The 139,973-nt window shown below is 45.8% G+C and overlaps 9 protein-coding genes across 18 annotated transcripts; 7 read left to right on the top strand and 2 right to left on the bottom strand.

Annotated features, from left to right (window-relative positions):
- The first annotated feature begins 298 nt into the window (after nucleotides 1-298).
- On the top strand, nucleotides 299-2,437 carry si:ch1073-143l10.2 (uncharacterized protein LOC565165 homolog). Of its 2 annotated transcripts, XR_008692677.1 has the most exons (7): nucleotides 299-530; nucleotides 604-667; nucleotides 756-840; nucleotides 954-1,027; nucleotides 1,157-1,408; nucleotides 1,511-1,843; nucleotides 2,301-2,437. XR_008692677.1 is itself a non-coding variant. In XM_029126978.3 (6 exons), exons 1-6 carry the CDS (start codon nucleotides 443-445, stop codon nucleotides 1,641-1,643), a joined length of 696 nt encoding a protein of 231 aa, XP_028982811.1. In that variant the 5' UTR covers nucleotides 299-442; the 3' UTR covers nucleotides 1,644-2,183. The 2 variants fall into 2 exon arrangements, 1 of the variants encoding a protein (XP_028982811.1); XM_029126978.3 differs by lacking the exon at nucleotides 2,301-2,437 and having other exon boundaries at nucleotides 1,511-2,183.
- Nucleotides 2,377-3,392, top strand: tex36 (testis expressed 36). The gene is made up of 4 exons (XM_055502811.1): nucleotides 2,377-2,518; nucleotides 2,608-2,748; nucleotides 2,835-2,904; nucleotides 2,990-3,392. Exons 1-4 carry the CDS (start codon nucleotides 2,468-2,470, stop codon nucleotides 3,313-3,315), a joined length of 588 nt encoding a protein of 195 aa, XP_055358786.1. The 5' UTR covers nucleotides 2,377-2,467; the 3' UTR covers nucleotides 3,316-3,392.
- Nucleotides 3,393-10,105: 6,713 nt separating this feature from the next.
- ctbp2a (C-terminal binding protein 2a) lies at nucleotides 10,106-54,531 on the top strand. Of its 2 annotated transcripts, XM_029126968.3 has the most exons (11): nucleotides 10,106-10,416; nucleotides 24,569-24,725; nucleotides 47,023-47,177; nucleotides 49,279-49,423; nucleotides 50,137-50,343; nucleotides 50,431-50,645; nucleotides 51,371-51,501; nucleotides 51,577-51,704; nucleotides 51,794-51,917; nucleotides 52,215-52,292; nucleotides 52,898-54,531. In XM_029126968.3, exons 2-10 carry the CDS (start codon nucleotides 24,668-24,670, stop codon nucleotides 52,279-52,281), a joined length of 1,230 nt encoding a protein of 409 aa, XP_028982801.1. In that variant the 5' UTR covers nucleotides 10,106-10,416; nucleotides 24,569-24,667; the 3' UTR covers nucleotides 52,282-52,292; nucleotides 52,898-54,531. The 2 variants fall into 2 exon arrangements, with proteins under 2 accessions (XP_028982801.1, XP_028982799.1); XM_029126966.3 differs by lacking the exons at nucleotides 10,106-10,416; nucleotides 24,569-24,725 and adding an exon at nucleotides 31,318-33,952.
- Nucleotides 54,532-55,794: 1,263 nt separating this feature from the next.
- On the bottom strand, nucleotides 55,795-68,193 carry zranb1b (zinc finger, RAN-binding domain containing 1b). Of its 2 annotated transcripts, none has more exons than XM_029126970.3 (10): nucleotides 67,789-68,193; nucleotides 65,558-66,616; nucleotides 63,192-63,274; nucleotides 62,191-62,344; nucleotides 61,418-61,489; nucleotides 60,544-60,742; nucleotides 59,949-60,069; nucleotides 59,475-59,604; nucleotides 57,706-57,935; nucleotides 55,795-57,531 (listed from the first exon to the last, which is right to left on the bottom strand). In XM_029126970.3, exons 2-10 carry the CDS (start codon nucleotides 66,525-66,527, stop codon nucleotides 57,313-57,315), a joined length of 2,178 nt encoding a protein of 725 aa, XP_028982803.1. In that variant the 5' UTR covers nucleotides 66,528-66,616; nucleotides 67,789-68,193; the 3' UTR covers nucleotides 55,795-57,312. The 2 variants fall into 2 exon arrangements, with proteins under 2 accessions (XP_028982803.1, XP_028982802.1); XM_029126969.3 differs by having other exon boundaries at nucleotides 63,087-63,274; nucleotides 67,789-68,191.
- Nucleotides 68,194-68,893: 700 nt separating this feature from the next.
- On the bottom strand, nucleotides 68,894-75,742 carry abraxas2 (abraxas 2, BRISC complex subunit). Of its 2 annotated transcripts, none has more exons than XM_029126972.3 (9): nucleotides 75,609-75,742; nucleotides 74,375-74,465; nucleotides 74,033-74,069; nucleotides 73,468-73,534; nucleotides 73,051-73,241; nucleotides 72,763-72,882; nucleotides 72,441-72,525; nucleotides 72,245-72,359; nucleotides 68,894-72,082 (listed from the first exon to the last, which is right to left on the bottom strand). In XM_029126972.3, the coding sequence occupies exons 1-9, from the start codon at nucleotides 75,678-75,680 to the stop codon at nucleotides 71,499-71,501; spliced, it is 1,362 nt and encodes a 453-aa protein (XP_028982805.1). In that variant the 5' UTR covers nucleotides 75,681-75,742; the 3' UTR covers nucleotides 68,894-71,498. The 2 variants fall into 2 exon arrangements, with proteins under 2 accessions (XP_028982805.1, XP_028982804.1); XM_029126971.3 differs by having other exon boundaries at nucleotides 72,763-72,885.
- On the top strand, nucleotides 71,791-97,864 carry LOC114841819 (protein FAM53B-like). Of its 5 annotated transcripts, none has more exons than XM_041067547.2 (5): nucleotides 71,791-71,930; nucleotides 88,499-88,766; nucleotides 89,614-89,668; nucleotides 91,098-91,939; nucleotides 96,695-97,864. In XM_041067547.2, exons 2-5 carry the CDS (start codon nucleotides 88,686-88,688, stop codon nucleotides 97,040-97,042), a joined length of 1,326 nt encoding a protein of 441 aa, XP_040923481.1. In that variant the 5' UTR covers nucleotides 71,791-71,930; nucleotides 88,499-88,685; the 3' UTR covers nucleotides 97,043-97,864. The 5 variants fall into 5 exon arrangements, with proteins under 5 accessions (XP_040923481.1, XP_028982806.1, XP_028982807.1 ...); XM_029126973.2 differs by lacking the exon at nucleotides 71,791-71,930 and adding an exon at nucleotides 81,128-81,282; XM_029126974.3 differs by lacking the exon at nucleotides 71,791-71,930 and adding an exon at nucleotides 81,132-81,285.
- eef1akmt2 (EEF1A lysine methyltransferase 2) lies at nucleotides 75,740-79,119 on the top strand. 2 transcript variants are annotated; one of them, XM_029126975.3, is made up of 6 exons: nucleotides 75,740-75,898; nucleotides 76,187-76,252; nucleotides 76,404-76,518; nucleotides 76,663-76,770; nucleotides 77,929-78,145; nucleotides 78,871-79,119. In XM_029126975.3, exons 1-6 carry the CDS (start codon nucleotides 75,750-75,752, stop codon nucleotides 78,966-78,968), a joined length of 753 nt encoding a protein of 250 aa, XP_028982808.1. In that variant the 5' UTR covers nucleotides 75,740-75,749; the 3' UTR covers nucleotides 78,969-79,119. The 2 variants fall into 2 exon arrangements, with proteins under 2 accessions (XP_028982808.1, XP_028982810.1); XM_029126977.3 differs by having other exon boundaries at nucleotides 76,187-76,242.
- A 19,404-nt stretch (nucleotides 97,865-117,268) lies between the features above and the next one.
- nkx1.2la (NK1 transcription factor related 2-like,a) lies at nucleotides 117,269-119,703 on the top strand. The gene is made up of 2 exons (XM_029127082.3): nucleotides 117,269-117,615; nucleotides 118,805-119,703. Exons 1-2 carry the CDS (start codon nucleotides 117,399-117,401, stop codon nucleotides 119,389-119,391), a joined length of 804 nt encoding a protein of 267 aa, XP_028982915.1. The 5' UTR covers nucleotides 117,269-117,398; the 3' UTR covers nucleotides 119,392-119,703.
- A 5,930-nt stretch (nucleotides 119,704-125,633) lies between these two features.
- On the top strand, nucleotides 125,634-133,335 carry LOC114842100 (carbohydrate sulfotransferase 15-like). Its single transcript, XM_029127601.3, has 8 exons — nucleotides 125,634-125,846; nucleotides 129,833-130,435; nucleotides 130,512-130,836; nucleotides 131,209-131,352; nucleotides 132,056-132,212; nucleotides 132,292-132,448; nucleotides 132,726-132,873; nucleotides 132,969-133,335. The coding sequence occupies exons 2-8, from the start codon at nucleotides 130,019-130,021 to the stop codon at nucleotides 133,157-133,159; spliced, it is 1,539 nt and encodes a 512-aa protein (XP_028983434.1). The 5' UTR covers nucleotides 125,634-125,846; nucleotides 129,833-130,018; the 3' UTR covers nucleotides 133,160-133,335.
- Nucleotides 133,336-139,973: the final 6,638 nt, after the last annotated feature.

Consider the following 139,973-nt stretch of genomic DNA (forward strand, 5'->3'; position numbering starts at 1 on the left):
TTGAGCATTTTCTTTTCAATACATACTAATGTTCTCTCTCTTCAATATTATTATTATTATTATTATTATTATTATTATTATTATTATTATTATTATTATTATTATAATTATTATTATTATTATTATTATTATTATTAGGGTTAGGGTTAGGGTCAGTAGCAAAAGGAAATATATATATATATATATATACACAATATTTTACATTTATTTATATTTGTATAAACATTTTCCTAATCAAATTAGTATAAATAATATTTGTGGTCAGATGTTATATCCAGCAGTGCAGCGTAAAACAGCTGATCGACAGAACGGGGAGGAGCTCTGAAACTTTGTTGCCAACAGCTGGTTCCTGCGTTTTCACCCAGTGAAAGCGGACACCGCTTCCAGTCCAGGTCTTTTGGACGTTTCTGCGTCCGTGCGCGAGATTAACGACTTTGTGACAATGGCGAGCTGGAAAAGTCACGTGCGTGCTCGACTGCAACTAAGAGACCACACTGAGAAACGTCCGTTTGTTGGCGTTTTCAGCAGCTGTAAGGGGAACAGCGTTCTGCTCTCTTTGCATTATGACTTTGGCATCGTTTAACCGTTTTCGTTTTCCTGTAGTGTCTCAGCTGGAAGAACGTTTCGAAGCAAGGAAACAATTTTTGGGAGAAGTTAAATCTGAAAGGTTTGAAAGATTAATTTTACCGAAGCCTTTTATTAGCTACATGTCAAATATGGACACGCATTTAAACAATAACTATGTTCATTCTCAGTCAGGAACGTGGTGCAGTGGACGTTGCGATAAACACCAGACTTCTGCAGCTCCAGCTGAAAGAGAGCGAACACTTTGCAGACAAGGTGGGTGAAATGACTCCATGATAAAGACCGTCAGCCTTCAACTACAGGGGCAGGTGATCGAGTTCATTCATTCTCCACTTAGCCACTTCATGCATTGCTCTTTGTTTGCTCAGCTGTCTCAGACCGTCTCTGACCTGACCTCTGTTCTGTATGTGAAAGAGGCTGAAGTGCAATATTGGCAGTCACGGTAAGTTGTCTGCTCATCACTTTCAGTGGACCATAATCAGCAATCAGTGCACTCGCTTTAAATCAATTGCATATACAACGTCTAACATGATGTTATTTTTGACATAATTTCATCACATGGTTCTTTCAGTGTGTCCCAGTATCGTGAGGAAGCACTGACTCTGGCCAAAGGGAGCAACGGCCTGAAAGCAACCCTTGCACAACTGGACTTCACCATTGAGTGTCAGGCCAAAGAACTGGGGGCTCTGCGTGCCGAGCGGGACAGAGTCCAGGCAGAGTTGGCTCAAGCTCGGAGAGAGAAGGACGAGCTCCTGCAACGCTGGATGGAGGACAAGCGGGAGGAGGCCGACAGGCTGAATAATTACAACGACATCCAGGAAAGGTAAGAGGAGCGGCGTCTGCGCGACTCACTGCGACGAGACGAGTAGCAAAATCCCACGGTCCCCGAGGCTGGAAGTTGTGAGTGACTGCTGCTCTTCACCAGGTGGCAGCGTTTAACCCAACAGCTGAGGAAGCATCTCCATAAGGAAGCAAAGGCCCACGTTCCCACAGTGGCCAGTGGTGCCACAGCGGCAGACGCTCCGCGTTCTCACCAGGACATATGCTCAGTGAAGTAGATGCTCTTAATGTGACTAATCGCCATTCACTGGTGTCCACACTAATCCTCAGCAGCCCATCAAGACGGAGACGTCCAAGTGAACAGATAATTATCCTGAATGCCATGTATTTATGAAACCAATGAACCATTACTGGCAAACACTGTACTAGACTGGTGGAGGAAGACACATTAGTAACACGTGTGATGCACTACAAGCAGGTAGGACCTGCTTTGAAGTCCAGAACGTTTGTTTTCTAAACATACATAACTTTAAACAGAAATTATCTAAATAACCTTTTTCATTAATTTTGTCTGGAAGAAAAATACAGGTCACGTAAATTATCCCAAAGTTGCGTCTGCTATTTGTACCTCATAGGAAGATGCTATAATTAACCTGGAGCTATAAGCTTTTTTTTTAGATTTTAAAGCTTATGTTTTAATGGAGAAATAAGTATTAATAATATCTATATAATATTTTGTATTTAAATATGTATTGTTGTTTTTCTTGTTATTCATTAAATGTTTTTTAATAAAATAAAGTCACTTAAGTTATAATTTTCACAGTTGCAGGAAAGAGTCTACATTCAATTTCTAATCATATCTTCTGAAGATTGATATAATATTGTATCTGAATATTGTTATATTTAAAATGTTGGTTGTTGTTTTTTTTACTCAGAATTCTAGTTCCATGTCTCCATGGTGAGCAGAGGTCAGGTTTCAGGCTGTTTGCGGCTGGTTTCCATAGTGGCCAGTGTTTGCATTAGTCGTTAGGCTGGACACAGTGTGTGGTGAATTAGTGAAAGCAGTTGACTCGGTTGACTCAACTTCTCAAACTCTGCTAATATGGTAAAAGGTGGAAAGAGATATCCATCAGTGAACAACGATGGCAAATGGGTGAGGAATTTGTCATTTTTCTATCTCCTCAAAGCAATTCACCGCTTTTAAATCTGAGCCACATTCTTTATTAGCTCCTTCTTTTCCAGTTTGCTCATGAAGTCTTAAGCAAAAGTGAGACAAGGACTCGTGAGCTGTCCACAAGCACTGGGATGATGCTGAGTCAGGTCAAGACATCTTTGCCTCAGGATTTGAACTTTGAGCGTTATCCCAAACGGAGAACTGAGCAGGTGTGTAGTAGTAAAGTGTGTTGGATTCAGTTGTGTTACTCTGTAACTCTTCACATGAAGTGATTTTCTTCAGTCATGTTTCACAGAACACCAGAGTGTATCCATATTCAGAGCATGATAACAAGCACGCCTTCGCAGACAACGTCTGTGTCTTCACTCAGGTGAGTACCGGATGAGAAGGACTCCCTCCTCACCGCACTCTGGGCTCCATCATCACCGCTGCCTCTTCGTCCCGGTTAACCTCAGGGTGTGGGCCGCAGGAAGTGTGCGGGCGACCGTCGGCAGCACAACTCCCACTTCTGCCTGTGCCACGACGCCGAGGGCGCCGCCGAAGCCGCCGGGGGCCTGCGAGCGGCCTCCAGGAGCGACGTCAAGGTGAAGCAGGCTGCTGAGGTCGGAGCCGGCGCCCGGCGGTTCCCCCGCAACCACAAGCAGAAGGCTGCACAGGCGGCTCTGGCGCAGGCAGGGCAGCAGTTTATGTGGTTTGGACGACACGACTGTGAACCCTCAAAAGACGCTCTGCAAGTGTTGGCAGCTACCAGCAGCTCGGCCTCTCGCACGCGTTGAGATACACCTGTATATCAGGGGCTTGACGGCATCATTGATGGACCCGATGTTAATTAAAGGAGCAAATGGAACCACCAGTCTGGAGCAGCAATCACGGGTCCGTGCAGTTCACAGTTTCACCAACAGAGGGCAGCAGGTCTGCGTGAGTTGTGTCACAAGTGTATGAACCAACAAAACCTGTTTAATGTGCTAAGTCAGTGAGGGGAGATGAGGGGGGGTGTAATTTAGCTATTTTTATTCAACACATATCAACATGCAGACATTAAATTAGACCATGTGAAATAAATTAAGCCTGATTTGACTCATAATGCACGGGTTCGTTTCACCCCTGGGGATGAAACGGATAGATGTGTGTGTGTGTGTGTGTGTGTGTGTGTGTGTGTGTGCGCGTGCACCATCGATGCAATAGGGGATGAAGCGTGGGAGCGAATGACAGAACACTGCTTAGAGAAAAGCACTTAAGTGAAGAGTATCCCTAACCGCTCTCGCTCTCCAATAGCTGATGTTTTCTCCAGAGTCTGTTCTGACCAGCTGCTTTCTTCCTATAAGTACCCACCGGGGACTTGGGCTTTTCTCTCCAGCTTTCTTTCAGCTGCGGCAATTAGCTGATCCACACACGGCACCGACCTTGTAGGAGTTTGTTCCACTTTTAAAAAGGTGAAGTAGATTTCACAGCTTTATGTGAGGCAACGAGAAAGTGAGGCGTCCGTCTGGAAGTGCAGCCCTTTGTGCGAGATTACCCCTCGAATCAGCGGCAAAAAACAAAAAGACGGGGTCCTTTGTGCAGGTGCACGACGGACACCAGGCTGCAGGGCAAGGACTTAGTGAGGACTTTACCTTAGAAGACAACAGGTGCACGGATCAAAACAAGATCCCAGCTCTTGAAGCAGATGCGTCTGACAGACAAGCGCGCGCGGCGGTCAGACCCGGCCTAGCGTTGACAACAGGGACTTTATCAGTGACAAACATCTGAGACTCGTGTGTGACAGTTGGTTCTGTCTGGTTTTAACTGGTTGTCTGCCACTCGTGTCCCTGTGGGTGCAGCTTGCAGACTGCACTTCCCTTTGGACCTGCCACGACGCGAACAACTCCTCCGCACAGAAGCCACACTTCATAATCAGAAACTCTCATTAGCTCTGTCAGAATGGCATTAAGGCTTTTAATTCTGGAGTGGCTGTCAATCACGAGCCTGTGTGTGTGTGTGTGTGTGTGTGTGTGTGTGTGTGTGTGTGTGTGTGTGTGTGTGTGTGTGTGTGTGTGTGTGTGTGTGTGTGTGTGTGTCGCGTTGGCAGAGACGTGTGCGGCAGCAGAACCACAAGTGTATGTAAATACAGTTGCTCGGTGGAATATGAAACCTTCTCCCAAGGACAAAAGACGCATCTCGGTAAACAAGCATTCAACCACCAAAGCCGTGCACTTCATGAATATTAAATCAGACACTTTGAATCCTGCCTCTTTGGTGTTAGGGGCCCCCTGGATTCTTACCATTCGCTGTGATTTATTCGCAGGTGCATGTGTGTCTCTTTGATGTGTTGAGTTGAGAGGTTTTGCACCTGTTAGAGAGTGGGGGAGAAAAAAACACACCCCAGCTTTGAAAACAAGAGGCGGATTTGCCAGACAGTCAGAATAGGAGCAACACAAGGAAGATTTGTGTTGCTGTTGCCGCTTCGTGGCGTGCGCGTGTGTTTTCGTTTCAAAACGCCCGCTGCGATGTTTTGACATCCCGCGTCGCGCGCGCACCACAATCACTTTTTTGTCAAACAAATGTGTGTCTTTCTCCGTCTCATGTCAGTTTTGGCATCTGTTCCGGGGTTATGACGCCGCCGCGCGCTTTGCATTTCGTCCATTACCTATTCATTAAAGACGCGACTTGAAAGGAGAGTTACCATGGAGATGCCGCGCTTAAATAACATATCTCAGTATATTTTGTCTGTTTATTCTGCTGCCAATTATAACCGGTGTGTAACTAATTCTTCAGATTTCTCTTCCCCTCTGTATCGTTTTTAATAAGGTGTCAAGGCTCAAGGCATGACTTATTCTTGTACATAACATTTTATCCTGTTCAGACATTCAGCATCCAAACAACATCTGGACCCCTGGAACCATCACACAGTCGACTGCTTGGTCTGGGTCACTCCCTAACTGTAAGGTTCTCCCGTCAGTCAGCCCTCGTTGCTATACTGTACTTCTAATCCCCTGGCAGCCCAGTGGTCATTTTCCCTGGAACGGCAATTTGGCCCTCGAGAGTGTGAGGGCGGCGATAAAGGTGCCTGGCTATCTTATTTCCACAGAGGGACGCGATAGCATCCTGAGAACATTCCCATCACTCGAGGAGTTTGCTCGCCTGAGATAAGGAAGCTCTGGATGTGCACGTGTGAGCCAGTGCGCCGTACGTGTAGATTGTGTGTGTTTGTGTATGTGTTGAATCCGGCGCTCGTTAGCCGCCGGGCCGTCCCGCCCGGACCGGCCCCCCGGCGTCGCGGCCGCGAGGTCGTCAGGACAGCAGCGGGCCAGAGCCGCGGCACCGCCTCAGCAGATCAGACCTGCCCTCGTACGAGATCACATGCCTCCATGTAGTCTTCCACCCTCCGACACGGTTTGCATGCTAATTCGTGTGTAGGTGGTGAGCATAATTACATTAGGCTGGTTGTAAACAAAGCCGGGAGAGAACAAGAAAATAGTTTATACAGCGATGGATGAATTTATCATGCAGGGTTATAATGGGGAAGAGTGCATTCCAGAGAGCGTCCATTTGTCTCCATGACTGTCTGTCATGACTGTAAATACCAAAATGTGCTGCTTGGTTTCATCTAAGCCCTTTTATTTGTATCCAGTCTGATTATTGGATTCCTGGTCATGTATTTTGTTGCACTATACAATAATTCAGACGTTTCTATCCTCCAGCAATTCACTTAAACAGTAACTCAGTTTTAGACGATATTACCGCGGGTTTTATCACGTTCTGCATCTTAGTGCCATCTGGTCTCATCTCTCACAACCCCAACATCACAGTCTTTGAATCCCATTAGGTAAAACCAAGTAAACTCCAAGAACCAATTTGCAGCTCGGGAGCAGGACCACACGCCCCACGTTTGTTTACAGCCTCTCATTCGTGACCAAAAAGCAGGTGGTGATTTCAGGAATCTGAAGAAAATCTGTTTGAGTACAGTGCAGTTAGTCTTCTTTTGTAGTGGCGGCTTCACTGCAATTAAAACAACTTAGCTTGAATTTTCCTGCACTCACTTTGTACGACTGTGTAATTTTTTTGCTTCCAGTTCCAGCTTGGTCCATAAGTAATGGAACGAATGTATGTTTTCAAGAACTGAAAATAATAACAATAAAAATTGTGCACTTTATTTGTTTTCTGTGCTCCTCTAACTCTCTTAAATAAAAAAATGTCCCAAACTGTTCATTCAAGAATTATTTCCATTATTTCTGAACTGCATAGTCACTTTATGTTTGAGTTTGTGTAGCCTGAAATGTCTCACATTAACTGACTATGCTGCAACAGGAAGCACAAACACCCAGAGCTCTCACGACAGGTCTAATTATCTGTTTTCACACTTATTCTATAGTCAAAAGGGTAAAGTCTCATTTCTCTCTCATTTTGCATTTCTATCGCAGGGACACGTATAAATAAAGCAACTGTGCGGCAGAGTGTCTCGTAAAGACTGCTGTGAACGTGTCAAAGGTCTCAGTGTGGTGGAATATAATTAGATGTGAGTGCAGTCAGAGTGATACTGTGTGACTTTGTTTGAACTGTATTGTGGTGTTAACAGACAACCTACTGTCTGAACCATATGCACACATGTGCGGAGGAGGCACTTGCTGTAAAGTACTGTGGTACACTCTTGGCAATCTGACATAATTATCAAATGTAAATTACACTCCCATGAGCTGCTTATTACAATATGCCATAAGTTGTTGAATTTCAATTTAACATTTAGTCTGATAATGACAAGTGCTCCGGTGGCGGCGCTGATGTTATTTTAATGACACCCCCCTTTTCTCAGGGATGAGAAACGACGTGAAATGGAAAAAATGTGCAACCGCAGGTGATGTCACTGCATGCGCTTGCTCAGTCGCCCATGATCATCTACAGAAGAGTATTCTGAACGGCTGCTGATCGTTTGATAAGGCCGCGGATTGACCGAATGACTTAAATACTCTCACATGCCATTTTAAACCCGCGCCGTCTGATCTGAGCTCGTACAGCAGCGGTGGCATGAGTTCTACCTTTACAAGGTTAGCTTTTGTTAAATGTGTTAGAAATGTTATTATTCCACCATATGATCATAACTGAGGTCCTAGAGAGGAATCGAGTCATACTGGAAGGCTGTAAATTCGATATAGTGACTGTTTTGGCCCCTTCATTTATGTAAAGGAGACCTCAGTAACTGGATTGCATTAGATTAAACTGATGCACCCAGTTAAGTGGCCAATGAGTGTATATTCCCACTCTGACGTTTTATATGTGTGTTAGTAAGCATGCAGGACCTGGAAATGGGAAATACTAGGTGTTAAGTTAATGTATGCATTAGAGCCCGATTCAAGGTTGCAGTGAAATATTCATTCAAATGAGGTGAGGAGAGGAGCAGCATAAGAATACCCTCGTCTTTAAAGATTAACATAACCCTTAGAGGTGTTATTGTATCCCCGTAACCAAGTCAAGACTTCAGCAGGTGCAGAACAGCTCTCCCTCTCTGTGAGTTACTGCATTAAGTCCCTAAAATTTAGCAGCACAATCATGAGCCTCCCGTTCAGTCTCTGGAGTAGAAGAATCGCTTTGCATTTTAAAAAGGCCAAACACTCAGATCTCTGCCAGGAGGAACTGAGGGAAGAAATAATGTCTCTCTGCAGAAATATGCAGTCACACACTACTGATCCTCTCAAAGACCCACTGTACAGGGAACAGATTACAGGTTTGTGTGTGTTGACTCTCCTTTAACAACCACCGCATCAACAAAAGCAAATCATTGCATTATACATCATTATGATGAAGACATTAATAATTTACACGGCTGTAAGTGTGAGTTAGTAAAACAAGATTCTTACATTATTCAGTCATATAAATACAATTATGATATTTGGCCATTAAATAATGGCTTTGCTGCAAACTGTATATCGCTGCCTTGCTGATTTACAGATACAACCTCAGAGTAATTATTCAGGCGCGTCCCTCTGTCTCTTCATTCTCTTGTGATCCATCCCCTCCCCTGCCATTGCAGGCATATGCTTCGGCTGTTGTCCCCTGTTGGCTGGTGTTGGTCTTTGGAGTGTTTGGGCTCATGCCCAGGAGCGACATTGTGCTATAGACAAAATGACCACAGGGAAAGATGCTCTTAAGACGGGGCCAAGAGCCCCCAGGCCTCGGACCACACGCACGGGGAAGATGGTGCAGATGCTACGGCGAGACGCCGGATAGAAGCTATGTAAATGATTTATCTGGTGCTTGCGGTGACTGTCTTTGTGACGGGCTCCATTCAGACACCCCGACACTGCAAGTGCTGGAAAACTATCCGGAGAACGGAGTGACCGGGAAATCCAAAGATGCTCTCTGTGCCATCTGTGCCGTGTTAAATGGTCAGTACAGTTGTACAAATGGACGCAGAGCGCGCCGCCGCTCTGCTGCGGAGACGGAAGCTAAAAACCAAGGATTCAGAGTGCGTGTTTGAGGCGTGACATCAAGGCCCAGCTGCAGTTGCTGCTATCTGCACCTGTGGCATGACGAAGAGGAATGAACCGAGTAAGCGCGCAGCTGGGAGTGAATCTATGTACAGTATTTAGCCATGCGTCTGTGTGTTTATAGGAGAGAAGGTACAGGCACACACTGACGCCTTCAAGAAATGTTAAAATGTCTAAATAGTGCCACAAAAGTCATTATTCAGCCAGATGTTTTTTTGTTTTATTTTAGTACTGCGGTAGTTGTAAAGAAAGATGTACTGAAATGTGTTCAGTGAGTTCACACCTTTCAACAAATTCTCTAGACCTTTACAGACATCAGAGAAAAAGATGATTCATGGCCAAGTCAGGATTTCACTATTAGGTCAGACCAGAAAAAAAGGCTGTAAACATTTTAGACCACAGAGATTACAGCTGAAATGTTTTGCGTTTGGCCAAACTATTTGAATTGGGTAAAGACTAAAAAGAGAGGCTTTTATTCATTGGACTTTGAGCTTAGTCACACTAATGTTGCAAAACCCACTGAAGTACCTTGTCTTATATCCCTGCTGGGCAATTAACTTTCACCTCAAAGTGTATTTTTATAGAGCAACAAATTGATTAATATTATTTTTATTATTTTTATAGAAAATTTACAACTATTGTAATATTTGATAATTAGCTAAAATTAAAACATTTTACACATCCCCTCAAACTAAAGACACAAATCTGCTCTCGATACAGCCCTGATTGGAGGAACCAATAACGCCTTTAAATCTGATTCTTAATATTTACTCTAAAACAACGTTAAGAAACCGTACTGGATTAGCTGAGTTTCAATTTACAGAGAAGCAATAAACAGGATGAACAGGGCTAAAAGTACAGGTATCAGGCGCAGATCGCGTTTCTCGAAAATTCCCACTGTCCCATCTCCATCAACTGCAAGAAGTGTCTCAAGTGTGTGTGTGTGTGTGTGTGTGTGTGTGTGTGTGTGTGTGTGTGTGTGTGTGTGTGTGTGTGTGTGTGTGTGTGTGTGAGAGAGAGAGAGAAAGAGAGAGAGAGAGAGCAGTGGGCAAAGGCTCCGCCTCACTCAGAAAAAAAAACACGAGAGGAAAAAAGGGAAAGCAAACTGAAACACACCTCTCAATTCTGGCAGGAGGAAACGAACAGGAGTGTTTATGAAGCGTGTGAGTAAACAGCAGGAGAAGCAGCCACACCGAGCGAACGAGGCCACTTCGCCCCCACCCCCCGCCCCCGCCACAAACGACACCGGGCGCCGGAGATCGCCCCGCCGCGTCCGGGATTAAGTTTTCATGTCATCCAAAGGTGGATCATTATCCAAATCCGCGATAACGAGCGAATCTGAAATGCGCAGCCTGCGATGCTATTTGTGGAGCCCGCGAAGCCGACGCGTGAACTCTCAGTGAACGTCCACTCGAGGTAGGATTCAAAGACGCCTGCGAAGGCGGCGTTGGTGTGTGTGTGTGTGTGTGTGTGTGTTTCCAGTGTGTAGTTGAGAAAGCGACACTCGCGTCGCGGTCCGTGTGTCCCTGCGCCATCAGCGAGCGGAGCCGAGGCTGGGCGGGTGCAGACGTGAGCTCCGCTGCGCTGCGCTGCGATGCGATGTGCTAAAACCCTAATGAGCCGCACGCGCCACGCGTCCAACTACGATACGTTGTAACCTTTTTTGTTGCAGCACGTTGGAATTTAGATGAAATGTGTGTTTGTGTGTCCACTTTAGGAGTGGGATGAAAAGTTTGCTGCGAGCGTGTTTATGTGAAGTTGTAGTATTTTGCGGCCACACGTAACATAACGGTCAAGTCCAGTTTGAACCTGTGATCCGTGGCCTATTAATCAATGAGAGCTTAATTAGTGAGCCAATCAGGCGCCTCTGTGCGCACCTGCTCACTTTAATAACAGCCTTTGCACCGTGGCTTTTCGACGGGCACTGTTTAGTTAAAAATACAACTCGCTCCACTCTCCCTCTTCTTCCTCTTTCATTTTATTTTTTATTTTTACCGCATTTGGAGGCTCCAGTGGAAGAAAGCTTCAAGTGGAGGAGGAGGAGGAGGAGGAGGAGGAGGAGGGTGGCCCCATTGTCTGGCCGCTGAAGGGGTGGGGATTGAGGCTGTATGCAGATGTGCTGCTGGCAACGGACATCTGCTCTCCCCCTGTGGGCATTGTCACAACAGGCAGTGGAACTTAGTGGAGCCTTTCTGCAGGAGGGCGGGGGGCTGTGCTAATGATATGCAGGCTGCGACCCGCACCCTTCCACCGCCAAATGTTTGCTTTGGAAACACCCCGCCTGCAACATCTGATCGGCCCTTCGCCGCGGCCCGTGGGCAGTGTTCGCACCTTCAACCCGGAGCAGCTAGGCGGTGGTGCAACAGATCCGCCTCCTGATCTCCCTGGGATTCCCACCGCCCTCCATGTTGGCCTCACGCTGTCCCTCCCCTCGTCGGCCGTGCCTGTTGAAGGGGAGGGGGTTGCACTTCCTCTCACGTGCGTTCCGATGTGAGCGCGGGGCCTCCCAGGGCAAACGCACCACGGTGGACGCGGCTCGGCCCCTTTGATTCATCCCAGTAGCGAAATGCAAATGAGAATCTCTAATATTTATGATAATATTTCCTGTGCTTGATGGTGATGGCGGTGGGGCGGCGTGGCTGCCTGCGCGTGCAGGAGTCTCATTCGCCTCAGCAGATATTCCCCTGTGACCGGTGAAGTCAGTGTAGTGTGATTATGAACATGATTTGTGCTTGTAGGGAACGCCGCGGTACACGGCGGATCTGCGGCGCGACACGGCTCGTGCCGGGACTCATTTCTGTGCTTCTGCTGGTTCACGAGGCGTCGGAGGGCGAGGAGGTGAGTGGGGGGGGGGGGGTGCGCGTGTGCCCAAGCAGGAGGGGAGGATGCCTCTGTTTTCTTTCTCTCTGTCCGACACCGTGACTTTGTGAAGAGGACGAGCTCGAAGCACAGCAACAGGAAGCGGGGGGGGAAAAATAATAATCTGCCTGTTTTGAAGTCACAGAAGCAAAGCAATTACAATTGGTTGATCATATTCTCGGAGCCTAATAGTCCATTTAACACAGTAATTTGGACGCTGCTGGAATAGCTCTCGTGAACTCTTCTGAGAATTCCCATAATGGCCGGGGCCACTAACGGCCTCTAAAAGTTCCCACAGGAGTTTGTGCGAGAGGATTTCACTGTCATGTGACTGTGCTGTGCATTGTGGAGAGGAGGTGATGGGTGTGAAATTACACTGTGCCATCTGCATGGGGATGGAGACATACAGTAAGTACAGTGGTTTCACTCACGCACGCTGCTTGTGCTAAATCACTGCACCAGGAGGGTTCAGGATTTCTATCGCAGGCGTTTTGACGCGCGGGTGATTCATTTATTTCTTTTGTTGTGTCATTACGGATCACCTGGTTTTGTTTTTCAGACGTTCAGTCGGCTTTGTCCAATTAGCTTTATGCGAGAGTCATAGTCTCATGATAGAATTTATGAATCTGGAACATTGTTGTCTCTTAAAACTCAATCGTCAGATTGCACAAGGCTTTGATGTTGACAACAAAGGTTGTGCTGTGAAGTGGTGCATTTGGCAAATGAAAAACTGTGGGATGAGGAAAAAGTTTTAAAAACATCCCATACTTCCACACTGTTGTGTTTAGTATCATTGTTTCACTATCCATGAATTAATGAAGTCCGGCATTGTGGGTCTGTTGTACTTTTTTTTGTTGTTTGTGGTTGTGAAGGACAGTTTTGCTAGAGTGGCAGCAGGTGTGTGATTCTCCTCAGATAAGGCCTGTTTACTGGCTGCGCCCAGGAGATAGCGGGTTCCTCTGCCTCCGTGTCTGGGTGGGGTGGGGTTGGGGGGGGGGGGGGGGGGGGGGGGGGGGGGTTCTGGTGGGCCTCAGGCCTCGCCTCCCGTGCAGCCAGAGCCGCGTCTCCTGCTCTCGCAGCTGTTTTCGCAGCACTGGCGTCCTCCGCGCTCGCCCGTGAGCGTCGCCAGCTCAGCATAATGTATTTAATAGCGGGTCCCCGTTCAGCTGGCGTGGCGTCCACAAGCCAAGCAAATTGTAGTCCGCTGCTGTATTTGAACACAACACAACTCTTTTTAATTGAAACAATCAAACACGATATCATAGCCCGACTTTTGTTGCCAAATTTTAAATATTAGCTCCAGTGATTAACTGAACGAGTTCCACTGCTGCATCCGGAGTTTAATGGCTGTGAGCCTTGTACAGTACTGAACACTCAGCTCTGTGCAGCTTTGAAGTAAAACTGAAATAAATATATATATATATATATTATGAACATTTAAGTCAGTGTTTATGAGAAAGCGATGAATAATCAAGGATATTTAATGTGTGGTGATTAACATGTCGATAGGCCTGTGTTAAATAATGAATTACTGCTCCTTCTCTCTTATGGTCCTCGTTGTTCATCCGCTCACTGTCATAGTTAACACGGACACTTGAAGGCAGGGTTGTTATTAACACCCGTGCTAAAACGATAATCATTGTAATATTATACTCAGTGGATGCAGTAGGTTGCGGTTGATGTGATTGGTGGACGCTTTTTTTGCAGCAGTGGGGAAACGGGTGGAGGATGTTTACTCTTTCCTGTATTTATGACCAGGGTGGTTTGCTCACACCACTTGGCTCTCTAATAGCCTCCCACCTGGTGTAAAGCATCACACTGTGGAGCCCCTGCTCCTCCTTAATGACTGGCCATTTTCCTCCAGAGAAGTCCTAATTGCTCTCAACTACACAGACATGATAGATGGAGTGAGGAGGGGGAGGATGAGGATGGATGAAGGGGTGTACTTTGGCGATCTAATAGCGATGTAATGCACACGTCGCGCGTGTGTGTGTGTGTGTGTGTGTGTGTGTGTGTGTGTGTGTGTGTGTGTGTGTGTGTGTGTGTGTGTGTGTGTGTGTGTGTGTGTGTGCGCGCGCCAGCAGGGGAGGAAAAAGAGAAGTTGATCTTCTCCCACTCACCTCCCCTCCCTCTCTTGGCACTGCCGCCGCTTTAAACACCTGCCATTAACTTTCATGCAGACCACAGAGAATTAGGAATGAATAGCGGCACCGTCTTCCAACTATGTGCGCTCACGTTCGCGTCTGCGTGTCACTTTTTTTGCAGGAACTAGCAGAGACAAAGCACCATCTGCACGCAGCAGGCTGTCCTGACTGCCTGCTCCTCTCGCTGGGGCAGAGAGGAGGCTTTCTGTGAGCATTGTTATGAAACCGACTCTGCCGCCGCCGCCGCTGTCGCTGCTGCTACGCTGGTTGTTAGCGCTGACGGCTAATAATGTCCTCCTGGATGACTGTGTCTCGCTGAAAATAGAGAGAGAGACTAATGAAGAGAGGCAGGAAGTGGAGGGGAGCGATAGGAACAGATAGAGAGGAAGATAGCAGTGGGGCTCACTCTGTGTAAAGCTGCTGAACTTTCCTGGAGAGGATTACTTACACACACACACACACACACACACACACACACACACACACACACACACACACACACACACACACACACACACACACACACACACACACACACACACACACACCGCAAGCAAATGCACTGTGGTTTATTCCCTCTTTATTTCCCCTCTCCTGCTCTCCTCTCAGCATCTCATGAGAGCGGCAGCATGAGGAGGAGGAGGAGGAGGAGGAGGAAGGCTTCCATTGTGCTCCAGCACAGCCTCTCCTCCAGTCCAGCTGACATAGACTTGTGTCAGGAGGATCCATCCTGCTGATGTTAGGCAGGCTGTAAACTGAAAGAGATGTCTAAAACGCTGAAGTGGGCCCTGGCCGGTGGAGAGATGGCTCTGTTTGTTTGCCTTTCTGCTGAGCACCACTTCACAAAGAAAACTTTCCTGCCTGGATTTGCTGACAGAGAGAAAAGGGCCGGAAAACTGGTGGAGTTGGGCTTTTGGGCAGTCACTTGTGGGCACACGGAGCTTTGGCCATCGCGGACCTGCAGCATTGGCATTTGGACATGGTGCGGGAGAGAAAGGGTTAACCGATTACTTTTTCCGCCGCCTCCTGCCACACAGACTGTTTTGCCACTGCTCGCAGCTCAGAGACAGCAGTCACTGAACCTTCCAACCACATGAATATGCATGATAAGTCCGCTTTTCTTCTCTGCCCTGAGCTGTGTTTTTTTCCCCTTCCACCCAGAGACCTGTCGTGTTGTGTTTGATTGGCCCTGACATTTGAAAAGGTCCTTGAATAAAAAAAATAAAAAAAAAGTTGTTTATGACAACTGGAGAACTCTCCTTGCAGCAGAGTAAAAGTGGCATTTTGAAAGGAGCACAGCTCCTGCATATTTAAATGCTAATGGCTCCGCGAATGTGCCGGCTAATAGGATGTTTTAATCTGGAGTACTGCAGTATGTACACTTTCAGTATGTCGGGGCTCTGCTCCTAATGACTCTGGAAGGTGCATCAGCTCACTTTACTAACTGATCATGTGGAGTCTGAGATTTCTTTCATATAAACGATCACATTTTCTCCCTTCGCGGCGCCATGAGGATTGTCTTAACACGCGAGCGTGGAGAACAAGCTTATGTCCACAAAATAACCCTCGGGGAAAGCTGTTTTTCAAATCCTGGCATCTGTGGCGTATTACCGCGGTGGTTATGATGCAGATAAACTTTTACAGCTTGTTTTACAAGCTTGCCGATGCTGTGTAGCCGAGGAGGGCTGCTAGTATTAGACAGGGCCCCTGGGGTTTTGGCTGGGCAGCCCTGTAGTGAGGCGTCAGGTCCCGGCTTTATTACGAGCTGTTTTGTTAGCAGTGATCGGCCTTGGATCTCGCTGGACTTTGACCTTCTTGGGGGGTATTTGGTCTCGTAGCCCTGCTTGCTCTGTGGCTTTATGAAGTGTGAACACAGGGCAATTAGTGATGTAATTAAATAAGAATTTGTATTGAATTTGAGCCTGCAACCCCCATTTTACTCAAAACACAGATATATTTTCTATCTCCTTTAGTCGAGGTGCAGACAGATAATAAAAGATGGATTGGATCGTATTTTGGGTTTAAAGTTATCATGTGCATTCATCAGGTTTAATTACAGCTTCATCCATCCACCGTCTTCCCATTGTTGTTACATCCCAACACGTATAATAAATAATGTGGAAGCCATGACTACCAGCGTTTATAGATAATGTGCTGTTCACGTGACCTCACCTCTACTGTATGTGGCTGTAAACCTGGAGGTCGCAGTATAATGCTTGGCAAATAATCCATGGTTCATATGGTATGTGCCTAGTTTGATTTTCTCATACATACTAATAATTCTTTTTTTCAGATTTCTGTACACGTTATTTTGATGAAACCCTTTGAGCTCGTTGCCTGTTTGCCAGCAACACGTGTTAACACACTTAGCAGTTAACACTTTATAGATGTATGTATGTTTACACAGCAAATGAGACGCCTCTCATAGTTTCCACTACGGTATAAGTGTTGTCCAGTCACGCGTCAGATGTTTTTGCAGACTCACTGAATCCAGTGGCTGCAGTTACTCCTGCCGTCCGGGGTTGAAGCTGTGTCTATAGCAGCCTTTCATGCGTCTGATAGGCTGTTCGCTTGCTTAAATATTGGCAGGAGTCCAGACACGGAAACCTGGCAGATGTCCATGAAGCCATTTGACTCGTAAACCATGCTGTTAAGTGAGAGACTGCACTCCTCCCTGATTTAAGTGAGCGCCGGACGCGGGCACGGCCGCTGCGACGCTCAGAAAAAGCGATTATCTACTTGTTGCGGTAAAAGGAGCTAAACTGGGTGAGGCGCCGTCCCGCTTCTCATCACTCGTCTGTGGTGAAAAGTGGCATATTATCAACTCATTGCTCGCAGTGATGGAAGTGTTAAAAAAGTGAGCGGCGGAGCTGAGTGATGGAGTATTATCACTTTGCTATCTCCATTATGAATATGGATGTAACCCATGTTTGGGGAGCCTGAGGCGGATTCCGGAGCGCAGTGGGACGGTTGGCTTTTTAACTCGTCAGCTCGTTCGCACAAAGACGTGTTTGATTTTCAGCCGTATGGAGATGTTTGATTCCTGATCCTGAGCAAAAAGCATTTGCTGTGGGTTAATGTTTCACTGAGCTCCAGCTTCTCAGTCCCTCCCACTCAGTCCTGTGAATGTGTGAGTTTAGAAACCAGGTGAGTCTGGGACATTTGACCGAAACACACTATATTTATTACAATATTCATTGGACTATAACTAATAAAGATGTAATGTTTATTTAACTAGATTTGTTCCTCACATACTCAAAGTGCCGGCTACTTTCTTCTTCTTCTGAGCATTTTTCCTCTAATGTTTTGTGCCATCAGGGGAAAGCAGAGTGCATTAGTGCCAAGCTGTAGCTCCTGTTCTTTGGAACCGCCTTGTCAGGGATTTTTCTGATGCAGGAGCTCTGCGTTTTACCTACAGCTATACTGAACTCGCTGCTTTACACACACACACACACACACAAAAAAAGTGCATCGCCGCTATAGAATACGAAGACAGGGAGCGGTGCCGTCACCCTGTTCAGACATGCAGTCGCTGTAAATATAGGAATAAAACTAGTGTGTGGATTCTTCAGTGTGACGTTGTAATTATTCGCCGCTGTTGTTAGTTTTCCTCCCCTCCTCCTCCCCCCCTTTTCAGTTTTAATCTTGTGTACAGTGTGCCGCAAAAGACGCGTTTTCATTTCACCTCCCAGAGCAAAATGAAATGATGATAAACTTGAAGCGAGGTTATATGATTTCTGGTCCTTTCAGCCTCAGGGGAAGTCTGAACTACTGAAATATCTCAGATAGCTCACATAACGTAGCTTTTTGTTCCACTTTTCACCCACTTGTCTGCGTCGTCTCCCTTAGATAAACCTCATCCCTGACCTTTTCTCTTCTCTCCTTCATGTTTTTTTTCCACTGTTAAGCTCTCTTTCCTCTGAACATCAGCCGTGGCTCCTAATCTGTCTGTGCCCTTGTCTTGTCTCTCCCCCCTCCTCCCAGTTTCATTTCTGTGTGTTCTTGCTCACGGGTTGCTCATGAGCGTCCAGGGTGACACAACCCCACATATATCTTTTAAAATGCAAGCAAACCGATATGAAAACGGAGCATTATCAGGCTGGACAGAGACAAGCGCTTGGTTCTGATCGGGTCTGGGCCCGAGAGACGACACCGGCTGCCCTAACGCTGCGTTCTGCGCTCATGCAGCTAATTACACGCCCTGCTAAATGAACACTGCTTGCCGTGATTTGCTGCGCACCATCGTGATCTCGTACCGTCGTTATCTCATAGCTCCCTCCCCATCTTTGAGCCTTGAGTTTCTCACAGCCCCTGTCTCCAGAGGCTGGATGCTGCCAGACACCCACCTTGGCCCCGGTTCCCAGCCGACTGTGTGTGTGTGTGTGTGTGTGTGTGTGTGTGTGTGTGTGTGTGTGTGTGTGTGTGTGTGTGTGTGTGTGTGTGTGTGTGTGTGTGTGTGTGTGTGTGTGTGTGGGCAGCGGTGTTCTCACAACCCAGCTGAGACTGACAGATGGAATCATTTCACACACAGACAGAGAGGCAGGATACAGGAAACCGGGGTGTGTTTAATAGTCCTGGCGCTGCCGTGGTTGGTATTAATCTAGGTCAGTGGCGTTCAGCTCCGGGGGAATCGGCCTGTGGGGCAAGCTTGGCCTTTCCTTAACCTCATTTACTCAGCAAGCTTGCAGTCTACTTACCGTGTTTTGCTGTTAAAGATCCTAACAAGATGTTGATGCTGTGGCGCTGGGTGCATTACTGCCGTTCCAGGTTCGGCCGGCCTTTTGTTGTTGAGTGCAGCTCCCATGGCTTTAACCATTCATCAGCTTTGGATCCTGTGCTTCCTGATGTTCAGCCCACAGCCTGGCTACTAATTTGTTATATATTTATAATTATACACGTCACACTAGCTGGGACCCGGAGTTAATCACTAGATTGAGCTGCAGTACTGTTTTCTGCTGCAGTCGTTTCAGACGCCTGCTTCTAGTGATGCTGTGGTTTGTGACTGTACCGGTTCTCCTCATCTCAACTCGGCTCACATCGTGAACTAATCTGTACTGATAATCGTTTAATTGCTTTTGTAGTTGTTACATACGCATCAGATGCTCAGTAGTTAACTGGGAGGAAAAGACAAATCATTAAGTTAACTGTTAAAATTGGTGCTCGCGAAACTCAGCACAAAAATGCATAAGTGTAACTACGTAATTGGACCAATTTTAATTTGTAAATATGAATCATTTTCAGATGACTGTTCATTTTCCCAGTGACGTTGTTCTGGTGTCTAGTACATGATGGTGAACTGTTGACGCGATCGTGGTCCATTCCTCACGTCGCTGCTCAGACCCAGTCGCGGACGTTTTTATAATCTTCCTTCATCACTCAGGCCCTGTGCTCCTTTGAAGACCTAAAATTTACTCCCGAAATGGGACTCTGCATTCCTCCATCAGCCACTGGGTTGAAGGAGATTTTACGAGATTGGCCCTGTTCCAACACATTAATTTTTTTCATTATTTTTTTTTTCTTTGGAATAATTATCCATCAGGGAGACGGCCCTTCAAATTATTCGTTAGTGCTAAAATATAATTGCTTTTTCTTTTTTATTTGTTACTCGTCTTTTTTGTCACTCCTTCCTTTTGGGTTTCATTCTGTTCCAGTAAAATCGCTTTGAGCATTGATATGTGGGGAACACCGGTGAGCGTGGGGTTAGATACTATGAGCAATTGAAGCTAAACGCTTTAGGACTTGGGATAAATGATAATAGACAGCTTAGTTGGTTATTGCTCCCACCTTGGGCTAATGAGATGTTCGAAAGGAATGGAAAGGTGCTAAACAGCTGAGACACAGTGTGTAGACTAAACTTTATCACCAGACTTGTTTGGTGTTTTATGGCCGTCCACACTTGGACTTTTTGGCAATTTAATACTGTATAGTATTGGTATTAACAACCATTTCCCAATGCTTATGTCCAGAACCTGTGTCTCTAGGTGCTTTCTTCAAAACACATGCACTTAAACTAATCTGCAACTGTAAAGTGTCCTGAGGTGAGTGAGTGAGTGTGATGAACACATGACCTGCAGCTCCCCTGTAGCTGGGATTTGTCCTTCACAGAAGATGGGTTGGGGGTCTTTCAAGTCATGTTGAACGTCGACAGGAAAGTGGAAATGACAGATTTATTACCACAATAAAAGCGTCTTGGGCGTCGCCTTTTACCTGCCGGCTTAAGCACTGTGGCTGACTGTGTGCGAGTTTGCTTCCGCTTAACCACGTTTTGATTGCCAGATAAATAAATTAAAAAACAGGATACTGTAAATATTAAGACACATGTCAAATAAACTCCATTCAAATGTGGACTTTATTGTTCCAGTCTTTGCTGTGGAAAAAAGCCAATTATTCTACGGGATATATTTGATGCCAGACCTTGTTTTAGTTCAATAGATGTAAGGAGCTGCAGAGAGCAGGAATGTGAGCCGTGCACCGTAATGTCACCATTATGCATTTCCTGGATGACTTCAATGCATGGACTTTATTACAAAAGCGTGCATTAGCCCAGGTCAGCAGTTACTGCAGCGCTCTCATTTTGTTTAGAGTCGAGAGGAGAGAAAGATGGAGAGAAGGAGAGAGAGAGAGGTGCAGTGTGATGGAGAACTGGGGAGTGGAAAGGACGCCCTCTGCTACAGGCTGACAAGATGTGCAAAAGCAGGTAAACGGCTACATGGAGAATGACAGACTTGAAGCCAGGAGACGGGGAAAAAAGACAGCTGACATTGTCAGTAACTGGTGTATTTAGACAGCGAGCATCGCAGGGAGACAGAAGCTGGCACCGGAGAGGAAGGTGTAAATCAGCAGCGTGAGCGGCAGCTTTACGTGGCCCTTCTGAGCCCCAGCCATTGGATTAATGAGAAAAGAGAAACCTAAGACACCTTCTCCTCTCCGCCGCTGCTTTTTCTGCTGTCTTGCACTTTTCGGGGCATAAATCACAGACTCTCAAGCAGCCGCTCTGCGAAGCGGCTGCACAGTTCTCGCTCAGGTTGACTGAGATGCTCCTGTCCGACGGTACGGCGCGTTAATGAGCTTCACTGCGGCGTGTGTCCATTGAAACGGCATCTCTCACGATCTCTTAGCAACAGGAAACACATCTGTCCAAGTTATAGCTTTAAAAATGTATCACCAACGTAATGGTTTGTCTGTTAGAACAATTAGCTCAAATTAGCTCAGGGCTAGTGGTTCTGTTCTTTCAACCCCATCCTGTGTGTGTGTGTGTGTGTGTGTGTGTGTGTGTGTGTGTGTGTGTGTGTGTGTGTGTGTGTGTGTGTGTGTGTGTGTGTGTGTGTGTGTGTGTGTGTGTGTGTGTGTGTGTGTGAGTAAACTAGTCAGGGTTCTGCTTGTATCGACTGAGCTAAAAACTCGTACGTGGGAGTGGGAGAAGTAATTGAGAATACAGACACGAGAGTGGTATCGATCTTCTCTGCTTCTTCTCAACAAGAAGCTGAATGAGGCCCAGCAGCTTTTTCTATCGCTGAACAACACGTTTTTTGACGTTGGGCACCGGGTCGTCCTTCTCGTTCTTCGCACCTCGCTCCCTCTCGTGTGCGCGCCTGTTTCTGTGCGTGTGAGTGGGCCGGAGTTCGCCGGTGATGAACCCATCCACTGGAGTCACGCGAGTCTGGTTGATGATCTTGAAAAGGGAGCGAGACGTTCTCTTCTCTCCAAGATAAAAGCCTCTCCATTGTAGCAAATGCCTCCACAGCTATTTCAAACACGTGTTATGACAAAGTCAGAGCTGCAGCTTTTCTTCCGTCTGTGCATTTTTTTTTTACCTGTAGCCAAACCCACAGGTTTCTTAATCTGGTGAGAGATGTGTTCAATCAGTGAAAAAGCCCTCGCTCCCGTTCCTTTCACGTCTCCTCCCTCGATCTGTGTCTTCTGTCTTATTACCAACCTAAACAAGATCTCCTGGGCTGCCCGCCTTTTCATGTACTTTTCTCCAGGAAAAGAATGAGCGCGAGTGAAAGGCGTGTAGCATAAAGGGCTGAAAGAGAGGGATGCTTGCAAAGTGTGAAACCGGCTTTTTTTCCCCCCTCTGCTTCTGAAAAGGTTTTGATGTACAGAGTGTCAGATGGAGCGGCAGCGTGTAAATTCATGGCTTCGCCGACTGACGCAACAGCTGCAACAATGCGCCGTAGCCCGGAGCTGCAGCGCGACTTCACTGCGCCACGAAGCCCTGAACTCTGAGCACCGTTAATGTATCTGCCGTGAAAGGGGTCGCGTGAGTTAACGTGTAAACAGTTAAATGATGAAAACTAACACCTACGGTAGGTCTGAACTTCACGCTTCTGCAGCCTGAACATGCAACTGGGTGGAAATGCTAATATACTGTACGCACAAAGTACCCAGAAGCCTCCCATGAACAACTGTCACCTTCATGGAACCAGTATATGCACTGACTGGCCCCACACTGTGCTATAGGTGATTACATTCAGTGTGCTATTCCCAGAGCACACAGTTATTTCCCAGGTTTGTTGCCTCGGATGTTGTGAGGTTTGCATCGCTCGTCAGATCAGCCGATCGACGTTGGCCACGTTCCGACAGACTTGTCGAGGAACCTGTGAGCACCGCTTACCCGGGCGGTGAGGAGGCGAACGCGGCGCCTCCCTCTGAGGCGGGGGGTCGTTGGAGCTGAGACGTGTGTGTGCATTAACGGTGACTTCCTCCTCCGCTTCTCTTCGTCTCCTGCAGCACCAAGCGCATGTTTTCTGTCAGGTCAATCCCCTTATTGTTAAGTTACACACCAGCACTCAGTCAAGCAGCTGTCCAGCAGCAGGGGTGCAAAGGGCTGCAGCATAACTGCACTGTGTGACCCTTCTGACAGAAACCTGATCAGCTTTGGCTTAACACACACACACACTGTCTATCATAGTTTCTAAAACTAAGAATAATTTACTCTTAATCACTTCCCCAGTGACTTGAATTCACATTTTGTTAGAGTTAGCACAAAGTCTTATAAGAAATCTCTAGCAATTAACACCAAAATACCAGATATGTTTCATAAATGTATGATGAGGTGATATGAAGGGATGTGCAGTCATGATATTACTCAACTCCGTTTTTTATTAGGTTGCTTCCTTTCCTCAGATTCTATAACCACAACTTATTCCAGTGCAGGAGTTTGAGAAATTGCTTTGCGGCCGCCCGTGCCCTCGGCCAGCTCAGTGTGTATGAGTGGACTTTTAATAACTAAATGGACACATGCACTCGTGACCCCTAGTGTTGCGGCTGCGTGGCCCAGTCAGCGATGCCCTGCCTGTCTCCTTGGGTCTATTCGTAGCCGCCGCGGTGGCGACTCCTCCATCGCTCACTGACGCTTTCCTGCTCTCCCTCCCGCTCAATTACTTCTCCCACTCCCACGTGTGAGTTTTTAGCTCTCCGGCAGCAAGGCCCACCTCGTGGGGGAGGCGAAGCTGGAGCACAGCTGACCAGCGGTGAGCGAGAGCCACAGTGTGCGACAAGATCGCAGTGGGTTAAATGCATGCGGGATCATAGCGCCTATAGCGGAGAAGTGGCTCTTTTGAAATGCCTCAGTCGCAGCGAGGGAGTTTGTGCAGATTTCTAGGGTTCGACCTGGAGACAAGTATGAAAAGAAGCCGAAGCGGTGTTGAAACGTAGGAGGAGGGTGGTGTCACGCTGGTCTCATCCTGCTACAGTAGATGATGTTGTTCTAGTACTTTTCCTCCCACCAACCCCCCTTTTCATGTTTTTATTCTGCTGATACAACCTCCTCCCGTCTGCTGACTAACTGACCCACATTCTTTTGTGTGACTCTCTGCCCTTGGTGTGTGTGTGTGTGTGTGTGTGTGTGTGTGTGTGTGTGTGTGTGTGTGTGTGTGTGTGTGTGTGTGTGTGTGTGTGTGTGTGTGTGTGTGTGTGTGTGTGTCCCTCCATCACTTTATGTCCACTCCCCCCCCAAAAACTGTGCCGTGTCCCTCAGGCTTCAGCAGGAGCCAATTATATGATTGCTCTTTAGAGGAGAATCAGTCACTGGACGCGAATGATCGGTGAATCGCCCCATTTCCTCGCTCGCTCAGTGCCGCTCTGCTTTTACCACGTTCCACTCGTTTTGGAAGGCTCCACTTGCACAAGTGACATTTCTTAATCAAATTAAATTAACAGCGTGTCATGAGATGGGGCTCCCTCTAGTGGACAGTTACTGTTGTGTTTAATAAATCTTGAGTTGTTTTTAAGGCTGTTCTGTGATTCCCAGTGTTGTAACATTAGTTGTAAGTGGCATTCGTGTTGAGGTTATTCTTGTGCTTTGCATTCTGGGTAGAGTTTCTGTATTTCACGTTCATAATTGACACTTCAGTACCTTTTTGTAGCTACAGTACAGTAGGTGTGACCCGCCGAGGGTCTGCAGTTACACTGAATGTTTGCTGTGATCCAACCAAGATGACTCAAAAGTTGAGAAATGGGAGTGAAGTGTCCAAACCTTAAGTTTGCTTGAGTGCCAGACGCTTTTGGATTCCGCACACTCGATCCGCCTGACTGACTGACTCGCTGTCCCTGCTTTGCAGAATTTCAGGCACAGAACATCAGCTCGCCAGCGTCTGCTTTGGAGACTTTGAGGAGGAGACGTGGGTTGAAACATCGAGACGAGAAGGAGCTGCAACGGGATGGCTCTAGTCGACAAGCATAAAGTGAAGCGCCAGCGGCTTGACAGGATCTGTGAGGGTAAGACACGGCGGCCTGTGTGTGTGTGTGTGTGTGTATGTGTGTGTGTGTGTGTGTGTGTGTCTGTGTGTGTGTCTGTCTGTCTGTCTGTCGGTCTGTCTGTCTGTCGGTCTGTCTGTCTGTCTGTCGGTCTGTCTGTCTGTCTGTCTGTCTGTCTGTCTGTCGGTCTATCTGTCGGTCTGTCGGTCTGTCTGTCTCACGTCCAGGACGCCTGAGATGCGGGTCAGTGGAGGCAGCGGCTGCGCGGCTCCACAACTTTACCGCGCGTCGTTGCCAGACAGAGATTCCTTCCACTGTTATATGGAAATGAAGTTACCGCCAGTATTTAAGCTTTTCATCCTCCTGCTGCGAACTCAGTGAAAAGCCGGTGGGATCGTTTGCATAAGTGTGTTTGCGTGTGTCAAAAGGAAGCCTCGGGACGAGCCTCGGATCTAAACTTTGGCTTTGAAGGCTGTCAAGAAGAGCCAGAGGGAGCGTCTGCGAGTACGACTGGAGCTGTGTGGTTCCAGACTGATGAAGCAGGGGGGTTGCAGTGAAGTTGGGTTCTCCTCGGAGCCCAGGGACTCGTTTGTGTATTTACTGTATTTAAATGTGAAACATGTTTCTGTGCTGTTGCTCCGCTGAATCGAAGGCCCTTTTGATTCTTATTGGGCTCATTGCATTCGAACCTTCACATCCACTTCACACAGAAGCTTCCCCAGCGTACGTTGAGACAGAAACTGGATGTGAGGCCTGCTTTATTACCATTATCTGACTATTTTATCAGTTTTGTGCCCGTGCACATGTTTTGGGGGTGAACGTGTCTGACGGCGGCCTTCTCTCCATCTGTTATTCACAACTGCTCACACAAATCACTAACACATTGTATGAAGTAGTTGAGGCTTCTGACTCTGTATCGTCATGTTCTTATCTACTTCATATCCTTTTTTGGCCAGGAAATTGATGCCATGAAATTGAAGAGGCTGAGCACTATATTTTATTTACAAATGGCGATTTATTCTATTATAAACAATAGAGTCATTTCTAAGTAAAACACCACAGCGATTGGGAAACGCATCCTATTAGTTTGCCACATCCCAAATTTCTCAAACCACCGACCCTGCCCTTTTTTTTTTTACCCATGAAGAATGACTGTGGCCTGCCTAAGGAGGCAATAAACATCTTGCCAGTGTTGTTCCATTTGTCCCACAGACATTTTCGCCAGTGTTCATGTTCCTTCTGCTTATCAACAATGAAGTCAAGGATGTGAGGGTTTTTTCCCCGCTGCAGTTAGTCACTCCAGTCGGCTCTTAAAAAATGTAGAAGAGGGTGATTCACATCAAGGAAGTTAAAAGATCAGAGGGTGGTGAATCACAACGCTTTAATGGTAGCGTTAAATCTGCTCAACCGTATAAAATAAAAAAAAAAAGAGTATTTCAGAACCAGAGGCATGGGGTGTTCTGCACCGTAATGTCAGAGCCGCCCACTATTATCTATAAACAGAGTGCTGGGGCCGAGGCGTGAAATAAAAAGCGAGCTACACGTAATGTGTGTTGACAAAGACAAGCACGTTGTGCAGTGACTGTGATTGCGTTGCCGTCGTGGGCGCCGACAGCGGCCTCCCCTAAACTCCGGTCGTCTTCTGACTGTCAGCCCGGTGCTTGCTTCACAGCGGGGGGCATTGATTGCGTCCTGACTCACCGTGAGGAGTGGCCCGACTGAGCCGTGCCTGTGGTCGGGATCTCGTTCGAAACGCCCGATCCGCTATGACTGTGTGCTGCCATCAAAAGGACCAAAATCCCCTCTCTGAGCTGGAATGTAGCTTTTACAGGACACGTGACGAGTCGCTGTCTCATCTGACCTGTAACTTAGACACTAGCCATTATTTTTCTGTTAACTTATTAAATGTTGAAACGTGCAAATCCCTGTTCCCTGAGGCGACATCCTGGCATTTAACCAATAGTCATAACCAGAATGTATTTAAATTATATTTGATTTTACATAGAAATCTAAAAAAGCGCAGTGACCTTGATTTTTTTGTTAATACATATGACTATTGTTATTTCTCTATAAATGCTAAACACATTGTTTAGTGTAGATCTCAGCTTTTATAATGTATAATGCATCTTCCGTCTGTTGTAGGTTTGATGAATTGCCAGAAGCCGTGTAAATGCAATAAGGGAACCGTGGCAAACATCTGCTGTGAGCATCAGTTCCCATACTGCACCTCTCGTTCCCCCCGTTTCTCTCTCTCTCTCCCGCTCCGCCGCCCTCCGTGCGCCTCCTTCTGTCCGCTCCATCTGCGTACCCAGCATGCATTGGCTCGGGCCGGGGCGCGAGTCGCTGCCACCGCCGATTAGCCGGGCGCTAACGGACGGCGCGGGGCGGGCGGCGCTCAACTGGGTCGCGGCGACAGCGCGTCCCTGAATGTCGCCGTGCAACTTGCGACGCTGTGCTTGGACGCAGAGCGCCACAAGGTGGGGCAGTCAGTGTTTCAGTTCAGACTTTGTGTGTGAAGTGTCAATATCACAGTTTATGTAATTATTGGTTAAAAATAATTAGGTGCCTGCTGGTGCTCAGAAGGGTCAACTGGAGGCCAGGAAGGAAAAGGGTGGTGGCGTGCTCGTCATCCTCCACCTGCAGGGTGTGTGCTGGGCCTGGGTCCATCTCTACAGGATTACCCCCCCTCGTCCCTGCGCTGGCGTCCAGCTCGGGTATGAAATCATCAGTGGTGATTGAAGCCCCTCCTCCGGGCTCCTCACCAAAACCCACGACCCTTTACAGGCTATGTGAAGAGGCGGGGAGGGGAGGGGGGGTGGGGTGAGGGAAGTGAAAAAGCATGTGTAAAAATATAAAAAAACAGGGTGACTTGTTGTTTTTGGACGGAGTTGTGGGACCGCGGAGCGGACGACACTGTTTCCCTGCGTTATTGTTGTGGACTCAGCCTTCAGTGGGATGTTCTGTTCTCGCTCGTTTGCCTTTGTTTGTGGTGGAATGTAGCGCAGTCAGTGGTTAGTGAAAGCTGGAAAAGTTTATGGAAAAAAAAAATAAAAGAACGAGCTCCTGGGCTAAAACAGTAAGGATTATAATGACCTGTGGCTTCTGCGGCTCAGGCTGGAGGCTGAATGAAAGATGGGCAGGAGGTCCAGGAGCTGGATCAGCGGCGGAGGGTCCGCTCCACTGTAAAGCTGATGTAAGGGAATTCTAAGGGTAAGGGAAACTAGTGGGCCTGCATATATCACTGTATTATACTAAGTACATATAGCGTATAATCGTCATTAGATGAGTACTTGCTTAATTACTATTGACCCGCTGTCTCCATTTAGTCCCTGTGGAGATGCTTTCAGAGGCCAACGTTGCCCTAGAATCACACACCAGGCAGCCGTGTACATAATTTCTGCTAAGTGTGCATTACAATTCATCTGACAGCATAATTCTGTGCTGTGATACTGGCATTGTAATCCCATTTCTCAGTTAGTGCCTCCTGCCCCACGCTCACGCATGAGCCAGGAGTCTTTAGCATTCAGCTCACGCCCGTGTGTGTGTGTGTGTGTGTGTGTGTGTGTGTGTGTGTGTGTGTGTGTGTGTGTGTGTGTGTGTGTGTGTGTGTGTGTGTGTGTGTGTGTGTGTGTGTCGTGTCACACTCTAAGCGTTAGCGTGTGATTTTTATTCATGTATGCGCGTGGAGCAGAGGCCGGCCTGCGTGCGTGCGTGAATGAAAGGGGGCCAATAACCGAGCTCCGGGGCGACCGATCCGATGCCTGCGCTGCAGAGCCGGGTCACAGGGCGCGCCGGGACGTGGGCCCACGGAGCCGGTGGCCGCGTGAGCCCGGACGTTCTTTAATGGGCTCGTTGCACGTGAGCCGTGTGTTCCTCACCACCATCAGCCTGACTCCAGCTCCACGCTGACCTGCTGGTTGTGGTGCAGGCGGCGCTGACCCACCTTTGCATTCGCATCGCGCCCGTTTCGCTGCAGCGACGGTGTGGAGGCAGAGCCGTGCGAGGGCTGAGAGCTGCAGGGAGTTTGGCAGGCGTCTTGTGTGACAGATTAGCCGGGGAGCCGACTGTCGTACATCATGTCTGTCGTGTTGCTCGCTGCTTAGTACAATGTCACTCTGGTCCAGAAATCTGTTTCGGCATCCTTCACGCTAGGGTTCATTTACATGAGGTTGCTTTATATTTCAGTCAATTTAAAAATTTCTCCAGTAAAGTTTTATTCGTTGTAAGGTCTTCATAAGCTCCTGGGTGGTATTATATTTGTTCTGAAATCCCCAGCTTAATTCCTAAATCCCTTTGTTACAGCGTTCCTGGCGTTGTGTGCACAGGCTGGTAAGTATAGCAAATGGGGGAATATTAGAATTTGAAAGTCAAACATCGTTTAGTTTGAGACGAGCAGCTCTGTGATTTACTCTGCTGTCGCGATTAGACCTGCAAACCCTGAATACACACCTCTGCCCCCGCGTGTGCGTCTGAGGTTGACTTTATGGGGTGTGTGGTCTGCTCTTTCTGTACCGACAAGCAGAGTCTCATGAGAACTGGGGCAGAGGAACTAATGAGAGGAGTGGATGAGTTTGGGGGGAAAGAGGTCAAGGGGCCCTATAACTTCTGTAAGACTTGAACCCTTAACAGTAACGTGGGTGATATATATGGGCAGAGTGCTGGAAACGTCCTAACCTGTATTTAAACAGCATGTTTAAGTCTCCCTCTGAACTCTGCTACCACACCTACGTTTACTCATGAACAAGTCTTCACATCTATGAAAGCGCGTGTGTGATTCCAGAATTCAAAGCCTCGCTGGTTGACCTCTCTGTTTGCCTTCGGGAGTCTTGAAATAACAGCAAAGCCCTTAAAGTCTAAGCTTTCATTTAATATTTCATATGGTTTTAGAGCTCTGATGGCCTGCTCTTCCCATTTAAATTCCCTTTTAACGCGAAGCTGACTAAAATTTCTCCGGCTTCAACAAAAGACTTTGCTCCATTTGTTTTGGAGCCGCTGTCACCATCTTTTTTCCGGCACCCTGCTCCACTCCCTCCTGTAATTACAACTGTTTCATTAACTGTGAATAAGGAAGATGTGCTGGTGCAAAGGTGCTGACGTCAGACATTCCCGCGTGGGGGCCGGCTGTAATATTCAGAAACGTTTCTCAAAATGTTAATCTTGAAGCTTTGCTCACAGCCTGAAGATCAGATTTTGGGGGGAGGGTATTTCCTCACCTTTCATCTGCTTTCATGCATTAATCATCAAGGATCATCTGCGTTAGGGATCAGATGTTGACACCTTGACACGTTTGACATGGGACACGCAGGCCTCTCGACATAGTCATGTATTAGAAATAATGTGGCTTCAACAAAATGCTAAATATAAAGACTTACTGTCAGTACATCCTTATTTTGGCTTCATATTTTATCACTGTGGCACATTTCAGCAATATGATCTTATCGTCTGTTGCAGCTCAACAAGCATAATGTTTTCATACAACTCAAAGGTTGTAGGATTATCTGCTGCTACAAAATGAACTCCTTTCCACACATGTATATTGAGATATACACACACACACACACACACATACACATACACACACACACACACACACACAGTCCCCCCATGTTTTACTTTTCCCTACAAAAGGACAAATCCAGATTAAGGAGCCTCTCAGAGATCAGACAAGCTTTAAAAAGAGGGGGGTGATGCAGCTTGTCAGCCATTGAGATGGTTGGATTACACATACTAGTGTAAATGACCAAGTGAAACAATCACCAGATCGTTTCTGCACAGGTGCTGCATTTAACGCCTGTATCTGCATCCTCAGCAAGCGATGAGTACCGTTGATACCACTTGCATCATCGTCTGACATGGCAGTCGCCGAGAGAACAAACATTGCAGTTGGATTTCATTACACACGCTGCAATCTCATTGCAATCCATCTGCTGTAATATTTTGCGTCCTCTAGTACTCTAATACAGACAGACGGTCTGATTGATCTCGGATGGAGAGGAGCGGGGCAGTGACAGTCAGCTCCACGGAGGCATCAAGGGCATTTCAGAGTTAGTTGGGCAGCAGTTGCGTGGTAGATCTGCCACAAGCATGAGGCCTAGAGGATTAGTGTCCAATCAGAGTGGATTTGATGTTTACTGACAGCGCATGGGACTTAGCAGAGAGAACTGTATTTCATTTGTATTCACTGAAGCCGTGCGCCCTGCGTGGCCTTCCCTCCCTGCTCTGTGAATCTGGCAAACCAAACACTGAAACCTGTTGACGGCAGCACATCAGCAACGGCCTCAGGTAGGTGACTCTGGAGAAGGTGGCGCGTTCGGAGGCTGACTGTTAATCATTGGCGTTATCATCATCATCATCATCATCATCATCATCATCCTCATCATCATCCTCATCACCATCACCAGATACGCTTGAATCTGGTTCACATGACGTCACAGTGGGAAGTGGTATTAGACTGGCTTTATTTAGATGTAATCCCTCATAGCAATCGGCAGAGCGAGTAAAATGTCCCAGAGAGGGGAGAGCTAAATCCTATTGGATTAGTCCAAGCCCCTACCCATCCCAGTTTACAACCCAACCTATCCCCTCCTTTTGTTTTTTCTTTTCCAATGAAGGTTGGTAACTATCTCAACCACACATCCTGTTCAAGTGTCTTTGTTGGAGTAGATGCGCTGCCTCTGCAGTGGATTGTGTTTGTGTGGTTTGGCGTGATGTGTCTGTGCGTGGTGTCCTCTTTCCTCGTGCACAACAGGCCAGCATGACCAGAGATTAATTATTCAAGGACTGCCAAAGGTGGAGTCATCTGATAGGACGGACCCACAATATTACAACCTGATATGAGGTGAACGCTAGCTGCTTCGTCTGCTTTCTGCTCGTTTTTGTACTGTACCGTCACTGTTAAGGACGACTTAGCAAAGAGGACTTGGACAGAAACCTGCTACAGAGGAAGCATTTTTTTTCTCCGTTTTGTGTCTCCGTTAATGCTTCGTTAGTGTTTCTTTTTTTATCAATGCTTGTCCCTAACAAACAGCTGAGCCTTGGTCGCTCTCACAGTTGGGATACGTTAGGAGGGAATGAGGGTCAGTGGGACAGAGCTGAGAGTGTCTACGAGCAGCAGGCGAGAGTAGCGGGCCGGCGGAGTTCTCTGTCTTACGGAGAGGGAGGAGGGTGGTACGAACATCCACCGGGAGTGCGTCCCCCTGACCTGGATTTAAAGCGTGACCCATATTCCTATCAAGACTCTGTCTACGGGCAAATTTACGGGGAGAGACACGATCCACGGGGGCTGAGGAAGAGCTCCGTGCCAGATCTAAACCACTACGATCGAGTGCCCATGGCTCATCGAGGGTCTATTCCACATCAGGATTACTATTCCCATGACCCGGCCATGACTCCCCGGCCACCTGAGGGCTTTTACCGACCCGAGGGCCAGCCTCTGCCACCTCATGCTCACCCTCTAAGTAGGTCAGGATCTCATTTTGGGTTGACACATGGGGCTCGGGGTTCATGGGATCAAGCTCCGGGAAGCAGAGGAGGACCTCAAGCTTCTTCATCACCTCTACCACCTCCCGCTCCTCCTCCCACTGCTCATGAGTTGAATCGGGCTTATAGGGAACCCGGTGCCAAGATAATGCCAGATGGGCAACAGCGCATACCCTCCCGAGACCCATCTCCTGCTCGTTATGGTCTGGAGCCTACCTCCCCTCGGTACGCCAGTGAACCTCCACCTCTGACAGGTCAGTCTCTCTATACTGATATTAATGGTCGTCCATTGGATCCACAGCAGCAGGCTGCAACCTGTCTGGTGATAGATCCTGCCAGTCAAGGTATGATTATGAGACAAGAGACGGCCTCGCCTTACACCTTCCAGCAACAGCAGCAATTACAACAGCAACAACAAATTCAGCAGCCACAGTTGCAGCAGCAACAACTTCAGCAGCAACAGTTGCAGCTTCAGCAACAGCAACTCCAGCAGCAACAGCTTCAACAACAACAGTTACAGCAACAACAACTTCAGCAAGAACAAATGCAGCAGCATTTGCAACAACAGTCACTGCCTCCCCCTCCGACCATGCCTGTGTCTGACCCTAACCTTTCTATGGCACCTCCACTTCCTGTCCTACCTGCCCCTGTCCAGACTGCTCAGACTGCCCCAGTTGCACCAGTTGTTCCTGCCCCTGTACAGACTGTTCCTCCTCCTCCTCCTCCAGCCACTCCACTTCCAGCTCCCGTTGCTGCTCCTCTCCCTGCTGCCCCACAGACACCTTTGCCCGTGGACCCCAAGAAGACGATAGATCCCGAGTTCCTTGCTCTGCTGAGAAATGAGGGCCTCTCAGAGAGCACTATTTCCTCACTCATCCAGCAGGGATTTGACTCGACTAGCATGCTGGCGGTTATGGAGGAGAACGACGTCCGCACTGTCGCCCCCAATCTCGGCCAAGCTCGTGTGCTGTCTCGCTTGGTCCACAACTGCAAGCGTCCTATTGAAGCTCCAGGAGCACTCTCCCAACCTCAGACGCCAATGAGAGGTCGCTCTAACAGCTTTAGCCATCGCGCAGACGTCTACCACCAGCAGCCACATCACCATCCAGCGCATCCTTCACAAGCTCTAACTGTGGACCCTCAACTTATGCCCCCACCAACTCCTGGGGCCATGCAGGCAATCTCTGCAAGGATGGGAGAAGTAATGGGTAGGAGGCCTAGCAGTGCACCTTCCCACCACCTTCTGGAAGCCTCTGGAGGTTACCCAGGCCAACCACCCCGCTCCCCAGGACCATACAGTGGAGCCATCATGCCTGTTCAATCAAGGCCCATGTCAGCTTACTCTGCTGGCGTTGCCGTGTCAGGGATGCCCATACAAAGTATGCAGATAATGCCACAGCAAATGACTGGGTCAATGCCCGCCTTACCCGGGCCTATTCACACTGTAGCAGGTATCCCGCAGCAAATGCCTATGTCATTGCCAGCTTTACAGCAGCCGCCCCAGCAGGTACCAAAAGCATATTCAACCAATTACACAGTACCCATGGAGCTGATGAAGCGCGACAGGAACTTACTGCCACTGTCACCTATGCACAGCCCTCACCCAAGTCCTCAGTTGATGCGCAAGGTCGGAGGACTTGCTTCAGACAGTGCCCTCGTCCCTGTAGGAGTGCCTATGCAAGGGCAAAGTGCCCTGGTTGCTAACCAGAAGCTAAGTCGGCGAACGGGTCCACCAGTCATCGTATCCACTATGGCGTCTCCAGATACAAGTAAATCCTTTTTCTCTTCTTCCACTCGTCTGCTCTTGTTCGTCTTATTTCTTGATGCTTTGGCTTTGTGAGATCACTTAAAACATAAAACAATAGAAGGTTTTTGAAAAAAATGATTTTACACCCAGTTCGTTCACATTGCAATAACAACTATGTGCCTTTTCTGCTTATCTAGACTTTGTGGAGTGCGATTTAAATGCCACATCATATCGCTGTCGATCAAGAACCACTGTCAGGATTATGAATTAATATTGTAAAAGGGGACTTTAGCCATTCTGGAAATCCATTCGCTGACCTACTTTTGGCTTGCTTTGATCCTAAATTGACATTTGCAACCTGCTTTTCTATCGGGGCCAAATTTGTCAGAATTTCTCATACTGAATATAATTTTATAATGTTTTATAATTTTTAGTAATCTCATACAATTCTTGTCACATTGACATTTTGTTCTTCCTTGTTCTTTGTTCCACCTAAAATGCAACTTAGCCTTAATGAGGTGTGTTCTAGTACATTTGGCGGGAGAGGCTGTCATCACACACACACACACACACACTGATAATTTTCACATTTGCACACTTACAATTACAGTCAGCCAGTTGTCGAAATCCACATTTAGTTCACATTTTGGAATTCTGCAAAATTGAGATGAAGCATGTGCTTTCGTTTGCAGTGGGTTGGTGGTTTGGCAGGTTGGCATCTGTGCTCAGGCTGTGTCATTGTTTACTACAATATCTTTGCAAAAACTTTGTTTTCACTTAGCTCTTCTCATCCAAATGTAATCTCCAAGGAGAATCACTGAAGCAGAAACAAAAGGCTGAGCCACGTGTTAAAACCATGCAGTGTGCCTCAGGTCTTCAGCATTTACACTGTTGTAGAATGGTGATTACATCATTACAAGTGGTAGCAATGTAACCCCAGTCCTTCTGTGTTGTCCCCTCACTCCTGAAGTTTCCCTATTTGTGCAAATGTGGATGTTTTATTGCATTATAATAATACGGGTGTATAAGTGTAACCTGTTGTGAGACTATACTTGCTTCAGTCCTGACCAGCACACGAGAGCAAATAGTTTTGACAGCTTCTTATCAAAAGCTTATTGACACCAGACTTACATATGAACTTGTGAGTCGAAGACCGAAACAAATAATGTTGTTTAATGAATCTAGGGAATTAATTTAGTCTCTGTTTCCATTTTTTCAAGTTCAGTCAAATTGATTTTAGTCTGTGCATTATTAGCCTCTGAATTATTTATTAGGACACACATATCCAATTAGAACTTTAATTCAGCACGATTAAAGTTGCTAAATAAAATCATCTCCACTGCCTTTAACTCCCGTGGCTCACTCTGTGAAACTCGGACATTTTTGACAAGAAGGGTCGATTCCTCCATCAGCGCTCGCTCACTGGAGGCTGACTAGCGGCATCACTGGACAGATAAAAACGAATTACAGCGCTGATGGCCGACGTGTGATTGTGTCATTTTCTCTGTGCAGGTTGTAATGAGAACAGGGGGGTTTAATCCTTCAGAGCCTCCATTTCCACTGTCGCATTAATCCACAGATACTTTAATTCTGCTCAGACCGGCCTCCTGGCTTCCTGTGAGACTTTGTGAACTACACAGCCCATAGCCAGCTGAAATGAGCTTTAATGGGGACCGTGGCACGCTGGGAGCACATGATTTAACTGCGGCAGTTTTGTTGTCATCTGTGTGTTTTTTCCGGCCCAAGAGAGCAGATATTAAAAGATCCTCACCGCTTGGCTGTCAGAACAGGCTGCTGTTCTTAGCGCAGATGGACACATGCTTTGGAAAGGGTTTCTTCAAGTCTACCCCATGCACAGACATCACATTGTTAGTACACACACAGTCAGCGGAGGAGACCTTATTTGCATGTGGCTCACATTTGTTGGTTTGGTAATTTCATGTGTTAATGGACACAAACGCAAAGCTGCTCTGAAAGCATATTCCTAAATTGTATGTTGCTAGGCAACGTGCATTTTGGTGGTAATCGTAGGCAGATTTGCTTCTGGTTAAAGGGTCGTTGTATTGTCAGAAAACACTGCAAATTTACTCAGTACTTCTTTTTTTTTCCTTCCACAAAATGGCCGGCTGAGCTGCTGCATCAAAAAGAAAGCATTAATTTAGGGAACTCATACATGTTTTATGTGAATGAAAAGATGGGAAACGCACAAAAAAGTGGGGGTTTGCCTGCATAATTTCAAAGGTTCAAAGATTTTATTTCAGTGCTTACAAAATAAAGATTTAATCAGGCCTTTAGGTAAACCTACATATTTACACCACCTCAGACAATGAGTGTGGACGCTCACGGCGGTGATTTATTGCCGATGATCCACTCTCCTTCACGTCCTTCTCCGAGGACGTCGGCTCCTGCACATTGACGGTTGTTGACCCGATGCCACCTCGGGGCATGCGTGACACACTAGCCGCAATTTTTACTCGGGCCTAGCATGTTGATGGGGGAGGGTGGTGGTGTGCTACTTTTGGAAATGGCAGATTATGTGTTTACAGGGTCCGGGTCAAAGCCACAGGCAGTTGTTACACTGAGTGAAGGATTAAGGAAAGGGGGGGTGTTAGTAACAGACTCACTGCAGTTCTAATGCTGATGGTGATTGCTTGTTGCCGGGTTGGGGGGGGGTCACAGCTGTCAGTCAACCTTGCACTCTTCACTGGCGGAGGCAGGCTATCAGCTGTTGATGGTCAAACTTTGGCCTTAATGTTGTCGCGCTGCTGACAACCCTGATATATGAAGTTGTCCTGAGAGGCTGCCTCAGAAATGCAGGTGATGCAACCGCTGGAGCCAAACTGGGAGGTTCCAGCGCAACGAAGGACGCAGAGACATGATCTGCACTGTTGGCAGGTGGCAGCGGTGATGTCTGTTCACACACAGTGCAGAGTTGCTCTTTCCAGATGTTCCTGTTCATATCAAGCAGTCATTTCCTTTCCTTTTTGAGTGTCCGGCCTCTTTTCTTTCTCTCTCGCTCTGTCAGGATTACATTGTTACAAATCTGGAGCGTTTTCTCCTTATATTTGTTTCCTGAGTCGCCGTTTTTCTTTCCTTATTGTCTCTGTCATTTGTTCATCCTTCACTTTGTAGAAAAATAAAGCGGGCAGAAGTAATGGGAGAAATATGTTGCTGAGCAAACGTCATACCTAGCTCAGCACATTTATTCATGACTGTGGTTGTGGGTTATAGAGCCCGACTGCAGGAAAATGAAGGAAATGAGGAAAGATGGGAGGAGATTGAATCCAAACGAACACAGCAGAACAGAGAGGAAGATTGAGTGTGTGTGTGTGTGTGTGTGTGTGTGTGGGGGGGGGCGAGGAATGGAATTAAATGCACACGGGGCCACTTGAGATTAGATAGCAAATGACTGACTTCTTTTAGAGGCAGTGAATCTTAAAAACGAAGTGTGGAGTGCAAATGGGGGATTATGTAAATGGTGGCGCTGCCATTTCATTTGGGAGCGAGCGAGGGAGAAGACACTGCCACCAAATGCTCTGAAGTGAAACTTATTTTGGATACGCTGAGTAGCATCTCAAACACTTCAGTGATGAAGAGACCATCATTTCTCACAGCTGCACACTGTTTACACAGCATTTTCTTTTCTTTTTTTTTTTTTGCTGATGCAGTAACACATACAGCATTCAGATATTATGCTGCAGAGGAAGCATCAGAAGATGAAAGGCTTGAAAGTGTGTCCTGGAAGGTATGAGGCACTTTCTGGTCAGTCTGCTGTGTCCTTTTCTAGAAACTTGAAGTGATCATGCATCGGCTGTGAGCAGAGGTGAGCGAAGGACAGACTCCTAAATGTGTCCAACCTAAGGAGAAAAGAGGAATAAAGGAGCCAATAAAGAGAAAAGGAACGCTCAGCCTCCTATTCTCCGCTCCCCTCTTCTCCTCTCGGTGCTAACAAGGCAGTGACCCTGAATTATTCATTTTGAGAAAATCAAATCTTCACGGGTGTTAAACCAGACTCAAGTAGAGGCAGAGGAGACCGTGTTCTCTGGATATAAAGCGACTGTGTGCGTGGAGGCAGGCGATGCGGCGCTTGACACTTTGTCGGGCTGTGTTTTAACAAAAGCTAGGGACAGAGATATGTTTAGAGGTGCAGATGAATCTCATTTGCACCCGGAGAAAATATTATGCATTTCTCAGTAGGCATGTCAGCCGCATTCAGGATCGCACGGGGCTCTAAATGGGATTGTGTTTCACAGTGTTCTCAGCCTCACGGGGAGGAGGAGGATTTGTGTTTGTTTGTGCGAGCGCGTTCAAGCAGCCATTATTGCCTTGTCTGCTCCGGAGTAGACTGTGCGTTTGGATTCGGGCAGGAGCAGGTTAAAGCGGAGTCCGGAGCTCACATTTGAATCCAGCACGGACGTATTTGTTGCATTTGCACGGATGCCTCTTCACACGCCGCGGCGCTCTTGAAGGGTGCAATGCGCGACGCCTTCTCCCACCACTTTCCGCTCGCTCACATCCTCTTTACATCTCTTTCTCTCTTTAATCAAGCCAGTTGGCTCAAGTCGCAGGAGGCGATGGAGGTGTAGGAGTGGAACGATGTGCAGACGGGGAGTGAATGGCAAACAAGAATGCCTGCGCCTGTCTTATAATGAAACGGACTCGTCTGTCGTCCACCTGTCTGTCTGTTCCCCGTTCTCCGCTCACCCCTTGTCCCCCCGCGTGTCGATCACAGCAGGCAGATGGGACGGTGGATTTTAGAGGTCAAATCATACAGTAGGCCCTTCTCGTTTCATGAATGAGGCTTTTTGCTCCAGGCGTAGTTTGTGGGCTCTGGTTACATGTTGTAACCAAAGCCTCTGAATGGCGCCCTTTAAACTCTCCTCTCTACTTTTGAGCTCGCAGCGAGTACACACATTACCCCCCGCACATTACAGCAGTGTGACACAGAGCATTGTGTTGTAGTCAGAGCTTTAAATGCACCTTTGTGTTTGCTGATACTAATATCTGGGTTAGATCCATGTTGTGATACATGGCAAACACACAGTAGATAATGAATGTGAACATTCATTGTCTTGAAGGTTACAACGAACTACAGAAGGCTGAAAATGACTAAAGGTCACATTTAATTCGTCTTTATAGAAATGAAGGCTTCACTTTCATGAATCTGAATTTTGAGATGAATAGATAAAAAGTATAATAAATTAGTTTGCTCATTTCTGAACACATCATTAACAGAAAAAAAATGTTGCTTCATAGCTCAGACAAACCATTTCATTATGAATCATTTACTCTGAAATACGTCAGAAACCATTTTCAGGCTGTCATAATTCAAGTTAATAATTCCCTATAGCTTTACCACATTTTGTGTTTCCCGCTTCAAAACCAACTCAGTAGCTGCATACGGTTACTTGAAAGCAAAGTCTTCTTAACCTTTATTATCACAATCCTTTAAGGCGCCTGTGAGGGATGGAGTAGCCCGGGCCGGGGTGCAGCGTAAACACGCTAATCTGCCACTCCTGCGCTTGGGTTTGAAATCTCAGGATCACTTTGACTCTCTGAAGTGCTTCCATGAGTTCATGTGAAAAAAAAATAGACAAAGCTGAGAGGTGTGTACATGTCTGTGCGTGCACGTGAGCGCGCTTGGTGCTTGATCTGTTCCCCAGACGGCTCCGCAGCCGCTACTTGAACTAAGATTTAATTCAGAATTTAGGGAAGTCGTGCTGCGCCTATGGCGGATTTTCAATGTCAGTTAAAGACTGTTCGTCGTGTTTGTACAGGGTGCCACGGGCGTCGGGTTCGCGTGTACGTCTGGGTGAGTCCTTTGTGCGAGTGCGACAAAAAAACGGATCGCTCCTTCAGCGGCAAAACCAATCTTCTCATGTTAAACAGCTCCGAGTGCGCCGGATAAAATCAGAGCGCGATCGCGGAGCGGAGTTTGCGAGCAAGACGGAGGGGAGGGGGGAGGAGTGGAGGGGAGGGGAGGGGGAGGGAGGAGGGGAGGGGAGGGGCCGGCGCTGCTGAAGGGCCGTGAAGGCCAGATCACATATAATAAAACAGAAAGGCGCAGAGGGAGGGACGGGGGGGAGAGAGAGAGAGAGAGAGAGGGGAAAAAAGCGAAGGAAAATATGTTGAGCGAAGGGGAAGGTCGGAGAGAGAGAATGGAGGAGGGAGACGCACATGTGCCAGCAACGCTGCACCTCTCGCTGTGACTGGTGCTCTTCAAGGATTTTTTCCCCCCTCCTCTCTTTCGTCTCTTTTATTTACCTCCCTCCTTTATTTTCTCCTGCGTAGCTGTGACACCGGCTTGTTCTTTTTTTTTTTCTTCTTCATCAGTTCCATTCCCCACCGTCCCGCCACCCCGCTCCTCCTCCTCCTCCTCCTCCTTCTTCTTCTTCTCCTCCGTCTTTCTGTGACTCGCGACAAAAGGCTGACGGAGTGCGGCTGACGTCTGAATGAACGGCCCGACGCCGCCGCGGAGGGAGAGACGAGGGAGACGGAGCAGGACGCGGGAGGCTGCGGAGGGGAGATACAAGTGATCGCGCTAAGGAGGCGGAAAGTGCACATTACTGGCGGAGGACGATTAGAGATCCAGTTATTTTTTTCTTCTTCTTCTTCTTCTTTCCCCTGTTTGGAGATTAAGGGAGTTTGGAGCAACTGCACGGGGTGGCGTGGTGACAATCGCTCACCCATCGCCCCCCCCCCCTCCTTAGCCGCTGCCCCCCTGTGCCCCCCCCCCCCCCCCCCCCCCCCCCCCCCCCCCCCCCCCCCCCAACCCCTCCACCCCCAGGAACAGCAGTCGTCTGAAAAAGACAAATGGAGCGTCGGGGGGTGAGGTGACGAAGAAGGACAGATTTGGAAGAAAGCAGTAGGAGAGAGCAGGACAAGACAGTGAGGCAAGGCAGCGAGAGGGAGGGGAGGAAGGAGGGAGGGAGAGAGGCTAGAGAGGAGAGGATAACCCTAGGGCGTACTGTGGGTGAATCCCCAACGCCCACTTCTTCTTCTCCTCTTCTGTTTTTTTTTTTCTCTGCCATGTGCAGCCCCTGATTTAAAGGATGTGGAGACAGCATTTCCCAGGCAAGGAGCATGTTCTCATTGTCGTGTGCATGTTGCCCTCATAATAAAACGCTGTGGTTTGTGTGTGTGTGTGTGTGTGTGTGTGTGTGTGTGTGTGTGTGTGTGTGTGTGTGTGTGTGTGTGTGTGTGTGTGTGTGTGATGGTGAGAAGTGGGAGGGTGGAGAGTTGGATTCGGCTTCAAGGCTAATGAGCCTCTTATGTTTTTGCAATGAAGTGTGTCATGAAAACAGTGTGTGTGTGTCAGTGTTTCCTCGGTATGAAATCACGGAGCTCTGCACCTCTCCACGGCGAGGGGGGGTGATTTGGGGGGGTTGTATCGTTGGCTGCGGAGGGTAGAAAAGTCACAGAGGAATGGGTGCACGTGTGTCTTTGTGCGAGCGCGAAGTCGTGCTTGTTCCTGTTCGTCGATCGTAATGAGAAACGGGGCTTGTGATGAGGATCGACTCGCGTCTCTGTGCTCGGAATAAATGAAACGCATTGATAAGATCAGTGGGAGAATTGAATTGAATTGAATGCAGTTGTTACAGCAGTAATAAACAAAGCAGCGTACAGAACTTGTGTCAGATGTTGTTGTGATGTGCTCTGTCAACCCCCTCCCCCCCCCCTTAATATTGGCCAGGCGTTTGGGCGGCGATAAGTTTTCGGGCAGCGCAGGCACCGGGAGGACAAACAAGGTCTTTGTGTGTCCACATAGTGGAAGAAGAGACACGCTGGGGTGGTGGCGGCGCAGCCCGGCGCTGATAGGGTCCAGCCGGGCCCGGAGCGGGCCGTGCTGCCAAAAAAAAGACTACACCTCCCCTCGTTTCCACGCATGGCAGGGGATTGTAAACATGCTGAAGAAAGTGGACACTCCCAAGAATTACAGGCGCCAGATTGGTGTTTGCACAGTTGTAAAAGTGGAACGTTTCTGTTTTATATTGTGAGCAGGCTGCAGGTGGACGCACGCGGCCGGCACTGAGAAAGCAGATGCAGGGGGAGAGGGAGCTGTGAATGGCCTCGCGCAGTGCGTTCCACAAAATCTGACACCGCTGATGATCACTGATCATTAATGGGTATCATCTGTGGGTGTGTGTGAAGCTAAGAGCAGCCAAACTTTGTGTGTGTGTGTGTGTGTGTGTGTGCGTGCCTGTGTGTGTGTGCGTGCCTGTGTGTGTGTGTGTGAAGCCAGGTTGGCTCACAGCGAGCGCGTTCCCGGAATGTTGCGCTGAATCAAGGATTGTGCCACCTAGGCTTGGGACGTTCCATGTTTGGGTTGCCAGGTTGGGCGGCGTGCTGCCTCTTTTTTTTTTTTTTTTTTTTCTTTTCGGGGCAACGTTTAATATTCTCAGATCATACTTGTCTGTTCTCTGCTGCACTTGCTACAAAGGGAGCCTGCTGGGTGATACGCTTGCCCCCTTCTCCTTTCCTTGGGACTATCCCATCACTGAGGCCCCCAGCTAGGGGGTTGCTAGGTAACCAGAACCAGCTGTTGGTCCTAAGCCCTCTGAGCCCATTTTGGCTCCGCATCAACCGCCGAGTCGTTTTCTCTGAACGCTCACTATGAACCCTGCGACCGACGCTGCCGCGGCCCTGACATCAGCATGCCATGGAAAATCTCTCTCACTTCCTTTCGCTTTTGTAATTTTATTGTTCCACCGACGCTGGCACCGGCGCGGGGACCGTCCAGGGCTCGTATCACGCCCGTTTTTAGCAATGCTGGGGCATTTTATCACCTTCCACACATGGAGGAGGAAGAGAGAAAAAAAAAGAACAGAAGTCACCTGTTTAAAAATGACATCAGCGCTTTAGAAGAATGGCGTCGTCACCTGCGGGGGAGCGACAGCCTGTCTCAGGGGGCCATTAAGACGGATCGGAGATGGCAGAGTACACAGTGTAATTACTGAGAAAATCACTGAGGTAAAAGGATACGACCCTGCAGTCACAAAGCGGACAGTTCGTCTTTTCACAGTGTGTGTGACCACTGCACAAACAAGACACGGGCGAATCCGCAGGGAGCACATTACCGCGAATGAAGTCATCTTTGTAAAGAGACCAAGTCCTGCTGGAGAACCTCGAAACCACAAAGCCGGAGCGCTGGGTCTGCGAGGAAAGGGAGCCCGGGAATGAAAGCTGCAGTAACTGATGCAGGCCAGCGTTATTAAATACCAATAGAAATACATCAGGGGGAGAAATGCGGCTTGGAGGCCAGGGTTTATTTTCTTTCATTGATTGTTTGTGCTCTATTTAGGAAATGATTTTTCCCTGAAAACTCTGACTCACGGCATCTGGCCGCAGAGTTTTCGGGGCTGCTTTTCCGCCGTCGCCCCGTACGTTGAGGAGAATCGGACACGGCGGAGCGTTCGCTGCTCCCGTGAGCGCCGCTTTTTCCCTCCGACGTTTCAGAGGACGACTTCTATTTCTGTTTGTCACAATCCAAAAGGACTTCTCAGTCAGGAACATCTGTAACCCATTTGTGGTTCTGAGAGCGCTCTTGCCCGCTCCTGCCAGAAGTTTTCATACTTCCTGGAGAATCATCCAGTTTGTGATTAGCACTGGCTGAAGGATGATATCAACCTTGGTTCATTCAGGCGTTTCCTGAGGGGTGTCGGTGTTTGTCTAATACTCGCTGGCTTACTGACAATGCGCGCTGTTGTGCGATGATGAAGTCTTTGAGTACAACAACAGAGGAATGGAAGCTGTTTTTGTTTTTTTTAACAGTCTTCCAGCCAAAATATCCAATCTCCTAATGTAAACCACCTCTAGTCGCGTTACGACACCCAGAGGTTCACGCAGCAGCAAAAAGGCACTTGACAAACGGCTCCGCGGTGCCGTTTTGTTCCACTTTAAGTGTGAGTGTGTAGCGTCGGGAGGGACGGGAAGGGTTCTGGCTGTGCTCTTGTTTCCTCCCAAGGCTGGTGCCGACCCAACGGGGGAGAAAGTGGCAGAACAGAGGAGGAGGCAGATGGGGTTAGATTTGGATTTTGTGGCCCGTAAGTTCTGCGACACAAGGGTTTTGGGATGAGGAGCACTTTACTGTGTTTTGCTCTGATTTTGGAGGTTTCTGCATAAAAACCATCCCAATGGAAACGCGTTGTGGTGGTTTGTTTCTCTGCAATCAGGGTGTAATTGTTTCACAATCTCTACATAATCTATTTTTTATTGTGATTGCAAAATAACTCATTCATCACGAAAACAAAACCATAACACGGCCAGTAAGTAGCAGTACTATGATGATTGTCAGACTAGCGACTAGTCCATAAAAGACGCTGCTCTGGCTGTGAGTGAACACAGAGCAGCAAGGTCCAAACCTGCGCAGCCCTTTTTAAATTGCACATCTATTCTTACTTAACGGAGTGAAAACAGGAAGAGTCAGTTTCTTCTATTTCAACCCAGTAAATTAGTTTCTACTGCCCAGGTATCCCAGTGGTTCAGATCCTAATTAACGGCTTTGCTGGGTGTTAATTATCCTCTGGTCCATCATGTGCTAATGTGGTGCCACGTGTTGCCTTTTCAGACTGGACAAAGCCAATTAGCCACCAGGTAATAATTAATCAGCGGCGCTTTGACCTACTTCCTATGAGCGACGCTGCTTCTTGTTCATGTGTGTTTGTGTTCAGCATAAGCGAGCGATTCCTGTGTTTTGTGTTTTTGTCCTGTCTGTCCTGTCTTTTCACCAGACTCTGTGCTTGTGTGTTGCGCGCACAAGGCCACGTCTGTTTGAGGAGTTGTGTGTGTGTGTGTGTGTGTGTGTGTGTGTGTGTGTGTGTGTGTGTGTGTGTGTGTGTGTGTGTGTGTGTGTGTGTGTGTGTGTGTGTGTGTGTGTGTGTGACCCTTTAGATTATAGAAGTCATTTTTTCCTCAGCCAGCCTGAGATGTGATAATGAACTCTGCAGGAGTGTGATGAGGAGCTGCAGTGAGAGCTTGGGAGCCACAGGTGTGTTTAGCAAATGGTCCTCCTCCTCCCCAGAGCTGACACACACACACACACACACACACACACCACACACAGAATCCCTCCAGTGAGAATAATACATGCTCCCAGCTTCTATTCTCAAAGAGGAACACACAGTCCGAGGTCACCTCTTCTATACTGTTCCTTTTAACCTTTAGTTCCCGAGCTTCTTTCTTCTTTTCTCATCATTCATGCTCTATTTATACATATGTCATTTATACTTTAACGAAGTACTGCAATTTTATCAGAGTTGCACAATAACATTATTTTTATAGCTGGAGCAGAGATTGTAATAAAAATGATTATTTCCAAAGCATTTAATAGAACAAAGTGTAAAGTGACAGTGAGAGTAAAAACAAATATAAAAGGAAAACGACAATAAAAATCACCCGCATAACAGCGGCAATAACAACTAACAGAATGCAGTTTAGGCAAAAAGCCTGTAAAACTGGTTTATTGGCTAGTTGTCAGCTTGAGCCTTAAGATGAACGTGTTTGAGTGAAATGAGTGATTCATTGATGCATTTCCTCAAAGTTCAGAAAATGACAAGAAACATATTTTAGAACAAAGCTCCAGACGCAACAGAAGATGAGGTCCACTGGCGTTCAGTTCTTGGTATCGGCCCAGTGACGCGTCCCATAGTTCGCCTGTTTCTTTCTAGTTTGTAAGCAGACTTTTCCAGATTCATCTTTACTTTACTTACGCTCAATAAAGGCCAGGATGACGCTGAGCGGAATAAATGATTCCAAGCGTTAAGAAAAGGATTCGTGACAACAAACAAAGTCAGTGTTTAACAGTAAAGTGAAGGATCCCATTTTTCATCTAACAACGACTTTCTGTTCATAATAGATTCCATTCCTGTAAATAATAAGCTGACTGTTAAAAAAATGTAGTTAATGGGAAAAACTTTTCAGAGAGAAGCGTATTAAAAGCTGGATTAATAATCAATGTGACCTTTTCAATTATCTGCTTAGCTGTGCACCGCAGGGATCGAGTGCACTCGTGAAGAATGCAAGCGCATGGAACCAAAACACTGCCACATTTCCACGCGCGCCTCGTTTTTCCATCGCGTGCTTCTGTCTAATGTGCTTCGCGCTGTATGTGCGGGTCACTCGCTGTCTCCGCTTCCCAGAACTGGAGGAGCGAGAGTGGCACACGCAGAACGACCAGGCTTGGACATCTTCCGCAGCAGCGCAGATGCCACTAAATAAAATATTTCATAATCCTGCCCAAATCCTTTAATCACCATGACAACAGGCAGCAGGGAGCCAGAGCGGCGGTGTGTGGATGTCCCCCACCTCTTTCTCCCTTGTGCTTCCCTCTTTTCAGTAGAATTCGGATCCGCACTGTCCGATTTTTCTCCAGGAATTATATTTTCTCTCACAGAATGAATGCGTCACATCAGTATTTAGGTTAGCGGAGGCACGCTTGCAGTTTCTAACTCGTCCACTGTATCATCACTGGAAGTCCAAGCCCAGAGATAACCTCCAACTCCTATGAAGCCGCTGGAAGCCCGCTGCTGTTACTCGCTGACTGAACGCAGCTCTTTTCGGAGGGTGTAAACTGTACAGAAGGCGCAGACGCGCACACAGGAGGCCTGTCAGTTTCTGTATGGTGATAGGATAATGGAGGTGATGACCTCATGGGGTGAAAGGACCTGTTGCCTGGTAACAGTGTGGATAACAGTGAGCCCGAGGAGGATGGGGAGGGGACTGGTCAGAGCACCAGCGTAGCATGTGTGAGTGTGTGTTGCCAGGTTAGGGAGATAATGATGATGGTTTAATAGCTCAGTTTGATAGTATTGATTCCTTTTGCGTGTGTGTGTGTGTGTGTGTGTGTGTGTGTGTGTGTGTGTGTGTGTGTGTGTGTGTGTGTGTGTGTGTGTGTGTGTGTGTGTGTGTGTGTGTGTGTGTGTGTGTGGCTCGGTTAGCCACCAATTTGTTCATGGCCTGTGTAAACACTTCCTGCTGGAAGCACCCCCCCCACCCCCCACCCCAACGCCCATTTTACAGCTGCTTCTTGCAGCACACTTGCCTTTACATGAATAATTAACTCTTTAACTCTCTTACCCCTCTGTTTCTCTGCAGGTATCCGGCCCCAGATTATGAATGGGCCCATGCACCCGCGCCCCCTGGTGGCGCTGCTGGATGGACGCGACTGCACCGTGGAGATGCCCATCCTCAAAGACCTGGCCACCGTGGCTTTTTGTGACGCTCAGTCAACACAGGAGATACATGAAAAGGTACTAAAATGACTTTCATGGTCTGATTTTAGCTTCATGATATCTGTTTATGTACTCCTGGGATAGTAGCAACACTATGAAATTGCAGTAGTAGTAGTAGTAGTAGTAGTAGTAGGAGTGGAGAATCTGAAGGAAGTCATGAGCACACTGCAGTCAGATATACTTTGAACTATAAGTATAATTCCTGAATAATTTAGCTTCACTTGAGTGCAGAGGAATCATCCCTTCTCTCCTTCTCGATCTCCTCCTGTGTAATGTTTTAATAATATTTCAGCCCACTGACTTGTTACACTTTCCCAGTTCAACCATAATGGTTTCATCACCGACTCTAATCCCACTGGGTGCTCAGCAGCGGCTTTGTTAAATAAGGAGGAGGAGGCTGATAATAGAAATGTGGTATAATTGTTCAGAGCCAAAGTGGGTGAAACATTTGTCTTATTTTATCGTCTATACACCCGAGCAGTTTTAAAATCCAAGCTCAAGTGTTTCTTTTTATGTTCTTTGTATAAAAATATTTAAGTGAAAAACCCTCTGAATTTAGAAGGACTTGATTTCTGTTCTTCATATCACTAAAGTCATTTCCTGTTGAGTAGTAGTAGATGTTCTCACAGTGAATACGTTACACACACACACACACACACACACAGATGACCCGGTTGGGAGCAGGAAGGTTGGCTGCAATCCCACAACTATAACTGCACAGCAGAGGCTACAGATGCAGCGCTCACACACACAGATGCACGCACACACCCACACACCCACGCTCACATACTGTACACACATGCATGCGCGCGCGCACGCACACACACACACACACACACGCACACGCACACACACACACACACACACACACACACACACACACACACACACACACACACACACACACACACGGGTTTCTGTAGTGAAGCCTTGTTAAAGCCCAACAAGAAAAACAAACTCACACTCTGAGCGAACAAAAGCACATGAAGCAGTTCTGTCACTGGAATTCGACCTGCTGTCATTTTAAAAACCCCGGTGAGGAGACTTTAAAGGAAGGTTAATTAGAAAGTCCTCATGGCGTGTTTCCTAGTGCAGTATTGTCCTTGGAAAGGCAAAGAAGAACTTCTGAAATTCAAAATGATGTGTTATTTTTAATCGTTGTAACTGCTGTTAAGCCACAGTTGAGGAAGGTAATGGGGATAATTGCATTACATGAGTCAGAAGAAGAGGAGGCTTGAAGTGAAATGGGGCACGTCATGTTATTCAGAAGTGGAATTAACACCAGGGATGTGGCTCCTGCCCAACCGGTGCATTTATTAGCTTTTGTGTATGTATTTAATGTGTAAATATCTGATGTCTGTTACATGGCCACAGATCTTTTTGCTCAAGCGTTGTTACACTAGAATTACTGGAGCCCTGCACATCACGGTGGGAAGGCGTACACCAGCTCCATTAACACAACACAAAGCCCATTTGCACATTTTTTCCACTTTATGTAAACCTGCTCGCGGCTTGTTTTCCTGCTGCCAGTGAAAAGTGTTGCATGGAAATTCATGGCTATTAAGATTTGGTTTGGTTAGTTAAATCCTGTTTGCAGATTAAGGATTTCAAGGTGTTATTCAGCAGCTGTAACTGCAACAGGTACTTCCTGCGCTCCTCGGCAGCTGTCGGGCTTTGCAGCCCTGCCTGCATCCACTCTAACCTTGTTTTCATACACTCTGGATGAATGGATTGTGACACAAACCAGCTTTGGCAATCTCTCATTATAAAGCCATAGAAAACTCCTCATATTTTAGAGCACACATAAACAATCCATTTGCATTTAGATGAAGAATAGCAGGCATGAACTTCCAGGTCCAGGAAAATGGGATGTGGTGAAAGCACTCATTCATTTCTGAAACGAGTTTCTCATACATACAGCTATGGAGCATCCATCTGAATATGAATGTCGGACAGATAGTGATTATAAGCAATATGGACATTGTGATCGCGTAATAAATGCAGATGAAAAACTGTTTGTTCCATCTTGGACACAGCTGATTGTTGTGCAAACAATGATTCAATATGACACTGATGTGGATGATGACGGTGATGCCTCCTCCTCCCCGTCGTCCCTCAGGTGTTGAACGAGGCGGTAGGAGCCATGATGTACCACACCATCACGCTGACCAGAGAGGACCTGGAGAAGTTCAAGGCGCTGCGCATCATCATCCGCATCGGCAGCGGCTACGACAACATCGACATCAAGGCTGCCGGGGAGCTCGGTGAGCCTGAGAGAGGCAGACGTGGGGAAAACGAGCGGAAGGGGAGCGTGCTTCAGAGGCAGACAGCGAGCATATGCCGAGAATAATGAACGAGGGGGAACTTAACTGCCCATATGCCTCATTCATTCACTAAAACACAAGAATAAATAAATAGGAACAATGCATTATGGATAAGGATAGTGCACTTTTGGACGTGTGCCAAACTAAACTCTGCTTGCTATATTTATTTAACATAAACAACATATGTAACGTGAATAATTACATAATGTAAACAGAATATGTAATGAAACTGCTTGCATATGCAGAGCAGATGCTCCAACTGATATGAAACTCTCTCAGATTCCCATTTGGCCCCTTCAGCATATGTTTGGTATGAGAGCAGGATTTAGTGTGATATCCTAATTACTGTTGTTTGTGTTAATACATTTCAGCACAATGACTTGGATTTTTTTCAGAAATGTTCCTCAGATGTGCATAATTAGCAGCTCCACTCATGCTCGTATTCTTCACAATTCAATTTTACTGTACGTGCAGTGCACTTTTGTTTTGTAGGAGGTCATTAAGAAAAGACATTCCTCTCAAATTATTGTGCAAAAATAAAATAAAATAAACAGACCAATCTCCACACAGTAATTAAATCTGACTATTATAAATGTAACAATATAATTAAGCTTCATTGTTTCTCAGTTTTTTATTCCTCTCATCGTTCCCAGGCATTGCGGTGTGCAATATTCCCTCAGCGGCTGTAGAAGAAACCGCAGACTCAACACTTTGTCACATCCTCAACCTGTACCGACGAAACACCTGGCTGTACCAGGCTCTCCGGGAGGGCACGCGGGTCCAGAGTGTGGAGCAGATCCGCGAGGTGGCATCAGGGGCAGCCAGGATCCGCGGAGAGACACTTGGCCTCATCGGTTTTGGTGAGTGGCTTCCTGTGCATTGCTATAGGGTTTGTTCACTAGACAATAGCTACTTATAGTTTTCTTTCGGTTTCACGCCCCCACCAGGTCGCACAGGCCAAGCCGTAGCGATGCGAGCCAAGGCCTTTGGCTTTAACGTCATCTTCTACGACCCCTACCTCCAGGACGGCTTGGAGCGCTCGCTGGGCGTCCAGCGAGTCTACACGCTCCAGGACCTGCTTTACCAGAGCGACTGCGTGTCCCTGCACTGCAACTTAAATGAACACAACCACCACCTCATCAATGACTTCACCATCAAGCAGGTGAGCGGCGCTCTGAATCGCTCCCGTCACGAAAGCTGCAGGAAACAGAAAGCGAGTCAGCCAGCAGAGGCTCATTGTTACTACCTCCCATAGCAGATGGCAGTCTCCTCAGCAGCGGTATTCAGAGCAGCACATTGCACCTTTTGCAAACTGCCAACAGTCAGCAATGAGCCAAGGAATGCTGCTGGCCGCCAGGTCAGGCGTGCAAGTTAACCAGCAGCTGAGCTAAACACGGTTTGCACTTTGAAAACCACCTTTTTGTGCCAGGTCTGGGAGGTGAAGCACCAGGAGGCACGTTCTGCAAACATATATTCCTCTAATAGCAATTTAACAGCACATAAGCGAGTCTTGTCCTGGCCGCTCCTGCCACCTGGAGGTACTAGGCTGAACTGCAGCTGGTGGTAAACTGGTGGTTTTATAACGCTTTGAATCATACACACCTGCTGCTTTTAAAGTGAATAATAGCTTCACTGTTCATCCGCAATTGCAATGCAGTTTTTTATATACACCGAGTAAGAGCTTTTGTGAAGAGATGGGGATTAGTGCTCTCTTTGGAAAGCCCTTTGTTCTATGTCAGTCTTTATTTGAAAAGCATAAGTTTGCCAGTTTTTTTTTTTCTCAAATCCTCCCACGCAGCATTGAGGCACTGACAGCGCCGTCTGACGCGCTGAATGCTTGAATAATTGTTGAGAGAGTAAAAACCTACACTGTGCTGATGTGTGTAGATGCGTCAAGGTGCTTTCCTCGTCAACTCTGCGCGGGGAGGTCTAGTGGATGAGAAAGCTCTGGCTCAGGCCTTGAAGGAGGGCCGGATACGGGGAGCTGCCTTGGACGTGCACGAGTCGGAGCCCTTCAAGTGCGTGTGAACACAACTTCTTCTCTTCAGCCTTGAGAGTCCATTCTTAGATTCAACTCAGCTTCTCTTCTTCAGTTTTTCACAAGGTCCTCTGAAAGACGCCCCCAACCTGATCTGCACACCACACACTGCCTGGTACAGCGAGCAGGCGTCACTGGAGATGAGGGAGGCTGCGGCCACAGAGATCCGCAGGGCCATCACTGGTACTGTACAGAGACGCCCTCGAATGCACCACACGCCGCCGTTTCTTGGTGCCTCCGCTTACCGATCTTTCGATCTCGCCCCGACGCAGGCCGTATCCCCGACAGCCTCCGGAACTGTGTCAACAAAGAGTTCTTTGTCACCACGGCCCCCTGGGGAGTGATGGAGCAGCAGCAGCCTCAAGTTCACCCTGAGATCAATGGTGCTGCCTACAGGTAGGAGGTGGATTACTGTGGACTCAGCGGGCGATTCGTGTCGCTCAGAGTTGACCTGTGTCACGTCAGCACCTACAACACGTCTTTGCACATGAGTCTGAGCCAGCTTAGATGTTTCTATGTATGTTTCTGAGTTCTGGCTTTTCTTTAATCTGAATTTTAGGCTGGGTCCAATTTTTTGGTGCATATTTAAACCTAGAATATGGTCCAAGTGACTTTATCCCTTGTTAAGTCTAGGCTCTTGGTTTCTCAGCCTCTATACTGTCTCAACCAGACTGAACTGCTTCTCTCACACAGCCGAGTGAACCAAACCATGGTACAGGCCATAGCAACGGGGGGAATGCAGGACAAATTATATACCTAATTCTCAACCAGGTAAATGAATACGACCGCTGCTGGTCCACGGGCCAAGGCAAACCGACAACCTCATTAATAAATACAACAGCTCCTATTGAAATCTGCAGCCTTTTCCTGCTCCACACTCACGTGTCTGTAACTTGACCCCCACTACCCGGCATCTCATCAGTTCCCCTCGACCTCCCACCACCACCCCGAAACACGAACCGCTCCAGTGTTCATGCATTTAAGTTTAGAACTCACGATGATGTGTGTGTTAATTAACCTTTCATAAGCATTTGGAGCGACAAATTGCAAAATATGCGTGTTATAGTGAAATATGGCCTCACATCATGGCTGAAGAGGGAGTTTTTTTAACCTGGGATATTATGTTTCCTTCAGCTCCCTGTTGTAAAGAAATGTTCACCCAAATTAAAAAAATATTTTTTTAAAATATTTTTTTAAAAAAATATTTTTTTTTTCAATATTTTTTTAGCATGTAAGAAATATAAGTATATACTTTTTTTTTTTTTGGTGACCAACTCTTTAAGTCCTCCCCTACACCAGACTAGGACCCAGTCCCTCTCATGTGCTGCAGTTCCTTTTCCCTGTGTTGGTGATAATGTCCTCCTCTCTCTCCGCAGATTTCCTTCTTGTGTGGTGGGCGTTCCTGGACCTATGGAGGGGTTGGTGCCTGGGGGAGTCCCCATCGCCCACACCTTGCCCCCTGGTACCCATCCATCACAGGCCACCTCCCCTAATCAACCCTCCAAACATGGCGACCCCATGAGAGAGCACATGACTGAGCCGTAGGACTGCTGCTCAACGAACGAGCAGGGGGCTCGACCGACTCGACCATCCAACAACATTTGACGTCAGCCGTCTGAATCGAGCAGCAGGCCGCCTGCCGGGCAGACGTTCACGCGTTTTCCTTTTTTTGTATGAAACCACTAAGCCCTGAGTGAGGACGGTGGATGCTGAACCACGCACACGCTGCCACTCTGAGATGGGACTGACCGTCAAACTCATGCACCGAAGATCTGCAACCTCTCCTCCATCCTTTTCTGTTTTTGGTCTTTGTTGATTTGAGTCATATTTTAGTTTTTATCTTTATTTTTGAGTACATGTTAGGGGGGTTCCTCTTGACTCTGGGACATGCTGACATTCCCACATAGAGGAAGGATATCTGACCCATTTTGTTTGGTTTCAAAGGAAGAGGATCACAGATTCGTCAAGCTTTCTTACCCCCCTCTTTTCTTTACATTTCAACCATTTCAGTACAAACAACTGTGAGTTATTTTTATTTTTATTATTTTTATCCTATAATCTGTGTTTCTGTTGCAAATGAATCTCTGTATTTCTGTTCTCCTATGTGTGAAAATGAATGGACGTACAGTTGCACATTCGTTTTAGCAGACGAGAAACATCAGCTGATGTGGTGACCACAACGCCGTCACAAATCCGGACTCTGCTCTTCTCTCCTCCTTTTGGCTGGTGGCTAATGAATGTAGAGGCGGTTCCCAGTTCCAGGAAGAATAATTCAGCTCATAAGGAAGACGTGGCCCTTTAAAACAAGAACGTGTTTAAAAATTTCCATTGGTGGTTAGGAAATGAATGTTGAGTGTCTGCTCAATATATAATACTGTTACAGGTACATCTGCTGATATGAGGTACCTAGAAAATTTGATTATTGTCCCAATCGTTATCTGATTGCATATAGGACCTATAATAAATTGCAGCACCAGCCAGCACAGTAGAAAGAAAAAGTAAATTTCTTAACAACTCAGGAAAAAGAATTAATTTATAATCCGTCAAAATCTAAACAGGAAGTGAAAACAACAAGTCTGGATTATTGCTTTTCATGTGTCCACTTCTTTCTCCATTGTGGTATTTTTATATATATATATATCAAATGTACGTTTTCGATGTTCAAGCTTTTCAGTCCTGTTAGATTTGTATTGACCTTTATGCTTTGTATTGCCGTACGTTCTTATAATCATAGTCTTACGTGATCACCTCACCTCCTCCTCCTCCACCTTTTGTTTTCTTCTTTGTTTTTCTGCTCTAATAAATCCAGCTGTGGCTCTCGGAGGCATCGCGCCCTCTGAACAACAGCAGCCGCATCCATCCCTTTACCCCTGTGACGTTAGCAAGAGACGGCTGCTAGCAGATTGTTTGGTTTTTAGTGTGAGTGTTTGTATTTGTTTCTTGTACAAGGTGAACAATATAGCATACAGTGCAGCTGGAAACAATAAATAAATCTTACTGTTCTGATTGATGGTTGGCTGCTTCTGTGCACTCACTTAAAATAATCTATTTATCTTATAATAATGACAACAATCAGTGCAAACTATTTCGTCAGATTTACATTTTTTATTCAGTTACACATGCTCGGACGTCTGGAAATACAGTTCCCGTGATGCTTGTAAACAGGAAGTGGTTCCACGGAATTATTGTTCGGTTTGTTTGTTTGTTTGTTCCGTTTAACGCGGTTTTTGTTGACATGTTTGCAGCTTTGCGTCGTTAAAACTATTCCGAAATAAGTATGGCCGCGTGCTAATGCGACCGTGGGCCGACATATATTTCACATTGGAAAACTTCGTACTGAAAGATAAACTGCAAATGTGCCGATTGTTTGACAAATTTAGAAGTTGTACGCCGGTTTTGGGCGACGGAGAGTTTGACGTCTTTACAAAGCGTAAGTCAGTAAATCTGTAAATATGTAGTGTGTTCAGTTATATCTGAGATAATGGTAATATAAAAAAAGTTTAATAATTCTACTGTGGCGTCATTGCTTCAGCGAAACGGTCTACAACGCAATTTCTATTATTAAAATGTTCAATTTCACCTGAGGTTGCAGACTTTGTACCGTTTTTTAGTATTAGGACAATTCAATTGAATTCATGTAAACTGTATCTTTACTTACTAATCCTTGAAATTTGTTTGCCTTTAAATGTGTTTTTCACTTATCCTGCACTAATCTACCATTAGTCATTGTGATGACATTAGTTGCTCTGTTATCTGACCTCTTGCCTTCCAGGAGGAGACAGTGGCTGAATTAGTCTTGTGTTCTTCACATATATGACAGCTCACTCCGGGTGCTTTGGATTCCTCACCACTGCATGCAGGTAAACTTGTCATATTGCAACATGTAACCGCATTTTAAACCAGATAATAATTTCCCAGTGAAGCTTTGTTGATAGGTTGCTTTCTATTTACGTTTCTATTACGCAAGTAGTGGTTAAGTTCAAAGCTTCAACTATTTAAACATAATTTTTAAAGTTAAAATGTGGTTTATAACACATCTAGGGATTTTTCTAGTAACTGGGGCGTCTACATATAATCCTGTTATATCTGTGAATGATTGCCTACAGTTTTCTATCTGCATCAGGTGTGGTGATAGTGTGAAATATTTTGTATCCACTAGATGGAGCTACAAAACTAGCAAAGGTAAAATGTGCTTTAGAAACGTTATCAACTTACTGCTAAGCAATAGACAAACCTAATAAAACTCACACATTCTTAATGAGGCAAGAAGCAATTTGATTTTGACATTCAAAAACATTTTCCTTTATTTTTTTCCATATTTTGCCTTTTCTTTGCATTACACTCTGTATAGTGAAGTCAGGTCTAAATCCACAAACCATCATAGTTACAACTGCAACTATTGCATAAATACAAAGCAACATATTAAGTGATGCTCAAAACGTGTATGACTCAGATGAACACGAAAGAGGTTACAGTACGCAATGGCAGGAAGAAACAAAATGCAAACATTCACAGCAAAACAACTCTTATTTTTCCTTTTTCTGTCAGCTTTGGTTTAATATGTTGGTTTATATGTCTCTCACAACTTAACTTAATCAAAAAAAAACTAAAGATAGTTTCACAAAATGGAAACAAACAGACATTGCAGAGAAGGTAAACTGAAATGTACCATGAGGGTGACCGTGAAACAGATGGGAAAAGGACAGAGGAAGTAAGGGACATCAACGACACAAGTGTTACTTAGGATTAATGTCGACAATAAACGCGCTTCATTCCCACACCAGGCATCCAGATGAGGTACTAAAATCACATGCAACAAAATAAGTAAACTTTTCACTGATGGTTACGGTTGGTTTTCCTCATAACAACAGTGTTTCTGTGCAACATGTCTTCATCAAACTTGAGTGAATAATTAACAAAACCACAAAAAGGGAAAAAATATACAGAAAGCTCTTTTAAGCTCAAATAAGTTTCCAAACAATAAATATGTAGAGTAGGTTTAGAGAAGAAAGCACACACACACAAACACACACACCTTCTCAGTTCAGTCAGTCTATAAAAAGGTAAACCAAATACCAACATAAATGTTTGTGTGCTAAACCTTGGTGAGTGTAGGTTTGACTTGTAAAGGGAACATCCCCTTTTCAAAAGCTTCATATATGACCTCAATTCAAGCAATGATACTGTATTTATATAGAAATGTTTTCATAAATGTGCAGTGCTTAGTAATAAGGATTAAAGTAATTTATTATTACACAATCTCTGTTTTTCTAAAGGTAATAATTCATTGGCTTTGTCCCTGTCCATTCAAAAACAACAACATCAAAAAGATCAATTTGGAAGTGTGCTTTTTATCAGTGCCCATACTGAACAGATATAAAGTGTTGATTTCAATTAATGCTGGTATATGTCCTTATTCTTTTTTTAACAACCACATGCATTTACAGCTATGGATAAAGATTCCTTTTTTCCTTTTATGTTTGAAACTCAAAACAAATCAGAGGAGCCTTTGCATTTGTAAACCTTTTCTCCACAAACGAGTTTCACAGCAGTGGAGTCTATCAGCCTCTGGTGTCAACTGTGAAGTGCTTAATGAAGGTTTATGTCCATGTGCTGTAAGAGCGTCTTCTGTCGGAGGTGAAAGTGGAGTAGGGCTTCATGGTTGCTGATCCTCTCCTGACGGCTTTCACAGTTGTCCGTGTCAGCAAATTAAAATTTAAAAGAACACTGCAAAGGGAGGAGGAGTCCTGCCCCCTGACGCCACAGCCCGATGCTTCCCGCATAAACTCCATCACTCGTCGTCATCGTCTTCCTCCTCTTCGCCGTCGGACAAAGAGGCGCATGGTCTTATCTGCCGGTATCCGTCCAGCCACTTCTCCACCATCTGTGTGACGAGTGGGTGGTTGCGGCGGCGGGAGCTTTTTTGAAGAGCTACCAGAACGCCTCCCTCCGTCACACAGCAGTCCATCCACTCCCGCAGCAGCTTCTCCTGTTGCTCTTCATTACCCATCTGAAGGACAAGAGCACAGGCACATAAATATGTCTAAACTCAGGATTATAAACATCTTCTCACTAACTGTACAGTATGTGCTGAACTAATGCTGGTATGGGGGGCTTCGAGGTTTAACTCCCTAAGTGATTTCTTGTTCATCTGTAAACAAAAGAAATCAGCCGAGCTTCTTACTTCCTGCGCTGAGAGGAAGTGAATGTGAAGCAGTTTCCTCTCGCTGTCGACCAGTGGCAGGAATGTCACTGTCACGTCATCGTCCGTGTTGAGGTTGGCGCCTGCGCCACGATTGTCAAAACCATCGTTTTCCATGGCCACCAGTGCTGAGAAGTGGCCCCGTGTGTAGCCCAGTGCTATGGGGCTCTTCCAGCAGAAGCTCTGCTCCCACAAAAGTGGCAGGTACACACCTGAAGGCAGAGGACACAATAATTAATAAATATAAGATGAAGGATGAAATGTCCACGGTTGATTTATGCATGATGTAATGACCTACGTCGTACAAAATAATGTATAGGTGTTACAATTTTACAGCTTTGAGGGCAGTGTGGGCAAGTGTTTATGTTCGAGTCATAAGAAAAGGCACCGTCAAGTGTGTGTATTAAATTGTGTCTCGTGTTTCTAAATAACAGTTTCATTTAATGACTATCCAACACAGACTTTTGACAGAAGAATTGAAACATTTTTGATCATCTCTCAAAAGTGGCAGTTGAATTACTGTAAATTCCTACTTTATATAAATTATTTTGGATTTTCTGACTTTATATAAACTCTCAGACAAAACAGTCAATCTTTGGATGAGCAGTAACACAACACAGTTACAGCATTCTAAAAGTAATTAATGTACTGTCATGTTTATAGCTTATTTAATGCTGTTTCAATTTACATCAAAGGAATATTTAAATAACATTTAACAAAACTGACAATTTGGAGGAAATTCATGAGCAGCTATGAAATGTATTTGATTAGTTTAATTTAATAAATACAGGAATACTGCAATTATAAACCCCCCTTAGTAATAAAGGCATTAAACTGAAACTATCACATATTTAATTTATAACTAACAATATCCTTTATGATGCCCTTGAGGAAGCTGGTGGGTTATGAGCCAGTGCTCTACCAACTAAGCCCCTGGTCTACAACATAAACATTTCTTTCTAAGTCCCAACTCCCCCACATTAATCACAGTACTTAAATAAATGCATTTGGTTACATTCCACTCCTGGGGACATCCTAATAGGCTGTCATGTTTTTTACAGACATATTTACAATACCTAGACTTCTCCAGCCTTTTGTGTGTAAGTGCCACTGCAGTTGACAGGCATCTGTTTAGCTCCTCTCCTCTCCCAGTCACCAATGTGTTTTTACAGGGTTCACTTGCTCACCACTTAAACTAAGCTCCCCTCCCCTCTCTATAGGCGCCCATATATATGCCTCCCCGTGTGTGTTTTACATTGGCTTCTGGCAACAGTAAATCACTGATCAGGCAGGCTTAACCACAAGCAGTTGGCCCTTACAGAGCACTTTCATCATCCCCTGTACTGCATCGCTCAGCAGGCAAACTGAATCCAGACTGCTTTTACTGCTCCTATAAAAAGGTGGACCTTTCTTTCCAAGCTTATATGATTGTTTAACTCTGTGCTCTGATGGTTTACATATGTTGAAAAGCGTCTAGATGTGTGAGTATGGAACATTTTCCTGCTCTATGGCAGAGGTGGTGTTGTTATGTTGGTAATATCTTTTGAATCACACAACATTTAAATGACTACTAAACTAAATGTAGGACATTGCACCAATAACTGTCATAAACCGACACATTGGATGGACAGTTATCTCAGCTATGCAGACTAATTGGGCTCTTTCATGAAGCCTAGTCCTTCACACTCTCTGGAATGGAGCTGGTCATTCACTGAAATCGGATCAAACGGCAAACTATTGAAACAGCTTACCTTGAAACCGTGTGTACCCGAGTGTTTCACCACGGAAACTTTTGTAATACTTCACTCCATAGACAATAATGGGCCTTCGAAGTATGTGTGCAAGAACAAAAATGTGTGTCTGCTCCAAGCTGGATCCAGGCTGTAAAAGAAAGCAATACAAGAAAAAACTGTTAGAAAGCCAAGGCCCTAATTTCAAAGTGCTGATTCTTTCCCTGTACCAAGTTACTATGGTAGAAGTGTTGTGATTTCACAGCCAGCAATAATAATAAGATATAATGATAACCCACCCAAACACATGGACTTATGAGGTCACATAGAGCAGTAACAAGCAGAGAACTGCTGGTAACAGCCAGGATGCTTTTCCAAATAACATTGCTGTTTAAGTATTGTGCTGTAGGAGCAGTAATGCTTTTTGCATAATTCATAGAAAGCATACTGTGGAATTTTAGGCACATTAAGCTTCTTCCTTCCTTGTATACACACCTGACTAGCCAGGGAGAGAATGAACGCCCAGTCTTCCTGCCACTGTTCTTCCCGTAGAGAAAAGTGCAAGCCGAAGCTTTGGGAATACCACGATTCCCACTCCTTCCAGCGCGTGTAAAACCTGCATCACACATAAAATAGAATGGTTTTGTAAATAACATTATTCAAACCTTCCATTTGAGAGAGGGGTGTTACTGCTAGTCCCCACATTCCATCATTGTTGTGGTTTGCTCTGAATGGCAATTACCCAGATCATAATAGTAATTATCTCACAGCATAGACACAATAGACATGACGATGGTAGAGAGAAGTAGAAACGTCAGTGTAGTACTCATGCATAGGAAAAGGTATTGTAACTTGAGATTGTTCCAAGTCAATTTAGTGTCATTAATTAAAAAACACTCATCCTGAGTTTATTTTGTAAACATTTCTGTGACGATCAGTCAGGTAGAAAGGTGTCAGGATAAACAAGAAAGCAATTTGTTATTAACACAACATAACTCTACCATACCTGTATAAACAGTTTGTGGGATATGTGTACAAAGGTGAATTGCGTTCACCTTGCTGGTCTGTGCCCCTGAGCTGCAGACCTTACCAGTGAGAACAGTCATGCAGGCTGTCGTGGAGGGTCTTGCGAAGGACTGAGTCCTTGTCATAGATGCCCCACGTGGCCTGCAGCACAGAGTCGAGCAGGCAGTCGCCAGCTGTGCGGTTCCACAGCGCATACAGCCGACTGTCCAACCTACTGCCCAGCTCCAAGGACCAGTTGATTATGGGAGACTCCTCTTCGAGTTCTGAAAAGCAGTCGAGATTGAGTACTTTCATTTGCACTAAGTGCTTCAAACAGAACAATGTGCACTAAGGAATTTAACTGTGTTAAGGGTTGTATAAAGGCTAGTTTTTTTTACCTCCCAAGTTGCTAGACAGGTGATGGCATTTGAAAGGACTGTTTGTGAGAGTGTTAATGACTACTCACAAATGTCAAAGTGACATTGATGTTGACATATGTGTGTATATCTGCATAGACACAATATATTTTTCACCCTACAGCAGCTTAGGTGTTGTTAAAATTCAAGTTGAAGTCAGCAACAATTGAATGCTTTGAACCTACTTGAGTGATGATCAGTAATTACACTGTTATATAACATGTTTGTGCCAGAACTATTATTAACATTTGAGAAGCTACTTGCTGATTTTAATGTAAGTACTAACAACTGTGTAATATTAAAATATTTCATTTAACATATTCAAGAGTTAAGACTAAGATTTGAAATGTACAAATAATGTACAGACACCATGCACCTTAGGCAGTGTTATCTGGCATAATTCTTTAACCTGTAAAAGGTTAAAGACAAGGTTCTCTGTTCCCTTAGTTCAACTTATTACCTAAGTTTGCAGGAGCTCCCTTTGTTGATTTCTCTCTCTTTTATTGAGTTATTTAAAGCACTGCATGGAAAGTTTTACTGTACCTTTCTGCACATCTCGGTCCAGTACTTCATCAAACAGTTTTTCCTGAACTGCTGGAGGTAAATCCTCAATATCTAAAACATAAAGACAAAGATCAGTGCTATGAATGTGAGGAAAGATTATTCTTAGAAAACACTTAATTTCAGTTAAGGAACATAGAAAAAATTTGTGTATTACACTGTCATGCTTAATTTAAACTTAAACCACCATGTTTTGTTCTTCTCACAATAGCTACTGGCTTTCACTACACTTGACAACACAGTAGCTCATTCTTTAGCTAAAATAAATGAATGTATTGATAGAATGGTTTTCTGTAGTGGCCAGAAGCCAAGATCCGCATTGCCCTGAACGCCACACAACAAAAATCCTTAGCTTAGCTGGGCACCACACTAAACTATATAAGTGATTGCTCACAACAACAATAAACATTCAATGGAAATAAGACTCAATGCACGCCGTTTTACAGAGAGATTGGAGGAACGTGCATCATTTGTTGGATGGTACCCTCAGTATGCAGAACAATACTCAAACAGTGAGCCAGAGGTGGCCTCCGTCTTCAGGCAGAAAATGACAAGTGAAGCATTATGTGCTCTCAGCATCCACACAACAAGGAATTTCATATGCCATAAACAAAACAAGCTTTCGATCACACACTTGGCGAGTCAGAGAGGACGGCTAGACTAGATTTCTTCAGTCGCAGCGTTTTTATGGCCGAATAAAAGCAGGGACTCTAAAACTGGTGTTGGCTAGATTTGTTTTCTGATGAAATGCTGACCTGCAGGCAGGGTGAAGGTCACCAAGTCAGTGAGGAAATAGCAGGTGAAGTCTCCTTTACGCTGGTGAAGAGAGGCTGCTACCTCACGGCGGATTTGCTCCGTTAACTCGGGACACACCATGGCTGGAATACATTTGGCTGCTTGTTGGGAGACCTGTAAAGAGAGAGAAGTGAAATCAATATCTGTAAAAAACACATGACAAGAAGGGGCTGAGAACTGAGCAATATTTACCACTTGCAGAAAGTTGTGGTTCACGTGAACCCACAAATGATTTACAGCGTTTCTGGCTTCATGTCAAATTCTTACTTCAGCACAGTTGGAGCCATAATATTTACCAAAGCTGTTGTGCCTATGTAGGTGAGTCTCATTCAAGCTGATTTTACTTGCACTTTCAAATTTAATTTGCCTTATGAAGCAGAACATTGTATAGGTATTAATACTTATGATCCAGTGCTGACCTCAGGATAGAAACTAGGGCAGCGACTGATGCGAGAGAAGAGGTGTGTGTGGAGATAATCTAGGATCACAGTACTGAGAGTAAGCAAGCCACAACCACCGTCAGAACATGGAAACGTCCCACACAAACGCGGTGAGCCTTCCTAGTACAGAGGCAACCTGGGAACTAGTTTAGCATAACATCAGATATGAAAATCACTACCACCATAAATAGAAGGCAATGTCATTTAAAGTCATTTGTGACAACAGGGAGCAAATGAGTGCATGGGGCTGAGCTCCTTCCTCTGTGCAAACACTTTACTCTTGGTTTTGAAAGATGTGGAAAGTAACAGACCTCCCACTCAATATTCTGGATTTTCTTTAACATCTCATCTGTTACACAGACTGATCCATGGCTGAACCCTTAAAGCTTTACAATCTGTTGGCTGTCTCCACTAACCTCCTCAAGTAACACAGCCAGCATGTCCTGTCTCTGGAAGCGGATGGCTAGGTGAACCAGTGTGAAGCCGTCATCAAATGCGGAGGGGCGATTTAATAGGCGCACCTCATCTGATGTTAGCTGTCTTGCAATGTCACCTCCTGAGGACTTGTAGGCTTCTATTGCCGCCAGGTCGCCTTCCACCACACCTTTTGATCAAAGAGAGACAGCATAAAATGTCACATTAAATCATAATACAAATAGGTTTAATATAGACAATTTTTTTCTAAAATTTATATTTTATTAAAATGTAAGAACTTTACAGTTACTCCTTTTGAATTTTCTTATGAATTATATTAGCTATATTAGTTTATGATTTTAACTCTCTCTAACTCTCTCTAATCTCATGACTTAGATGTCAGAGTAGAGGTCACTTTAGAAATTGGCAAATATCACACCATAACTTTGTACTGTTGATACAAAAATACAACCTTGGGCAGGGAACAGTCGGTGCTCAACCAAAAGTATAAAATATTATAGCTCAGAATGCGTTTTCTCTGTTGCAGCTGCAACCACTTAAAGGCCAACATTGACTTTGAAGTCAAGAGAAAAAGACAATAGGGATCTTGTGAATCAGTCATTGAGTTTACTTCACTCTTAACCTTCAGGCTTAGATCCTTGCATGTGGGCTCAAGGATGTTTAAGATCAGACAGATGAAAAAGTTTGCTCAGATTAATTTTTTAGGTCAAAGCTAATATTTCTGATTAAATTTACAACCTGATCCTAAACTGTGAACATGAACCAATCACAGTCCATTCTGAGTTTTTTTTCTGTGTAACAGATGAGAAAGGTAAGGCTATTTTAGTTTTGATAAAATTGGACTTAAATAAATATGAATGCTTTTAGGAATTAACTGTGTAAAGTAAAAATGCCAGCCACTGTTGGTGATCAGACACAATGACATAAAGACAAAGTTTTAGGAGTCAAATGAGAATAAACTGGAAAAGAACGTCATTATGAGTGAGCTTCACTAAATTTCTCTTACCATTTCTGGCATATACAATAAAAGCCTATGTAGCATTCTCTGGTACGTTTGACAACACTGCTGAGCTTTTGTTCTCACGTCAAAGGACCACACACAATGCTCGGCTGTATAATCTGTGTGTGAGTGAGACTGAGAGAGACGTGGAGTGGGTGGAAGGACTTGCTGTGCCATGTGGAGCTGGCTAGCACTGTGAGAGATGAGGGGAGAAAATACACAATAGTAGCGCAGTGTGATAGAGCGAGATCACAACCACTTTTCACAAAACACTCCATTAGAGTGGGTGTGCCTGTAGCCCTGCAGTCACAACTGTTCTCGCAGATCTTTTAGACAGCACACAAACAGGCAAACGTTTAAGGGCAGCATGATCAGACAGAGCAGCTTAGTCTAAATTATACTGGTCAGAAACGTCTTAGCAGCTATTTAAATAACTATTTACCTGGCTGATCTACACAGAAATGTATACTGTACTTATTTAACTTAAATGATGCAAATGTGCAAATTGTTGAATGATTCAAGGTTATAGATAATTAGCTTATTAGTTTAACTTGTGGTATTATTGGATTTAAAATTGATGCATTTTTCCTGTTTCCTCATAGACCAACCTTCTAAACAGTTTAAAGAACATCCAACTGAAATTGCTGAGCTATTTTGTAATCCAACTCTGTATCTAGGACACAAGTTTGTTAGGTGTTAGCACACAGGCTCCCCAGCCCATGCTTCTGTTTTCTTTCACATTCCTAACTGGAGACTTTGCACTGCATAAAGTTACTCATGTAGCATGAGTGAGATGTGTGTGTTACCACCAACCAACTGACAACCTACCCAGGACATTTCCCAAACACAAGCTGCACAGTCCTGATCCAGACCTCTCTAAGACTATATACATTATCAACATTTACACTGACATTACATATTGTGATCAGGCATGTGAGTATTTAGCATGTTAGATGCACAGACCCAGTATAGGAGCAGAAGGAAACCAACTCCACTGATGCGTCCTGACCCTATATTGTATCTCCTTTTGCTTTTGTCACTTCTTTTACAAGAAGTGCAGGTTGTGTGGGTGTTTAGAACAAACTATGTAGCCATGGCAAAGAGAATAAAACACAATCGCTAGTTGTTCTTAAAATGTCCATCCTCCCTCCCACTTCACATTCACCAGTCTATGGTGTGGGTGGCTGGGCACTTGCTGCTTGTGTAGAGAAAAGTTACAGTAGGTGAATTCAAAAATGTATACGCATATGCAATATATAGCATCAGAATGTGATTATGAATGATCAGATATTCAATATATTAACTAGATTGCAACTAAAAAAACTGTTACTAATCTACAAAATCAGATTTCAGTTTCCCTGCTCATTCTTCTGGGTCATTATCTACTGCATACTATACAATTTAAGAAAAGCTTGAATGTAATTAAATAAAATCCTGTATGATGAAACTCACCCACACAGGCATTGAGAAAAAGCCAATCAGTCCTTCTCATCCTGTTCTTAATCTGCTTCAGTTTTTTGAAATCCACCTCCAGCTCCTCTCTGCTCCCGATCCCAGCCCCTGATGCCAGTTCAATCCTCTGAAAATCCATGTTCACCTCTGACTCCTGTTTCGAGGTTGGAGGGGACCTCCTCTGGCTGCTACTACAACTCCCTAGCCCTCCTCCCACACTCCCAACTCCTTGGCCAACGGCATGCCCAACAACTCCCCTCCTGTTGTCCCTGTCCTGTTCATTAAGTTTTGAGGAAGGTTGTTGGCTCTCGGGCTCTGATGCCAGTTGAATGGGTTCAGTTAGCAGACTATTTGGCCTGGGATGGTCACACACCACGCACTTAAGTGCCTTAGCCCAGTTTTCATAAGTACAGGCATTGCACGTCCAGTGATGTGCATGAGTGTTGAGCCTGTTACGATCGTTATATTCTTCACAGGGGTCTGTAGTGGTGACTGCAGGAGCAAGACGGCATCCAGAGCCTGAGGTTTGGGGTAATTCTGTGGGGCTGCGTGGTTTCTGAGTATGATGTCCATGATGGGGTGGATGTTGTCCGTGTTGTTGTTGAGACTGCTGCCTCTGACACAGGCACTGCGTGCAGCGAATAGCCCGGGGCCAGTTCAGGTAGGTGCACATGTGGCAGGACCACTTAGTACTGGTCTCGGGTGCATCAGCAATGCGGACACGGGGTCGGGCACTGGAGTCTGGACAAATAAGTAGGCTGGAGCCCCCTTGGGATGGGCTGTTGCTGTGGCCTGCAGGGTCCCATTGGTGCAAACTGGCATCCAGCGCAGGGCTGCTCTTGAAGGGCTCCTCAGTAATGATGGCACCCCCGCTGGGCCTCTGAGCGCGGCACATGGTGCACTTGATGGCTGACGGCCAGTTCTCGTATGTGCAGTATTCACAGGCCCACTTGGCAGCCAGCTCGGTCATCGTCGCACCGCCTCTGAGGGAGGCTTCCTGTCGTTCAGAGGGGCACTCAGTTCGGCCACTCTCAAGGAGATCACACAGCAAGCAGTACACTGGGGTAGAAAGAAAAAAAAAACACAGGTCATTTTAACAAAACACTTCCATATTACTATTATATTACTACTTACTAGTCAAACTTCTGTATTCTGTATTTAATATTAGTTGCCCTTAAATAATGCATTGTTACAACAAAAAAAGACAGGTTGTCCTGGGGTAGAGCTACCTGTGACAGCACTTTGAGTTTCTACTGTAAATCATTCTAAGAAATCCACATTGTGCCTAGTTAATTCAATGCTAATGCAGAGCGGAAACATCAAGGATGTGTAGTTCGAGTGTTAGGTGACCCATAAAGTACCGTAAAGTGCAAAGACCCATTGAGTGCCTGCACTTCGGACACTAGGCTAAAACGCTTACAGTGTGTGACATGCACCATGCAAATATGCCCTACAACCAGCTGAGTAGCAGGAGACAAGGACAGATGAAATCAGACACCCAGCAAGGAAGCGCGTGACTGGTTAAGACACTAACTGATGCACTGACGCTGAATTCGCCCCAAACCCCATTAACCATATAAGGAACCAGCCTGAAACACGTGCGCCTGCATTACACTCGCAACGTTATTTACGGCAGATAACGACGTCAAGGTAGCGTTAGCTGGTGGGGCCTGTCTGCCGTGGCGTGTTTACACCACGCCTCCAAGTTTACCAACACGGCGTGAGAAATTCTGCATATTTACGAGACACGATCCTCACGAGCTGCACGCGTTGCAGCGAAGGGACCTTCACGATAATATAGCGTTAGTCAGCTAACGTTACTTACATTCAACCGGTGCACTTGTAACTTCGCTGGCAAGCCGTGCATTCGGATGGAACGCACAGCCAGCTCAACGTTATTACAACGTTACGTATTTGAATTTGATTCAAATAAGCAGTCCGGTTGTTTCCTGAGTTTTTATAGCCGACAAACTAACGCAATTGTTGGTTAACACCTAGCCCTCTTATTGCATGTTAACACGTACAAGAAGCGAAGTAACGTTAGCTGTTAGTTTTACATGATCTTACGTGACAGTTGGGCTAGCTAAAGCCCCGTTCATTCGCACTGACAGGCTAGCCTAGCTAGCTACTGGCTAACACACGGGATTAGTTAGGATATCTTGCCCTTCGCTGCTTGTAACGGTTTACGAGGCCCTTGTCGAGTCTGTAGGCAGAACAGCAGAAACTCTTACCTTTGCCGTGGTTACACTCCACAGTTCCACAAACGCAGTCCAAAACAAACAGAGCTTCCCCGAGTCCCCCCCAGCCCAGAGAAACCCACTCAATCCGACCTCAGGCGTCTTTCACTTGGACCACCCCAGCCGCATATTTACTTCTTTGGGGCGCCGCTTAGTTGGCAGGTCCATACGTAACAGAGTAAGAACCCCCCCCTCCCGGTCCCGTCCCTCGCCCGTCACTTTGACTCTTTAAATCATTTTTATCCTGGTCCCGGTTTCCAAGCACTAAGCTGACGGACTGTAATGGCGGCTCGGGGAAAAGCCAGCTACCGAGGAAGGGCTAAAAAATAAACTACGATGGAGAGCAAAGAGCTCTGGGCCGTGTACAGTCAACGGCAGGATCAGGATTTACCACCTGAATCAGCCAAGCAATCTGATTGGCTGGTGTTTGTGTATCCCCTGACACTGGCCAATCAGATTCCACGCTTCTCATTCCCAGCAGTTAAAAGGCTTCGTGAGTCCAGAATAGGCTCGAATGTCACAGGAAGAGCAACGATAATTAGGTTTATAGTTTATTTTTTCAGACACCTGGCCTAATTGGTTACCGTGAAAAGTGTCTGTTTCAAAATCGTGCATCGTAATTTTTTGCACCATTGGCAAAAAAACAACAACACGTGGTATCCCCTCAAAAGGCAAAAGGGTATGATGTCATCGTAAAAATACTGCAGCAAGCAGGCTGCAGTGATGCATGACATGAGCAACACTTGTCAGAGCTAAAGTGTTATCATCGCTGGCATTTATATTCATCTAAGCCCAATTTTCATTTGCACATTGACTGATACTTGTAACTAATTTTTTCAGAAGCGAGAATATATGCATGGTTGCAAATTCTTTAAAAAGCCTGTCCCTCTTCATGATACAAGCTACAAAAAAAACTCTGTGTAGACAAGCAAAATAAATGCCTAGTTTGGTTCTTACCATAGAAAAGTATAGTAAATGCAAATGCAAATAAATGTTTAGTAAATGCAAATATAAATGTAACAATATATTTATAAGAGCAAAAACACTACTTGCACAATTGAAGTGGTATTTACTGTAATAACAGAACAAAACAACATCATATGACATATGCATATCGCATTTATTTCCCCCTTAATAACCATATTATCTACGCTTGTCCAAGCAAGTCCTTGGTCTATTTAAGCCAAGTACACCGAATCCAGATAAAAGCTGAGAAGATCTATGCTGAGCACTGTACTTTGTGCTTCAGGGAGGTGTTCATGTTGCTATGGCCCACACCAAGAGGAGAGGAGTGAACTACCAACATACAGTTAATACAGTATATTTGTAGAAGTTGAAAGGTATAGGATGTTACCAATGTTAGTTTTTATTCACTAGAACTCTGCTGCCTTTTTCATTTTGGCTATTAAGAGGTCAGGATTACACCTGGACATGCTAGAAAGCAATAAAAGCAATCATCTAAAAGTGGGGACTAGCATTAAAAACTGCTGTTCTATACCACCATAACACTCAGCTGAGACAAGCTTGTACAGGAAGTGCTGTTTAAATGCTACCCCACCCCTTGCTTACTATACATTCATTATTTATATTCATATAATTTTCCAGTACTCAATGGAAACCATACTACCTACAAACTGGTTTGATCACTTCTACCATTTTGATTGTGTTACCCTGGTTGATTATTTGGAGTGCCAGATCCTGACAAGTGATGCATTGGCATTACAAAACAGGGCAAATTAAGTGGCCCTAAGGCAAAAGAACACAACATACAAACAGATTGTGTGAATAAAGCTGAGCTTGTTCACAAGGCAAATCTTGTCTCATCACATTCTTCATTTCCAAATGCAGTGCACCCTGCTGGTCAATATTTTAGACACCCTTCTTGTGCAGTGCAAATGTCTATCCATGCTCGACTTAGCTGTGTAATGACTGGTTCATGTACAGTGGGGTCCTACACCACCTAATAAATCCATACTTCATTACTCAGTGAAGTTTAGTCTTTACCAAATGGGCCATGTGTTGAAAAAACATGTATGTGAGTCGTTGCCACTATACCAACTTTACCTTGCTGGATATTTGATAATTACACACATTGTCACTGATTTACAGTTAAACTGTCCAGTTTAAATAATGAAGCAAGCAAAGTGTAATTTAGGACACAATAAACATCTTTTCAGATAGACAAAGAACAATCTGGAATGGGAGACATGTAACTTAGCATGTAGCTGATTATTGCAAACAACACATAACTGTACCCTTCGAAAAGATGTGTGAATGTGTTCTGTGTGCAGATAGAAACTGCCCTGAGTGGAAGGCACTGTATACTGAAGCAAGGTCATGATGTTTTCATCACATTATCCAGGTCCAAACACATAACATCGACCCAACCAGGTCAGAATACTTGAGGTCTGCTGTCAACTTTGCTGTGACAGGAAGGTGATCGCTCACTCTCTGTTCCTAAGGTTACAATTCACACACTACAGGGGCTGTCAGCCTTCCATTATGACTTTAATAGAGAAACGTGAACTTGAAGTGGTTATATGATCATGCTCAGTAGTATTAGAGACAGCCAGCACTGTGAAGTGTAAGTAGCAGCCAGGTTTTATATGAAGAACAGACAGGTGCAGTTTTTGTAGTAGCTCTGTGTTGCAGCAGCAGAAGGGAACCATAAGCATCTTGTTAATAAAGCTACAGTACATTGTGTTTGCCCTGTGAAACCCCGTACAACGCACAAAAGTTGAGCTTGGCTCAGGGTGGTCATATACGATTACTCAAGTGGCACAACATGACAACATTGGTGTAGAGCAATAAAGAAAACTTCAATTTGTTAAGTGCAGCAAAGCGCATACAGTTTCAGTGATATCCAAAACAGACTGGACTTTGACATTCTTGTCAACCAAATGAGATCATCTATTATTAAATATGACAAAATATATATATTAATATAGGTATGTATGCATATATAAAGCACCCATTATAGAAGTGGCAGAGCAAATTTATCTATCTTCATCTAATTAGGCAGCTCGTACGATTAATTAAAAACTGAAAAATGAGGGTAACTCAAAGTAAATGAGAGACATATGCATGAAATTCTTATTACACAGCGTGCGTGTATATACTTCTTCAAATTAAAAATAGTTTGCAAAAATATTTTGCCTAGTTTTAAAGAACTGTTTGAAGGCTGCACGATAATTTACATTTGTTTTTCTTTGATAGTTTGTTTAAAATAAAGCAAAAAAAGGTAGTGCAAGAGATACAGCAATGCAAAGTGTGGGAGCTCAAAGTTGATAATGTAAAAAGAAAGCGTAGATTAGGGCCAGTCTTACATGACGCCAACCAGTCAAATGGCATAAAGTGTGATTTAATACCCACATCCATACCAGAAACCAGACAGATCCACAATTAAGGGCTTGGACAGACCCAGTTCAAATAAGAAAAAAAACCTAAAGAAAACAAACAAACAAAAAACAAAAACTTTCACCACCAGCAAGACATACCCGCTATGTCTGCAGAGCCTAGCAACGTGTCCCCTTAAAATGGAGATCAAACTAAGACAAGAAGAAATACACACAGTGGGACACCATCTGCCCATGCCTTTCACTTTCAGGACTGGCACTTCTTTTGTCTATCTTTGATTGTTTAAATCGTCCACCCATTAAAGTGTGTCTCTTGTTTAGGGCCTTTACACACAATGTGTCAGGTTTCTATGTGGTCTGTGATCCACGAGCATCCCCATCAGGACTGAGGGCAGCTGGTCGGCCTGGAACTAAAACGCTGGCAGAGACCATTTGCAGATGAGTAGTTTCACTCACTAGGTTTTCATATTCACTACTATCCTCATCTTCTTCATCATCATCCTCATCATCTTCATCATCATCATCATCTTCCTGCCCTGCAGCTTGTCTGTCTAATGAGTCAGAACTCGATCCATCACCATTGCCAAGGTACGGAGTGCTAGGAGTGGTAACAGGATTAGGGCTGGTGCCCAAGCTCAGGCCCAGGCCCATGGCTAAGCCCATTCCCAGTGGACCAGGGGTTGGGTGCCCTGGAGAGCCAACAGCTTGGGGCCGGGGCAGTAGAGCAGCACTGGTTGGTGGGGAAGAAGAGGAAAGCAGAGAGTCATCCTGGGACAAGAGGTCAGTATAAGACGGTGGGTTAGGTGAGGTACTGGGCCGCTCTGGAGCAGAGGGTGCGTGGAAAGTTATCCTGGACAGAAGGGAAGCCTCAGGAGGTTCTGTGTTCTCCTCTGGAGTGGACCGGGAGTCTGCATTTTGCACTTCACGTAGCCCTGTAAAACAACATTTAAACATGTAAGTAGTAAAATAGACATTGTAGGGTGAAGTCTGTAGTTTGCCAAATGTCACATTTATTTAGACCTTAGGAAAACATGTTTAAAAATGTGCACCAGTACAAATTTGAAAGAAAATTCTACATAATCCCAAACACATACTCTTCTCCTCTGCCGTCTTGCGTTTCCTGAGAGCGATTTGTTGTTTAAGTTTGTTCACATCCTCTTGAAATTTCTCCTTCACGCGTTCACTTTGTTCTACTTCGACACACACAGCCTGCAAAATGACAAAATTCATTGAGAGCAGTCTTTTCACAACACATTTTAGGGAAACTCCACAATCCGACATCCTACTTACTTGCACTTTATCTTGCAGTGCACTGTAGACTTGGAAAATTGTTCGAATATCCTTCATAACACCATCTTTATCAAAGAATTCAGCCCTGGAAAGATGCATGAACGACATAAAAAAACGACAAAAAAAAACAATACCAGTACCTTGTACCACATCATGCATTCACACACAAAGACACTAGAGAAGTAAAAGTGTGAGATGATGAACTTCCTAAAATACATGCTCAGATAAACACAGGTGGCTGCTTTAGTTCCATATACAATTTTAAAAGGAGACACTTTGCGTTCTCTGACTAGCAGCTACGTAGGTGCAGTTCTAACCATACCCATGTTCTTTGACGACCTTGGCGTAGTTTAGTGAGGTGTTCGGCACCGAGGAGATTTTGTATTCTTGCTGGCTAGTGTTGCCAAGATTCGGGATTGAGAGGGTGATTCTCTGGTTATACCTACTGGAGGAAAAATTACCAGTTAACTACCACAACATTGCAGCTTTATCAACACATTTACAAACTCTTGCTTTTACTAATCCTACTTCTTATTCTAAGAAAAATGGAAAATATGCAATCATTAGACATTAGACACTGTAGGATAACAGTGTGCGTAATCATCGTTACCTGCGGTTAGGTCTAAAGAGCACATACTCCAATGCATGTGTGGAACTGTTGGCAGTGGAGATGAAGCTGAAAAGAAGGAAGACTAGATCGGGCACCCCAAGCAGCTGGGTCAACTGTTTGTGGATGATCTGTTCCCTGAAAGACATCTGCTGCTGTGTGTTCCTTCGAAACCGGTACCAACCAATGACTTTCTGCAAAATGTAAAACAAAAAGGCAATCTTTGAAAAATGAAAAACTTCTGTGAGACATAAGCATCACCCACTTACGCTGTTTGCTTGCTAAATTGGTTTAAATAAAGTTTTGATTTATTGACATTTTAGGTGAAGCCTTGGTTATAAGCCAGCAAGGGGACATCAATGATATTTTAATCACTCTAAACCACAATTTATGTTTAAAACAATTAAATAAATTACTCACTTTCCGCCTATCTTTAAGAATGCTGTTGAGATTTTCTTCACTGACTTTGCCTGCGTAGTCATAAAAGCTGATGAGAAGAGGAAAAAGATTAAGTTCAAGCTGATTCATCATGTTCCTGCTTAACTTCTGCCTTAAGCGTCTTCTATACTCAATGTTGTCAGATGGGGCCATCTGCTGTCCAATGTCAAATTAACTCAGCCTGTGCTAAATGGACAAAGTATTTATTGAAGCTGTCCACTTCAATTGTTATTTCATTAACAGTGGCTGAAAGTTATAAATCTACAATCTATTTTACATGGAGAAAATTTTTCATTGAGATCCAAACAACAATAGTTAATGTTTTGACATCGCAATAACAATATGCCCAGTACACACTTTGTCTGTACACACAGCTGTATAAATCTTTAAGTTATGCAAGGTCTACACAGCATTGTTAATTGTATTTCCCTTTAGTGCAATCTGCTCTACAATAATAGCATGGGACATAACATATTATACCTATATTATGTTTATTGTAAATAATAAACCGTTCTAGCTATTTCAAAGTAAAAAGCTAATTTCTTACCTAAACAACTGTGCACAAGGATCATGGTTATGAATTTCTGTTGGGAACAAATGGTGACAGACATTACAGTTAAAAAAGCAATATGTAACAGTTTACAGGTATGATCCATCTGCAATACAAAGAGCAAGCAGCAGGCAATCTTTATTAGGATACATGTAATGCCCAAACATACAGAAATACAGTAGGTGTACATTATAGTCTCACAAAACAAATCATTCTGTCTTAAACCTCTCAGTTTACAACAATGTATCAACTATTATTTAATTCCATGTATTTTGAAGTTAGTGACAGTTGCAAAGTCCACACAAATCGAGTTTTGGTTTTGTCTGTTTCAAAACTTACCTACTATTTGGAGCAATTCTGCAGTGCTGATCTGTGTATCACTAATGCTGACAGTCTCTTCTTGCCTTACGTCTCCTAACAGGAAGCCCTCCTGTGTAAATAATTTTAAAAGCTCTGTTTAAGGCATAAATGCAGCCATCTATCAGTTTAACATTTTAGATACACCTTCTGAATCAAAACGTTTGATTACAAATGTGTTTGGACTAGTGGTCTTAAATATGTACCTCTAAAGACCAGTCAGATGAATAATGTTATGTAAAGGACATAATGCACAGAATCCTACAAAGCATTAACAATATCTGACTAATTGGATCAAAAGTAAAAAAACCTTTGTGAAATATAAACACATTTGGTCCAGGGTATAAATTACTGTCTCTTAGTGTAGAAAGAAACAGCATGATGTGCTTATATGAAAAAGCGTTGCCTTTCTCCGTCTGATGTTAGGAATGCGGGAAGACTTGTAGCAACTATGCACCTGCCCTAATTGACGGTTCCATGGACGTAAACACTGCTAGCCTACTTAGCTTAAACCAATATGTGAGACGTTTCCTGACCGTGATACCAAGACACATTTATGTAACTGTGTTTCTACAACACTAACCCAGAAAAAGGAAAAAATGTTAAGCCTTGACATTCGATTTGTTTAATACAACTGACTTACATGCAACCATGGTTAGCTTAGTAGCTAAACAGATAATCCCCTGTTAGCAATGCGGAAACGAGAAAACTTTTAAATGTCATCTAGCTAAGATAAAACACGGCTTGATGTCCCGATTTTAATCACACGAATAAAGTATATCAAATGCCAGCTCGAGGTTTTTGTGATATTAGGCGTAGAGTCACACGGAAGTAACTTCACTTGGAAGCTCAGCTAACATGCTAAGTGCCTAACTGCGGAGTATTTCCTGGAACACAAACAATCACAGGATCAGTTCATGTGTTTCAACATATGTGTTTTTGGTCCAACATAATAGGTGCCTAACAGTGTTAATTAGGGAGGCATTTAAAGAAAAAATACTGGTCAAGTCCTTACGTTTCTACAGCTACACAGACTTATTAAATCATAGAAGCCGGCAAATAGACGGAACCAAAGCTAGCTAACCAGCAACAGGATGATGACACTGGGAAACAAACCAAACTAAGGGCGATGGTGAACGATCACAAACACCAACGACTTGTGAACATCTAATAAAGCACTGTGTAATAGTTTGTCAGCGTAATGTGGAATACTCACATGATCTGAGTTGCTGTTAGCGCTGTGATAACAGACAGAACTAAAAGTATAACCTGAAATGGATGCCGCCATGATGGAAACATCCCTATCAATCCCGTTGCCCCCCGCGGTCGCGAGCACGCGCCTCTAACGCAATGTATTATGGGAACTGTCGGCAAACATTTGACAGCGTCTTCCAGCATGGAGGACGCCGCAGTAGTCACGCATGGCAGTGGATATGTCTCAGACCCAGAGGACGACCAGTATTCAGACAACGATTTTGGACCATCGAAACTGGGAACTAAAGAATAGTACGTGTTGTGACTTGTTTCATATATCTGCATGTGATTGTTGGTTATTTTCTTCAGGCTCCACGTCTAGACAGAACAACAACAACGCTAACGGATATGCTAACTTTCTAATGAAGTTAACTATTTAAGTACCATGTTTTAATGGGGTACAGTGTTTTCTGTTTTTCTATTTGAACGTGTTCTTCGCTTCCAAAATCCAATTTATAATAATGCATTTTCAGTTGGTCTAGCTAAAAGGTTTGAGTTATTTTTTCTAAATGATCATCAGTGTTGCGTGCTTTTCCACAGTTGGGAGGCTGCTTACCAAAAAGAACTTGAGACATTCAAAGACATTGGGGATATTGGTGAGATATGGTAATCAGTCAGTTAACTTCAAAGATTTCATGGTCCATCATTTTATCTGCTGCACAATCCCCATAATAAATAAGGATTCCTACCTAAAGACATTACCTGCTGGGGTCATCTGTTTGTGAAATATTAAGGTTTCTTCTTTGTTTTTTGTTAGGTTTGGTGAGGGAAGCATGAGTCGTGTCCTGCGATGGATGGACAATGCTAATATCCCTAAAGATGCCTCAATTCTGGATATCGGAACTGGAAATGGGGCATTTTTAGTTGAACTGGTGTGAGCACAGTGAAAGAAATGTTAACACTATTATGATTTTAGTATAATAAGTGTTTTAAGTGTTTAAGGACCTTAAACAGTTTTCGCTCATTTTAATTAAATAGTTGCTTAACTTTGTTGTTTGTTGTGTTTTTGTGTCAAGGCTAGGCAAGGATACAGGAATTTGGTGGGCATAGATTATAGTCCAGCATCTGTAGAATTGGCCAGAAGTGTCCTTCAGGCGGAGGACTTGGCAGATGTCAGCGTTAAGGTTTGTTCAGTCTTTTTGTTATGCAAACCAGATACTTTTTTTAAAGCACATTGAGAGTTAAGGTAAACACATGTAAAGTTAATGACTCTTGCAGTGTTTGAATATATCTTAGTCAGTGGTGTCATTATCAAATCTGTTACAATGTAACAACGAAATTGGTCTTCTGCATTTAACCCATCCCTTGGGGGAGCGTGGGCTGCATGCAAGGCGCCCGGGGAGCTAGTGAAAAGTGTCTTACTCAAGGACACACCGTGCAGCCAGAGACTTTCGTTTCCCTGGCCGATGCCCTACCCACCGAGCTACCAGGCCACGTTGTACAAGTTGCTTTTTTACTCAAAAGGAATTCCCATCCTTATTTAATATGAATGTACAGTATAGCTTTCGTCAACCTCTTCAAGAAATGTAATAGATGAGCTTTGCGTTCCTATAAGTATAATGCAGTCTGCTATATACATCACACACCTGCGATGGTGCTTGCTTTGCTTGAGCAGAAGGTGTGCCATTGAAGTGAATATTGATGTTAGCTGGAAAGGGGGATTACAGTAGTTGCATAAATGTGTGTATTTTAGAGAGGAATGGTGTGTTGGCAGCTTTTCCAATGCCAAAATAATTGGGCTGAATGTGCACATTTTTAAATTTGCATTTGTAGTCTGATGGACTCATTTTATAAAAGACGCTCATCAGGAAGAGGTCCTTCTTTTTCTATGTTGGGTCCTATCTCCATGAACAGTATGGTGTAATTTTCATACATTCCTCCAGTTTTGCCATGTTACATGCTTGCACTCTAACTGAACTCGTGTCAGTTTTAGAAGTATATAGACATTTCTGTCTCCAGGAAATCTGTGTTGGTCCTCCTTCATAAATATCTCATTTTGTGACACATGCTTGGTGAGCATGTAACTTTTGAGCTCACCCCAGAGATTTTGCTGTTCTGCCCTTGGTCCAGATAAAGGGCTCCTTTTACTTGTGGTATGGTAGGTCAGTAACCTCTGCAGAATTAACTGCTGTTCTGTCGGCCGTTGAAATTTATTTTAAAAAGTGACTCACTGAGGTGAGACACATTTTATCTCCATTAATGCTGAAAGATGAAGATGTGGTAAATTTCACCCACCCTCTGAAGACTCTGACTTAACTTTTGTTTCCTTTTTTTTATTTAAGGAGATGGATTTCTTAAGATGTCAAGGGGAGCTGAGGGATTTTGACATCTGTATCGACAAGGGAACATTTGATGCTATAAGCCTCAACCCAGAAAACACAGAGGAAGGCAAAAAACTTTATGTCCAAGCTCTAAAAAGGGCTCTGAAAAACAAAGGATTTTTTGTAATCACTTCCTGCAACTGGACAAAAGAGCAGCTGCTAGAAAGATTTAATGAAGGTAAGGGGAAATAATTGCTGCGTTTGATCATTTATCAGAGGGCTTCTTATGACCAGCATGCAAGTTGTTTGGGAATGCAATGTTTTTATTAAAAACAAGCTTTGATCAGGCTTTTTAACATCAATTGTTAATCTTTAATCTATGTATTGAATTCATTTTGGTGTTTCCATTACTCTATAGAAGACATTAAGTTTTGTTCAGAATTAATTTTTGATGTAGTTGAATTAAACAGCATATAGTCTTTGTTTTTAAAAATAATTACAGTCCTTAGTAATTTCATTATACATCATTATACAATTTAATGAAATTTATTAGGATTTATTCATGTCCCTGGCAAGTAACATTTGCACGGCTGTATTCTTAGTTTGCTCCTGAGTCAAAACGCAGGCAGAGTTACACATTTACAACGGTTACCTGTCAGGTTGTTAAGCAGCAGACAACAACAGCCCTGCAAAGTCAGATTTTCCATTACCAGACACTTGTCTTGGTGTAGTCACTCTAGGGTGCCTGCAGGGGGCCAAAGGGCAGTGAGAGCTCATCTGTTACATTGACAGATTGTCTTTACAAGGCCCCAGGAAGCAGCACAGATGGTGGATGGATACTTCTTGGCTTGAGTTTTTTTTCCAGAACCTCCATAGTGCACAAGAAAGGATTTTAAACCATCTAGAGGTCAGAATATTGATATTCTTATTCTTAATCTCTAAATTGTCTTTGTTATCTCACAGGATTTGAGTTTGTGCGGGAGCTGCCAACACCCAGTTTTCAGTTTGGAGGCAAGACAGGCAGCAGTGTGTCAGCACTCGTCTTCAAACAAGTACACTGACTGATGTCTTCAGGGATTTTTTTCCCCATCAAGAATTGTTTTCAATATACTTCTGTACATTAAGACTTTTTTTTACATGATCTCTGATTATGCATTTTTGCATAATCAGAACTTCTTTAACTGTAATAAAGAAGACATTTTCCCTAGCCAATTACGATTGTGATTTGTGACTGCTACACTGACCTTTGCTGATAGACAGAGCTGAAGAGGCCTGTTTTAAACGTGAAACTATCATAATTATGACTTGTTAAACATTTATTTCAGCAAATATCTAGATAGTTACAGTTTGAGGGTTGTGTACGTCAAAGTGTTATAATGTATTGGGTTGTACCTCATGGACTGTTGAAGTCCAGAAATGGTAATGGAACTTTTTCTGTTAAATGAGTTTTGCTTTTAAACCATTGGAATCCATACACGGGTGATGCCTGGTAACTCCCGCGGGTTGCAAGCAAAGCTATAATCTGTCTGCTGGGTTTCCCCATCAAGGCGTTTGAAAGGAACTTTAAGAGCCCAGACCCACAGATTGTTTAGTCTTACCAGGTTTTTTAATTGCATCCATCTTTCATATACTGTAGTAGAAGCCCTACATAACTGGCTAGTAGAGCTTGGGGTCCTGACAACCTCTGACATAAAGAATAAACATAAGGCCATGTCATCTGTCAACAGAAAACGCTTGCCTGCCATTTCCTTTCTCAATGGCATCATTATTAACTGCAAAACACCGGATCCTAATTGCAAGCTGGGCTGGTGGCCCAATGGGAGCCATCGATGTTGAGGCATGCTGTTGAGTAAACACATGCAAGCTTTACAAGAATTACTGCCTGGAATTTTACAAGGCAGTCTGGATATCCTGCCTGGATGTGCATGTTATGCCCACACTACTCACCCACAGAGATTTTCACTTGAAGTAAAATGTTTATTGGACTCGTCTGTTAAGTGTCAACTCGGTAGCCAATGTTCATGTTTAGCGTCTTTAATGTACACCATCGAGTGACTGTTTGGGTATTTGTAATTGTCACCATGTTGTTAAATTCTTATATGAAGCTACCCCTACTTCTTTGTACAGTAGTAACTCATTTGTCTTTGTCAGGTTCAGTTCCTTATAGACACACTGCAATTCAATCCTGTTTTTTTCCATAACCTGAGCATCATTACTAATAGAGGATCATGTACTGTTGCATTAATTTAGTTATACTGACGTTCATCTCTAATATTTTGAGACATCCAATATTTAGAGCCTGTTAAAGACACGCTATGGACTAATTCGGGAAGCGAAACCTTTGTGTCATCTGTTAAAGCAGTTTATTCCATCCACCATCATGTGAAGTTATACATGTGCATCTTAAGCTGTGTGGCACATTTGCCACCATCAGCACTTTTTCCGCTTTCAATTTGGAACATGATTAAAGCCGCACTTTTATTCCACCCATAATGTTAAACTATAAGCTTTTAGACTTAGTGCTGAGGCCCCGTGACCACTCTGCTACCATGAATGCTATGCATTCATTTTAACCTCTCAAGTGCGATACTGCAAATATTTATGTTTTTTCCCCTCCATCTCCCTGGAAACATAGTTGAAGGTGCCCTAATGGGATTTCTGTGGAGTGGCTGAATTACTCCACCACTTAGAGATAGGTTTCCACAGCTCTCTACAGGTTTAGTAACTACTACAGCATTTCTGCGTTACATCACAATACATAACCTATACATGCATTTTTATTTATTTAATTTCATTTTGATACGTTTCTGGCTTATATGTTTCAATTACTTGCATGAAAAGAGATTGCGGAGGTAGAGTTTATATATATGTTACTTATATTTTCCATCCTCTTGGAGTAGTGGGATGCTGACAGACGTTGCTTAAACATCAAGGGAGGACACATTAATAGAAACTTGCAGTTTGTAGTTGCCTGTGGCCGCTGAGGGACAAACCAACTCGAGGGGGGGTTTGAGTGTTGTAGATGAAGCTTTAAACCGTACAGTACGAGAACGCGCTTTGACCTTTTGATGCTTTAGACTCCATCAACTATAATCTGTTTTACAGCGATTTAAGGGCGAGTTGTCGTTGGTAGACACGTGTCCTACGCGGTCCGTCTGCGGCTCCACCACCCCCTCCCCCGCCGCTGGGTGGTTGGTCCGGACACGGATATAGCTCCACTGACGCTGAAGTCTGGAAGCAGCAGCGGTGCCGCAGCTGCGCGCAGTCGTGCGCCGGAGACGCAGAGCGGGCGCCCGCAACTTTTGTGTCGTTTCTCCCGCGGCCCCTTTGTTGGACATGACCTAACCTCCGCAAGACAGAGCCTCTGCCGCCCAGGTAGTAGTTCACATACCCGACTCTTAGCGCAGGCGCGCGGCACGGTGCGTGTTCTTTCGCTTTTGCGGACTTTTCCTAAGTGTTCTCATGCGGGGTTTCCTCCGTGACTCGCTCAACACGCGAGGTCACTGCGGGGCACAAAGAGGGCCGCTCGTCTCATTCAATGCAAAACGACAGTGCGCAGCGAACGTGCAGTTGGTCGCGTGGCCGATCCCGCGTCGAGGCTCGGCGCAGTCTGGACGCGGTCGGATGTCGTGAGCCTCAGCATCTGAACGTGGGGTTTGTCTGCGCGTGCCGGAGTCCGGTGCCTCGCGGGGGCTCGCGCACACGCAGCCCCCGCGTCGATCAGCCGAGGCTGTTGTCAAACGCGCTGTCTGTAGGTGTGGAGCGCGTGTGGTTTCTGTGCAGCTCATAGTGACAATGCTCCTCGCCACAATCTGAGCGAAGACTTTGTAACTTTGAGTGTTTTGACTCACAAGGCCTGGTTTCATATCTCTCACCAATCTCCACCACACATGTAGGGTTTTGTTTCCTCTCGACATAACTGACTACTAATTCAGTGCTTTTTCACAAAAGGGGATTTTCTTCTTATGCTCAAGCGGCTGAATTTGTGAGCTGCAATGTTCCTTCCTCAATTTTGCTCAAAAAAAAAAAAAAATCCACATCCTTGGCTGCATCATGACATCAACTCTGTACATGGATGCTAATATTTAAATATGGCACCAAGTCACATTGAGACTTGATGAGCACATTGGTAGCAGACCCGTTATATTGAGACGCAGCATATGGATTCCACCTGTCGTCAACTGAGTAAAGCCCTAAATGCATTCTGTAATTAAGCATAAACACCACAGTGAGTCTTCAGGGTCGGGGATTAACTGCTGGTGCTTGCTTTGCCCTGTCTCGTATCGTGTGGCAGTCGGTTGATCTTTGTGGACACCACAAACACAACACTACGAGGAACTGGTTTAATAGGACACACGGACTGGAAATCCTTGGAAATGCTGCCTGGTGCCGCTACTGAAGGCGTCCGCGCTGGTTTGAGGCTTGAAACAGGAAATGTCATTAGTCTCAAGGTTTGTGCTCATGAAGCACAAAGCTGTGAGTTTCAGGTTGTGTAGTTGCAGAAGGAGCTGGTGAGAAAGGTGCCATTAGCAACGCTGCTTAGGCTGAAACAAATCCTGTGTTGAGCCTTTATGATTGTTTTTTTTATTTTTTATAATAGTTTCAAAAGTTTAAGTGTTTTACACTTTCTAATCCAGTGTGCAGTAGCATTGACCACAAAACTCGCAGCTCGCTGTCCGTCCTCAGGTGCTCCTAATCACTGTCCCATCTTTTCAGTAAAGATTTTCCCTAATTGTGCTGTAACAATGCCAGCGCTGTCGCCGAGTGCAGACTTGTTTTTAACGTACTATGGGTGTAATTTATGGAAGCAATTAAGGCCGTCGGGCTTTTAAAGGGGATCGCTCTCCGCCGAAGACGCACACATTTGCAATGTCTTTGTGTTGCATGCAAAAGGCCCTATTAGAGCTCCTTTCTGTCAGTGGGCAGCTGTGTGCTGAGCGAGCCACTGGGCCATTCTCCTCGTGTGTGTGTACAGCTCTTAGTCAGTCCAAACACACTGACACACATGCTGCCACTTCCCCCTCTCTGTCTGTTTCTTTCTCTGCCTTTCTAAATATTCCAACCTCACTTTTTTTTTCCTTTTTTATTTTTCTCCTTGCTCCTCTTGTACTGTGGGTCGCCTCCTTTCACTCGTCCTCTGGCTTGAGGCATTATGCAAAGCTACCAGAAAGGGGTTGTTAGCCATGCCTGTCTGTGCCTCCATGTTGCACTCTATTCATTTCGCAGGCCTGGCTTTCTTCTGCGAGCTGCAGTCATATCTGCTGCTGCATCGCCCACTGAAACTTGTACCGCTGCGTCTTCAGGGTACAGTGCGTGCGCTGCTTTTATTTCTCGCTTTGTGTATCCCGTCCTCATTACCATGATAGAGTTGTTAGTCTGGCGTCTTCGTGCCCACGGAGCCAAAGACCTGCAGCTAGAAAGAAAAGAAAAGAGGCTTTCTAGCGCTGCCCCAACCCCCTAAGACACGCACCAAACTCTTTGAAATGAAAGGCATTCTGGGACGAAGCACCAGCGCTCCATTCAACACAGCCACAGTTGTAGGGTTTATCTTAGCTTGCAGTTTATTAGGCCTATCTAAAACAATGCAGTCTAATGCAGTAAATGTAATTTTGAGACTTCCTGATACAAATGTGTGGTCATCTTTTAGGTGGTTTTGTAGTAATGATGACTATGAAGCGTAGCATGCATGTCTTGCGGTGGTGCGTCTCCGTATGCCATCCTGATAGAAATAGATATGTACCGAAAACTCATGGGAGTGCATCACTAGAAAAGAGAAACGAAAGCCTTCGGTTCGTGTTTGCCCACAGTGTGATTTCATACTCCAGTATGTTGAACCTATTTCCCACAGTTGTTCCATCTTCTGCTCCACAGTTGTGCAAGCCCAGGCTTGAGAACAAAGCCAGCGCGTCCTGTCCAATTATCACAGCAACATGTGTCATAACATCCACCCGTCTGTAAAATGTTGTAAGCGAGTCACAAGTGTCGGGTTTGCGACGGGACGTTTTGACCCGCAGAGATGGAAAAACCAAAAATCAGGTTATTGGCAGCAGATCAGATGATTCAGTAGAATGTCCCCAAGTGCGTTCAGGGGGGAAATGAAAGTATCGCATCAGGGCATCAGCGTGTGCATGCGCATGAGTTTTAAAATGTGTAGTAGTGTAGTTATTGTTGTTTGTGCAGTTCTATTATTTTGGAAGGGCTCAGTATATGGACCTTATGACTACCCAGTATCACAAACAATTTAACTTGACAATGTGATTTCCTTTTCGCGGGAATAATTCGATTAAATTGTTAATTCTGCAAACAACATTACTTGATTCTGATTTAATATAATTTAGCTACTAACGCAGTAAAGGCAGTTTTTCCAAGTTTCTTTACAACACGGAGCAGTCACAAACACTTTATTTTGCACTTCTATATGTTGGCTGCATGACATGTCTGTAGGTGGAGTTTCAAAAAGGAAAACGCCCAAACTGGAAACCGCTTCATTTGACTTTCAAATCCTCAAATAAATAGATTGCGATGTATGTCCTTCGCACTCAAAGTACACACTTTGCCGAGCAGTCGCAGGCTCCATATGTCGAGCTGAGGCCCTGGTGAGTGAGTGAGTGAATGAATGAGCGGACCGATGGAATGCTGCTTGGTTTTCTTCATGACATTCTTCCACCCATGCACACACTCATCACAACCCTAATGCATTTTCAAAATGTCAATTATGTAATAGCAGAAATGTTACAGTACTTAATTGGTGGTGACACTAGTACAGCATAACTGATGTACAACATAGGAGTGGTCCCACTTTTCTTCTTTTAAAGCCAGCTCCTTTGGAGATTCCCATGTAACTTGATGGATTAGGTGCACAGAACAGATTGGGGGCTCATGGATAATGGAAGAAACCCCCATCTGAAAAAAAGATTGATGGGGGGTAATGCAATTAGGCTGGTAACTGATGTATGGAGAATGACGGCATGTCACTGCAGGGGGTGAGAGGCCCTATACCTGCCTTTACTCAAACGGAAACACCTGAGCTGATGCCTGTCAAGCTAAAGATTGCATCTAACTACATACTCTGGTTTGAAACTGGAGTTGACCTTGACTAAATTTCAGGCTGTGTGAATGGAGGCATTCTTTATTTTTTGTGAGCTGATGACCTGTCTCCATGCTGTGGCTCAGCTGGCCTTGATCAATAGCGCAGCTTCCTGTGACAGACACACTCGCTGATAAAGCAGCGATGAGTCGCCCAGATCGTTTCTTTTAAGGGCGTTAATGTCTGCCTTTTTTATATCACCAGTTGTCCCTTTTTCTTGTTTTGTTTGGTTGCCATGGCTACCCCATAAATTCCATCAAAACCATGTAGTGCTTAAATGGTTATGTGAAGGAAGTTAAAGAGAAAGTGGACCTGCAGAAATATATAAAAGTTTAGCTCCATATACTGAAACAAAATCTTTTTAATCTGAGCAGATAGCTGCTTTGTTGCTTGTCTTATCTGCTCTCACTCTGGCAGTAAATGCATCACATCTGTTGAGGTAGCCTTATCTTACTGTCTTTATTATGTGATTCATGTGCTGTTGATGGCAAATGATGCATTTGTCTGAGGTGGGTCGGTGTGGCAGCATGTGTTAGACTGTAGCCTTGTAACTTCAGGGTTTGTCTGTCTGCATTAAGTCATAAAGCTTTTCGTCCCACGCCTAAATTAGGCGCAGCATGTAACCACAAGGGAAGCAGAACCTGTATGCTGCGAAGTGTGTTATGTGAGCGTTGTTAGTGTGACTTCACGCAACCCCAGCACTGAGAACGGCGTTAACTGGACTTACAGGTTCAGTGTTGTCAAGTGATTCCAGTCAAACCTCAAGGTTTTACCACAGAACTGTTATGGGCAATGTCTCCAATTCCAGGGTTTAGTGAAGTGACGCATTTAGGTTGTTTAGGTGGCAGTTGACTTGGATGTTACTGATGTCGTCCTAGAGAACCTTGCAGAATCAGCTAATTGAAGATGGTGCATAACGTTAAACTGAATAAGCACTTGAGATGAATGCATTTTTGAACATCCAGTGCTGTGAGTGTGCTGCTTTTTGGGTGCTGGGGTGATGGCCACAGCATTCAGTGGTATGTCTTGACCTCCCTAGGACCAGTTTTACGACCTCTGCTGTGTTATGAGAAAGAAAGTGCCCCTCTGTAGTCTTTGACAAAAGGATGCCTCTTACTTTTAAGATGTAGGTTCGTAAAAGCCTTGGAGGTTTTGTAAAAACATGTCAACATCTTTGTGAACGGCAAAATGATGGGTTTTGCAACGTCTGGCTGATTAGAAGACTTGTTTACTTGTTGGTAGATTTAAATTTCTGAATATAGGATTGCACAAGGATTTCCACTTGTACCGCTAATAAAGTATTTGTTCAGTCCTTATTTGATTAGTATGAAATGAGCTGAAACGAGAGCCCACAGCCACCGATCAAAGTCTTGACACCAGACGCGCTCTGCACAAGTATGCAGTAACCAGAGCCAATTGGTGATGGACACCAAACACCCCGTCACAGAACTTTAGGGGGCCCTAAGTAGGCTTCTATTCATCTGCCTGTACAAATCGCAGTCTGGGCAAGGAGCCATATTATCTTAGCTGCCCTTCTAGTGCCCTCCTGAGTCACTGCCTATTGTGAGCCAAGAGCTGCTGTCTGCACCCCAGCGCTCGCAAATCTTTCTGGTATCACCACCAGATCCTTGGGCCGCTATGGAGGTCAAACCTGGTTAAATGAGACCGAAGACTGAATAAGTTTGTGATGAAACTTCCCTTCAGGTTTTTTCTAGTCAAATGGGAAACGGTTGCTTCACAATTACAGGGGCCGGATTGTTTTGGAGGAGAAGGATTGTTTCAAGAGCAAAACATTACAGTTTGAAAAGCTGTTAATGTAAAACTTTGCACGGTCATAATTTTGGTATTTCCACACTGAAGCTTCTCCTTGATTGTTTTCTAGTTGTGGACACAACCCTTTGCATGGTCGGCGAGGCGTGCTGCACACTGAGCGCTTCCTGTTTGCGTTTTAAAAAACGTTAAAAATCGGATCAGTTCAATCGAGCGCTCTCCAGTTCTCCCTCCATTAGGCTGCAGTTCCCCCTTTACGTTCATTATGTAAGCATGTCTCCAGGGTTGAATTCACACTCGCGCTGCCCTCTCCCATGACCCCGCTTGCCAGTCGCTGCACATGCACACAAGCGCAGGTTAGCATAAACAGACGCACGTCCACGTCGGGGTTTCGCCGCTGATGGGCCGCTTGGGCCCCGTTGGGTCGCGTCACACTTCCTGCCTGCAGTGGTCCTCACCAGCGACCATCATCTCCTCTACCCATCAGTCAGTGTCGGCTCCAATCAGTAAAGTAATCTGTAAAACTGATCAAGAGGAACGTTCCCGTCTCCCCTGACTCCTACCGCCAGCCCCGGCCCCTCTTGCCTGCGGAGGCCCAGTTGTGCTCCACTGACTCCCCTGGATAAATGGAGATAATGGGAGTCATATGCTCGCAGTTGGTTCGAGGCAGGCCTGCATGAGGCATTTATAGTCTCCATGTGGCCACAGGGATGGGAAGAGGCAAGTGATGGAAAGACTTGCGTACAATTGTATACGTTGTCTATAAAAAAAAATATAATAATAATAATAAACTTGCATCCATGTTTTATACGGTAGGTGCAACAAGCCTTGCTTACCGTGGATGTTCGTTTTGCATGGACCAGATAACTGTGAACATGTGGAGGATCCATTAGCCTCGTGTGGTTCTCCACAGCACAAAGGCGGCGTTAGCCGACGGTTGATTAGCACATCTGAACCATGGTGGTCTCTAATTGGACTCTGTTGGCCTGTTTAGTGGTTGGCTAATGGAGGAGACAAAATCAAGACCAAGGTCACTGCAGCAGGGGACAGAGGAAGCGTAACCGAACCCGTCCTCTTTGGTGAATTACGCCGCGGTAAAAACGACACAAGGCGACGTGTTGGGCACAGGAAAGCTCACGGACCACCTGCCTTACGTCTAACCTCTACCATCTGCTGGTGCAGGCAGTCTACTGGGAAACCGCAGCTCCCTGCGTGCGTCCTTTTTTTCCGTCAGTGTTGCGTAGCCACATCTGTAGCCCTGTAACGTGAGCGATTCCTCCTCCCCGAGCAGCGTGTTTGTTTTCCCACATGCTCTGTTGTTTTAGCTTTGTTCCACAATTTATCGTTCCATTCAGGGATATGCAAACCGTCTGGCCTATGGTAGCACTATAGGGGGATGTAGGATTGGTCGGCTGGGTACAGGTCTGGTAGGATGCACTCACTAAGGTTTTCGGAGCCCTAATCCTGTTCCTGCCTTAGGCCACAGGTTCAGCAGTTCAATTCATGCCTTGAAAAATGCAGACTAGGTGCTTCAGATATGTTTTAGATACTTAGTTAACCGGCTGTTTATGTTCAGAACAGGAAGGGCTGGTTTATATTGCCCTTTAAACCTGTAGATGCCAGGTGGAAAATGTTTGTTGTTTTGAGATAACACTGTGTCCTAAATATAAACCTCACAGAAATCAGAGTATTCATTTAGAGTATTCATTTAGTTTTCTTTCACCTTTATCTCAGCACAGGCACCGCTGTGAGCAACACCCTCCGGCTGCCACCATCATCAGGAGCTGCTCTACCGATGGGAGGTCCCGGACTGGTCGCCCGCTTGGGCCACGTGCACCATGTGCCCGCCGCCCGTGTGTGAGATGGCTGCCAACGGCCTTCCTCTGCACCTGAAACGACCGGAGCAGAGCTGCGCGCTACCATGGTGATCGTCTTCCCAAAAACACTGGAAAAGAAGAAGGGTGTCAATGATGTAAGGTCCAAGAACGTCGAGAGACAGCTGGTGAGATTTCAACCTTTCGAGCCCCCAAGCGAAACACGCGGTTACTGATTGCTGCAGTTCAGGCTCTGCACAGCGTGCAATGGGGGGAGTTAGTCAGCGAAATGAGTAGGTCAGTGAGTTACATCGGTGCATGGTGCACGCCCCAGGTGCAGTGTGCATGTGAGACCACAATCAAGCTGACAAACATCAACCACAAGCTAAAAATCATCTGAATCATCAGGTCCAGTTTGTTCTAGTTTAGCTCACAGCTTAAAAATAAGGAAGGTGCTGGTTAATGTAAGAAAGAACAAAAACATTCCCCATTTGACTTTCATAAAAACAATGTTATTGTTCTCACAACATAGTGTTATTGTGCCAGCAATTGTACATGTCACGATGTTTGACTGATGATCAACGACGCTGAAGTGTAGCTTGAAAAGTCTTCGAGGCCAAATTGATGGCGTTTAATTCGATTCAGATTTTCTTTTTAGTTGTTAGACAACGAACTTGAACCTGCAGATGATTGACACATTAAAGCCTGAGCAGATGAGCAGATGTGGACGTCACAGCTGCCGTTAATGATGTTGATGTATGGAACACACATGGGTGATTTTTACACGGATGGTGTTCTTCATCATCAAAATAACAAGCGAGAGAGAAAAGGTTTTTATGCTCCCTAAAAATAATTAAAAAAAAAAAATTGTATTTAGCAATTATTTTAAATGAAATGATTGACATTTAAAGACATTAGCTTCTGTAGTGAAACTTACGCCCACATACATATGGCATTTAAATCCGGCAGACAGGATTTAAATTGGTTTTTGATGAGTGAACCGATTGAGCACCCGTTCCTGTCTGTGCTTCGCAGAGTGAGCTCCACACCATGAGCAGAGGGACCACTCTCTTCTCCTGTGGAACCGTGGGTGAGTTCTTTCAATCTCCTTTTCTTGCAATATACTTTTAATTTATAAGCCTTCCACTAGTGTAATGGTGTGATGGAATGCCCCTTTAATCTCTTGTTAAGTTGAACCATCGAGGTCAGTGACCTCTGCTATAACCGTCTCAATGTTTATCCCCTCTGTAGCATTTAGTGTCTCACTTCTCCCTTTCACCCTTTGTCACTCAGGCCGCTGTCATGATCAGGGTGCACCTGCCGCAACACTACGTTGCACACCCCTCTCATGGGAGTGAACTGTAATTGAATATGCTGGTGCCTATGTGAACAATTTCCCTTTGGCCCTTTTACTCTTGCAGTGAAACCCCAGCTATCATTTCACAGACTTATTTTTTGCCTAAGACGTGATGACGTCACACACAAACTCGCACTGAGTGTTTCCACAGTTAATGTTGACGTTTCCATTGTCTGGTTCGTCTTGCTTGGACAACTAGCACTTTGTCTCTTGTTTTTAAAGGGAGGGCTTTTGAACTTCATCCCTTTCTCTCTTTGTGGAGTTGTTTTCCCTAACATTCCTGTCAGGTCGTCGTTGTAGCCCCCGTGCATTGTTTGTCCCACCCAAAACAACGATTTCCGTCCACCAGTCTGTGAGGGAGCATGCCAAAAGGAGAGGACTGTGATCAGCAAAGGGCTCCTCCGTGCCGAAAGCTTCACATCCTAACCGCTTGGCTCAGTAGCACTCGCTCTTTACTGTAGGTGTATTATCTGACACAGCTGTGTGGTTGCTTCTCTTGTGCGGCTGGTGAGACAGCTGGCAAGTCAGACTGTTTTCCGAAGCATATCTCACTAACCACTTGACTAATGGGAGCGACTTGCCAAAAGTTTAACTGGCTGATTCTTATCATAGCATTCACTTCATGTTGTTGGAATGGGTCTTGCACGTCGAGGATTTAAATAGTAAGGAATGCAGCTATTTTTCAGCTTTTCAGTCGTTGGTCTTCTGAAAAACTCAAAAATAAATAAATCTAAACATTTTGTGGCCTGGCATGCTGTGGCCCCAAGGAGCAGTCAAAAGAATAATTGCATGCTGTAGCACATGGTTATCTTGTTGAGTCACACGGCTGGACACTAAAACATGCGGAATAAACACTAACAACTCCTTTTTTAAAAACACAATCAGCTGTTTCAGGACTGGTTTGAAGTGTGCAGCTGCAGTGTTGTGTCCCTAAGGGTCAACCTTATCCTGCATCAGACAAATAACTGGTGACTTTTGCTTTTATTGCACCCAACCTAAATTTACTGCAGTGTTTCTCCCCCAAGAATCTTCTCCTTTCTGGGTCCTTTGCCGTGCCATGGTCTCCGATTTTCACCCTTTTATTTTATCTTTTGCAGAGATTTACTAGGATAGCAATCAACTCTGATGTTCAATGAGAATCTGTCTGTTTTGACTGTTGCAGAGGCAGATAGGTGGCTGGACTTGGGGCGAGGCTGTGCCATCCAGCAGAGAGCTCACTGTCAGTCTGGTGCAAGTCTAGAGAGCCTGTGGGATGGGATGCCCGAGCCAGGAAGGGCCCAAGTGGTCACCAGCCTGATAAGAGATCTGAGCCTCGGTGGCACCGGTGCGGCCGTCGCCCACACCACATCTGCCGCTGCACACTACACCACCACCACCACCGCCACCAGCCAAGCTCCCACGGCACCACCGAGCAAGCGCCAGTGCCGCTCCCTGTCGCTCTCCGATGAATTCACGGGTTTCCGCTCACCCTGGAGGCCGCAAAGCTCCCGCATATGGACGACCGTGGAGAAGAGAAGGTGCCACAGTGGGGGAAGTGTCAGAGGAGCGGGGGGGTTCCCCGGCGGCCATTTCCCTGCCATACAGCGTAGCTCCAGCTTCAGCTTGCCCTCGCGCTGCAGCCTCCCCTCAGACGGAGCTCTGGACCTGCCGTTCTTCAGCCAGCGACTGCCTCTCCACCCTCAGTTCACTGCCTCCCCTGTGTCCCCCACCTCCCCTCCTTCCCACCAGCACCACTATGACCACTTCCTCAGGCCTCTCTCCCTCTCCCATGAGCAGATCAGCTTACCCGAGTTCCAGCGGGAAGAACTGTTGGAGGCCAGCTCCCCAGAATCCACCCCAGAATTGGGGAGGCGAGCCGACCAAAGATCTGGGGGCCCACGATGTCTGTCCCGAAGCAGGTCCCAGCCCTGCGTGCTAAATGACAAAAAGATTGGTATGAAGCGCAGGAGGCCGGAGGACGGCCAGGAACAGCGGCCTTCGCTGGATCTGGCGAAGATGACTCAGGTTTGTTGCAAGTGCTGAACACAGCTCTGTGAAATGAGTCATGCGTGTCTGTTTCAAGTATTGCTGCTGTTTGCTAAATCATAAATCAGTGCTAGCTTATTCTTAATGTTGTAAAACGTCCTGGAACCAATACAACACAGTCTTTTATCTATTGTGTGAGCGAAGGGGAAGTTCAAGGTCTCTTCAGGCTTAACTGGATCTGTGTGATCAGGCAGGTTTTCTGGGTCCTTGGCCTGATCTCAGACCTCCCTGCTGCCAGGGATTCCTCATGCTACATAGTGTGGTGTCACGCTTAGGAAACCCTGGCTCGGGTTTAACATTTCATTTATTTTGTTGGGTAAACACCCTTCTAGAGTTTGAACCCCTCTGTGTTTGTGTGCTTCTTTTCTGCTATGCCTGTCTTGTATTTCGACCTCTCCCACTGTAATCACTGCATAATCCACTGTCTCAGGGAAAAGTTTTTGTCCAAATCCTTCTCTGACTAGAGTTTTGTTGTGATTTCTTTAAGGTCACAGTGCAGCAACCGCAGAGTATAAATGACCACCAGTCAGAACCAGAACCAAAATAGACCTGTAGAAATATAAATGATCTATGCTGCTTCGATCCTTGCCAGGGCTCTGATATTTCTGCAGATCTTGATTTGATTATTAGTCACATCACATGCTTTGTCATTACTTGGCATTTAGCATTAAAGCTACATATCCCCAATCATAGCCACTGAAAGCAAAGCTGACCTGTATTCAGACATGATGTAATGCCTCCAGTCTGATTATACACCATATCCTGTACCCTGCTTCCCCACACACGATGCACAAAAAAATTCCATCCTCATTCTTCCTGTTCTGCTTATATTGTGCTTTTCCTGTTCTCTTATTAGAAGTTATCCCTCTACCCTCCCTTCCTTTGCGAGAGTAGAGTTTCCAGCCCGTCACCCTTAGGACCAGGGTTGGATCAACAAGGCTTTTGCTAATGGAGCCCAGCGAACATGTTTCCTCTAGTCATGCCAGCTGCTACAGGGGGAACCAAAAAAAAAACAATGATCACTCACGCTCTCCTACAGAAATGCACACATGGGCTCAGTTCAGTTGAACATAGTGGTAGTTTATTTGTAACCTTTGGCTGTTGTAATGCTCCAACTGTGCTGTACACCTCTGCAGCTGATTTGTAGAAATCAGCCACCACATTTCACTTGAATTTCTTTCAGTTCATTTTTTTTTTTCTTGAACGGACATCCATGACTACATGCACTAACGAAGCCTGCGCTCGATCTTTCACTTCTCGTTCACGTCGGGCGTCTCTGACTTATTTCGATGTCTGTTGTTTTGTAACGTTACGGGCTTCATGTAGCATCTACGTGAACCTAAAGAAGCAGGGTTCGATTCCGTACTGCTAAATAAAAAAACAAAACGAACCCACTGCGATGTTTAAAGATCTGTAGCTCAGCTAGGTGGTTTGTGCCGGAGACGGCCAGAGAAAAGCTTGTAGCTGGCAAAGCATGTGGAAAAGGGAGTGATGATGTGGAAATGTGGGGTGGGTCATGACCGGTATCTGTTCTAGTGAGGACAGAACGCTAGACACTAGTTGCTATCAGGGTTGGGAACAGACTGTATGTGTTACCTGCAGTAATTAAGGTCAGAGTAACGTTGATTTAACAGTCGTGTGGTTCCTTGCTGCCTAAACACACGTTTCCAGTTCTTTCCTAAGAACTGGGTGAGTCTGGTTAGAACAATGAAAAGGCATCTTTCTTACTAATACCTTATGAGACCAGTTAGGTCATTCATTCTTGCCCCTCCTACACGTTTTCTACTTGTTCTGTCAGGTGTCTGCTTGAGTAAAGCCGTGTTGAGGACACATTGTTAGGGGAACCGTTCTTCTGGGCATTGAATGCAGACGCTTGTTGGGTCTAGTGGAGGTTTGTGGGGTCAACGTGTTACAAGTCCCCAGTGTGTTTTGTCAGTGGAACATGGTGTAATTTGGTCTCTAGCTCTCTTAAACACGTCAATAGAAGCTGGTGTGAATTCTAGAGATGCATGTCATGCTAATCAGCTATAACTCGGCTACCGTGGGGATCTATGTGCAGCCACCCCCATAATTCCTTGCATATCCGCCAACAGCCGCGTGTGTCTACTGACTCGCTTCTATCCCTGGCTGCCCCACCACCTTGGCCCTTCATTGTATTTTCCTTCCGCGCCGGGGGTGCGTAGCGTGTTGTCTGACTGGGAATGTCACCTCTTGATTCTAGGTGAAAAAATTGTCACAGCTCGTGCTTTCAAGTGACCAGTTCTGTCTATTGCCTACCGCTGCTGGTTAGTAACTTTATTGGGTCCTTGTGCATTTGAAAGACAACAAAAAATGATGAAAAACGCATCTTGTGTTGAGCAAGTGCTTGAGAAAGGGGTTTTATTTTTGCAGGATAACTGTCAAGCTGACGCTTCACTCCTATTAATATTATCTCATTGGCCCAAGTTTTGAGTGCTGTGCTTCTCCCCTGCTTTCCATCTGTTTCCATTCCTTGGATGGCAGGCGAGGCGATCATAGCGGAGCTTCGAGGCCCGCGGGCTTGTGGGAACTCCTAGGTAGGCATCTTCAGGTGCGGCGTTCACCATGTAGAACATGTTGGGACGTGTCCCTTAGGTCTGTGTAGAGCACGGCCAAATGCCAGCGTGTGCTCACGCAGTGCATCTGCTTATTCAAGCTAAAGCACAGAAATGATGCCTTTCATCTTAGCTGCTCACGCTCCTAAACCTTTTAAAACCCAGTGTGGCTCAGTGTATGAGCATGTGGTCTGGCTGAGTCATTAGTTAACTTCTCCCGTCGTTGCACCTCTGCCCTCTTTTGTTTCAGTTGTTTCTTCCTTAGAGTCAGTTTATTTGACCTCATTTCAGCATGAGAGCAAATTCAAAGAAACGTGCACATAAAACTACCCTCATGTTTTGTGTATACTGTATATGTGTTTGTCTGTGTGTTTCTACACAAGTGCACTGGTGGACCTGTGCCACGGGGTTTAGCAGGGTGTTTTTTGTTGTTTACCCTAATTATCAGGGGGATATTTGTCTAACCTCTTGGCTTGTGCTTCTGCCACAGCAGCTGTCTTATGGTTTCATGTTGTTGGTTTATGGGCATTCATAGACACTGCCTGGGTATCACTTATGTGTACAATATAGTCTGTTAATTTTGTCTGATTTAAAAAGAAATGCATCACATCTCTGTTATATTTGCTAAAATCTCAAAATTTTAAGTCCACCTTTTATATGGATTTAAAATGTAAAAACTAATCCTCAGCTGGTCGAGGCAGATGGCTGCCCACACTGAGCTTGGTTCTACAGGAGGTTTCTGTCATTACAGTTTCTTTCTTCCTCCTTTTACCTCAAGGATGTCTGGTGGCGGTTGTTGTTGTTGTTGTTGTTGTTGTTGTTGTTGTTGTTGTTGTTGTTGTGTACGTGTGTGGTAATGGTGTAAATCCAATGAGAGAGCGCACAGGCAAAGCTGGGTGCACAGCAGAACTCTCACCCAGCTCCTTCAACCTACCACCACACCCTCCCACGTCCCAGTCAGCCTCAGTTTATTAAAAGCATATTGTTGAAGACTGCTTCTGCCCCCACTCTTTTTTTTCTTTCTTATGCCTTCCTCTCTGCTGTGATAATTAGTAGTGGGGTAATACCAGGGGTTGAACGGAGACTTAGGGCTCAGAAATCCCCTTTTCCACTCCAGTGGGGTAGCTACAGCAAGGGCCTCCCACTCCTCACATGATCACCTCAAGCACTTGCAGATGGAGTATATTCAGAGCAGCCTACACGTAAAGTTAATCCTCCAAAAGAGACCAGACCTCTAACTCAGACAGGCAGAGTCGTGTGGTATACTTTTCTTTTGGAGTGGTGCTAATTCAGGGCTGGGGGGGGGGGGCGCGAGTCTACTAAAGTGAGACTAAGGAAACGGAGACTCCCAGCTCATTGTAACAGGAAAAGCAATGTCCCAGCACATGCTAGGGAACATTAGAGGTGTCTGTCATATAAGCCAAGGCTCTATAGACCAAACCTCATCTCTATTCACCTCGGTGCCTCCAACATCTGCTGCTGGGACAATCCACAGATCATTAACCCCTTCACTGCACTGCATGGCTTTTCTTTGTGCAGAGGTGAATTCAGGGTGGAAAGAGAGCGCACAAGTAAACTCAGAGACCCCTGTGGGATTAGTCACATTCTAGAAGAAAAACCCAAACACACAAAGATGCACATACGTTGTTTTTTTTAGGAAGTGGTATTACAATAAGTAACTGTGGAAAAACCGTGGCTTAGATGAAAATCATCCTGCCTTGTACAGGGTTGGGTTCTAGTCAGTCAATTTGTAACAAGATAGCGGTTGGCAGCTCATTTGTGTTTAGTACAGTGGATTTTTCGTGTGTGTGTGTGTGTGTGTGTGTGTGTGTGTGTGTGTGTGTGTGTGTGTGTGTGTGTGTGTGTGTGTGTGTGTGTGTGTGTGTGTGTGTGTGTGTGTGTGTGTGTGTGTGTGTGTGTGTGTGTGTGTGTGTGTGTGTGTGTGTGTGTGTGTGTGTGTGTGTGTGTGTGTGTGTGTGTGTGTGTGTGTGTGTGTACACGTTTACATCCCTCCAGTGAAAGTCAGGACATTTTTCCTGTTTTCCGACCAAACCAAAGTAGAAGTTCTAAGCTAAACACTTCATAGTAATAGAATAGTTCTACGTATAATATAAATATGAGCTAAGCTAATTTTTTTTTATCTTTTTTCTTTTCCATTTAGAAACTTCAGACTTTTCAGAGCTTGAGCTGCCCTGGGTTCTCAGCCTCCGACGGCTGCCAATCGAGCACGCCCCTGTCCTCGTTCGATAATCAGCCCGATTCAGACTTCGCTGCTGTGTCTGAGCTGGGACTGGAGTCGCGGCAGGAGAAGTCGGGGGATGAGGAGGAGCAGGATTCGTCTTATGAAGAGCTTGATAGCGACTCCGCCTGTAGCTTGGACTCGCGGCCCGGATCTCCTGTTGGACTCGCGGCTGGTAAACGCACCCTCTGGAAGGGTGACGGTGAGGGACGGAGGGACATTTTCCAGCTTGGAGGTGAGCTGGACCTTGATCAGATTGAAAGAAACTGAACATTTTGGAAGAGGCCGGACTTTTGTATAAGGGCGTTCGACGTCGATGATGTTCCCAAAGATGGATAGTGGGAAGAGCTCTGAGGAAAATGGGTGAATTTATTTTAGATCGTAAAGAGAAGATGTAGGAAGAACAAGGAAGGTGATTAAAGATGAAAAAGGGTTAAGCATGTTGTTACTGGCTGACTTAATGACACATTTGCCTTGAACATTCTCACTGTTTGAAATGAAAAGCAGTAATCTTTGATGCATTTACTTTTAGAGAGGGTATCCAACTTAACTCAGGAGTGCGAAAGCGAGGGTTAGTCTTAGGGAAAGTTCCCAGCCCCCACTGTCTTTTCCACCTGATGACCTTTCCAAAGTCAGCTAATCTTAGGTTTGTAATACTGTAGCAGTAACTGTGTTCTCCTGTATTTAGCTTGAGTTGCGTTGTTTTTCAGACAAAGTGGGGGCGTGTAGGCTGAGATTCAGCAGGAAGGGCTAACCAGGAAATAATACTCCAAGACTATAGCCTTGACCTGCCTCTTCATCTCGTGTGCGCACACAAATCTACTTTGTGCTGAATGTTGGCTCAGCGAACTCTGAGGAGCCCGAACGGCAGTGCCTTCCTTCGAATGCGTCCTTACGGTTCTGTTCAAGAAACAATCGAAGCCAACCGTTTTGACTGTTTTTGTAGTTTCCTAATATGCACATTTTATATTTGGATAAACACTGAATCACAAGTTTTCAGTTCTAATATCAATGTATATTTTTCTAAGTAACTTTGAAGGAGCAAGAATATTTTCTTCTAACAGAATGGATGTCAATAAATTTACAACCTGCTCTCATGTCTGGTTTCATTTCATCAAAATCTTTGAACTTTTGGGTAAAATTGCTGTGGAAGACAGATTTCACTTCGACAGATCAAAAGTCTGCACGACCTGCAAAGCTTCCAGTTGTACTCAGTCACCTGAACTCGCTTCCTGCATCGCATTTCACAACCATTTTATTGAAGCACTCTCATTCAAACGTCATGGTTTTGAATCTTCATAGATCTTTTTTTAAAATCCTTTGTTCATAGATCAAATAAATGATCACCAATTTCACAATGGTTACATAATCTGTTTGCTGCTCTCTGTTTTATTTAGAACAAATCTGGTAAATATCTGGAATATCCTTGTGCTGCTCACCAGTTTCAAACAAAATGGCAGGAAGTCTAGACATGAAATATCCCTGGCTCGTAACCCATTGACCAGAGGAGGTGATGTCAGAAGAAAATGTCCATGGAGCTGAAAGGCAGACAGTCACTGTGGCCGGGGAGAGTTTGTTCCTCCCTGGGATTTTCTATTGTGTCTTTCTGATTATTGTCCAAGTTGCTTAAACAAACCAACACCACCTGCCGACCTCCTTTTTAATGGGTGTCTGTCCTGGATCACATTTTTGGAGCTCGTGTTGTCACCACTGGCCACTGGAGATGTTGATGGCTGGAATAAAGTGATAGGGCAGATTGTTTTTTCCCAACACGGGGAGGAAAACCTTGGCTGTGCTAGTGTGTGCGTCCAAAACAGGACATTCCAGTCAGCTGCAGCTTTTCCTTCGATCGTAGCCTTGGAGGAAGGCGAACGCGTACGTCTCGGCTCTGAAGTGTTGCCTTACAGAAAATATCCACAAATGCTCATGAATTTCAGGGTCAGTGAAATGGACACGGAGTGGGATATGTTCGTATATTGTAAGCAGAGTCTGGAAAACTGCAGTAGCTCTTTATACTCCCAGTGGGTGAGAGTGAGCTCCTCTACTACACCAGGGAAGAGACGACAGACAGGCCGAGGGCTTCAGTTTACAGGGTGGAAAACAAAGCGGACAGAAGCTGTTGGAAAGGCCTGATGCCTTCACGCCTCACTTCTTTAACGTCACACAAAAGGTTGGAAACATGAAATCCTGTTGCCATCAACAGTAGTCTGTTTGCACGCTGCCCCCAAAGGTCAGTAACACACACACACACACACACACACACACACAAATGTTTCCTCTCTGGCAGGAAGTGGCAGAGCAAGCTGGAGAGAGAGTTAATATCTGAGGTACTGGCGCTATAAATAGGGAGCATTGTAGTTCACAAATGTAGGCATCGGAGAGAGGCAGACAGGAAGGGCCGAGCTACGCAAATTTACAGCGCCCTGCGCCGCTCGCACTTGATCACACGCGAGAAACATTGGCAGCGGTTTCAAAGAAAGCCGTGTGTCAGCAAAAGCGTCTGAACCGTCCTCTGAGAACCCGGCGGAGGCCGGGAGAAGCGCTTCTTTCAGCCTTTTGAGACGGAATCTAGTGTTTATGCTCTGCTGACGGACGGAGGAGTCGTGCATTCTCGCATTTTTGCTTCAGAGGAAGCTTTCTTCATGTTCCAGTGATACATTTGAGCCTCTGAGTTTCATCTTACCCTCCCCTTGGTGATTCCTTCCCCGAAGCATTTGTTTTGGGGTTGCTAGAGACGTGACACTGCAAGGAAGTCGAGAATGAAGTTATTGCTTCATATTAATAGTTCAGCTTAACTGTGTCACAGTGTTTTGCAAAAGGAACCTACTAATGACTGATTAGTTTGTATTAGATGAGTATTAGTGATAAGTGTTTATGTCACTATCACTTACAGTTGAATAAAAAAGTCATTTTGGGGTTTTCTCTAAATCTATTGAATGAATCTAGAAGATCTTGGATTAAGAGAAAGTCAAACTTTGGACTGTGTGCCAGCTTCTCTCACAGAGGAATTCACTCTGAGTATTAACTGAAGACAACCTGACGCTACAGTGAGCGGCTCCAGGCGGTCAGTGGATCTTCCCGTGCAGGACAGCTGCCTTCATCTGCTTAGCAGACACCTATCGCGCTGGGACAGGTGGCCTGCAGTTTCACATGTCACTGATTGACTAGTCTTCTGCTCAAAGGTGACATGGTGCAATCTAACACTTTGTCACCATGGTTCCCACAAATGCATTTCCCTCCCCTCCGCCGCCGCCTCTCAGTGTGATTTACATCTTCATTATGCTCTATAATGACTGGTTTGTTACACACCAGCCACCCAGGAGTACCTGGAAATCCCTGTATTACAGGTCTGGCTTTTTTTTTTCTCCCTTCAGGTTAATTCTAGATTGGCCGAGCACATGTTCAAGCCACTGCTCTCAGCGCTCTTCAAAGTCCTGTATTCACAGGAATTACACATGAAATTCCATAATATGGTAAAAGGAGTTTCCAGTGTGCTTCATAGCGTTCCCGTCTCATAACAACAACAGCTCTTATAGTTATGTACACGTCACCTTTACAGTATGTCAGCCAGTGGTTGTTGTTCCTTTCAGTATTCACAGCGACTCCGTCAAATCAGCGTTTCTCAAAGCGCAGACGCTGCCAGCTCTCCTATGACAAGAAACGAGAGCCCGGGGGCCACAGACTGTCTGACACACAACACAGGCGCTGCACAAACGCCTCCCGCTCGGCGTCGGTGTCGCAGCGCGCCACCGAGAAGGGCAGGCGTGTTCCGAGGAAGGACACGTGCTGAGCCAGAGGAAACACATGCCCCTTCTCTTTTTATGAATCCCCTTTTTCCGCGTGGAGCGAAGGCCCAGTGCACACAGGAGTCTGGCTGTTGACCCGCTCCACGCACAGCGATGACTGAGAGCCAAACAATGGAGGACCGAAATAGACATGTTGTTGCAGTGGCTGGGGCGCATCCATCCATCACGCCAGTCACATCTGGGTTGACTAACGCCGCCTGGAGCGCTTCCTCGTGGTCTCGGCTCAGAGCGGCCGCTTCTCATGGGCCAGGCCAAGATATAAGCGGCGCAGAGGAAACACACGTCAGAGCGTTTCTGAAGAAAATAACGAGCAGTTCCCGAGGCAACCGGCATGAAAGGCCCAAACAGAGCTGTAAGGCCATTGGTGTGTGTGTCAGCAAAGAAGAAATACCTAATAGGCCTTTACATAACAGGTACGTTGTATACAGCAACTCGAATGACCCCTCGATTAAACCTGGTGCACAGGCCTGAAAGCCTGGATCACACTAACCCACAGCAAACAGAGCCTTGATTTGTGATCTCGCCCAGGTTCTCCCAGGCCGCTGCCCTGGCAGCTTAAATTGCTGATGTTTGTTTTCCAGTGGCCAAAGGAGACGGGGCTGAGTCATGACATTCGAGCCGCAATCAAACTCAAATCAGTGATTACTCAGAAGCAACCACCACAAACAATGAGGAGGAAAGAAAGAAAAAAAAACCCTGCCCGTCGCTTCAGGAGTTTCACCTGGTCACGACTGAGAGGCGCTGGTGTGATCAGCTCGGCTGATGGTGAAGGTGGGTTGACGGCGACCTCACATTTCTTAAGGTCACACCAGCGGAGGCTCAGGCGTCCACTCCAGCGTGAACGCATTTTCAAAGGCGAGTGAAAAACGCCTCCGGGCAGGACCGACACCTGTCTGCTATCAAGTTTTAGGACCCGAGCACCTGCCCCTGCCAGAACCTCAGGCCGAGGTGAATGACCAGTACAAAACACGTCGTAAAGGAGCGCATGCGGACCGGTCTGATCGTCTATCGGGCGGCGCTGCGGCGTTTACTGCTCGCGTTGCCTGAACGGCCTGTGCTGGGTGTCACCCAGGGTAAACGTGTACACGGACTCTCTGTCCTTCGCTGATAATGTTTCACGGCGCTGCCATCAGCGGCCACAGATTTATGCTGCGGTGTCACACAAATCAACGAGAGAGAGCTGTAGCCAGAGCGCTGATTGACCTTTGGACTCATTCGGATCCTGGCGAAACCCTAATTAAATCCTCTGGTAATGTGAGAGCAGGTTACACGAACTTCAACTTTCACACACGTGTATCTATGATTCTGTGGAAGCTGTTGTTACTATAGCTTGCTATTTTCATGCCCCTTTTACTCCCCCATCAAAACAACACTTATTATATCTCTATCAAGGTCCAGCATCTGTCAATCAAACCTACTTCCACCTTCCAATCCAAACACAGCCTCGCGTTGTGTTGATCAGCTTCTGTGCACTCGAAATGAACTTGCAGCATGTGACCAGCGACCCACATGTGAATAGGGACGTGTTCAGAACGAGAATAATACGTTCGAGACCCATTACAGGCGGTGTATGACCCTCCAGCTGGGTCATGTGGGTTTGCGCAGGAAAAGGCGCCTGTCACAGTCACGCATCTCTAAACGTGGGCAGACTTGTGTGCAGATCGTATCTGCGCAGTCATTAGCTGCTGGGCGGACAGCGAATGAACATAAAAATGCTAATTGGGTTTGAATTGAGTGTGTGGAAAAGCTGGTTGTTAAGTTTCTGGCTGATCGGCAAACAAACCACATCCTAGTACACAAAATGTGTTTGAGTAAGCGTCAAATAAAGCCGAAGTCTGATCCAGTCTCTAGAAACACAAACCCCTTGACTTTGGCACTTGATTACTTTTTATTTTCAAATTTTAGCAACTGAATCATGGTTATATATATATAAATAACTTATCTTCTTTGCAAAGTGCTCATTAGGCGACTGTGACTGTGGCAAACGCTTTGATAAACGTTTTCATTTTGCCTCGCGGAACGTGAGGGGAGGACGAATAAACAGGCTCTCGGAATGCCATCAAATCCTGTGGGAGAAGATATTCTTGATGCGGCTGCTTTAAGTGCTTCAGGTTCCCACCGAGCGCCGGCTGATTACTAATCTGTGCGAGCCAGTGTTTTCGCTTTGGTGTGGGTCTCTGTCAAGGGGAGACGCAGATAGTTCCGTTTGATCTGGTTGGGAAGAGCGAATCCTTGGTAAAGTACAGTATCAGCAGCTCGGCTGAAGGTTGGGTTCTCAGCCTTTGTAGCCGAAGGCTTTAAGGCCTCTGACGCCTCCTCTTCTCCTCTTCGCATCCCTCATCTCGTGGTTTCACTGCATCACCTGCACCCGTCCTGCTCACGAGCTCAGTCTGCCTTTGTCTGATAAACTCTATAGGCTGAAGGCAAATAGGGGGCGTTGCTTAAAGTACATTGTGCCATCACAGAGGTGCGTGAATGAGAAAAAGCGCGGACAAAGGAGGTGTATGAGTAAGCGAAGCCGGGCCCATGCCTGTTATTCCTGCCTCCCTGCAGGCTTGCATGTGTGTGACAGAAGAGAAAGGCCACTTCCCGTGTTTGCACACTATGTGCTTTCCAAGTATGCGCCCTGCCTCTGTGCTGTTTGTGTATGGTCTGTGGATGCCTTTCAGCGTTCAAACAATGCGGTCACCTGCGTAGGACTGCCAGTGTTTGCGTATCGAGTCACTTGATGCACTTCACACCTGTCAGAGATTTGGACGTTTCCTCCTGTTCTGCCTCTTTTGTTCCCCCGCTCCCTTTGACTGCATCACAGAGGGATGGGGTGCAGCAGGAGCTCATATTCATCTGGTGGGGTCTCTTCTTCTGCTGCTTTATTTTGGGTTCCCTCTCGATCACGTCGCCGCTCTTTCCCAAGGTCAGGGGAGCAAAGTCTCTTCAGCGCCGAGGAAGTGGAACTGTCACCGGTTCTCCAATTTATCTGCTTCCCCCTAAGATTTACAGCTAAATCACGGCCTCCTCCTCTGCGTGAGAATCCCCAGGCTGCTGTGCAGAGCGTATGTGCACGCATGCAGGGGCACTGACACGGAGGCACACCGCAGGCACTCCATCATGTCGGGATCCGGAGAGTAAATGGGCGCGCTCTCAGCACACGTCTCTCTGTGAGAAAAGAGGAAACGTCCGAGTGGAGCGGCGGAGTTGTGAAATATAGGTGAGAGTTGAATCCAGGACTGAACCACGATACAGCAATGCTCCAAAAACGGGCACGATTTGAACAAATTCTCCACTGCAAATTTGCAGAGTTACAATCCTGGCCTCAGGATATTTTATCACCGGCCATGAGAAAGCCTCTGCAGCCGCAAAACATTTTTCAACCTTTGTCCTTCATCACGTGCTGGATGGTTTGTCATTGGGGGTAAATACGGGTAAATGCAGCACAATAGTAGTCTACGACGGCCTTGTAAAGAGTTTGGGTTTGGAAAGCCCCATAATATGCTATTCATTTTCCCTCCCCTGTGTTCTCCAGTTCACTCCACCCGGCTATTATGGCGGGGTTGCTCTCCAGGGACCCCCAACACAGACGCTCGTTTGGAAACCCCAAGCAAGCCTGCATTTGAGCGAGGGAGAGGAAGAGGGGAAGGAAAGGATGAAGAGAAGGACAGAACAGCCTTGGCTGCATCTTCCTGAGTCTGTGATTTCCATCCACTGTGAATGTAAACAAACACAGACATGAAAGAGGGAAACACAGTCGAGCGGAGAGAAACATCGGAGGAGGCGAAGGAGGAGAGAAGAAACAGTCGGCCGGCAAAACATATCTTGGCAGCAGGCGTGAGATACAAGTCACCAGCTCATTAGCTGGTAGCGCTGCCAGAGACGGAGACAAAAAGCACATGCAGGCTACAAAAGCAGGACTCCAGACACACTGGCACAGACACCACTTCTGTGTTTGCTGCAGCTGCACAATAAAGAGCCCGGACTGAGGCATGTTGCATTTTACACGCTTGTTTCATGTCATGAGTGTGTCATTCAAATCACCTGGACTTGAAAAAGATTTATTATTATAAATTCCCACGACTAAAAACTTCTCCTGAATTATCGCAGTCACTATACTAGAGTATTAGAAGATGATTTATACATCACACTGGATGACAAGACTTTATTGACGATCCCTTAGAAATGTTGGAGATTAACACTTCGGGGTAATTACATTTTCATACACACACCCATTTCGGTGGCTTCTAAATAATGGTACAAATGGTGGACAAGCAGTTGCAGGCCCAGGTGTGGCCTGTTGCCTCCTCACTCAACAGAGCGTGCAGCTCGCCTGGAGGTGAGTGGTTTTGCATTTTGCGGCTCTTTCGCTGGAACTCTCCACCCGAGGTCCGCGGGAGCTGTCTGTGCAGTTGAATGAGTCCATCATTAGACTGAGGAAACGCCGTGAACCCATCCCACAGATAGCTGAGACGGCAGCTATTCTTCTTAAACAGGAGGAGGCTCACTGGCAGCTCAGCAACGGGCCTGGAAGGAAGAAGGACGGAACCAATTGCGTTCGGAACACTGCTGAGAAGGCCCTTTTACAAGTCCAGTCTAGAACACTCCAGAGCAACCAGAGGTTAATATGCCTGGATTGGGTTAAGATGTAGGAGAAGGGCATGTTCTGGCTAATGGAACCAAACAATGATCCGTTTCCTCATAAAAGCATCAGGATTCCCACCCAGTGACTGAGGCCGGTGGCCGTGGGCTCCATCGTTCCTGGACGTCCACTGAACACTTCTACACGGGTCGGTTCACACTGTTAGTGGGTCGGTTCCTGTCAGCTAAGGACAGCGCGTCGCATCCAGACCTCGGCCATAACAAACCCTCACATAACCCACGCAGGCCAAACTGGTGCCGTGTGAAAGGTTTGCATTTATGGGTGGACCCGTGCAGCAACTACGGCACCAGACGGATTGATTGGGTGTCAGGAGAGTAGGAGGAAGGAGCTTTATGAGCTAAAGGCTCTGGATCCTGTTTTAAGCATTAGTTACTGCTGCCTCTTTTCTGTCCTGCTCAGTGCGAACCTTTATTCCTTAAGTGGGTGAGGAAGAACCAGGACGAGCTAGGCGCTAACTAGCTCTTGAAAGAAGGGAACGTGTTCTGGAAAACTGCTCGGACTTTCTCGTGCTATAACTAGCTTTTCCCATATGACCTCCGCGGAGTCCCATTATCAGATGCTGCCTTCCTGTCCTGTAACGTTCTCCTCTGGGCAGCGAAGGCGCACGTAGCGTACATTTGCTAATCCAAACCCGTCCACAGCTCCGCGTAGACGCAGAGACTCAACAGAAAATATGTCCTCCTTTTCTGTAATTATCTCCTCTCCATTTTATCTTCCCCCTGTGCATACCATGGACGCTATAGTGGTGTATCCAGCTGCCAGCGTGACCACAAAGTGCTTTCAGATCTGTGTCATGTGCCTGCTTCTGCTCCGCTCTCCTTTTGGCCTCACCACTTGAAGAGCTGCGACCACAGCGGCGTGAAGGCAGGACGCGCTGGAGGTTCAGCAGCAGCGTGCGCTTGTTCTCTTTGCACAGATTAACATACAAACACAGTCGATCCCTTTTCCTTATCGGCACATCTGTAATTCAGCCGTGTATAAACACGTGCTCTTCCACCTATTCAGAAGATGTCGTGATCAGGAAATGAGGTAGACGAGAGAAAGAGTCCGAGCCGTGCTTCGCGCTGTATGTTGGGGGGCAGCCAGTTGTTGTGGCAGGTGTGTTTGTGTAGGAAATGCGTGGCTTCTTAGCGGCTAGCTGCTCAAAAGCTAACCCTGTGCTGGGTTCGGTGCCGGGCAGCTGGAAACACTCGATGCTAAAAAGCTCCAGAGCGAGGGTTCGGTTCAGCCTTCGCTCCAACCAGCACGTTTCACATTACACACCATCCCCTGAGCCACAGCCAATGAAAAATATTAATGCAGATATAAATGTACTGTAGTGAATGGGCATATAAATGTCAGGGGTGGTAGATTCATAGATGACTGTTTTAGTTCAGAAACACAGGGCCCTCTGTTTCTATCTGTGATATCCCTATTGGTTGCTCTCCAGGCTTGTGACACAGCTTATTTCTACACGACTGTTACTTTCTGTTTTTCTTGGAATTACCTGCACGCCGTCATGTCACTGGCACGGAGCCGCGTGGATTACTGGAGGTGTTTGTCCAACAGAAAACGTCGGACGGGGAAAAGCGCTCGGCTCTGACATGGAAATTGTGGGTTTGTGAAAGAGGGAGTGATCCGAGATGCAAAACAAACATCGCTCTTCCTCCGTTTGTGAAATCCTGCGGGGAGATTCCTCCGGCTCACGCCGGCTCCACACAGTGTCATTGATCCCTCAAGGATGATAACAAGGCGATGCTGGGTTTCCTCTCCGAAGAATACAGCGCTAATGATAAGAGATTGGAGGTGACGGCGCGGGGTCCCAGTCGATGAGGCCACTCTTTGTGCGTTAAGCCCTTCAGACAGCTCCTGCCCTCTCCAGCCACAGTCGGGTGTAAGGTTTCTGTTTCCCATCTGGCTGTTTGCCTCCCACCCGTGTGCTCAATAAAAACCTACACGTACAAAGATGTTTCTATGGCTCACATGCTCAAGTGACCAGTTCTGACACACAACTGCGTCAACTTTGTTACATTAACCTATTTGATGTAATGCGGGGTGGCTGTCTGTCTTTGATGGCTTATTGAGTTGCGAAAGTGGCATCATCACTCCCTTGTTTCGAGCCTTTGATAATCTCTGTAGCTGTTCCGTCCTGCCTGGGGTTAGACTGCTCGCCTTCTATTCAATGAGATGCCTGTTTGAAAGTCTTGTGACCTCAGATCACTTTTAGCCAGCGTGTTCGCTGCAGATGAGCTGCCAGTCATGGCCTTTTATTGCTGTTTATGTGTTATAGCAGCGGTGTATCATTTTAAAAAGGCCTTTGGATCAATCACACCAGACAAGACCGACAACAACAGTTTATATCATTACTTCTCAGATGTGTCTCCCAAAATCAACAAACCATATATATGTTTTTTTTTATTATAGCGTTATGTTACCAGCCTTTATGTACAGCAAAGCCACACAAAGAGTATATGTTAACACTAGAGGACTAGAATCAAAGTGTCTAATTACAACTTTACACACTTTACAATAACAACTCATTCTTCCACATGTACATGAACAGGCAATGGGTGATGTTTACTGCAATTCAAAGGGGTTTGCTGTAATGCAGGAAGTGCGTGTGCAATAAAGGAAGCCTAACTAAAAAATAAACACACCACACCTCGTACAGTGTTGTCCTGTCGGATCCTGTCTCACTCTGCCTGCTGCTGCTGCTGCCTCTGGGTCAACTTTAGTGGCAGCTGCATGTAGCAGCACTTTTAAAACAGCTCCAAGGCTCAGGAGTTATTGACCTCAAAGCACATAATCTGCTGTGGGCCGAACACGGGAGGATGAGTTGGTGGTTTACATCCACAAGAAGTCAGGCCAGAGAAAGATGCTCCTTAGAAAATCAGATCACCTGCAACTCCACAGTTCATTCAGACGATAGAAAGTGAAAAAAACACGTGCCGTGTTTACTTTAGCAGCACGTCACGGCACCGACGGAACAAAAGCACCACACAATACTCCTCCAGGTTATTTCTGGTGTCCTGGAGACGGACCATTGTTTAACCTTTTCCACTGAAACACACTACATGGTTTCAAGCTGCCAAACTTCAGCACTTCTCTGAGATAACAAAATCTCATGCAACATATAGAGCATTAACCTGGAAGCATTCACAGACAAATTGTTGTTTTTTATTTTAAAGAACAATGGAAATGCTAAATAGGAAAAGCACCATTAGACCCAAATTAATCTTTTTTCTAGTTTTTCCAGTGGATCCTTTATTGGATTTCAGGAGCGCTATTAAAGTCCAAAACATGAAGACAAAGAGCTCAAAGATTTGAATATAAGCTACCAATGACCAAATAAATTTTGCGATTTTTACATTTTGTAGAAAGGCAGTGGCTTCAGTTTGACAAGGCCTGTGTCAGTTCACCATTAACCAGTGAAAGTAACTGACAGCAGAGCAAGGCAGTGTCTAATAGCATCATGTGCAATGCTAATGCTATGATTATACATGCACTGCTAATATGTTGCTCCTTCCTACACTACAGTAAAAGTCATTTAGCTAACTGTGTGGCAGAAGGACAGGAAATCTGAGTCCGGCAGTGATTATTCAACACCCTGAGCAGGAGGCAGCTGTCAGACATGCAGTCAGATGTTGGCTTTAAACCCTGGACGCGGCCAATGTTTAACAAACAAAGGTTTTGTGCATATCTAGTGTGTGTGTGTGTGTGTGTGTGTTATATCCTTCGATAACCCCGTCCTGATCTTCCTATCGGAGACATATCTCCTACTAGTCCTTGTCTGCGCCACTAATCATTTCACGGACTGTTGAACAACATCTTTCATCAGCTCTATACACACACACACACACACACACACACACACACACACACACACACACGCAGGCCCTCCTCTCTGACCGTGACCATCAGTGTGACCCTTCCAGCCGAAGGTATGATCCCTCAAACAGCTGTTTGATGACAAAAGCTCGAGTCAAAGGTCTGATCAGTGGAAGACATGCAGTCATGCAGTACACAGACAGTAAAGGATAAATCCAGTGACGCCTTGTTACAGTAAAGCACCAGCAGATGGCACCATTTTACTTTTGCATGGTCAAAATTGTTAGAATCAATGATGAGATTTAACCTAAAAGCACATTGTGCTCCGATAGATTATTATATATTGAATCAGAATGTTGTGTATTTTTATTTGTATGTATTTATATTTTCTTGGTATAATGAGACTACAACAGTAATAAAATGAAACCTTACCCAGAAATGTCTAACTGTTTGGTAAAGTCCAATGTTTGAGGTCACAGCTCCCTCTTCTGACACAGACATTCTCACAAACAGCAGCCAAGAAAATGGTGCAGGAAGCAAAGCAGTGACAAATAATGATGAAGACCTCAAGGATGCAACATATGTTACTGTTTGTTTCAGTTCAGTTGTGTCTTCATCTGTTTGTTTTCATTTCCTGTTTTCTGGTAATCAAACAAATCAAGCCTTTCACCTCTTTTCATTTGTTTTTGTGGGTTGATGTCAGTGTTACCTGGTCTGTGTGTCCATTGTGGTTCTCAGTTTCATCATGTTGGTCTGTCTCTGTCTTCGATTCACCTTTCCTTTCTCTCTCTTTTTTCCTGCTTGTGCAATAATTTTTTGTTTATGTTTAGGTTATAAATAATAAATAAATATATAAAACACTTAACAGACTGTGCAGTAAACTAAGCACTGAACAGTCAATTTAACTAGTGTATGTAATGAATTATTATTAAGACTTATTTATATAATATAATTAAACTATTAAAACTATAAAACAAAGTCCAGGACCTTGAAAATGATCAAGAGGAACCTAATTAATCCCACTTTGTTAAAAAAAAAACTCTCCTTTTTCACATTTAAATTAACACTTTGGGATGTAAATCACTAAATCAATGATCATTAAAAAGACTCTGATGTCTTTTTGAGTTCTGACTTTGTGACCTCATTGCATCATCGATCTGGTCAAAACTTCCATATTTCACATAAATGCAAAACATATTTAATGCCAGAAATAAATGTTGGACCCAGCATTTAGCTCTGCTGTGCTGTTGTATTTTTAATAGAGATAAAACTGATGCATCAGAATTTTAATCTGGCTTTTTTACTGCAAATACAAATAACACTAGGATCTACTAGTGAAATCTGGTTATGATGACCTTAATAGTCATAACAAGCTTTGTAATAAAGGGAATGGCCTTTAATTGATCAATAACTTAATGTGAGCTGTAAACTGCTTGATAGCGGCATGAGCTGGGGAAAATTGAGCCATAAGAGCGCTCGCAGCATCCCAGAGGTCTTATCAGTTGACCTCCTTGTCCCTCCTATTGCCCCCCAGATAGATAGAGGTCTAATGGAGAGGCCAGCTCTGTTAAGTGATTGAGCTGTAAATACAGGCTGACCCGAGCTCCCACCATCTGTAAACTCATTCTGCCCCAGCAATCCTCGTCCTCCTGCTCCACGTCTGGGAGAATCATTTCCATCACTGTGCCGGGGGACGGGGACGGGGGACGGGGACGGGGGGGGCATCTCTGACCACGCGTCAGGGAGGAGGAGGAGCCACACAGCTCATTGTGTGCACTGGCACCCACAGATATGTGTGCAGGGGTGAATGCGAGAGGGCGCTGGAGCGTCAAACGACAGTCATGAGACCATCTTTCCATCAGCCCCTCAGAGAGCAGAGGTTGTCCCTGAGAGAATTTATGGAAATGGTGATAAAGCGCGAAGACCTCGGTAATGGGATATGCCGATAAAAGGCACAACGGCACAATCTACTGCAGTTTACTGAGGAGATGAGTGGCCCGGCTGTTAGACAACTCAAATCTAATTTTCTCAATAAAGCCATGTAAGTCAACAATCTTAAAGGTGCCATAAATCCTGATATAGGACGGATTCATCAGGGCTGGATTTGTTTTTATGGCACAGCGCCCACATTGTGCGCTCAAACGGCAGAATTAGTTGTTTTTCTTTGCCGAAGACCATCAGCCTGTGAATTTATCACTATTATTACAGAGCGATTATTCAAATTTAACACATGAATTAGTTTCTAAGCGATGCAACAGCTAATTTTTTATCAGTGATATTATGGAGAAAATGACAAGTCTCAAAGAATTCAATTTTCACTACATTGTGTGGGTGCATTTCTAATTTTACATTTTGCAGAATACTTTTAAGAAAAAAGGCTATTTTTGCATTTAATAGATGTGACCCTTGTAAAAAGTGGCAGTGATGACCTGTGATGTGTGTTTTTCGCACTGTCCTCTTGCTTTATTCTCTATTCTGTGCGGCAGGTGTAAAATCAATGAGGTTAACGCGATGCGGCTTCGTTCTAATTCCATGGAATGTCCAAGTCATATCTTATTAACAGCAGTTAATGACCCACAGCCCCTGTGGCAGATGAGCCTCATCTCAAATAGCCAAAATTATTGGTGTTTCACGGGAGACACTTTTAGGCGTCTGCTGATGAATTCTTAATGGGCATCGATGTCCTGAAAATCTGTGATCTCATAACCCTTTTCGATTGAACAGCAGCAGTCGCCGTTTCAGTCTTTTTAAAAGTAATCGTCCTCTTCATCTGAACTGTGAAATACGACGAGTCATTATTGAATGTGTGAATTCTGTGCTGCTGTGAATGAAATATGGAATGAAACACGTTTTTAACGGATATGTTTCCTCCCCTTTTCTTCTTCTGCGTCCGAATCGCTCCACATGAGCCTGCAGAGGCCGTCGGCCGGGACCGATGCCCACAGCTCCTCCCTGGGGGGCGGCCGAGGAACCGAACCGCTTTACTAGCACAGGAGGACAGGACGGGCTAAAGGAAAACAATCAGACCACAATCCTTTCAGGTTCTGTTGCCTTCGTGGGTCATAATTATCCATAATTTATATACAGAAATATCAGACCAGTGAATTGAATGGTTAAAACTCCCAGTCGTCGATTGGTCACCTGCATCCTTACGGGTTACGACTCAACTGAACGTACCTAGGTCTTTATTTGAGTTGGCTGCTCAGTGTCTGGAGAGAAGCTGCTCTGGGAAAAGCTTGAGCCTGGATCAACAATAATCCCACTCCCGTGGAAGTCAGAGTCTAGTTGGAGGAGGCAGAGGTTCCCTCTGCTATTTGCAGTGCAACTTCCATTAGCAATCTGTTAGCCCGCAGTTAGTCCGCTGAGACACACACACACACACACACACACACACACACACACACACACACACACACACACGCTCACGGCCCAGACCTTGCTTGATGAAAAAGAACAATTAAGGGAGAAATGAGGGAGAATCATCGGGGGAAATGGCTGATAAAGACTTTATTGATTAGAGCAGCTCCACTGATCCAGCTCTCACTGTAGCAATTACAAGCATTCACCTGCTGCCGGTGGGGGCCTCGCAACACGGGGCCCCATTAGAAAAGCGCAAAGTGAAAGACAGGAACTGCAATCATTCTAGGACTATGTTAGACAAACCTATAGACAGAGGTGGTGTTTATATCTTCTGTATCCAGAAGAAAGATGACCACATTGCCATTGAATCCTTATTTTTTTCTTTACTTTGACCTAATTCACCAGAACCACGGGTCTCATACACTATGCAGGAACAGAATGAGACGCCCTCTTCCTCTTTGTTCTTCCTCTACACACACATTCACACCAGACACCAATGATTAATTCAAATCTCTTGTGAGGAAAGCAATAAAGCCTAATGGGAGCACATCTGAGTCAACATGGCTGCATACCTACGGCACAGGCCGGCCCCATCGTTTCCATTTGTTTGTTTGCTCGGCTAAGACCGCGTGGTGTTTGTATTTAAATCAGCCTCTTCTAGGACCGCAGACGCTGTCGAGCAGCTGACGTGAACGCTGATTTACTAACGCGCTTGTGTACTTTGCATGCGTGCTGTACTGTAGGCCGCCAGCCCACATGCCGGGTCCATCCTCTTGTCTCGTGTCTAAAGGTCACGCGAGATGACCTTGAGGAGCTCCTTCAAATTAGAGGTGAAAGGGTCGAGGTTTGATGTGGGAGCTCATGAAAACATGATGGTGTTTGTACTGCTGGCTCTTAACTCCAGGCTGACCCAGAAGCCGAGCAGTAACTCGAGATAAGGATGATTTAATTGTTGGAGAGACGAACAACTCGAAGCTGGAAGAAAAATAAATACAAATAAAGGTTCAGATTATTCAAAAAGTGAGAACCACAGTAATTGGAGGCTGTGCTTGGCTGAAAGTCCTCCCAGTAACTTCCAGCATCACGAGAGCGTGGTCTCACGCTGCAGCTCACTAACGATGGTCTCACCCTTGAGGACCATTTGGCAAGGACACAGAAACAAACAGAGATAACGGTCAATGGAGAAATATAAAGGGACAAACACAATCTGTTTTTGCGGTAGATGGAGATAAATGGGGTGTAATCCATTGCCTTCCATTACACCTACCCAGCCTGCACCACGGCCGCTCCTCGCTAACCACAATGATGATTAATCCTACACCCACTATTTATATTTCCTAATTGTAATTAGCACAAATAATTATGGCTAGTGCCTAATTGCCCTTCATAAAGACAGCTCCCCAGGTTTAAACGGGTCCATTTAAATAATGTAACTAATAGCTCTTGCCTTTACGTTGCGGATACATCTTCATTGTTCCACACGTGAACCGTGATGGTTGCTCGTAATTTAACAGGGCGGTCGGGAGAAGGAGTGCAGGTGGCACGGCGGGACTAATTATTGTTAATGAATTATGATGTGACCTTCTCAGAACAATGGCTAATCAATGCTCGCGTTGAGTGACAGTGCACCCGGCGCCGGTGCCAGCGGCCGCGGCGCCGGCGCTAGCGGGCCTCAGCTGCACCGAGAACCGGCAGCTGCAGCTCGTCTTAATGGTTTTCTCCTAATCTCTCCCATTATGTTCTCTGCTTTAGGTTGCAATTACAGTCCTTGTGTGGACAAGAAGAGCCCCGGCCAAAATGTCTGTGTATCCAGGCGAAGGTTCGTTCCCGGTCCTGGTGCTCTGCGAAGACAAAATGCTGCTGTGACCTTGTTGTTCTCCAGTCTTCGGCAAAGACTAATCTCTGCTGATCATATTTAGTGATCTGGCTTCTGGCTGCGCAATCACCTGTAATCCTGCATTTAAGGATTAAATGCTCTGATTCTTGGTTTATCACAGATTCTCACAGACGTGACTCCACACAAATGCAGAGTCATGCAAATGCCAAGAAAAGCACTGTTTAGTTTAAGTGGCCCATTAATGACACAGGAGTCAGGACAAATGGCTGTTTCCACTTAAAACCGGCTCTAGAACAACTTCTCTCTCTGAGTTTGCGAGAAGCTCCACTGTGGTTCACAGAGCTCCCGCTGTGAGGTGGATTTCACAGGTAAAAGTTTGCAGACATGGCTGCACTGTGCCGGATCGTCAGCGTCTGAACTGACCTTTACCTTGTTGTGACAGCGGTGCAATATGACTGACAGTGTCCCTCAGCGTAATTTCCCCCCCGCCCCATATCGCCCTCCATCTCCTCCGTGATGCAGTTGACCCCTTTACAAATCACCCCCAACTTTACACATCTGCTGCCTGTCAGCATCTGCCAGGAGCACTCACCCGTCCCGCCCGTAATGAAAAACTCTCATTACTCGCCTCCACCCAACAGGTATACAGGCCGTTAGGACAATTACTGGGCAATGCCACTGACCTTGTTGTGGGAGAGAGTCAAACAAACACAGAGATCCAGGGGAGAGGAGGCCTGGCAGCAGCACCCATAGGCATGGAGTGCAGGAGCCTCTGCAAAATGGGGCAAGCGTGATACTGTTAGGGAAGACTGTGCCGCATTGATCTACACTGGCACACGTCAATGCCTACCACCGCCGGTTGAAGATGGAGTGGAAGTGCAGGAAGGAGGAGTCGATACTGTGGGATAACTGACGCTGAACAGTCAGACTGGAAACAATCACAAAAATGCTGCTGCATGTTAAACACGGGGCCGCGGTAACATTATGATGAGTCCAAAAATAAGTCCTGATATGGATTTAATATTAGTGCATCAGGAAATAACCTGGGAGGTGCTGCTGTGCACCGGGAAAGGGATGATGGTTGTTTCTGCTAGTTTGAAGCCTAGTGTCGCTCCAACAGGTTTTCAGCTGTGGTGATTTGAAGGGTGGCGCCAAAAGGCTGCGAGGTTTCTGTCCTAAAGAGGAAGCTGCTGCCTTCGTTGGAGGCCTGGACTTCAGAGGAAACGCCCCGACCTGCGAGTGGAGCTGCAGCTCATGATGCTGCTTCTGCCGTTAGACAAATTATCTGGCATTTAGCAGCCTGGGGGCAGCCTCCATGTGATGTGATGACTTTATTGACCCTGGAGGGGGGTCTTGGGTGGAAGTGTGTCTTTTTGGCCCCCTGCTGTGTCTGGCTGGGAGCACTCCACCTCTCTGAGATCTTGCCGCAGCCCGTACAGACTCAGACTTCCAGCCAGCTGCTGTTCCCACTCTGTGAAGTCTACCTGAGGGCTTCTTTGTCCTTGGGGCTCGTCCCTTTGTGCGTCTGACCCACACAAACAGATGTCCCGCCACTGGGCTTTCTCGTAGGAAGTTGTAAACCTCCAGTGTGCGCCGGGCTCCATTCATATGGAGTGAAGTGTCATAGAAGTGTCATACACATGCAAATGTGGACATGCAGACACCCTGTAGGGGCAGATTTAACAAATGTTTGACTATGTAACTGCAGTCCACTCTGACTGGGTAGCATTGAAAGCACCGTGGAGCAGAGCAATCACCTTCCACTGTATAAGTAACGCAGGAAGTTGAGACTTTTAACTGTGTGTAAACATCACGGAATCCCTTGTGCCACCAGCGCTGCACAAAAGCAGCAGAGGGACGGACCCTTGGCCTCCTGTCTGTCTCGTCACTCCAGACCCCACATGCATAAGTGATCAAACATGCAAATGCGCGGACACGTGGTCCGGAGCAGTAGCGCCCACCAGCTGGTGGAGAAAAACGCACGTTTACCCGCGGTTTGAACCTGTTCTGCACAAACACAAATTCATCATTTGAACGAAATTGCAGAAAAATCGCTAATTGACAAAAATCATTTTGGGCCAAAACTAAAAAATGACACTTTGAACAAGCCTTCCTTCGCTCCTCCTGGCCTCCATGTATCCAAAATGACTGTCTGTAGCCATCAGGTTTTATCTGTATTGGACACCTGCTGGGAATATTGATCCTGCTGGTTTCACCGTTTTAGCCATCAGCACATATCAAGCCTTAAACACCCCCTATGTCACTTTATATTTAACACTAATAGCAAAGACGAGGGAGCCAGCTGACGAATAGAAATCCATCGCCTTGTGTGAGAAAACAATCAGTCGTAATTATTTGACCTGCTTTAAACGAGCTTTTATATAATAAGTCATCCTTATGTTTTCCTAAAGAACCTACTAATAGGTGTTTTATAACAAGAGAGCAGACATGTCTGAGAGAGTAGACTCAGAAAGACAAATTTGAATAATAATTAAATTAAATCCTAAAGTATTTCTGCTATTGGTGTGAAAGGTTCTGTGTCTTATGAGGAGATATGGAAACATTACGCCACCGAACTCCAACAAAAAGCACTGCAGTGATGAGAAGAGAAGGAACAGTGTGATAAGGCTGGTTCAGGGTTGTGCATGTTAATATAGTTGAAATGCACGAGTTGCTGTCAGCAGCCCTGATGCTGAAGCTGGCTGTTTATTAACAGAAAGTTTTTCTGTTCAGGGACGCTGGAGTCCCACTCCTGACATTAACGCCTCCAAAAGAGTTTAATTTGGGGAGACAGGGCGATCTCAGATATGGATCAAGCACCATCTGTGCCCAATTTACTTTCGCGTCGTGGATTATTGAATTTAATGATATGGGTGATTATTGACGAATGCTTTGAGCCCATTAGGTGGTCGTGTGAAACACTAAGTGTTTGTATCACGTGTCTGGCTGGGCGATGGGGGAGACAGACGCTTTAAAGACCGCGCTCCGGTCATTTCATTCACGCTGCACGACTGACAGACTGAAGCAGAGTCCACGCTCCGAGGCGTCGTCGCCGCTAATTCAGTCGCGTGAAGCTTGTCGAGAAGAAGACGGTTGAGCTATGAGAAGTTTTGAAGCCTGCGCGTAATTACGCACGTCTTCTTTACAGGTTTTGTGCATAAAAGGATGCTGGACCCGGAGGACTGTGGAGTGACAATGACGTCCACTCACAAGATCTCCTTTTCTATCATTGACATATTGGATCCGAACAAATTCAACAGCAATAGGGGAAGCGAACTTTGCGTCGCTAAGGAGAAGTTCTCCGTGCCAAACGTGGAAGGAACAACTTTGGAGCCGGACAGCCCTGCACGCGACGACCTGACAGTTGAGCGCACGAGAGCAGGTAAAGAAAACGCAGAATTCTAATAATATTACTCAACCTTTACAGATAAACGGATCTCTATGAACTGCATTGTGTGCGTGCATTTTAATCGCACGAACCAGTGTTCTATCATCTATAATTATTAAGAAATTCGCATCTCTGCCGTGTCGTATTCAATTAGGAGCACAATAAAATAGACCAATCAAACCGTATTCTCTCGGTTTGCGCACCATGAAATGAAACGCCATTTCTATCACTTTTATTGTCATCTCTGTGACCTTCCCTTAATTCCAAGGCTGCGTTTCCTTTCAAGGAAGCCACAAAGGCTTGGTCCCAGAGCCCCAGCGTGTGATTGGCATTGGGACAGGCAGGCTAGATAATTGTTTAAATCGTCCCATTGAGGACGCCTCTGCGCGCTTTGATCGATATCCCATTACTGCATCCTGCATATCTCCCTCCAGCACCTTGCAGGTACAAACTTCACACCCCATCCATGTCTGATCCCAAATATCGTTCGATTAAAACTTCCCTTTAAATAGATGACATTTATCGATCCGCCCGCAAATATGAAACTCCATTAGCACGTCATGGCTGAGGTGGCGGAGCTGGATTTAGACGGGATTTCTTTCCGCAACATGACATTTGAGGCGATGTGTGGTTTATAAATTATTTAAGGATTAGTGACCAAGAGACCAAGTCTCCCTTCCTCTGAATCCATGCACCGTTCTGCTTAAACGATTTCAGGATACTAATCAAATACTTTACAGATGTTAAATTTAGGCCTTTAGGCCGTGTTTGGTATTTAAACTGTTCGAAGTGGACAAATAAAAGCATCCTGGCACAACACAGACAGGTTTTATTTAAGCAGATCTGAGTGTTGAGCCTTGATACGACACGTCTGTCAGGAGCTGTCCTTTCAGCACCACGGTCAATTTAGCGCTTTTATCCGCCTTAAAGGCCTGTTGGCGCGCATCCAAACGAGACGCAGTCGTAATGAGCACAATCATGTGTATAGGTGAATAAATAATCTGGGTTATAATAATAGAATAAGCGGCAGAGCGGGAAAGTTTCTTGAAAAACTTCCGCAAACTTAATTGATATGGATGCCATTAAACACTGACATTGCCTAAAAGTTGGGCTTTAATACACAAATGCCTGAAATGAATGTTCCTCATTTGGATCTGAGCTTACGCTTGTTTTTCACTTGCAGAAGAAGAGGCGGACGAAGGCTCTGTGGCCTCCACACGCGCTGACTCCCTCCTGACCTCCCCCTCGGCAGACACAGAGCACTTTTTCTCCGAGGGACAGGACGACGGAGAGTCAGCGGTCCCACCGCAGGAGCCTTCGGCGCACAAGCGGCGGCGCCCGGACCAGGTTTGCGCCAAACCGCGGCGCGCCAGAACGGCGTTCACGTACGAGCAACTGGTGGCTCTGGAGAACAAGTTCCGCGCAACTCGGTACCTGTCCGTGTGCGAGAGACTAAACCTGGCGCTGTCCTTGAGCCTGACCGAAACCCAGGTGAAAATCTGGTTTCAGAACAGGAGGACCAAGTGGAAAAAACAGAACCCGGGCGCAGACAGCCCGTTGCAGTCGGGCTCCAACCCCCTGGTCAGCCCAAACCCGGCTCCCTGTGCGTCGAGCGCCGCCTCCTTCCACCAAACTTTCCCCACTTTCAGCTCCGGGAATGTGATTTTCCACACGACTGGTGCTGTTCCACTTGCATCCACTGGAGGACTTCTGCATCCCTTCATGTCCGCTGGATTCGTCCAGCCGACGTACTTCAATCCGCATATATGAGAAACCCAGACTGACGGTGGTACTTACATCTACAAGGACAAAATTACATCCTGAGTTGGACTTTTTCTGCCCAGAACTAACTAACTGTAACTATTGTACTATTTACATTTCATACTTTATAAACTGAGAAACCTACACTGAGCACAGTTATTAAGTTCCAGCTCCACTGATGCACTGATTGTTTGCTGAACACACCTGATCACACTGTGTATGTGACGGTTCACACTGTGACCTTCTCAGACTTTATCTTATTGCATCCGACCATCTGCAGCTGTGTTTCTAACTGTCACGTCAAGGTTTTTCCAAACATCATCAGTGTAATTTAATTAAAAAGTACATAAAACATCTGTGTGTTAGTGTGTGTGTGTGTGTGTGGCTCTAGTGGCCCATTTAATCCTTAAACATTAATCTGGAGAAAAGTGTTAGATTATCTTTGGCAATAAAAAAACGGTTTATACACTTATTCTAAATACTCAGTATCAAACATCATGATTTTAGTGTGTTTTATGGAGAAGACCAAAGGTACTGTATATTATGTCTATTTGATATGATTAGCTAATAAGGGGATGCTGAGCAATGAGATACGTCACTTACACACTACAGCCACACGGGGGCAGCATTTCTCATTTTAATAATAAGCTCTAACAAGCTCAGTGGTCAGACAGTTTTAATTCGAAGTTGACTTCGCTAATTGGAATCTTACATGCAGCAGATTAGGATCATTTTAATGAAATGGCTGTGTGTCACCTGATTTTGTGTTGTTTTTGAAACCCTAAATCTTGATTCACGCAGCTCATATTTTCACGGATTTGGTTTCGCTGGCGTGCAGCACGCGTGTAGCTCGTTGTGTCTCCAGCTGATACGGAGAATAGCTACGTGTCATTAGCCAACGTGTTTCTGGGTGGGTTGTGCTTCCACAGCCCTGTGGCCCAGTAAGAGGCTTCTGTCTGCAAGTGGAAAACAGTGAGTGTGCAGCTGAATGAGACAGGAGGAAACCTGAGAACGGCCGCTGGGCATTTTTCTCCTGAAATCACTGACAGTTCGAGGCCTGACAAGCGTCCGTCAGTTAGATGTTTCTGGCTGCTGTCATATTGTGGCCAACGATCACCTGTCACAGTGCTGCTGTTTTTAGTTTTGGCTCTAAAACACTGTTTCCTCCCCTCTTTATCAATAACAAGCCCACAAACATACGATAGACACTTTAATAACGGGTTTCTGTCCTTTACAGATTTGTTACTTCTGACTGAAATGCATGAAAGCGCCTGCTTTTAGCTCAGCGGTATTTTCCACTACAGGGTCTGGCAGGCGGCTAAAGACTTGGACAGGTTTGATCAATTCCCTGGGAAATGCGGCATCTGAGACGTATCCCACGGTTTGGCTTGAGGCAAGTGTTATATGACAATGCGATGCATAATTTTGCACCGTATCTGAGGGGGGGTCACTTGGGGTCAGCACGGTTAAAATTCATGCAGGAGAACAGTCAGATGTGAATAGTAATAGTTTTCCTGCCTGTGCGGATGTGTTTATATGTGTGACTGTTTCACATAAGCCCATATATAAAAATAGACCACTTCTGATTCTAAAACATCCTTTTAAAGTAAACTCACAGGTTAATGTGTTTGTGATGATTACTCACTCAGCAAATCAAAACAGGCTTCACACTGATTTAGCCCTGAAAAGGTCAAGTGCATGATTATTAGCTTATTTGAACTGAATATCTAAGACGGTGAACGCGTGCATGCATGATGTCGACTCTCCTTTTAGCTCGTTTCTGCTCTTCATCAGGAGGAATATAAGGTTTTTCGTGCATCACGGAGCCCTGCGGGATGTGATACCGGTAAAATAGCATCGCTTTGCTTCACAATGTCACACAAGCAGACGCGGATGAAAACACTTCCCTTATCACAAACATGCAATCCTGTGAAACCAGAGGCAGAGCAAAGTCGAAGTGAAAGTGAAGGCCACGAGTGAAATCTGAAATCTGCCAGATGCTTTTTCTAGACATGGGTGATTGCAAAATTAACTTTTTTTAAATTAATTTCCTCAAATTATCATTATTTCCAAGGGATTTGCATTGGAATATACTGTAACTGAGGAAAATTCTTTGTCCTCAAGCTTTTGCAAAATTAATTATATTTTATCCATCCCAACCTCATGCATCAAAAAAGACAATGAAAGGGAATGTGTTGTGAAGCACTTCCTGTGTATCTGTTCATCCACTGAGAGCATCGCTCCCTCGCTGGGAGGAACACGTAACCCCAGAAACTAAAGGGAGCGGCACTTAAAAGCAAAAGCTAATCCAGAGATGCTGCTTTCGCCTGAACGGCCACGCTTCCCTTTCTTGCCATCTGATGCTGTGTCTCCCAGCGGGGACGAGGGCAGAGGCGCAGGATCGCGTCCGGCTGAGGGGTTGCGGCTCCGGGGCCGAAGCCTCACCTGCGGATCAGTCAGGAAAACCTACACAGGACGAGACCTGTTGAGCACCTTCGCAGGATTTCTCCGCCACCAGCTGCTGCCTTCAGTTAAGCCCAGTTCAAACCCTCAGAGCTGGAGCTGAAGTTGCTCAGACGTCACACACACAGACTCAGTTTGAGCAGGAAGCGAAGGAATCCATACTTTCCCTTCTGTTTGCCTGCAGTCTGTCATCATTTCAGCTGTCGTCTCCAGATGTTACCAACATCAGGAGAGCGGTGATGAAGTGTTAATAGTAACTTTGCTCTTTTTTATTCAGAATGAAAGCAGAACGTTTGGTGTTTGTGTGTTTTCCAGACAGTCCATATTTCTTTACTCGCCTTCATTGATTTGGTTCTTTTTATGATAAACAACGCTGTTCTTGTGAAAGCGAGAAGCAAAGGATTCCGAAAGCAGCGGAAGTGAGACGGAGCAGGCGCATTCATGATTTAGAGAGAAACTCAACTCGGTGGAAGTGTTTGGACGAGGTCCAGAAAGGCTCCGCCAGCGCATGACCGCTGTCCTGGATAAATATCTGGAAGGCAGAGCTGATTTTCTTCACCTTGTCCATCATTCCCAACTTATCTTGCGAACCTTCAGCGTTTTAATTCTTGTGAACAGGCCAGCGCTGACACACTGATGTGATTGCAAGACTCCTGGCACCGACGTCAGGCCGTGGATGAAAACGGATTTTCCACGGAAAAGGCTCGAGTGCTTAGAAAGTGGCTGTAATGGGATTTAGTCATGGCTGAAGTTGGGGGGATTCCAGGTCCCGGGGTCGACCTGCACCTCGAGCTGAACCGACGGCAGCGTGTTTCATCAGCGTCGTCTCCGACCGTGATTCCATCAGTAAAATGACTCTGCTTCCTATAAGTGACAGACGCTGCCTGTTAGAAGACTCTACACTGTGATGAAGGTTGAATAACACATAACACAAAGTCCCACAAAGTGTGATTCTAGCATCAGTGCTCCCTGCGGTAAAAACAAGCCGACGATCATCATGATAATAGGTGAAATAACCCCTCGCTGACGATGTCTTGTTTATATTCTCGTCGCCTCTCGTCTCTCAAGCTTCACCAGATGTGAGGTTGCGCCGATCGGATGCGTTCAAAGGTCAGCGGCGCTAATAACACAGAGGAGGACGGAGCGCCGGTAATCACAGTCTGTCCTGAACTCAACTCAGAGAGCACACACACACACACACGCAAACACACACGCACACACACACACGCACGCGCGCACACACACACACACACACACACGCACGCACACACACACACACACACACACACACACACACACACGCACGCACACGCACACGCACGCACACGCACGCACGCACACACACGCACGCACACACACACACACACACACACACACACACACACACACACACACACACACACACACACACACTCGTTAGGGGACATGATCTTGCAGTGGCCGCTGAACTGACGGCCGTTTAATGAACTCTGTTGTCGCTGAAACACGCAGTTTGTGTGTTTCTCACATTCAGACACATGAATCCTCAGCCTCAGGTTTTCTGTTGAAAGTAAACAAGTGATGGAGGCACAGAGGACATTCAGGCAACTGAAAATGAAGCGTGCAGCCATAAGTCACAACAAATAGGTAATATGTTGAGTTTAAAACCTTAAATTATTTACATCATTTCACATATCACTGTATGTGCATCATACATCATCACCTTAATTGAGTCAGATTCTTAAAATCACGATCGGATGGGAGTACATATTAAATCGGTGCATTCAAAGTCATTACCAGAGATTCTTCGGGGAAGCCTCTGTCGGGCGTTCATTCACACACAGCTTGTGCTCCTCCCTGAGATAGGAATAAATCGCAATCAGAGGAATTAACAGCAATTAGACTCGGGTCCTCATGCATATGGATGTGCTCTGAAGGGGAGGCGCTCTATTCAAATGAGCCTTTATCTTGGCGGCGCAGCGGCGCTTTCGCAGGGCCGCCGCTTCCACTTGTCACAAATGAACCATCTCACTCTTTAAAGGCGCACACACACACACACACTCACTCTTTAAAGGCGCAGCGGGCGGGAGCTGGTGGCAGCCCCTGACATTTCACTCCACTTCCCCCGGTTTTTCACCCGTTTCCTACAAGAAACAGATGTCATGAGTAACGACGAGGGAGTCGGCGCTCGACAACACAATTAATTTGGTTCCCGCAAAGACGGGGATGTGCACGGACGACTCGAGGAGCCTCTAACGCGTAAAACCCTCAGAGCGAGCGCGTGCGTTCGGGTTTCGTCGTGATCTGCTCTCGGTCGTGTGATCAAAGCTGGAAGCGCACAAACATTGCGTCCTCGTCGTTTGGAGGTGGTGTCAGCTGATGTCACGTTAAATGTCTGGCGCCGCTGCGACGTCATCAAAATACGAACGTGTCACAAGGAAATAACAGGAAACAAACTAAGTGTCGTCTTTAAGTGGATCCAGGGATAGTGTGTTGTTAGTGATGACTGTGTGTGAGAGAGACTCCGTCATGTTAGATCACCTCCATCACAATAATTCTGTTCTGTCATTGAGCTGTTGTGCTGTTCGTGGAGGAACCAGTGACCACGGAGGTCAATGGACTGACTGCCCAGCGTGACGCGACCAACGGGAAATAATAGGGTTCAGGAAAAACAGGCTGCGTTTACGCTTTAGCGTCAGCTGGTGGTTGTTGTTGTTGTCACAAACAGACTCAATCCTTCGGGGAAACGAAACTAAGCAATGCTGAAATGAATGCCGGCAATTTATGTCAAAGAAGTTCAGGAAGTCATTTTGCAACTAATGAGGTTAATTGGCAAAAGGTCTAGATGACATTTTAAGAAAAGCTGGATGTTAAGATCCTCACACTCTCCTCTTAGTCTCTAGTTGAGACATTTCTGATAGAAGGATCTTCGTTCTAACGAATCAGAATGCATGCATTACATAAACACACGGCCCGTGGTTGTGTGGCCTTGCTGTTCAGTTTCGTCTCAACAATGCTGTTGGTTCTATCATTAGGGCTGATGTGTCATTGTGAAAGCCAGACTGACTCCCACTCACGCAGAATGAGTCACGTCAGCTAATGAAAACATTCTCCATTACTCTAAAAAACATTAAAACCACATTTAAACATCAGTGATTACGACCCGTCATGTCCACATTTTGAAGTGAGATAAAATATGGATAAACCGCATGAATAAACTGTTTATCAATTACATAATCAGAAAGCTTTATTCATTGCAACACTGGTCACAGGACATTTGGTTTGGGTCGTGTGCTGAAACAACAATTGTTTTTAGTGCAGTAAAAAATTAAAGCCATAAAGCACGTAGAGCTTCAAACATACTGCTTCTCTGAAAAAGATGGCGCAGAGGCATTAATGGGGTCATTAAGCCCGTTCTTTAATGGAAGCTGTTTGTTTGTGCTTGTGTCTGGAAAACTCACTAAACTGAGCTACTGATACTGATACTGTACAGTCAAAGATTAATCATCGCAAGCGTTTTCAGAATGAAGAGCAGATCGACTCCTCTCTCTCTCTCTAGCTCTCTCTCACTCTCACTCTCTCTCTCGCTCTCTCTCTCTCTCTCGCTCTCTCTCTCTCTCTCTCTCTCTCTCTCTCTCTCTCTCTCTCTAGCTCCTCTCTTCACTCTCCTCTCCTCTCGACTCTCATCTCGCTCTACTCTCTTCTCTCTCTCTCTCTCTCTCTCTCTCTCTCTCTCTCTCTCGCTCTCTCTCTCTCTCTCTCTCTCGCTCTCTCTCTCTCTCTCTCTCTCTCTCTCTCTCGCTCTCTCCGCCGCGCGCACTGCTGAACGGGGAGACGCGGACTCCAGAAAGTCTCGCACTTCCCACACGACGCTTGTGAAAATGTGCAACCTTCACGCTCGGGACACAATCACTGTGGTTTCACCGTTTCACACGTTCACACCTGTTCCCGGGTTTCGTTTCCCTTCGCTGGCGGTCGTCGAGGTTCGTGAGCGACAGCAACGCCTGGAATAAACAGCGGCGGTGAGTATCGTGTCCTAGACAGTTGAACCATTGTATAAATTGATCAGTCGTTTTAATGCACTATATTTCGTTTTGTAATTGAGTCGATAATTATATCAACTTATATAAGCCAAATAATAAGTGCGTATCGTCTCAGACTAAGGTCTAAGGAAGCGCTGTAGTTGACCGTAGTTTGACGAAGTGGAGCCTTAATGCAACTGAAACATTAGAAGTAAGAGTCATTTCACAGAATTCCCATCTTTAACACGTGTGAGCGATGTGTTTGGAACTTTACGTTCCTTCAAAGTAAAAGCCTTCTCATCAAAACTTTCCTCTCGAACAGCTGCAGAACATCTTAGAGTCGTGTCTCTCATTTGTAAACACGCTCTAAAAGTCTTATTGTAACATCACCAATCCATCCTTTTACTGTTGCAAATCCCATTATTTATACATTATCACGTGTCTTTAGGTTGTTATCCAGTCTGCAGCTGTGGTTCCATTGTGAGCTCTGGGTTTGGGCTCGCGTTGCGCTGCTCTCCTCGTGGTTTTAAGGCTGCTCCCCTAAAGTCCAGAACCACAGCTCTTCTTTTGGCCCGGGGTCCACAGAGGCTTAGGTAATGCTCCAAGTATGAGAGCGGAGCCCTGACAGGCTGTTTACACTGTGCTGCGGGGGTCCAACAACAGAGCGAAACGGTTCCTCAACAAACAGCACCAGGAATGTGGGAGGCTGGTGCGATGCTCAAGTGCTCTGGCAGCAGCTCCCAGCTTTTATTTCGAGAGCGGCTCATTTTTAACCTGTCATGGCCACAAGCCTCAGCCGTGCAGAATTGTCTCTGCAGAGTTTCCAGCGATATTTAGGCGGAATGGGCGGACTTCTATCTGCAGCCGTCGCTCCTGCGTCGGCGCTGACGAGAATCCTGACGCTCGTCTGTTTGCGCCGGGGCTCCTTTTGGTTTGCTTTTCCTCCATGTGTGTGTTTTCTGCAGCCGTCTTTGTCGTCATCTCTCTGTAGAACTTCCATGTGACGCAACGAGCCAAGAAAAACCTTTAATTATCTTCATACATGCTGCAGACCTGGGTCCAGTCTGAGTCACAGACCCAGGCAAATTTCCTCAAATGTATTAAAGCATCATAATGTGGGAACGGACTCCTTCCTGGTGAAACGCAGGCACATGATTCATTCAGTCATTCATCACAATTGAGCTGCTGTGCGTCAGTAAAGTTACTTGTGTGCGAGCAGGATTTAGAGATTTGAGTCGGCGCTCGGTGAAAAGCAGCAGCTGATCAGCACCGACGCGTCCTGCTGAAACTGGTTCCCATCAGCACCTCAGACCGTCGGTCAGAACAGGGACTCAGCTTTTCACCTTTTCTCCCAAAGTCTCTTAGTCGCTGCTTTGGATTCGGGCCCGTGTCAGTTGACGCTTCACTCAGGGCGTAAACACAGAGATCTGGGAACCCAGTGACAGATGAAGCTGGAGAAACAAGCAGTCGGGACGATCACAGGCTCAGACTGATCCCCAGATTAGACGCATTTGCTGAGGAATAGTAAATAAACCGTCTGATGCTAACAGCTTAGCGAGCGCGACTAAGCGCTGCTGGTCACTGTTAAGCGTTAATGGTCCTAATCTCTAATTTGAGCACGAAGCCTGCGCTGATGGCGGCCCCTGTCCTGTTAAACAGTAGCACGCGTGTTCCAGACGTTCCCATCGGCCTTAAAGCTCAGCTAAAGCAGACAACCTGTAGCGATTAAGAAAACACGCCGTCCTGCTCGCACACAGTGGAGCTGAGGGCCACATCTGCCGTCCAGATGTCAAGGTGGACGGCGTTGACCTGTCCAACACCAGTTCGACTCCCAGTGATGGAAAAGCGAGCGTCTTGGTGATTTTAGTGGGCTGTGAACGGAGAGGGAGGACTTGTTCAACAAGGGAGCGAGGCGAATCCCACTTCCTGAGATATTCGTGCTCCCGGGAAGCTTTTAGTCGTCCTGCCAAGTTTTCATCCATGATGTGACAGGAAATAGCTAAATAAATGATCTTTGATTGTCTCCCACATTATTTGTTTTCTGTTCATCGAGTTACTTTTACTTTTGATTACGTTTATTTTTTTCCCACAAAGCGAGCGAGCGCTGGTGCTGGATTTTGGTTTCCCATTCATCTTTGTTTGACGTCCTCGTCAGCACCAGGGCTGGTTTATGTCCTTTGTTTTTGGTCCCCCGCCTCCTTCCAGCACTGGGACTCAGCCAAGTCCCAGTCACACAGTGCACTGTACAAAGTCAGGGGGTGTTTACACGCTGATAAACACCAAGACATCTTTAAAACATGTTAAAGATATGTGTGTGTGGAACTGATTTTGGTGGTCACAGCGAGGCCTTTTAAGGCGTTCAGCACCAGCTGTACGTGACCCTTCATAAGAGCTGCACATCTGCATTCAACATGTGGCGTCGTGTCATTTTGTTTGGAAGCTGATTTACATTTGCTGTTTATTTTTGTGTCCTCGTCGCACAAAATGTGCAGTGGCAGATTCTGTCAGAAAGAGACGAGGGAGAAGATGTGCGACACAGAAAGGCAGCGACCAGTGTGTGTGTGTGTGTGTGTGCGTGTGTACGATCAGACACATAAATAACCTGCAATCAACCTGCGTCAAACAAAAACAACAAAGGATTAAAAATGCATTTCCCTGAGTCAATCACCTTAGTTGCTCCTAGTGGTGACAATAAGTAAATAAACAGTGGACCGCAAGTCGCTGATATATAGTAGGACAGAATAGAGAAAGTCCAGCTCGTATAGTCATATTGGTTCTGAGTGACCGGTCTTCGAACACAACATGAAAACACCCCCTCTCAAAGTGTTATTGGAGTAAATCAAGATGCTTGTACAGTCTCTGCCTCGACTTCCTGCCGGCTGAGACGTCTGCGGACGCTGGAGGATCGTTCTCTGTGACACGCTGACCTTTCTGTCAGTGTCCGTATCAATCAGAGGCTTTCCATCCGTAGGAGGCAACCGTCAAGGCCGAGTGGGGAGTTGAGTTCGAGGAGCGCAGGAGGAGCTGGGCCTCGGCCGGACACCCAGCGTTCCGCTTGCTTCACCCTCAAAATATCTGTGTTGTGCAACTAGTTCCGTGAACTAATGTGCCGATTAGAGTGACATTTGTTGATTTTCCTCAGGCCGAGTGGGTAAAAATATTTAATTATCACGTCTCTGTTTGGTCCTTGAGGTCAGGGATTTTGATGCTGCACTGTATCACGTTCTGCTCCTCTCATTTAATCTGACGCCGGCTGTTTTGCACGTTGCTAATCTTCCACTGCGCTGCATCTGCAGGAGCTGCTCGGAGCGTCACTACTGCTCCTCATCGAGTCGCATGGCGTTTTAACGGCGCCGGTCCTGAAGCGGGAACGACGGGAGCGCTGTGCTCTGTGTGAGATGTTTGGTGGAGCCGGTGCAGGATTCAATTTCGTGGTCCAGTGGGATCGTTCACTTTCATGATCTGAACTCCACAACAAAAGGGGAGAGAAATATGTTGGTTGACGAGGAAGTGTCAGCGCAGTGTTTTACAAAGATTATGCACTTCGGCGTGTGGCCCCAAGCTCTCGAAATAATACTCTCCACTTTCTGGATATTCATGCGGCCGGGAAAGAAAAACGGAACGTCTGCACCGTGTGTGTCCACCTGCGTTAATAACAGACTTCGGTCCCTGGAAAACCTTGATCTCGTGGATCACGTTCTCACGTTAAGAAAGCAAAGCTCGCGTCGTATAATTGTGTGTTTTTAGGGTTGAGTTACGGAGCAGCTATTATTTTGACCCTGAGAGCCTCATGGTGAAGCTCTGCCTCCAGCAGACCACACACTCTGCCGCTGACCCGGAGCGTTTCACGGGGCACCGCAGGAAGGAGGTTCCAGCACCACACGCGCCATTGCAAATATTTACAATTCTTCGTCGTACATTTCAGTGACGATGCGCTTTAATTGAAAAGAAAATATCATTCTAACATATAGATTTGGTATTTACAGGCGGGCCGGCGGACGACTGGGGGGAAAACGCGGGGAATGAAGACAAATGACGCGGCGACGAGCGGGCCGGATGATGGATGGGCGCGTCCCGGCACACTGCAGCCTTGAAGCGAAGCCCCGGTGTGTGTGTGACAGGCTGATCTCCCCGCTCTCCCGTCTACATGCCTGATCTGCCTCCGCGTCACTATGCCTCTCTCGGACTGCAAATATGAGAGCAACGCCCGGCGGGGCCGCGGCTGCGGCCTCCACAGCCTGCCGGTTGCCGGGGGCGACGGCAGGAGGCCCGTTTGTGAGCGCGGGCCGACGCGGGCGCGGCCGGGCCCGGTCGGGCGGGTCCCGCTGTGGCCGGCGACCGACCCGTGGGGCGTCTCCAGGGTCCGGCTGGTGAGCCTGCTGCTGGGCCTCACGCTGGCCTTCCTGGTCACGGCTTCCTACATCCTGACCGGGGACAACAGGCGGCTTCTGCTGGCGCCCGCGTCCTATCGGCTCAAGCCCAAGGATCCCATAGACATGAAGCTGCTGGCGAGGGTCATCAGGTTTAAACTGGAGTACGCGCCCAGGAAGGTGCCTGAGGAGAAGGACGTGGTCGGCACTGATTCTCATGTGAGTCAGGCTAAGAAGTTTAAGGTCATGAGGTCGCGAGGTCGCGAGGTCATTGGTGTGGTCTCTCTCTCCACAGCTGTTCTCCGTCCTCCCTCGCCAGTTCCTCTACAGCACTAAGAGCCCTTGCTGGTTCCAGGAGCTCCCCAACGGCCTCGACGCCGACCCGTACGGGAGGAACCTCTTCGCCTCGCGCTCCAAAGGCTTCAAAGCCGTGTGCGAGCGCCTCAGGACGGGCCTCCAGCAGCGCCCGCGGCCGCTCCGCCTGCGCTGCCTGCCCTACTTCTACATCATCGGGCAGCCCAAGTGCGGCACCACCGACTTGTTCCACCGAATGCTGCTGCACCCACAGCTCAGGTTCAACACCATGAAGGAGCCGCACTGGTGGACGAGGAAACGCTTTGGTGAGTCAGGGTTCAGTGAACTGATTGGGCACTTTCCCTAGAGGTAATTTTAAATGAAAACACTACAGTTTATTTTTTGCTCTTCTTAAAATGGTTCCACTCCCTAACGCCAAAATAAAAGCCTTTAAATCAATATCTTCTCTGGAGGGCTTTTATTGTCCCTCCCTTCAGGAAGTGCTGACACTACAACACACCTTCAAATGCACATTGCAAAATATTGAACTTCTCTATGTGTGTGTAGACGTGATTAAATAACTTTTGATCATTCCCCATAAAACGTTCACCTTCATCTGAAGCTTTTACAATCCAATAATTTAATTTTATGCTGAAGGACTCCATCAGAACTGTTCTTTGTCGTACCTCTGGGTGTAGGGTATATTCGCTTCAAAGATGGCTTCCAGGAAATTTTTCCTGTGGAAGATTACCTGGATTTGTTTGACTTGGCAGCCCACAACATACAGAACGGACTAAGTGGAAATTCATCTGGAGAACATCGTGCACTGCAGCTCATAACAGGTGAACACATACGTGAAAGCTATTGTCAGCGTCCATTATGCACCAGAATCTCTCGCCTTTATACTTTTACTCATATACTCATTGTGTGTTTCCTTAGAACCTTTGAAGTGTCAGACAATCCTGATCATGACTCAAATTACAGAAGCCCTTTGTTTCCTTTTATTTTTATTGTGAGGCTTTTGCTCATTTTCAGTGGCTGTGACCTCAGAAGCACTTCTGTGCTCATGTGAAGTGCCAGAGGGAAATACTGCTCACATTATTCCAGACAGTCTGTGGTCTAGCAGCACAATGACTTTAGAAGTGTGTTGAGGAACGTGGAAGCCTCTGGCTGCTTTTGTGCTTTCATGACGGTGGATTTGGCTGCATGAAAACCCATTCCTGGGCCTCAGCACAGAATAGGTCCAACAAAAGGAACAAGGAAGTAAAGAAGTTATTGTATGTAGTGGACTTTGGGTTCGGGCCTGAAAAATCTATAATCAGTTTTGTGCCTTATTGTTTGAATTTGACTTATATTCCGATGATAAATTTCATAATTCAATTTGAAGTTTGAAACTTTGCTATTGCATAGCAGATAAAAAATGCTTTTGCAACTTCTCAGGAAATTCTGCTCCACTTGTATGTTCCACATTATGTCTGAGTGTCTGCAACAGCCGACGCGTTTGAGGGGAGAGAGGTGACCGTCAGTGTGCCGATATGTCGACAGGTGAAGCCAGTGCTTCCACCATGTGGGACAACCAAGCCTGGAGCTACCTGCACGGCGGCGTGGAGGAGTCGGAGCCCCGGTTCCTGGCCCAGGACTTCATCCACATAGCCAGTCCCAGCGCAAAAATCATCATCATGCTTAGAGATCCAGTAGAGAGGTATGAATGGATCTGTATCCAGTTATATGCCATTTAAAACTTCCAGTTGGCCTAAAACTGTGGCTGATGCTGCTTCCAGGCTTTACTCTGACTACCTCTACTTTAAGATGGCCAACAAGTCGGCGGAAGACTTCCACCAGAAGGTCACAGAGTCTGTCCAGCTGTTTCACTCCTGTTTGACTGAGAGCTCGCTCAGATCCTGTGTCTACAACACCAGCCTGTCCAACACTATGCCGGTCAGCACAAACTGTCTGCGTTTACGTGGGAATAAGATGTGTTGAAACAGAAGCTCTGCTGCAGAGGCGATGACGGTGGCTCTGGTGAATTGGTGCTTGGGCGGTGGCGCCCCCTGGTGGCCGGATGGTGTCTGTACACCGTTACTGAGCACAGACATGCTTTTCCTGGGCAATATTATTTTATGCAGATCACGAGGCAGTACTTTCAGTTTCTATATAAATATTTGCTAATGTAACACATATTGAGATGATGAATGTTTCCTTTATTTGCTTGCAGGTTAGGCTCAACCTGGGCCTGTACAGTGTTTTCCTGCTGGACTGGCTCACGGTTTTCCAGAGAGATCAGGTCCTAGTTCTGCGACTGGAGGACTACGCAGCGAACCTCAAAGCAACAATCAAGAGGGTTTTTGATTTCCTGCGCGCAGGTACGCACAGCACAAAGGCAGCCGTCGGGGTCACATGCCCTTTAGTTTCATTTTAAAGTGACTGTGGGGAGCTGCTGGCTTCCTTTGTCCTGCAGGTCCTCTGTTAGCGAAGGCGGAGGCGGCGCTGACCAAACGGCCCATGTCCAACACCCGGCGCGTGGCGGATCGGAACCTGGGGCCAATGCTTCCAGCCACCAGGAGCCTCCTCAGGGAATTTCACCAGCCCTTCAACCACAAACTGGCCAGTGTACTGGACAATAATGACTTTCTGTGGAGCAGCACCTGAAGGAGACGAGATGTAGATGTGAAGGACAAGGAACTCAATCAAGTTCAAGAAAGCACACGAGGCGCATACTACCTGCATAGAGATGCTCAGTTGCACTTGCTTTTGGTTGTGATATTTATTTGCTGTGAAGTAAATGTGTGATTTTTAAGTCATGGAAATAAAATGCAACAAACATATGTATGAATTGGGTGCTTTTTAGTGTGTTAAAAGGCAACTTTTGTGTTCTATGACAAAGCAAGTTCAAGAAACAGTCACAAGGTGGCGCCAAATTCCATCGAGTGCGAAGCTGTAGCTCAGCATATAGTTTTATACAGGAGCAATGGCTTCATTCTCATCATCTCTCACATAACGAAACTTTACAGGCAAGAAGGAAAGGAATGTGGGTGTATAATAACATAGCACACAGTCAGACGGCACAAACTAAACCTTCCTGATGATCCGACGCTGCCCTCCAGACCTCACATCAAACCTACAATCAATATCTGTGGGTGATCATTATAATTAAGCATATTTACAATCAGTCTCATGCATTGGCCCAGATATGACACAGACATTTCTATCATTTCTGCAGAGATAAACAATAGACAAATAAAATATATATTATTAAACCAGTAACACAAACATGCCGTTAGTCTTTAATATATTCTTTAAAATATCTTATGATATTTTGGCTTGTTGTTGAATAGTTTATTGCAGACTGGTCTCATGGATGCGTCTCAGCTGCAGACCTGGAGATGAGCAGCTGATTTCCCTTTTTTTCATGTGATATTGATGGTAATTTTCTCCAGAAACGGATGAGGTCTTGGGTGAATTTCCTTCATTTCGTAAAGGGCATAAAACGCTTTCTTTTGTATGCACCTATGTTATTGGATTGCTCAGATGTGTGTGTGTGTGTGTGTGTGTGTGTGTGTGTGTGTGTGTGTGTGTGTGTGTGTGTGTGTGTGTGTGTGTGTGTGTGTGTGTGTGCGTGCACTGTTCTGGTGAGAGGTGCAGGAGAATCAGCCGAGCATCCTCTCTGCCTTTATCTTGCATCATCGCTGTTCACACTCTGCTTCACAGTTACAGCGTTCACACCTGGGAACTGACAAGAACCACCAGCACTACCACCATCATCACTGCCATCATGATCTGCTGCATCAGCACCATCCTCATCATGCTCATGGGTCAGGGTTAGCATTCGTAGGATTGGAGTCCAGCTCTGCCTCCGGCATGTGCAATGAGTGAATGAAACCTACATGTAGAGTCAAAGAGCTTTGAATACCAATATGACAGAAGAGTTCAGACAATTTACCATTTCTCATCATCATATAAATGTCTTACCGCACATTTTGACTTGAAACCTGTGTTGTCTCCAGCGTAAGCTAATATGTTTCATCATGAAGTCAGGAAACAAAACAAAGACATGATAAATGATAGTTCAAAAGTAAAAAGCAGAAACCATCGGAGCAGGTGAACTCTCTGATGTGACGCTTCCCTGCAGACTCCAGATCAGGCCCCACTTTTATCTAGAGTCTAATATTCAGTATAGTGTAATGATTCAACAAGCTTCGCATATAGACATGCAGGGGTGTTACATTATGTATGCACTATGTCATTTCAACTTAGAGGAATAACAGAAGAAATGTGCTGTTATACTATATTTAACAATGGTGCCAGATGTTGTTTGACTTAAGTGGTGTCATTTAAAATAGTTACAGTGTCATTAAAACACCATTAAAGCAGAGGAGATGTCGAAACACTGCACATGCTGTGAATGTAGAAGAAATGAAACTATTTAGGCAGTAATGGAAAAGCTTTTCTTACTAATAACTATGTTCAGGCTTTAAATAGTTTTAGAGTTTTATCATGCAGTGTTAAAATGAATAAAGCAACATTCGAGCTACGACTGCTACTAGATGCGAGACGCTTGTTTCATTTACTGTACTCACTGATAAAGCGTGATAGACATACGTGATACAGAAGATCTGTTATGTAAATTGAAATTGTTTATCAACTGTACTGTCATCTTTCAACTGTTGAACACACCGTACGTCGTGTTCATCTAGTTATTCCGCATCCCATCATGGAACTTCTGAGCAGATTTTCTGTGATGAACTGAAGTAAATCAGAGCTGGCGTGAGGAAGACAGTCAATAAAACACAAGACCCCGGTCCTGGAGCTGAGCTCACGCTTCCGTTTATACTCAGAGTCTGTCCAGTTCATCTTTGCACTTAATTACAGTATTTACCTTTGCATCTGTGTGCAAAACCTCCTCTGCAGTTTGCACTGTATTGAACCTAACCCACTAGAATCTTTGTACAAAATGTCTTATTAGAACAGTGACATCACTGATGCTTTTATAGAAATAGGTGAATGGTACAAGGAAAAAGGAAAGGTTGTAACAGCATTTGAGGTAAGCACATCTGTAATTTTGTTGTGACATCTGCTGCTGCGCTATGATTCAGATGTTCCTCAGCTCAATTAATCCAATTATCATCTCTTCACTGATCAGTGAGAAAGTCAGACCTGATGATGAATCATCCTCATCATTGCACTTCAGCATCAGAGGTTTAGAAGTTAGACAGTAATTTTTTTGAATAGGCCGATGACATCGGTAATGACTAATCTCATCATCACGTCATTATGCTTCAGATATAGTTTTTTTATTTTTATTTCAATTTGAACATTTTCAAAAACAGAATCCCAGTATGAGCTAAAACACAATCGTTTGACCACAATAATAAGTTGATGAAAGAAACCTGCCCAGCTCAAAACAGAACTTTGTGTTTTTCTATTATATTGATTTTTCAAAAAGCAGAGTCTGTGTAACATAAAAGACTTCTTCGCTGGGAATTCGGACCCTGAAGACATAAACGCGTATGTCTGTCCGCTCGCACGCTCCTTTTGGGGCTAAATGCGCTCAGCGTGACTCGTTTTTTAACTCAACCACGCGTTGCCATCACAAACACGAACACAGCGTCAACTCCAGCGAAGAAGCAGTCATCAAAGGCTGAGACTCAGGCGCGTCGTTTCCAATATGATGCAGTGTTTTACTTTGACAGCACGGTGCTGGTAAAAACACTCGGATGCTCAAATCTTCAGTTTAAGGAAACAGCCGTGCGTTGCAGAGGCGCGCGTCCCGACTCCACGCGTGGATCAGTTTCCTGACGACCACCCATCAGCAACCACGCGCGTCAGGGGGCGGCGCGTCGCGCTTCACGCTCCCGCAGACGCGCGATAGGAACGATGGAGATAAATCTCCGCTTAGTACTGAGCCCGAGCAGAGGCAATCTGTCATGGTTGAACTGTGCCATGACTTCAATTTCTGTGGGAGGACACTCGTCCTGCTGTCGCGTTTGATTGCACAATACAGAGTCTGGGGCTTTTTTACCTTCACTGAAATACCAATAAACAAACAAATGACACTAATAGAACAATAGGAAAATAGACAGCAGCATGAAAGGTTGGAACCCGTGGTGCCATTGATGCTGTCAGGTTTTATAAGACTGGAACTTGCTTTTCAAATGGATTAAGGCACAAACCAACTTCTTTGTATACAATATATTGATGCTCACTGTGAGGATGTGGTGTGTGCTGCTTTGACAACGCATCACTCAGAGGCTGCAGACACAGCTCTGACATCTACACAGGGCTGAATGATGAGTCCTTCCAAGGTCACTGATAATTGTCCGTTATTAGAACGCCATTCGTCATAGCGGCACGTCTCACATACGGCTCCAGTCAGCAGTTTATTCGCTCCTCCAACTCCAGAGTCACTGGAGGAGATTTAAAGCGAAAGAGAGGAAAACAATGCGTGAGCCCCCGGGGGGTGGGAAGGGGGGTGCTCAGCATAATGAGGGACGCAGGACATCAGAGCGTTCCAGTCGTGACCCTTCGACGTGTGTCAAATGTGAGTCTGAGCTGCTGTGCTGATGAGCAGCGATGAGTCACGCGTCAATCATCAGTATAAACGATTTCAAAGTTAAAACGCAACCACAGTCTCACTTTTGAGTGTTATGACACGGGCACCATTTTGTCCTTATAATGTCCTTATTGCATTTGCATTTTGACATTTGGTAATAATCCTTGTCGCGGCTGAAATGGTGACATTTAGCGTCTGGGTGAAACAGCCGTAACAGGAAGCGAGCGCCGGCCAAACTTCCAGCTCCCGGATCGGGTTCCGTTTCTAAAATCAGACTCGTGTGCAGCATCGCCGTCGCGTCCTGGAGTCATGTTCAACGAGCTGCATCTCTCCTCCCTCGTCATTAAGGAGCAGCAGCAGCAGGAAGCGACGAGCAGGTTTCCTAGAACCCGTCCGCTGATGATGCTTCCCTTCTGTCAGGGAGGGAATTAGTGCAGCACATCTGAAGTTTTCATCTACTGTAGCAGCATCTGCACAAATTAAGATTAGCGTTGGTACTGTATGACATCACTTCCTGTCTGCTTCCTGTCTCGTTTCCTGGTAAATATTCACCTACACCTGTATTTGAGGACTCAGGCTCTTGTTGTTGTGTGTTGTGTGCTTCAATTCTGTCTTCGTTGTGTGTTCGCTGCCTTTGGCACCGACACGCCTCCTCCACGGCGCTCCCACCTTGACAGCGTGCTTTAAAAGGCTTCATCCTGACATAAACTCAATTCTGTGCGCGTCCACTTTAGCTGTCATGCGTCGTCTTTCAGCCCTTTTGCCGCTCACAATATTTCTGCTCTTTCTCTGATGGAGTCATTGTGTTTGCACAGACTAATCACGACTCCTCCACGTGCACAAACACCACCGAGGACCGCATGTGGGGTAAATGTAACCCAGGACCACCCATCCAGGCCTTTAAGCTGAGTGTCTGGCTGTTCCATTAATTATGAGCCCAGTCAAGACATGCTGTTTTCTGATCTCCTGGGGGACACAGGTTTGTGATGTAACAGCAGCTGAATATGTGACATTATTTTTACATCTCTTTTTTTATATTACAAGCTTCTGCATCAGGCAAATCAGAGGAAACGCATGTGCGCTTCCAGGTATCGCTCAGTGCGTTCTGGCCTGACAGTAATTGTCCGTTTTCGCGAGACGTGAGCTCGGCTGTTCATTCGACCTCTGTGAGAGAAACTTATTCATGTGTAACCACCGTTGTCCAGAGAGCGGCTCTATTGTCTCTGGACCCTTTCTCTGCTGAGGCGTCCCCTAATGAAATGACCCCATGGATTTCCCTTAAGCCGCGGGCTCTCAGCCGGCTGAAACAAGGATTGTGCGTGTGTTTTGTTCCCACTCCCTCCCGCTGCACTTCCTCCGTCCCTTCAAATGGCAATTTCCTTACGCGTCTCCGCTAGATTTCCTCTGTGGTCGGGGGTATTGACTGAGCGACTCAGCGCTGGAGGAGGACAAACATGGTCAGTGAGCTGCAGTCACATCCGGCTGCGTTTGAACGTCACGCGCTCCTCGCGGAGCGTCTCCGTTTTCTCCGGGGGCATAAAACAGGCAGTCTGCTCAGAAATAACAGCACCCCGGGCGGCGTCTTCACTCTGCTTCGTCTTTAACCTTCTCCGAGCTCCTGCTCACCTTTAAAAAGGACACGTCCCCCCCGTGTCACTTCAGACGTGCCCCGCTCCGGTCTCAATTATTGCCTGATGGGATTTCTAATGGTGCCTCGTGTCACAATGGATCTTAGTGGCACAGTTTTATCGCACGCAGGCTTCACTGCAGGTGACAAGAGGGTAATGAAAAGGGTGGAATCGGCTCAGGTTCGTCTGAGGGTTTATAGGAAACTGACACAAGGCATGAGAGCGATAATGTCTTTATTTCATATTGAGAAAATAAGGAAAGTGGTTGTTTCATTTTTGCCTATTCTTCCAGTTGGTTCCTGTACAACATTAAACTGTAGATCTGTGAGCAAAAGAATAGAAATTGACTGTAGCTTCATGCAGAGCTCCATCGGTGGCAGAGGAGACCACTGTCTGAATGTGCTCCTTGTGTACTGGGCAGCAGTGGTAAGCATGGGCAGCATGTTAACTGGGGACATAAAGGCCAGTAAACACCCAGTAAACAAAAAACACCAGCAACGAAACAGCATCTCGTTCCAGCAGTCGGAGATTCAGCTAATGAACGAAACTCCAAAAACCCTTATCGCAGCTTTAATTCTCTGATACCAATCTGAAGTTTCCTTCCGATCCGCCTGTCGAACATCCACGAACTGTGTGCAGCCATTGTAGCCGCTGATCATTAGACAGATGGTGGGGAATGACTCACTGTGATGCTGAAGCCGCTCACATCAGACGCTCATTGAGCGCCAGCGCTGCACATGAACTGCGGTAAAACGTGTGTGTGTGTGTGTGTGTGTGTGTGTGTGTGTGTGTGTGTCTGTGTCTGTGTGTGTGCGTGCGTGCGTGTGTGTGTGTGTGTGTGTGTGTGTGTGTGTGTGCGCGTGTGTGTGTGTGAGTGAGTGTGTGTGTGTGTGTGTGGTGTGTGTGTGTGTTGGTGTGTGTGTCTGTGTGTGTGGGTGTGTGTGTGTTGTGTGTATGTGTCTGTGTTGTGTGTGGGTGTGAGTGGTGTGTGTGTGTGTGTGTGTGTGTGTGGTGGTGGTTGTGTGTGTGTGTGTGTGTGGGTGTGTGTGCGTGGTGTGTGTGTGTGTGTGTGTGTGTGTGTGTGTGTGTGTGTGGTGTGGGTGTGGGCGTGCGTGGTGCGTGTGTGTGTGTGTGTGTGTGTGTGTGTGTGTGTCTGTGTCTGTGTGTGTGTCTGTGTGCGTGTGTGTGCGCGTGCACCCCCACAGTCGACTCTGCCTCCGCTGAACGATATGATGCAGCTGCAGAAGAACAGAGCCGGTGTTTGTGTTTGTCTTTTAGCTTTTTT

Source organism: Betta splendens, chromosome 15, assembly GCF_900634795.4.
Source record: "Betta splendens chromosome 15, fBetSpl5.4, whole genome shotgun sequence".
NCBI classification, from domain to species: Eukaryota; Metazoa; Chordata; class Actinopteri; order Anabantiformes; family Osphronemidae; genus Betta; species Betta splendens.

Excerpts from the sequence above, each read along its gene's own strand:
- si:ch1073-143l10.2 (XM_029126978.3), top strand. The coding sequence starts at position 443 with ATGGCGAGCTGGAAAAGTCACGTGCGTGCTCGACTGCAACTAAGAGAC. Across the intron at positions 1,028-1,156 it reads GTGCAATATTGGCAGTCACG|TGTGTCCCAGTATCGTGAGG; the intron begins GTAAGTTGTCTG and ends TGGTTCTTTCAG. Across the intron at positions 1,409-1,510 it reads TACAACGACATCCAGGAAAG|GTGGCAGCGTTTAACCCAAC; the intron begins GTAAGAGGAGCG and ends GCTCTTCACCAG.
- abraxas2 (XM_029126971.3), bottom strand. The coding sequence starts at position 75,680 with ATGGCGGCATCCATTTCAGGTTATACTTTTAGTTCTGTCTGTTATCAC. Across the intron at positions 72,526-72,762 it reads AAGGTCGTCAAAGAACATGG|GGCTGAATTCTTTGATAAAG; the intron begins GTATGGTTAGAA and ends GCATCTTTCCAG. Across the intron at positions 72,083-72,244 it reads CAAGACGGCAGAGGAGAAGA|GGCTACGTGAAGTGCAAAAT; the intron begins GTATGTGTTTGG and ends GTTGTTTTACAG.
- nkx1.2la (XM_029127082.3), top strand. The coding sequence starts at position 117,399 with ATGCTGGACCCGGAGGACTGTGGAGTGACAATGACGTCCACTCACAAG. Across the intron at positions 117,616-118,804 it reads AGTTGAGCGCACGAGAGCAG|AAGAAGAGGCGGACGAAGGC; the intron begins GTAAAGAAAACG and ends TTTCACTTGCAG.
- LOC114842100 (XM_029127601.3), top strand. The coding sequence starts at position 130,019 with ATGCCTCTCTCGGACTGCAAATATGAGAGCAACGCCCGGCGGGGCCGC. Across the intron at positions 132,213-132,291 it reads CTTAGAGATCCAGTAGAGAG|GCTTTACTCTGACTACCTCT; the intron begins GTATGAATGGAT and ends TGCTGCTTCCAG. Across the intron at positions 132,874-132,968 it reads TTTTGATTTCCTGCGCGCAG|GTCCTCTGTTAGCGAAGGCG; the intron begins GTACGCACAGCA and ends TTTGTCCTGCAG.
- LOC114841819 (XM_041067547.2), top strand. The coding sequence starts at position 88,686 with ATGGTGATCGTCTTCCCAAAAACACTGGAAAAGAAGAAGGGTGTCAAT. Across the intron at positions 88,767-89,613 it reads AGAACGTCGAGAGACAGCTG|AGTGAGCTCCACACCATGAG; the intron begins GTGAGATTTCAA and ends TGTGCTTCGCAG. Across the intron at positions 91,940-96,694 it reads ATCTGGCGAAGATGACTCAG|AAACTTCAGACTTTTCAGAG; the intron begins GTTTGTTGCAAG and ends TTTTCCATTTAG.
- tex36 (XM_055502811.1), top strand. The coding sequence starts at position 2,468 with ATGGTAAAAGGTGGAAAGAGATATCCATCAGTGAACAACGATGGCAAA. Across the intron at positions 2,519-2,607 it reads TGAACAACGATGGCAAATGG|TTTGCTCATGAAGTCTTAAG; the intron begins GTGAGGAATTTG and ends CTTCTTTTCCAG. Across the intron at positions 2,905-2,989 it reads AGACAACGTCTGTGTCTTCA|CTCAGGGTGTGGGCCGCAGG; the intron begins CTCAGGTGAGTA and ends GTCCCGGTTAAC.
- ctbp2a (XM_029126966.3), top strand. The coding sequence starts at position 31,711 with ATGCTTGTCCCTAACAAACAGCTGAGCCTTGGTCGCTCTCACAGTTGG. Across the intron at positions 33,953-47,022 it reads TATGGCGTCTCCAGATACAA|GTATCCGGCCCCAGATTATG; the intron begins GTAAATCCTTTT and ends GTTTCTCTGCAG. Across the intron at positions 51,918-52,214 it reads ATCAATGGTGCTGCCTACAG|CCGAGTGAACCAAACCATGG; the intron begins GTAGGAGGTGGA and ends TCTCTCACACAG.
- zranb1b (XM_029126969.3), bottom strand. The coding sequence starts at position 66,527 with ATGACCGAGCTGGCTGCCAAGTGGGCCTGTGAATACTGCACATACGAG. Across the intron at positions 63,275-65,557 it reads TTTTCTCAATGCCTGTGTGG|GTGTGGTGGAAGGCGACCTG; the intron begins GTGAGTTTCATC and ends TTTGATCAAAAG. Across the intron at positions 60,070-60,543 it reads CTGCATGACTGTTCTCACTG|GTTTTACACGCGCTGGAAGG; the intron begins GTAAGGTCTGCA and ends TGTGTGATGCAG.
- eef1akmt2 (XM_029126975.3), top strand. The coding sequence starts at position 75,750 with ATGGGAACTGTCGGCAAACATTTGACAGCGTCTTCCAGCATGGAGGAC. Across the intron at positions 76,771-77,928 it reads TGGCAGATGTCAGCGTTAAG|GAGATGGATTTCTTAAGATG; the intron begins GTTTGTTCAGTC and ends TTTTTATTTAAG. Across the intron at positions 78,146-78,870 it reads GCTAGAAAGATTTAATGAAG|GATTTGAGTTTGTGCGGGAG; the intron begins GTAAGGGGAAAT and ends GTTATCTCACAG.